We start from the raw sequence: 144,179 nt of genomic DNA, 5'->3' as shown, positions 1-144,179 counted from the left end.
CCTCTAAGCCTGACGCTAATCATGGTGACAATATTTAGAAAAAAGGCACACAGATACTCACAGCAGCCCTGTCATCTCTGACATTTCCCATTTTCCATCTTGTTATCTGCAGCCTTCTGTTGACATTCCCAAAGCCTCACGTGCGGAGCCAGAAACAGTCGAAGGAGGATCTAAAAATAGCAGCAGCACACAGCTCAGCGTGCCCAATATGAGTGAGCACGTTTTTAATATCCCCTCATTAAATATGCATGAGATTAAATACTCTAGACTCCACTGTTTATTGAGTGATGTGCATTGTTTTGAAATTCATCAACTCTCTGCACCCAGCCCCCCAAATCTGTTGTTTTTCCAGCTCGACGCAGATGAATAATGCTCGACTGAATGACACGTGAATGGTACCAAAACAGATATGATAGAGAGTATACTGTATACAGTAATGTAATCATTATCACACAGTTATTGCTTAACATCCTCGCTCAAATTTTTCCTGCTTGTTTTCTAAAGACAGACACATACCCTCTGTTTCTTGTGTTTTCTTGGAAATTAGTACATCTCTGATTACTGCAATTACCTGATGACATGATTTACTTGATAGGACAAATATATCACTTTTATCTCCTAACTGGAGGAAAGAAGGCACAACCTCAGTGTCTACAGCTGTCAGACGTGCACTGTTAAATGTTTTAATTATAGCCGGAGTGATTTTGAATGTCAGAGGTTTTACAGTCACCCTACAGGGCATATACACATAACATCTCTCTGTACAGTCACAGAGCTCTCTGAAGGGCCTTGGGAGGAAAATGCTGTTCTGCTTTTTTTTCTCTTTTCTTTTCTTTTCTTTTTTTTTTTTTTGTAAATCAGAAAACTAGGCTCACACACCTCTACCGATCTGTGCAGGTGCCACTAATTCAAATATGGGTCACCACTTGTGACCCCACAGACTGCGCAGCACATGTCACAGTAGATGCTGGCAGACCCTGGCCAAACTTCATACATGTAAAATCATGAGGACCAAGTGTGGGCAGAACTTTCCTCATTAATTTCCTAGTGATGATTTTCCAAGAAGATGCCATATCTGTGGTAAAATAGGCGCAAATGTTACCAGGCAGCTAAAAATCCCTTTGCTGAATTGGCTCCAGTGACAGCTTCTATAATCCGAAGGGACAGGTGTTGCCATGACAACAGCTTGCCCCGAGCTGAGCTGGCGAAGCTTACAAACAAATGATTACATGAGTGAAAAAAACCTATGCCTGTGCCAAATATGCGCGTAAAGAGCACACAAGGCGTTCTGCCTCCTCTGCTGCTTCAGAGGATGAAAGCAAGAAACGCATCCAAGTTCTCACTGAGTGCTTCAAACAAGAACGAGAGACTCAGGGTGGATACCACACAGTGAGCATAAAGTGACCTTGGATCTATCAGGAGATGACTTAGTGCAGGAGTTGTGGTCTCACAGTGCATGGTTGCCTCATCTCTCTGTTGGCTGAAGATAAAGCTAATAATAGAGCTACTGTATCTTACACAAGTGCACAGCAGCACCACCAAATCCAAAGGCAGGAAAACACCTCACAGAGTCCTTCCAGGACAAGAGAATCCATGAAGAGGTAACCGTGTTGCTCTTGAGCAACAGTTCTAGTCATTTCTAACCTCTTTAGAGCCCAATCATTTATTACTAGGAACCTGAATAGTGAGTGGCGGACCTGACAGTAGCAGTGTGTGCAGCATGGGCTCAAGTTGTGTGTTAAGGTCAAAGACTTCTATCTAAAGAAGTTAGTCCCGCTGAGGGTTATAGTCTGTGCTGCTTTTACAGATAGGGCTTAATTGGAAGTCTTGTCTCGTTTTTTTCCAAGTCCCCGCTCATTTATTTGCTCTTTGGTTGTTATCAACTACTTGAGTGCTAATCTTTAAAGAGGATAAGAACAAATGCTGGGCTTGCAGTGTTTCAGCAAGGTAAGTCAGTTTACCTCAGTTGTTAAAACTATGACAGCAGACACAGCTTACAACTGGCTGCTGGCTCTTACATTCATACTTATACTACTTCTAATCTAATTCTCTGCAAGAAAGCAATTAAGCACATTTCCCAAAAGCTATTCATTTAACAATGGCTGTCCATGGCTGGGTTATGTTGAGAGTGGCAGGTTTACCATACATACGATTGTGTGCATTTCCCTGCATTGTCACCACTGTATTCATTGCATTCATGGCTAGAACAGAGAATGTATTCTGTCTGGAAGAATGCAATGCTTTGTGCAGAACATGGCAAACAGGACCTGCCACTTGTCACATAATGTAGGCAGAGCAAGCTTCTCCTATAGTACATGCCAATATTGACCAAATATTGATAAATACCACAGATAGATAAATAAAATTTATCTGGGTTTTTTTTTTTTTTTTTGTATTTTGTTTTGTTTTATCCATCTCTTATCTATGCTGCTTATCCTCAAGGGTCGTGGGCGGGCTGGATCCTATCCCTACTGACATTGGGCAAGAGGCTGGATAAACCGTGGACAGATCACCAGTCCACCGCAGGGCCATCTCAGGGCTATCATCCATCACCAGTCCATCGCAGGGCTAACATATATAGACAAACATTCACAATTTAGAGTCACCACATGTCTTTGGACTGTGCAATGAAGTCAGAGCAGAGAGAACCCACGCAGGCACAGGGAGAACACACACACTCCACACAGAAAAGCCCAGAGCAAACCAGGGTTCAAACTTGGAACCATCTTGCTGTAAGGTGACAGTGCTAACCACTGCATCACCATACTGCCCTTTTTTTAATATTATGGGCAGTAATATATGTAATGTCTAACAAAGCTGACACGTTCACATCAAAGACACCATGTCAAAAAAATCCCCTCTAGAATACCTGCTCCAAACCTGATCTTACTATGGTATATTTTTTAACATCTGATTAACACAGACTAGAGAAAGCAACATGATACAACCCACAATAACAACAAAACTTCCACACTATAAAGAGTAACACAGTAAATTACATGACTTTTACTGTTTAATAATTAATACTGCACTAATTTATTTTGTTAAAATGCTGTATTAAGGCCTTGTGATATAATACACCAGCTATATTGTATCATTACATTCTAGTAGGCCAATATATGCATTATGTATTCATATAATATGAATTATGATATTATTATCTATTAGATTGTAGGCTTTTTCTATACCTGATTTTTACATTGGATTTTACATTGCATTGTTTTGGCCCTTTACAAATGTAGAACATAAATGTTGTTACTGCCCTCATTACTATTAAGGACTCATCAGGAGACAGTGGCCTGAGAAATGACTGCATCTGCAAACACTCTATTTGGCTGACTCAGCACCTCTAATGAGGGCAAAATGGTGCATTTACTTCACAACATAGTGTCCCTACTTGCAGAAGAAGGACATTTTTTTTGAGTCAGAATTCAAAAAGGGAATCAGGTAACTTCCTCTATCAATAGCTATCTGATAAAGAATGTTGTGGGCTTTGTCTAATTTCTCACCATTTTGTGAGAGAAAGTAAACTGGGTCTATATTTTGTGGACATATAAAATTTGTTGTACACATCTGTAAAATTTCATTGATAGGAATTTTAAGTGTTTTGTGTCAATCTGCCCATTGGATTTAGATTTTCTTTGGAATTTTGGCCATTTTCTTGCACTAAATTGAATGTCACAGTATCACAATAATTAAAATGAGCCTCACTCTGAACTATGCACATAAAAAGGAAAAGTCATCAAAGTTCACGCATTCAACTTTGAGATGGACCAGGTGACATGGTGGTGATGCCAGATGAAAGGTCAGGGGGTACTTTTGGGAGCATTCTGTTGCAAATTTCATGGGAATCTGGTCAGTTAAAGACAAATAATAGGTAAACGTGTGCATACACTATGAAAGCCATAATGTGAGAGGTCAAATATCTTCAGGTATCTATAACCAAGTCCAGTTATCCTCGATTCAGTCCTTCTGGGCTAAGGTTATACACTACACTACACTACACTCTAATTTCGGCATGTACAAAATCTGCAACTTGTTTATTTAGCTTCCCACTACAGACTGCACAAACATTAAAAATTTACAGAGTAAATGCCTTGTGAAACTATTTTTGGGAGCCACAGCCCACAAAAGCTACCTTTCCCTGGGTAGCACAGGCTGCCAGGGTAATTTAGGTTTCTAAAACCAGCTCTAACATTTGTGCTTGTGATAGAGGAGCATTAAAGCATGGAATCATTATAAGTCCTTCTCTGTGAACTCCGGCTTATATTCTCACAGAGCTGTCTCATCCAGGAACACTTCAAATTAGCATCTCAGCCCACAGGGCAGTACTAGGAAAACACTGGACTGTCTGTATCGTGGGAGCCAGGAGCTGGCTGACAAAGCCCAGAGGGCCACAGCAGCCCTCACTGCCTTTGGTTGGAGGTTCTAGAGTGTGAGTGGGAGAGGCAGAAAGAGTAGGTGGACAGTTTCATCACTGTGAAGAAAGGGAGAAAGCAGACTGTTCTCCCAAATAGTTCTGGAGGGTGGCAGTGACAATTAAAGAAGAGCAGAGTTGAGCTGATTAGTTAATGTGAGAAAAAACACACCTCAGCACTCTAATAGCCATTCAAACCCACACATTCGCTCAAAATGGATTTGAAACTGCACAAGAAACAGTAAAATTAGCGTAAAGGCAATCACATCTATTGAACATGCAAGAGGTCATGTCAATTATTCAACAACCCTAGCTTTCTAATTATGCACATGCACATAAGCATCATCAATTCTGCACATAAATTATTCACATTATTAAAGTGTCAGAGCAGAAATAGGAAGAATTGGATTTTGAATTTATGACATGAAGGGATTCCCAATTTCTGTAGTAAAATACTTAATATGTAAAGTTACAAAATTGTGTTGCTGATCTGTAATATATTTATTCCCACAATAACTATAGTTACAATAGGACAACACATCTTAGCTTCCCACTGACCTGAGTTAGCTGTTTTTCACCATTTTTCACCAAAATGTGGTATGATTATTTTTATCCCTGAACTCGTTAGCAAGAAGGCAGAACATTTGGATAGATAAAAGTCATGGATAAATGGCTTAAAGATCCAGTTTCTGCCGAGTGGATGAACTTAATGAGCCAACTGAGAAACAGAAAATAAGAGACCAAGCGTAAATATCAACAGTTCTAAAGAATCACCATGTTGTGCATGAAGTTTTAGTGAGCAATTCCATTTTCAAGACCATCTATCAAAGAGGTGTGATTAAGGATGCCTGAACTCATCTGATAGGGCTGTGGGGTATGTCAGACAAAATAATTTAGAAAACACTGATGTTCGTAACACCTGAGCAAGTTGATGTGGTCAAAAACAGGTAAGAGAGCACTGAGTTTAGAATATTTTATCACAGATAAATGGAGAGAGAGAAACTCCATGATTGTGTCAACACAGAGAAATTGGAACATGTTTGCTGTAACATGCAGATGGATTTAATTAGGCATTGCACATGCAGGCAGGGGAACCTGTTGTTAACACTGTACCCTACAATGACATTATCATGCTAAGTTTGTTGCTACACTTGGTGGAACAGTTGTGTCCTTAGGGGGTGGTGTTATGAGAAAGCTTCACATTCTGATCCTTATAATTAGCTTCTTATTATTCCCATTAACCAGTGGCCAATTAACATGTCATTTGGTCTGCAGTGTGTGTGCTTGTTACTTTCTCATATATAAATGACACAGAATAAGGTAATCAGCACCCTTGAAACTATGCGTGTTGGCCAGAAATGCAACTATAAAAATACTATTTTCTGCGTAGTCTTGGCAGACACTGTGCAGATTTGCCTCTACAAGGCATAACAAGTATGATCAAAGTGTAAGCCTCAGCTCTGCTATGCCACAAGTTCTCAAAAATTGAACTTGAGCCAGATATGCATCTGGACATGCAGTGTGATCTAGGGACATAACTGTTTGCCTGTATTTTTGATTGCAGATGAAAACTTTTTTAAACAACCTTTATAATTTACCTTTGTCATAAGCCAAAAAGTTCATTAAGACAAGCTTTTAAGAATACATTGTTGGGAATACCTTTATGTTCTTTGCATAAAATCTGGGACTGGTCAAAGGTATCCACTTAATTAATTGATTTTGCACAAAAATAGCCGCATAAATTCACTGATAACTTAACTATGAATTTCATCTACTATTTGTCAAGCCTTCCATTTTCATCTTCCCATTTCTATTTTTGGATCTTTTCTGTGTTGTCCAGCATAGCCTTTCCTTCCAGAGGCTTGTTACTTAGAGCTGGTGGGATCTGGGCACATGTGTCCCTGTTTGTTTCCGATGTATTTTCAGAGAGGTTAATGCGTGCTGACATCACATAAATGTCCTCTCATCCAACTGAGAATATGCCAACCATGCAGCAAGCAAGCCAACTGCACACACGCACACTCACACTCCCATCACTCTGTCCTTACCTCCCATCTAAGTTGATCTTTTTTTTTCTTTCAATACACTGCAACCCCATTGCTCTCTTTCTGTCTGTAAATAACCGGGCATTCCTGCTTGATTACTCTAACAGGTTTATATGATGAGATGCACAGTATCAGTATTTCTGCCTTTTATCCAAAGAGTGCTCTGAGTTTCTAGTCTCCACTCAGAAGTGTTGGAGCACTTTCCAGTAAAACATACAAGAGCTCTACAGTAAATACAGAAAAAGAATTTGAAAAGGACATTAGCGGATATAGACATCTGGGATTACCTTGATGTTTAACAAAGGTTTACTGCAATAATGTGACTATATTGGACTATAACTCGAGAGGCTGAAAAACTTCAATAATAAACTTCAGTGGACTTTGAAGTTCACGATTTTCTCTCTTTGAGGCAAAGGCACTAACCACTAACATGTTCCAGTAAGTCACGCAAAAATGTGGGAGTATGGGATTGACCACCAGTGGTGCTGTAGAGCAATGTCTATGTTTTATTTGTATCATATGCCCATGATGATGCAATGAATGCAATGAATGTGATTCACACTCATCAGCTATCAGTTTTATACTCTTCCACTGACTGACAGTTGGTCATATTGGTCAATATTCCAACAAAAGCAGTGAAGAAGAAGACTACCATGATGCAAACATAGATGTAGACAATGCAAAATTTAAAGGGGCTATTTGTAAGTTTTCTCTGAATACGGTTTCTTACTGGGAGCAGGTGGTGGTGATGGTCACTTGCCAGGAGCTTCAGCCAACGTTACATTTACAACACAAGAGGTTATAATAGTGCTACTTCTTCAAGGCAGTCAGGTGTGTTGCTATCAGAAAGTGAGTGGCTATCGTTAAGTGACAAGATGGGCCCACCATGCATGTTTGCACATACCTCTCACAGACTACAGTTAAGAAAAAAAACTAAAACAGCTTAACGACTTTGCTGAATATTTGCAGTGTGAGCTTAATTTCCAGCTCAGGGTATTGGGACATGAAGGGTTAGGGTTAGGGATATGAAAAATGCTCAAAAGAAGGATAATAAAAAGTTAATATGAATGCTGTAGAGCAGCAGTTTTCAGATTTTAAGATTTCTGTTTGGTCGTTATATGAGATTACATTTCAGGGTAAATGAATATTCTTCAAATATTAAATGTATTTATGCAACTTGGCATATTGTACTTAGCCATCTTGACGAAAAAGCAAATAACAAGCAACAAAGTGCTTTATGTTGGAAACGATTCACAATCTCTGTATTTCTTTTTCAGTCATGAGAGGGGCAGACAAGACTGTCTGTTTGAGCCTGAGGTAAAGTGGTAACAAGACTGCAAAGAGAGAGAGAGAGAGAAAAAAGGCAATCTGACTTTTCACCTACCACAGTAAATGTACTACAGATGTATAGCAGTCTTTCCATTTTTGCAGCGATGTATTGACGATTTAAAGAATCACTGAAGCACACAGCAAAGTGAAGGACAACATCACCTTATGACTTAAAAGGACTGAGACAGAATTACAGGCAGTGAGCAGAATTTTCTATGTAGTGGTTCAAAGTCTCACATCACAGTTCTATTGAGATGTACAGTCTAATACTTAATGAGAAATTTTGATTTAACAGACTGGAAAGCTCATGTCTCTTCTCTCACAATAACTTAATCAGTGTTGAGGCAGCATTTCTGACATTCTCCAACAATGTTAATTACCTCTGAGAAAAATGTAGCTTGCATTGTTAGCATCTTTTATTGTACATTTATTGTGTTATGATCGTGCAAGCTATTTTTACACCATCATAAAATTACAGTGGAATCTCAGACACAAACATTAATTAGCTTAACCTGTGGCTACATAATGAGCTACAATATCAAGATTGTTTGCTCTGTGTCCAACACTATCACATTCAAATACTTGAATGCCACTGGACCTCTTTGTCTAAAAGACTACTTAGATCTTCTGACTCACTCTTTTGACTGAAAATGTGCTTGCCTTTCTGGCAGCAGTGGTAATCTACTGCCATTAAATATAGAAGAGGCCATGACCATTTCCATCACACCAGGACGGCCCAAATGACTAAATCAAGAGTGCTGTGAAGTGGGTTCATATCAGGACCTTTAAAGTGTCTTTTTGTCATGTAGTTACTCTCTTCAGATATGACCTCCTCAGAAGTATCTGACACAGTAGAGTCATTAAATGATCCTGTACATAACATTCTATTTTTCAAATAAAAGAAACTGTTCTAAATGAAAAGTTCAATCACAACAACCACAAAAGACAAAATCTCAGTGAATACCATAAGGTAATACGCAGATATAGGCACATACAGAAACATGTGCACACAAAATAAAAAAACAAAACACAATGACCTTCACGGTGTCACCATTCACAGTGGGGTATTATGGCCCAGTATCATGGTAGATATAGCCACCTGGATAAAAGGGAGGAACTGTTCTCTTCCAAGCAAGAGAAGACATATGTTCTGTACAGCACAGTTCATTAACCACATATGTTACCCTCAGCGCAACACACTACAAACCAGCAGTGCACAGTACAGTAGAAGAGTAAAGTCATATCGGTGCCAAATGAATAAGCTGACTAAATGTGACTCACCGTCATTCCGTATGATACAGGGATGAAAGGCCAAACACAAACTGAACACAAACTTTGAGACGATTGTGTGAAGTAATATAAAGAGAAGCGTTGTGCCAAGAAAAGGTTAAGTTCAGCTATTAAAACTACTCTTCTTACGTTGTCAGACGTTTTCCTCCAAACTGTCATTTAATGCATATGCTGGATTATTTTTGCAAGATATTTTTGAAAATGAAAGCAATTCAAGAAATAGATGAGAATCTAATCAGTACATACAGCATCATATTGCACATTAATAGTAATGGAATGGTTCATAGCTGAAGCTTCACTGTACATAATGTGAAATTTAACACATTCATTGCTGTAACACAATGTATGTGTTACGGCAACCAGCTGTCAGTGAGGCCACTTGGATTATTACTTCAGAGGAATATATCATAGAGATCACAGAAATAAAAAAAAAACCTCTTGCCACAAATTAAATTACACAGAACTGTGCATAATTCATTATAAAATGGGGTTTATTTTCATTATATTTCCATTTTTGTTAGATGATTTGGTAATTTTAGTAGAACAATTTCTCTTTAAAGGTCTTTGAGGTGAAAAAAATGTCATCCATAAAGACTCACTTAATCCTCAGTCTCTTGCCAATTTTTATATGTCAGAGTGGTACTGTGAGAGTGTATGGCCATCTTATATAATGCGGAATCTGAGGTTATTCCTGCTTGTAGATGAAGGTAAAGGAAATACATCAAATACAGCTGTTTTGTTAAGTTGTTTTTGGAGTTTGAGGCATATAAGCTTTGATCTTAAATGTTTAGTTGTGTCTTGATTGTGTCTAATCATCTTCTGTAAATTTAATCATGCAGTGGAAAAAAAACTGTCAAACTTTTAAATTAGTCTCATATGGTGTTAGATCATGTAGTGTGACCGTTATGCAGAGCACAGAAAAAATTACTTTTAAAAATGACTTTGTGGATTTTATCTTTGGCAGCAGTTGGAGAGAAAAGGTTTTCTGATGTGAGCCTCTACGTTAGCGAGCATCCTTCCAGCTAAAGTGACAAGATCTGATCTCCTGTTAAATCCAGGATTCAGCAGCTGACTGTTTATTAAAATGGATTGCACATTAACATTCAAAAGATTTAGAAGAGAAAGTTGTGAGGATTCTGACAAGTGAAGCTAGGTGAAATGTCATCACGATTTTGAAAGGGATGAACAGCGAAAGCTACGAAGAATCTCAAATGTGACAGGTGTTCAGTTCGGTCAGCTTTGGCACCAACTTACACATTCACAGCTGAGATCTTTAAGGCATATTATTTCCATTAAGATCAGTGTCAGGTAACAGAGTGACCAGCAGTGAGCGAATACTGTGATATGTGCTCGATGGTGGAAAAGAAAATGACAAAGAATAATTTTCTCCTTGAGCATGACAGATGGGTAGCAATTTGAGCAGTGGATATAGCAGCACTAACATGTTGCTCAAGGTTTTGGAAGAAGTCTTGTCACAAAACGGTCTAACACATCAGATCCAGCCAAGTTGAGACAAGGTGACTTTGGATTTGGCAGCCACATAGGGTATTCTACCCCACTGAGAAATGCTGTTGTATATGAGTGTGTGTGTGGTATGTGAGCCTGGCAGGGGTACAGTGCTCTTACTTGTTTCCTTGACTTCTTGTTGAACAGATGTATGGTAATTTGTCTTTGACTTCCTCAGTTTCCTTAATTGTCCTGTAATTGATCGTAGAAGATGTTCATGTGCCATGTGGTCCCCAGGGTGGCTGGCTGGAGGTTACGCAACACAGAGAAGGAATTAGTTTAAGGTGGTACACTTTCCTCTGTCCTTGAAGTATTTATTAAGTACTAAATCACCAGCTATTGTACATATTTTACAACACTTTTACAACAGTCAAAATTTGGAAAGATCCATTATGCATTTAAGTTTGCAAAGTGGAAGAACAAGTTGGACTAACTAGTTTCCACATATGGATATATGTGGCATATGGAATCTTAGCATACCTTACTAACAACAGCAGTGATGCTCACTTGCTTAATTTACATTAATTTCATGGCAAATTACCAGATGAATGTGTGTGTGAAGATGTGTGTGTTTTTCTCTTTTTTCTTTTCTCTTTACGGTGTTGTAATCTGCAACCTGAATTTCCCAAAGGGAACGTCCCCAAGGGGTCAATAAAGTTTATCTATCTATCTATCTATCTATCTATCTATCTAATAACAACAAGGAGAAATTAACACATTTATGTCAAATGACTGGGAACTGAAGAAATGATCTTTTTTTTTTCATTTAAATACTGCTTCTGTAAGAAATCTGTTTCTGTTTGGAGGAAATCTAATTGCAGTGAGGATTGTGTTCACTGAAATTTGTTTTTTTGTAAAGAGTGTTTGGTAAGCATACAAAACCCTCGTCCTAGCCCTAGTATCAGGCTATGGACCACTGTTTCTTAAGTTTTTTCTTGTGTTATTACAATGCATTTTTGGTTTTTCACAGGTCATTTCATGCTTTGCCATTCCTCTTCTAATCCCTAACCCTCCTCCTCACCCTAACCATAACCAAGCCAGCATTAAATGACATGCGAAAAGTTTAAAATGCGTGAAATGTCCTGAAATTGCTGTGCTATTCATCTCAATCCCATAAGATCATGTTAGGGTCACTGACACTGAAGACTATGCTTAGTTTTATATTCTTTTAGTATTTGCAGACAATACTTAAGGATAATATCTCATTTATACTTAGTGGCTCTCACTCTCACTTACATTTTCAGCTACATTATTGCCAAGAACAAGATAATGATTGATAATTAAGACATGAATACCTAGTAATTAAGTATCATTAATGATACTCTGCGGATGTATTGAACAGACTGTAATTCCACATAGTCCCTGACAGTTGTTGAGTCAAGGTGAAGATATGACCACACATATGTTCATCTTAGATTTAGATGTCTTTTTAATTAAAGCAGACCTGAAATAGAAATTAAAGCTGTGGTTGAGGTATGTACAGTATACACAAATGTGTGTGTTTGCACAAGACTTCCACAGAGAGAAAGAGACATGCTAAGTCATGGAGGATGGATTCTCCTCCGGCAAGCCCAGTTAACACTATTAATGGCTTCTCTGCATGTCCAAAAGCTGTCTTGCTCCCTCATTAGGGGAAAGTGTCATTTCCTGGACCTTTGCTTAAAGGGACCCCTGCTGTGAACTGAAACAGAGAGCAGACCACTATCTCCTACTGGGGCCGCCCTTGAGTGTCCCTCTCTCTCTCTCGACTCCCTTTCTTACTTTGTCTCTAAACCCATCCATCACTGCTTTCCCTGTTTTATCCAGGACCCGAGGAGGACTTTCTTAATTAGCGCAGTCATTAAAAGTAGAAAATCTCACAAAGACACCGTGGAGGCATGCGCTAATACCACATTCAGGCGCTATCATCCCTGTGTCGAAGGGATAGATTGGATGGTCTGAATATCCCACTGTATAATGAAAAGAGCTGAAAATAACTATATAGTCATTTTTAACACGGTGATTTATCCATTTGAAAAACCATCAAGACTTCCTTAGTTGAGTGGTCAATGCACTTGTACAGTATCTGTCTAATGAATGTGACATCTGCAGACATATGGAGAGAGATGAACTGGTGGTGAAATGGTGCTGTCAGTATTATGATTTACTACCAACTACGAATAAAACAAACTTGTACTGCTTTTAGTCTTGATGAAATAAAACATAGAAATACAACAAAAAAAGAGGATTAATATAATCAATAAATCTGCAACATTCCAGACAGGATAATGAACAGCTTTTTGACATAAGCAGTTCATCTATGTTATGTAACTCATAATAATTAAAGATGTATGTGGCATAATGAATCCTTATCTGGGTGAATAAAGTGCCATCTGCAGTGAGTAAACTATGCAGTGGGACTATGTTTGATCTTGCTTTAATTTCAAACAAATACTTCAATATTTTGAGAGGCTTCAGGCTATTCTCATGTCTGCACTGGAGCCAGGATTTGATTAGGTTAACTTAGTATAAAGACCGGAAGAAAAGGGACACAACTAAGTTTCTCCAAAGTTAAAAAATACAAGTACCAATACCACTAAATCTCAGTGATGAATGTTAATGTATAATGTTTGTTGAAACTGCATAAAAATAGTACTTTGATCTGTGTTCTCTCTGAATATACCTTAGAGTTGCTGGTAAATGTAACTGAGGTTAAGATCTCAGAATGAATAAATTATCAATCAATGCAGTCAATGCACTGACACTTATTATTACATCTCAATATAACTTTTGACTTCCATCTTCCAGTTACAAGGTAACGTACATAAAGGTCAGAAGAGTAGCTAACCTTGGAGATGAACACAGCACACATGAACATATTTCTTTAGTGACAGCACTAAGTTTATGTCCTTTCAGTCCTAAGGAGACTCATTTAATTTTAGTTTTTTTGTTTTTTTGTGTGTGTGTGTGTGTGTGTGTGTGTGTTTTTTTTATTTTATTTTTTTTTTTTTTATTTTGTTTGTTTATTGCTTTAATTTGCTTTTATCTAAATAGCTAATTTGGTTCTGGCTGAATAACCCTCTTATGATCTCATAGCAGTAAATTGTCCTTTTGGCTTCACTGTGATTATGACCTTTGCTGTTCTGTTGGCCTTCAACTGCACAATGTCTGTGTAAGTGTATTATTATGAAAACATCAGTGTTACACAGACTTGAAAAATAAATGCCCTATTTCAGCATGAATGGAGCAAGCAGCACAAAGGTCCACAAAGGACCCTAGGATGACTTTCTTAAATGCTGTTGCATGTCTTTGTTGAAGCCTGCAAAGCAAAACAGACTGTTATGTTCAATTTAGCTGATGATATGCTGTCAAAAACTCAACTTACTGTAGTTTACAGTGTCTCCTTTAAGTGATGAAGGTCTACTATAATTATTTAATGCAGCCTCCACATCTTCTGTTTTCTGTTAACAGTCCAGATTGCACAGACCTTGCCTTAAGTTTATTATAGCTGTTGGATAACATCATTGCTTTGTGCATGCCTTATGGGAGTTTTACAAAATTTTCTATTGAAAAGAACATGAATATTTTTAAGTATCAGCATTCATGTGTCTTTGGGTACAAAGCATTTCCCAGCCTTGATATGTTTACATTCAGAAAACACACTGTACTGATTATTTATATGGAGAGTGCACAACCATCAACAATGACATTTATCAGCAATATAAATGTGACCAGGGTTACCTCTATAGTATACTCTATACTCTATACTCTATACTGTCTGTTTCCACAAACTCCTTACCTGATAATTCATTGCAACTTCCAGCCTAGAGTTTTGTAATTGTATACCTGTTGCTGGCCTTTTAACCTACACGCCTTATCTATGAGTCCAAACCTTAGTATACAGAGCCATTATATTGATGGAACTTTAGTGCTCGATTAAGAAATTGCTGTGGACTAGTTTTCCCAAAATACATTCATATTTATCCACTGCGGCTCACAATTAAAATGTATAATCTCCAACAGATATCTGACAAGTGAGCAAATCACGGCTATGCATGAGTTTAACTCCAAGTATGAAAAGTAGGGAAAATTTTGTGTTTATTGTGACTAGTGTATCATTTGTTCATTTTATTCATTTACTTCACTATTTACACTTACACATGGGGAAGTTTATTTTGTGATATCTGTTTTTGCAAGTTTTATAGCCCTTATTCTAGTCACTGAGCTTCTCAGTTGATGATCACTGACCTGTTTAATCAGAGCAACTGTACTATCTCATTCATTGACTTGCACTGTGGTAAGACAGTGTCAGCTCCAACCACCCATCACATAAACATACTCCTGGGTGCACCCAACCAACAAAACCTATCCAGGCAGCAAGGCGTGTCTGCACTCGGCTAAACTTACACTTCAGGCACATTCAGTAGAAACAGTCAAACAGAACACAAAGACTCTGAAATAACACTTGATTGATTGATGCACCTGTGTGCAATGGACTATGGGACGATGAGGACTACAAAGGATAGTTGTGTGAAATAGGTATTTCTGCATTTGTTGGTTACCTTCAGAGGAACCTTTGAAATAGGACAGCCCTTGTCAACCTGCAATGTATTCGGTCTAGAAATGGGGACTTATGAGGATCTAGCCTTTGAATTGGGACACAGCCTGCATACATATGGATGGGAGGGAAACTCCTGACTTTGCAATTTCAAAGGAACCTGCTGCTCCTGACGATTTGGTGTATCATCCGTGTAACTGTGAGGGCTATGAACATTAATTCATCTCAGTAAAATCATTTGGCATTGACAATGTCATGACGACTTTAGTGATTCATAAGACACTTTTTTATGCTATTCTAACTTGAAATGTGGCCAAGTTTTAGGACATAGTGAGTTTTCACTTTTTGTTCCTGTTCTTTTAACTGTCCTGCATCAACATCTGTAAACTGTACACTGCTAACTGTGTCTCTATTAGCTTTTCTCTGCCTCAGAGAAACAGTGGGGCACGCACACACGCACACACACACACAGACGTGGAATTACATGTGACCCAGATAACCTTTCGTGCCTACACTTCTCTCAGGGCGCTAAAAATAGCTGCCAACATTAAATGAAATATGACTGCATTTCATTGTAAATAATGCAAGTGGTGGTTAAAGACAGAGACATCTAGACTACCGTGCTGTTCGTACATTGCCAGCTCTAGGCAATTATTTACTTCCATCTGGTGTTAGTGTGGTTTCAAAAGTGTTCTAAAAACTGTTTGACGATGTAAAACTAAACTTTACCAAGATATGGAGGAATAATATTCATACATGTACTCATAAATGCCATTTGATGTTTATTAAAAGAGAATTTTTACTCAGATTCCTACCTCAATCTACTTCTTTCTCTGGTTGTGGGTGTAGACAGGCGCCGAATATAGTCTGGTCCAGCAGTGAAGTACGCCGCCTCCAGAATCCCGTGGAATCATGGGATTGAGTCTCAGCAGAGTTAAGAGGAATCTAAAATACACATAAAACACAACAGTAAAAAAAAAAAAAACAAAAAAAACACACACACAGTTTCATTTCATTATATTGTTTCATTATATCATATCTTTTTATTATTATCTTTGCATACCACCCCAGTTATGAATCATTTGTGTATCATGATATCGATGTTGACCCATTAACTGCATATATACAAGACTAATTTGACCATAATGGGCATGGTGAGTTAAGAGAGATAAGTTATCTTAATGAGCATGGGTTAGTCATCCCCATTAACAGTGCATGGAGTCCTCCTAGTGTGTCAAGGCTGGAACTTGCTTGTCTGGGCTACACAAATTTGCACAGGGGTTGTTCTGACATGCATGAGTTGATGTTTTCTTTTATATTTGTCTGGATTTTGGGTAGAAGTATTTCAACCAATCCAGGTCCACACATTATGATAAGATTCTGGAGATGTGTGTTCAGGTCCTCTGTGAGCCTGTTTCTACTGTTAGTTTTACCCAATTTAGTCCACATGCATTAGACCACCCTTGTGCTAAGTGTGGAAGACTTCTGAAAAGGACTCTTATGTGTCCTCAGTGTGACAGTTCAACCCCTTACCTGGAGGTACACCTAAAGACAATGTTTTCTGGGATTTTAAAAAAGCATCGCTGGCCTTTTAACTCTGACATCAATCAGATATATGACACTAAGAAAAGCATAGGTGTAAATTGTAAAATTGATGATGGATGATTCCACTCTGGTTTCAAGGTCCCGTTATTGTGCATGCTGGCTTACTGTCTCGGCTCATTGGAGCGCTTGAATAGAACAAAACCATCAATTATGTAATTAGTAACATCTTTGCTTTTCCTACTCTGACAAGTCAAAATGTCTGCTGTGAAAAAGGCCTGTTGAGATAAAAAGGCTTTGGAATATGTGTGGTATCTGTGTGGGTGTGTGTCTGTGTGTGTGATAGAGTTACACTCCTGGGTCAGTGTTTCACAGCAGTTATGGACTGCAAATTGATGCTTTAATAAACGCTAATTATCTCACAAAGTAAAAGTAGTATCACACTAATTAGGGCGCAGACATTTCACCTCATTCTATTAGAACATCAGCTTTACACTCCCCAAGCGACTGTTCCTCAAGAACACCAGAGGTGGCTGCACTGTTATTTTGTCCATGTGTACTGCACGGCATGTTCAAAATCTCAAAGTAATAAAAAGTGTGAGGGGTAGAAAAAATGTCAGGATTGTTTGAAAGCCACCTGAAATCCAGTTCCTCAAATATGAGTCATCATTGTGCCTTTCTTGGCCATATCCTCTCCTCTGATCAAATAATCCACTGCTCACACAGTGTTGTGTACATTATATGAATAAAAAGAATGATGATGCTTACTTCATGTCAACTCCTCCTACGCCAATATAGCTATAATTTGAAACCTATCTTACTCTTAAAGTAATTTCTTCCCATCTAATCTCCTCATCTGTCTCTGCATAGACCTACCACAGTCATTTTGAACTCTGAAATGCCACTGTGGCTTATACTATCTCATACTGAAATCATAAGTTAAAATGTGTCATGTAGAGGTGAAATTGTTCACCACTGATCCTTTAATGTGTACACTGTATGCTACTATGTAAAAACAAAAAGTCATGGACATCATGTTGTTTGAGATAACAAAGACAATGATCTGTCATGTGATCCACCCTTAACGACTGATAAGAAAATGGCATTAAAATGTCCCTCTGTGAATTAGAGTGCATTAGAGCTCCCTCACAGGCTTTATATACTGTGCATATATTGAAGAATTGACCTTGTTTGACAGGACTGCTCATAAAACTCAAGCAAGCATTATGAGCATGTGTTTGTCCTGTGATGGCTTGCTATAATGTCAATGTTATCTCAGCAATCACCAAGACAGATTAATTAAATTACATGAAATATGAGAAAGAGTCCAAGTGCATACAGGGAAAAAAGATACAAAGAACTTTTGGAAATAAAACAATGAACAGTTGACCTTAGGTCCATGCTCCTGATTTGAGAGGCCCCTGGGGTTTAAACTGACTCCTTAAATTAGTAATCCAGCTTAGTGAGACAGGCCTAAGGTCCAACTCTTACTTAGTTTTCTCTAAAGGTCATCTCTGCCTTTGAGCTAATTAGTATATAAATCAATTTTTATTCCCCCACAGCACTCTTTTTTGATTTCCAATAACTTGACCATTCCCCAAAAGTTGCTGTCAACCTTTGGGGAATGGTCTGCTTTTCCTGATGTGTCTATTCCATGAATAAAATTGCTGCTGCTTATATATTAGGCACATAGTACATGGTGTGTCTATACCCTGCAGTGGTCAAACATCACATCACATGCACCTTTAAGGCTGAAATACTGCATTAAACTTTCACAGAGAGAACTAACCTTACACAGAGAGTGTTTAACCATTGCAGCGTTTGTTGAAAAGCTCAGACAATTTATCTTTACACAGCAACAAAACATATTGTATACTGAAGAGTAAACAAGTGTCTGTGGTCTCAACCTTAAATGAATGTCTTTGTTTATATTCACAAAGCTTTTATATTGTGATTTTAAGGGTCTTTATTCTGCTGACATAAATCACACTGTCCTGGAAAACATAACTAAACCATGATCAGTTGCTCTTATGCGCAGAGGCTGCATTGTCTTTTTCTCCATAAAACATTTTCATTTTCAGTTGGCACATAATAATGAGATCTTAGTGTAACATGAAAACATCTTATTATAACTTGAACTAAATGTTTTCATTATAACTGCAACATGCATTAAAATTAGATTTTTTTTTATCAGTGACAAAACAAAAATACATCTGAATTTCAATTTGAGCATTTAATCAGATTTAATAGACAGAACAGAATGAACTTACTTATTCTTGTACGCCACTTAAATAATCAGTGACAAAATACAAATATGACAAGAACATGAGAGAATTATTTTTCTGCTTGTTTGGGGAACTCATTTTTGCATTTTACAAAAATGTCTTCTTAACCCTTTTGTATACTGAAAGATTGTTTGTGATTTCAATATGCCAGCATGAATCCAAATAAAATAGCATTGTTCAATTAACAAATTCAATTAAAAGCTATTTTTAATTAGATTATTTTTATGTAAAATTTCATTGTATCCAATTTGCTTGTTGCTTGTGGTTTGTTTAGCCAGTATACCATGTTAATCTGTTGTACTGCAAATGAACATCAACCTTCCCTGGTTACATCAAAACTAGGAAAAGCATTGTTTAAGTTCAGTTAGTGAGGATTGATTTACTCTTTAGTTAAATGACATATCAGCTTTTTTCATTGTCACTCACCAGATTCAACATGCTTTCCCAGGAGTGAAGGTGGCAACCAAACACTTCCTGCTTTTACTTTTTATGCTGCTGATGTCATCAGTGATGTCATGGGCAGTTCCAAGTATGGGGGCATTATAGGTGGTTTAATTTCATGTTGATAAGAAATTAATTATGGTTACAGTAGTTATCTTTGCAAAATTATGATAAATGTTGAGAACTCGGGTTAGAGGTTAGGTTAGAGTAGAGAGAGACTAAGACTCTAAGACACCCCTGAGTGAAATATGGATCTGCCTAAGCTGATTCTTCAATAAATTGTTGGGCCTATTTAAAGCATCTGTTTGTAATTCAGGAGAGAAGGATGTCTATTTTAGCTGTGTGCATGTGACATTATCTTGTGTCAATAAGAGTCTTGAGATTCCTTCGTTCCCTTTTTTTTTTTTTAATTTTTAATTTTTATATTTTATTGATGTTTTATATTTTTGTTACACATGTTCTTTGGTTGCCTAATTTAACATCTCAAACATTCATCCAATCACAGTATGTGAAAGGAATGTTACTTGGACATTTCATAACTAACAATTTACACATGACCTTAAAAATAAACACAATACACCTTTACGCAAGGAATTAGTTAAATGACAAATAGAAAACAATTAACATTTGTCACATTTATTCAGTTAAATTAAGTGGTTCAGAGCATTCAATTTCACCATACTCTGTTATAAGATATAGAATTAGTCATTAGCTGTAATCAGTGTTATTTTAATGTGAATTATTTAGTAATAGTTTTACCTGTACATGGTTCCAATACCATTATTGAGTTTGCAGACGACACAGCGGTGCTTGGTAACGACAATAAGTCAGGCTATAGGGAGGAGGTCCAGTATTTGGTGGCATCAGTGCACCAACAACAACCTGGCCATCAACACAGAGAGGACCAAAACAGCTTAAGCTACAGTACCGCCCATTCCAACCAGCAGGCTCAGGAACAGCTTTTTCCCTTCAGCTGTCACCTTGCTAACCTCTGATTCTCTGAGTCTGCACTTTCTGCTTTTTGCCCTTCTGGTCAGATGCTAAACTGCATTTCATTGTATCAGTACTTGTACTTTGTGCAATGACAATAAAGTTGAATCTAATCCAATCTAATCTAATCTAATGGTGTTAATATTACTGCAGGTATGGAACACTTAACGTTAGTTAGGAACACTAACATCATTTACTGTGGACCATATGGCCATGACAAAGTTGGCAGTACAGACAAATTGGAAACTGGCTGCAAAGTCCTATCCGATCATCATGAAAGTGTTCCCTGGGTAAATACGAAAACTACACATTGGACCTCTGTCTCTGTGCTCTTCTTGATGTGTTGTTTCACAGCCAATGGAATTGCTTACAGCTTTATTTTGCTCTAAAATAAACCCTTGAAAACAGCATAAAAGTAAATACAACCTATTTGCATGTGTTCGCATCACAATATTAATAGTGTGTGTGTGTGTGTGGACCGCTGTATCAGTGTGACATGAAATCCATGTCCATGTTTCCAGGATCCACCACCTATGGTTCAAGAATCGCACTACAAAGAACGTCATCCTGCACCGAAAAGATCAGTAAGTTGCTAAGGTGCATTCAAGCCATGTTTCATTCCCATCTTAAGATTTGATTAAGTGTGTCTATCATACATTGCTGTTTATCAATAGCTCATTCCACCCTCTCCCCTTGAATTGCTCACACATGCTTTGGAGTGGCATAGAGGTGTGTGTTCAGCAGTCAAGGTGTAACATGACCAGTACCTGCATAAAGGGTTGAGTGGCATACTCTGTTAGGTAAGACCTGATCCTTCTGATTTAATATAGTGCAAAGTGATATGACATGAGACACTGTTTTAGTAGGGATTAGCACCAAGACATTAGGTTCCTCCAGCAGGAAGAACAAACAGGATCAGATATTATCAGCATAGCAATGACAAGAGAAACTATGTCATCAGATGATCTGACCAAGAGAGGTAGTCTATATTGAGAAGAGAAGCACAACTCCTTGAGGTTCATCAGAGAAAATAACTGGTGGTGAAACTGGAAACCTCAATATAATACAAACAATCAATCATCATTTTGTAATTAAGAGTAAAACAACACTTTACAGCCACATTTCAAAATGCTGGAAAAGTTTTTAAGAATGAATCAAAGTAGACTGAGTTTTGGCATATTTTCTTAGCACTATCATATCATATTCTGTAAGCCTGTGTGACTGATGCCAACATACTGTTGCTACTTTATCTAGGTGTTCAACTAGGTGTTTGAGGGAATGAAATTTGTTTTTGAATGCAAGCATAAGCTGAAATGTGCTTTTCTTCCAGTGCATCAGTTACAGCTACAAAGTGGTGAAGAAAATGAAGATCACACATGTATCTCCATAATGGCAAACATATAAAAAAGGTAGACAACGCTTGTTCTTTTTTTTCTTTCCTTTTTTTTTGAGCGATTGAAAGAAACTGAAAAACTTTTGTATTCTTAAGTCTGTATGTTCTTATTTCATTTTAATGATTCAAAATAAGAGCATCTTCAGTGTTCATCGTTAACTGTCTTTGTATATTTCTCTCAATTCACTCCCTTTTCTCTCTCTATGCTCCACAGAGGACCATATCATTCTTGTGTGGTCAGGCAGAAACCAGAGCCGATGTGCTCTACTGGGAAATGTAATGAAAGGTATGTGAAAACAACTTCCATTATTGGATGAAAGCTGGAGAAAACAAGACAAAACCTGTGTGAGAAAATGACTGAACAAGATGATGGAAAGAATGAAATGAATATACAGTGGCAGTGAAAAAGAAGTTAAAATTGTAATTTCAAGTTTTTCAAAGAAGACACACTTCTGACAAGTGGCTCATTGTCATGCTGCTGAACATTGTGAAAAGAAGTCATGTAATTTTGCACAAAAGTAGAGGACTAACGGTTTTGTGGAAGTGCAATATGAAAATTATGCTTGCTGATATATTGTAGGACTCTCATTACATTTCTGTATGGTGTTCTTGTAGTTGAAAGACAAACTAGGGAACTAATGATCTCCATCTCTTTTCAACACATACCTTTCTCATGTCATTTTGTGTAACTTGACTGCTGGTGAGATCATTATGATCTCCCCATTGCTGTGTCTTTGTAAGACTACCGAGTGCAGTGTTTTCCTATACCTGGCTTCGGCAGCTCTGGGGAGCTTTCAGGGGCCCAGGTGGCAGCTGTGATTCACCTTTGGATTATGTCTCCGCAAAAGAACAATGGGGGGCACAGAACTGTATTGCCCAGCATCTTAGCTATTTAAGTCATCTTTCAGAGCCAACCAAAACAAACACTAACGACAGACACAGTGGCACCTTCCTGGCAAGATAATAGCTGATCTTTTCACAGAGTATCCATTACAGCGTTGCAGAAGTCACAGAGCTGTGCAGCAATGTTAACCTGTGACAAAACAGTCAAACAAAAAAAAAAAGAGGGGGGGGGGGTCTCTCTTTTAGAGAACTGGCGCCCTGAAACATGCTAACAGCAAATTTACTTTCAAAGTGAATTAAACCATAGTTTTCCCCCAAAACATGTTACAGTCAGGGTCAAATGTTTGTTTTTTGTTTTATTATTATTATTATTATTATTATTATACATCACATTTAAAGATGGTTGACTGGAGGAAGAAAGGGTGAAAGGAAAAGTCATGAAAAGAACAAGAGAAAACAAGTTTTTGCTATCGCTACATAGCCAACATTAGCATTAACATACAGTATGTTTACTTACCAGTCTTGAAGAAACGTTGCAACTTCATTCCTTTACTCGTCAAGAGCTGTCTCCAGCAGTGGAAAACAACAGCAATGTTAATTCTTGTTTTGCCCTGACTTTCTATTGTTTCTTCTTCAGTTGAAGTTAGCATGCTAAGCAGCTAGCCCTGGCCCCTCCAGTCTCATACTACCACGTCGTGGTTGTGAGTCATTCCTCTAGTCTGTCCCTCAGTCCAACATGAGTTTGGTTCGGATGGTTTTATCGCAGTCACTTTAGTGTTTAAAAAATCACCAAGCTGAAAAGAACACATTTTCCCTCTTACTCCTGAGTAGTTGTGAAGATTTGCCACCATGTTGAGATATCTGTTGCTCTGGCTATTGTCTCCATCTCCAGACAGTGGAGCTCCACAGAATTTTGTTTGTAGCACTTGGAAATGCTGTTTGAAAAATTCAACAGCTATTTGTCTCTGCAGAAAAAAAAGTGCAGGTTTCTTAGACCTCACTGTGGACTCTTTTCTTTATTTTTTCTATATTATATTTTCCAGTAAAATGCCAAATGTCGAGAGACACATAGAGCATGTTTTGGATTATTTGTGTTATGGGTGAATTGTCGCTTTCATGTGTTTTTATAGAGTACCACTGCAGGGGAGAAATTTACTTGGCTGAGAGTCTAGTGAATAGATATTGTGAATATATGTTCAGTGAATATTTTTGCTCCAACACCACATTTTTAAAGAAACTGAGTCTTTCCTGTCAAAACTGACACATATTTTTTAGAAATGCACTGAAGCGAGCGTGGGCTTTGGTGTGTTTTGTTTTTTGGAGGATATGCTCTACTGGAGCTTTGATCTATGGCCTTGTCACAGTGAAGGATACGTTCTATTTTCTTTCCTTGGTATTAAATCAGTAGTGGAAGATGGGCCTAAATCAGTGCCATTGGTCATGTAACCTGCCTATTCTCTTCCATTTTGTTGTACATCCTGGGCTATAAAAATCTTTGGGCCCAGATTACAGTATAACTCTGTTTGGGGGCAGTGTAAATCCCTGGGATTTTTGCATTTGCTCATCCTCAACCCATTCAGTCGTTTCCTACCACACAGAGCTCTTGGGATTAAACGGATAGAGAAGGGGGCAGGGTGTCCGCTGGGAGCTGGCTCTTTCAGCTCTTGCTTTGAGGATGATGGTCAGCAGCCATTATGTAAGCCAAGTGGATTTCAAATGCATAGTTGAGCCCTTCTCCTCTGTGATGCATGATGCCTTTGTCTGTGTTCCACTAACCGGGTAGCCCACGCACGCTATACAACACACATGCAAACGTAGAGACTGTATAGTAGGCTATACAGCGTCCTATGCACTGCAGAGTCCTTCACATTGTGAAGGACACTGATGCCTTTCGACACCTTTTCTATGCTCACCTTGAAATTTTGTTTGCAGACAGAACTTGATAGCTTCTGTGTCAGACTACCACACATATGAGTCAGATAATGCAGAAAGAAAATGCCTGACACACAAAATAAAGCACTATCATAGTCACTGGCTGTGTTCCACTTTGGATAAAATTACATTACTCAGGCAGATTTGTGGCTGAGCTGTCATAGTTGATCCTTTATTTAAAAAAAAAATACAAGCGGAGGACAAGCCAAAGAACATCAATTAAAGGTGCTCGTGCACTCTCCTGAAACAAACTGGTATGGGCTTAAAGAACAATTCAAATACACCCAATTTCCACTTTATTAGGTACACCTAGCTGAAACTGACTGAGTCTAATTCAACAGCCCTATGATAAATCCTTCTTTAATGAAATTTAAAATGTTCAGTTATTGTTATAACCGTTTTAAAGAGATGCTGATTTAACTTTATAGCCATTTTGGAGACTGTAGTATATGGTACTATATAAACAGTGCCACATAAAGGGGTGGGGGGATGTCACAGGAAATACTGATCTGATTTAGGTTTTTTCTGTTTACTGCACTTCGCATGAGATTAATTGATGAATAAAAATTAATTATGGGATTATTTTTTATAGCAGCCTCACTTTACCTTTAGTGAAGAATAAGTGGAAAATGAATAAATATGAGAAACACCAGCACAGGACTAAAAAACTCTATTAGTTTTAGATTTCTGCCTACTTACTGAACTGTACATTTTCTGAGCTCTGAGCAACATTACTGAAATACAGTCAGATGAAGCAATGAACGTGAGCAGTCAGATGATCAGAAAGATTTTTTAAGAACAATTTTTTTCAATTTTTTCAGCGAAAACAAAGACAAACATTAAAATCACTAGTCAAAGTATTTATTTGAAACATAAATGACTGTTTACAGAGCAAAGTTTTGGTTCAACCTTTACTTACTGTACTTGCTGTATGCACACAGTTTTACAGACTTTTTAACTGCCAGTTTGATCATCTGACTGTTTGTGTTTCTTGCCACGTCTCTTTCTCTGTGGTGCTGTCATGTCCCAAGAGAGTGATGATCAAAGATATGACAAAGTACCCAAGTTTTAAACTGGACTTACACAATGCATTAACAGAGTTGAAAAAAAAGCAGAACCTCCATCAATACCAGATTTTATTTTGCATATGAACAACTCCTGATATCCATGCATACAGTATATGAGCTCACAAGGTGGCAAAGAAAGAGCAAGAGAGAGAGAGAGAGAGAGAAAGGGAGATCTCTCTTACTAAAATATATATTCCACCTAATGAAAGGGACAGTTTTGCAGGGTATAATAAGACAGCAGCAACTCACATTGCTTGCACTTATAGTGTTACAGTGTCACAAATGAGGTTATTAAAATTGGTTAACTTCATTTATAAACTTCTGGTTATATTTTCAACCAAGTGTTGTAGAAATATTTTTTTTATTGGCCTCATAAAATTTTGTCTTCATTTTTACTGGAACCTGATATATCTTACTGTATATCTACAATACATTTCATACAAAATAAACACTTAATATAATGCATGATACATTTATATCATCACTGTAAACATGAAAACAAAACCAACATCATATATTTACTGTACTACAGATACTGCAGAGTCAAACAAAAGTGCTTGATAAAAGACAAAGATAATATGCACCTCTGTTTTTACTGTGATTGTTCAGAGGTCAGATAGCACCGTATGTCAGACTGTGGACAGCCCAGAGGATCGAATTTTTTTTTGTATTGTATTTGGTATTTTTCTTGCTCAGCTTTTTTCCCTCCCCAACTATCAGTCACAGCATATTTATTGTGTCCTCTCAGTACTCCTCTGAGTTCTGGATCAGAGGATCAGACAGAGTCCACCTTGACCTGGTTATTGTTGGTCATGAGTGGTGATGGTTTACTCTTGAGCCTCTCCCCTGCATCGTTTGAGCTGTCCTGGAAGAAGATGCGTGCCGTGCACACCGACACTACAATGCGCTTGTACTCACGCCGGAAGTTCTGGTTCAGCACACCGTACACAATGGCATTAAGGCAGCTGTTGAAGTAGGCCATAAAGTAGCTGGCCACAAATAACCACTCGGGGATGAGGGGAATCACGACCTCCGGTTTGATCGCTACGGCTAGGCCGATGAAGTTGAGTGGCGCCCAGCAAACGGCAAAGAGCACGAACACAACGAACATGGTGACAAAGTTTCGAACATCGTGCGGAGTTAGCTTGGGCCGATTGTCTGGTTTGACCCGCCTCCTCACCTGTATGACCAGTATCCAGATGCGCAGGTAGCAGTAGGTGACAATCATGATGGGTAAAATAAAGTGAAAGAAAACAACTGCGATAGTGTACGCTGAGCTGGCTGACTGTTCAAAGGTGCAGGAGTAAACCCGCGCATCATACTGAAGCGAACCCACAAAGAGGTTGGGCACAATGGCCACCACAGTCAGTGCCCAGATGAGCATCACATAGCAGACAGAGTTTTTGTCACTGTACAGTTTATCGTACTTGAGGCTGTGGCAGATGTAACAGTATCGGTTGATGGCGATGCCGGTGATGTTGAAGATGGAGCCAATGACGCTGACGCCCATGAGGAAGCCACTGATCTGGCAGTGGACGTAACCCAGGTTCCAGCCATTGTGGAAGATGGAGGTGAGGACCAGAGGGTACGGGTAGATGGCCACCACAAGGTCTGCCACTGCCAGGCTCACCACAAAGATGTTCCCTGCAGACAAAATGCAAACCCACGTGGGAGAGACAAGGGAAGACACATGAGTCACTGACAACAGAAGCAGAGCAAATTGGTCCAATGAACAAGATAAAGAGAGCACGAGTGATTCTGCCAAGAAGCTGCAAATTGTTCATTCAGAAACAGTCTGGAGTTATCTACCTGATAAAAGGATTGGAAGCCATTTGCTTCAGTGTGGAGAAAGTGCCAATGTATAGAACAAATATCAGCTTCCAGAGAAAAAAACACCCGTGAAGTCACCCGGGTAATTTTTGAAGGTAACATTTCAAGCTTGGGTGAAGGTTTTTTATAAATTCAACAGTATCATTCTAAAGGTGTTCTGTGTAATGATTTAAATCGAGGTTAAAGGCTCTACGTGTTCGTACTGCACTAACCTATGAGAATTTGAAATGCACAAGCTGCCTGACAGGAAGGACAATCCTTTTGAAAATCCAAAAGGCTATGGTATGTTAGAAAATGGTTGGCGATAATTTAAGTGTACATGCTTTGTAAATATGCTAAAACATGCAAAACAAACACACCAACACAGTCCTTTAGAGACATCCATTTGTTTTTGTCACTACTTTGTTACATAAGCCACAGGGAGAGGGCCTCAAGGCTGGAAGCTGAGAAGGAATAATGTGTAATGTGGAATATGTTGTGTGTATGTGTATCTGTGCACTCGTGTGAACACATTTGGTAGTTTCCCCTGGTGATTTTGGCGTGTGTGAACTTCAGCTTGCATTCTTGTCACCTTTTGATGTTGGTGAATAATGAAAGGGAGGGAGTCCCTGTCGCTAAATAATACATTTTTCTAATTACCAGCAAGGACTCCATGTTAAGCGTGCCAGGCTAACATGATCTACAGGCAGGACGGTAATCAAATGCATACAAGGCCCCCCCAAACTGATGGGAAAATTATACATGGCATGTTGGAGTACACACTGTTGCACACAGAGGGTCGTCAGACAGCGACTGTGATCTTTGGCCTGTCTCAGCATGAAATACATGACATGTACTTCAAAGAGAAAAAAGAGCAATCTTACTGTGCTCTGTGGAAGCAGCCTCACTTGCACATGAAGGTTCAGTCCATTGTTTCCCTTGTTTTTCTTAATTATGCCAACCTCTACTTATAAGCATTATTTACTGTTGAGTGAGTCATGAGGATACTGGAGGATCCTAACATGTAGCCACACAGCATTTTCACAACTGTCACTTACAGCTCAGTGGAATGCGTTGAATGTATAGCAGCGAGCACTGTATTACAAGGTCTAATGACAGGCCCGCATACAGTTTTGCCTATGTGACAACACCCTGTCACAGATGCATGTCAATGATGCATTTACTGCATGTCAGATGAGAAGTAAGCACGTCGTATATCGTTACAATCGCTCTACCGGAAGAGGCAATTTCATTTCTGTGCTGACATTCAGTCTGTCAATATCAGACACACCCCCGCCTCCGACCTGCAGGCAGACCTGTCAGTCTCACCTGAGCATTAGAATTATGCAACTGATCAGCCTGGTGACCTGCTATTTCCCGTCGAACATACCATCCATTCCACTGCCAGGGATCACATGCCGCTATTAATTAAGTTTTGTCCTTTTATATCTGTCATTCAGCCGCCCTCTATAGGGAATTAAGCGCACCTGCTGTTGTTACATGATCCCATGACTGGGTGACTTTACTGTATATATATGTGCATGAGTGTGTATCTATCTTTGTGGGAGCTCACTCATGTTAGTCTACATGCATCCCTGTGTGTGTAGCTGCTACATATTGCCACTAATGCTCAAAATTTCCTCATTATATCTTTAAGACTTGGTTTTAAGGGTCACGTTAGAATTAGGCTTAGCTTAAAATTAGTTTGGACTTGCATGTACAGTAGCTGTGGTGGCTCAAGTGGCAGTCGTTCTTTTTTTTTTCTTTTGGCCACCTGGGAGCAGCAAAGCAAGTTGTAAACACAACATTGACGTTATCACCTTATGAGGTTGTTGTTACTGTGGCTAACATAGGTGTCAGTAAACAGCTGTTTATTCACACATCCAACAGACATGAAACAACAGCAACATTCATGACTGATGGTGGCTGGCTGCAGCAAGTGAAGCTTCATACAGACACTGCCAAATGAGAACATGTTTTTCATGTTTAGAGAAGGTGTTGCGACAACGTGCAAACAGTCACATTAAGGGGTTCCCTCTCCCTCCCTCGGCTGTTCTTTACTGTAACAACCCTGTTAAAGGATTTTAAACTCAAGTCACTGAGTATTAACAGTCTTGACCTTGACAAGGTCATGTTGTGAAAGGCCTTCAGGCAGCTGGGTCTTTTGGCTGTTGGACTCTCTCACTCACTGTCTCTGTCACTGTGACTTGTCTTGTGATTGACACATCACTCTGAGTTTTCATTTGGCTTGAGGAGAGATATGGCCTGGTGCTGTGTCCCTTTTTCCATTCTGCAACCCCACACTTTCAACCAATTTCTGTTAGGATTTAGGTACTAGTGAAGTCCATCTGAGCATTTATTTTGTCTCTGTAGCTCGCAATGAATTTTGACACAGACTGACAAGCTAAAAAGATGTACAGATATGCATTTAGACTGTGTCCAGCCACGCTGACTTTTTCACATTTTATGGTGTAGCAACATAATCTGAAAATGGAGATTATTTTTTGGGGTGACAGAAAATGAAATCCTGGTATCACATCCATATTAGTTTTTAATAATATACTGTATGTCAATGCTTTGAAAATTAATCTTTTGCAGTAATGACGCCTTTTGAGTCTCTATCAGCCTGAAACATCTGATTTAGGATTTTGTCCCATTTTTCAGACCACGGTTACTCTGGCTCAGTCAAGCTGAAAGTGAAGCGTCTGTGAGCTGCTATACTGAGGTCTTTCCACAGATTCTCCAAAGGGATTTAAGACCTGGCTTTTGCTGGGTCATGCAAGGACTATCACTTTCTTGTCCTGAAGCCACTGCAGTGATATAGAAGGGCTGTGATTTGATACGGAGCTTAGTGTAAGTGCAGTCAGGGACATTATTTTATTCTTAAATCTCTTGCTTCTACTTGTTCATTGACTACTTTCATCTAATCATTTAAGCTCCACCTCCTGGCTCCTCTCCATTCACAAATTTTGCCTCTTCAAATGAGGTAAAAAGAGGCAATTCCCTCTCAGTTCATATTATCATACTATATCCTCTCATTAATCAGTGTGTATGTTATTTACTACAATCATCTCCTCCTGCACTTCTGTCTCACAATGTTGACCTCCCCCACAGACATCAACATAACACTGGCCAATGACCAATTATACGGTTATTCCCAGTAATTGCCCATTAGCCCAGATTAAGTCTAAGCCAAGAACTGATCTAACAGAAGACTTCACATTTAGCTGTGTTTATTCTTCCTCCAACTTCACAAGTCCCCTGTCTTTCTGCACTGAAAAGAGCATGCACAGCATGAGGCTGCCACCTTCACACTTTTTTGTTAGACCAGTGGTGAGCTGTCTGTTTCCTCCAGACTGCCTTGCATTACAGCTGGAGAGATAACATTTTTCATTGTTTCAGAGCAATGTTTTGTTCTTGGAATCACACTGTTTTGAGCAGTGGCGTCTTTCAGTCTATCTGACATGTTGCTCAGCAAGTGCAGCTCTGACTTCTGGCATACAAAAGGTGTTATCTCAGCAAACCTTAAGTTCCACCATCAGTCTTTGGAATCTTTGTCACTTCTCTAACTGACACCTTTATTGCCCAGTTGCTTGGTAAGACAGCTTGCTGTCACGTTTAGAATATTAGCTTCATGGTAATTGCAATTATTGTTGGAAGTGTATTATCCTGTGAATCTCAAACACAAGTTGTTTTGTATCCTTCCCTGGATTTATAACACCTCAAAAGTATGTCTGTGAATTGTCTCAGTTCCAATCTATATGCAACACTGTTATTATTTCTAGAAGTTTTCCCACATAAAATATTCCAGTTCAGTACATGTGTTACAATCCCAGACGAAACTGAATAAAACTCTCTAAAGTTCCCTCCAAAGTACTCTCTTCAGACAGAGCTTACTCCCAGGATGTGTGTTTCTTAAAAATCAAAACTCAGTGAAGTACTTTGAAATATATATTTAAAGTGACTAGACTAAACTGTTTGAGTGCTTATAGGTTATTTGTAGCAAGATATCTTTTAAAGACGTCAATCTAGTAGCAGTCTGTGCAGACAACTGTCTACCAACTGTTAGAGGCTGCTACACTGATGGATGTTTAATGTGAACTTGATGTCTCTTTCTTAAAATGGAAGTTCTGATAACATTTAAAGGAGTAGAAAAAATGTGGGTGTTTAGCTTCATTTCAGATTTTGAGCAGATGGTAGACTGTACTGTATAGCATTTGTGCCTTCACCAGCACTAAACCCCTGTAATGGTCTGTGTTAGACATAATGTGCATGTGCTGAAGGTTAGCAGCAGGTGGAGCAAGTCTGAATATGACTGCCTCAACACTGTGGCCTTTTGTCCTGACTGCATTAATGAGCTAGACATTTCAGTACCCATGGTCAAAAGTCAGCTCTAACTGGGGCGCCCCCATAGCCGAACAGTTGGTTGTGGTGTGTACCACATGTGCACCTAAGTGCACTGAGCAGCTGGTCCCCGGATCGACTCCTGGTCTGGCTGGACCTTTGCTGTGTGCCATTCCCCCACTCTCTCTCCTGTTTCCTGTCTTTTCTCCACTGTCCTGTCAAAATAAAGGTGAAAAGCCCAAAAAAATAATAAAAGTCAGCTCTAACTACATACCTTTTCAGGGGGAGTTACTGAGGTCAGAATGAATGTATGGAAAAAAAACACGGAAGGCCCTTTAGTACGGCACCCTTAGTGGAACAAACTGAAGAGCACACATTTTAATGTATGATAATGTGTGAGAAACCACTCTAGGAGTATGACTACATTTCAATATGTCAAGAATATGTACATTTTTATTATAATTACATTCCATGTATAGTCCAATGCATTTCTCATACCATGAATTTAAATTATAAACGGCTTTATTTTCATGTGCAAAGACTGGTGAAAGCTGTGCTATAAGACGCGGGTATTTTCCTGACCTTGAAATGTACTTTGTTGCTTTGGTATTTTCACACTCAGTGCTATGTTCTAGATGGAAGCGGTAGCATAAACACATGAGGCAGCACAAGGCAAGGTGTTTACATTTTACTGAAAAATATTGAAAAACAGACCCTTTACTAGTACATCCTCAGTTAGCACAAACTAAATTCTTGGCAGAAATATACAGCAATTACAAAACAATAGTGTAACTTCACACTTTAGCATCTATAGCAATATACTTTAGACAATATGTAAGACTTTACTAAAGATGATCAAACCTTTACCAACATCAAAAGGCAACAGAGGAGATGCGTTTTGTCTGTGTCCTCTAATTTGGAAATCGCCACAACACATGATAACATATGGTGTGCAAACACCAAGATGCTATCTGTGAATATCTCATTCATCAGGTCATAGTTATCAAGAAAGTTTAATCGAAAGCAACTGACTATAACTAAGTCAGTTGCTTTCGATTAAACTTCTTGTTACCAAGATGCTATAAATTACTGCAGAAACATCTGTGTGGCAGCACACAGTTATAACCTGGTATTCTGCAGCTGGGTTATTATTATTATTACTATAAGTATTTTGCCTTTAATGGGCAGTCGACAAGTCACAGGAAACAAATGGTGCTTTTCCACTAGCACCCGACTTGGCGCTAATCAACTCAACTCTATTCAGTTTTTAGGGTTTTCCATTAGGTGGTAGTACCTGGGACCAGGTACATTTTTAGTACCTACTCGGATGTGGTTCCAAGCGAGCTGAGTCGAGCCGAAAATGTGACACCAACAGACTGCAGGCCACTGATTGGCCAGGGAGTGACGTCACTGGATGAGTCATGAGAGGGACTCCTTCACAAGAATCAAACCATTTTTAAAACCTGGCAACAGCGACCATGCATTTTTATTATTTCTATTATAGTCATCAAGGTAAATGCCTACATGCAAATCAACACTGTGGTCCAACAACAAGGTGCAGACGTTTCTGTGCTTGGTGGCTGACACCACAGGAGTTTCAGGCTGCCTTGCTATGATGACTCCACCCACGTTGAGGTGGTACTCAATTGTAATGGAATATGACTGAAACTGAGTAGAGTTGAGTTGAGCAGAGTAGTGCTAAAACAGTGTAATGGAAAAGTGAAAAAGTTTCCAAGCTGGAATCAAACCTGGCACGCTGCTATCACAGTATATGGCAGGCATTGTACAGTAACTACCAGGCCACCTGGATGCCCCTTATTGTACTAAATTTATTATTGTCATTGGTGTTATGTGGATCATTGTGTTGCAAAACAACATGACTTGTAAACGGAAAAAAGTAGACTTTAAAGTACCTCCACAAACATAAATTAAACTTTCTAAAATACTTTGGGAAGTTTGTTTATGATGTATACATACTGTATATCCTCTCAGACAACAGTGACTGACTGAGATAATCAATCACCACACCCATCTGACTTTTATTCCACTTTGTTGGAATGATGTGTGCATACTTGAATACATACTCAGTGACCTTGTCACCATGACCTTGCACTTTGTGTTGGTTTTTGCTGCTACCCTTAAAACAGAGCCCTCAGTGTATTTAGCTCTCTGCATCTTTTCTTTGCTTCTACGAAAACACTCTCCTTGTGGGTTTTCTTTCATTCATTACTGCGGTGTGACTGCTCATGCATGATTCAGCGATCAGTAGTCACAGTGTCTGTGCCAACAAATTCGAAAGTCTTGAACAAAGCTAAGCTCTTGATGAATGAGAGGATATGATGTGTTTTGTGTGTGTGTGTGTGTGTGTGTGTGTTTGTGACTCTGTGTGTGGAATTCACTCAAAATATCTCCCAGCTACCACTATGACAGGGAAAAAAAAAAAAAGGATTATCGTGGCAATCCGTCCAGCAGAAATAGGGTGGCAGCTCCTGGGTGTGCACACAGAAATGTGACAAAGTGCACACAAAACAATAACTGTGACGGTGGAACTTAACTTGAACTGCATTAATAATAATCCAAAGAGAAACAGAGTGAGCAAGAGAGGTTAAGAGAAAGGGAGGGGAATTAAAACAGAGTGAGAAAAAGAGAATGAAAGCAGCCCCATACAGAAGAAGAGTGATTATGTCCCTGGGTCACTATTGGATTTGCGGATATTGTGTTTATGAATGAAGCCAGTGACAGGCGTGGATGATGAGACTCTCAGCAGGTTTAATCTCCTCTCTTCTCTTACAGGACCTATTTCAAGAGTCTAGGATGAGTGCAAAAAAAAACAAAAAACCACACACAGTACATTAACAATAAAACATGGAACACAAAATCTGTCAGTGGCCATCTCTGTTACTGTACAGAAAATCTGTTAGTGAGAATAGTGGGAAAGGAAGCACTTTTCATATGGATTTAAGTGGAAGTGGTTTATTCCTATCCTGGTGTAGCAAAGGCAAGAGGGGATTTACAAACTGACCCCAAGTGCCCTCTCTGCTAGGGAAGTACCAGCCATAAACAGCAGAGTGGAAGACAGTCAACCTGATTCTAGTTTCGCACCAAGCACCAAGGGCTGTTTTCATGAAGCAGCTGGCTCAGAGTAGCCTGAAGATTATTTAAATGTCGAGAATCAAGTGTTAATCACCACAGTTAACACTAATACACAAACAGCGTGAGTTAAACAAAAATCTTCTGAATGACCAACACAAGGTTTCTTTTTGTGGGCTTAATTCAAGGTTATTTCCTGACTCATGACATCCATGAATGTTTATCACTATGTGCCCCTGTGCAATTCCCTCATCGGATAGAGAAAGTTTTCCCATTGGGTATGAGATTCCTTTCGAGATACTCTCAAGTTAGAACACAATGTCCTTTATTCTGAACCATTTTTTAAACAGTAGGGCATTTTCTGTTTCTAATACGACAGGAATTTTGTTTGCAGCAACCCATTTCAGATCTATCACTATTTCATCTTTTCTTTATTTAAGGAATAAATGAGCCCGTTTTCCTTGACACTCTTATGATGTCCTGTGGGTTTTAGCACTGGGATTCAATTTGAGTGAGATTTTTAACAACATCTCAGATCTCATCTTAGGTTTATCACCTAGCTGGCCTACCACATCAAATACAGTAATAAACAAAACAAAACAACAACAACAACAACAACAAAAACCATATAAGCAGCCTCAATCTCAAATTGCTGGACTTCTTTCTTACAGCTACCACTACAATTTTGAGGATCATGTGTTGTGAAAATACCTGTCCGCCATGCTTACTTTCTCTGGTCAGGGAGCAGAGATGACAAAACACCACGGGTGGTGTCACACTGGATGTCAGCCAGGCCCCCACAGCTGGTGGCCTGACACAGCCTGACAGGACCAGTCACGTCTTCCAGATAAAGCCCCCTAGACAAGTTGTCCAATGTCATGTTGTCAATCTGATTACACAGTCTTCATGTGTCATGAACTAGTGGCAAAACAGGATATAAAAAATTAACCTGCTTGTCAGACCAGTCATGAAATTTAACAATATTCACATCTGTAATATCTGCGGTTGAACACCAGTTTTGTCATCGTTAGTCATAGATGAGCATTTATCTTTCCATCACACTTGATGAGCATCAGGTCATTGTGTGGGGGATACTGTACTTTAGATCCCCTGAGGAGCTGTGGGTTGGGTGAACCATGTGGCCACAGCTCTTGTAGCTGCTGGTGCTGTTAAGATTTACAGTACTCCAGCTGCTCCCCAGTGAGCATCACTCTGTGGTTCAGCCACAGCATCTGTAAACTAGAGAAAAACTCAATATTATCTATACAGTTCTATGTACTGTAGCATATTCTTCACCTCCCATTTAACATCCAAGATTAGACTAGAGGATGTAAGTAAGAAGACAATGGCAGCAGAAATCCTTATCTGAAGCCACATGCTGTTTGCATTAAGGTATTTCTGCTGAGTTCCAGTCCCATCAGATAGTCATTAATGCGGCAGGTGCAGGTTACTTTGCTGATGCTAGAATCCAGATCCTTTAACCCCTTTCATACCAGGGATGTGTGAATGACGTGAGTTTCAGCCATGCTTCATTCTAGTGTTGCTGATTCATCCCTGTGCATTCTTGTTCACAGAAACTGTAAATTGTAAAGCTTTAATTTTCCTGTTTTTGTCCACCTGTTGTGATATATACCAACCAAACATGGCATTTTGCATGTAAGGCATAATTTGTTCAACTTAATTTTTTACTCCAACAGCTCTACTGTTAGCTACTTATAATGCATTATGATTACAACTGGGGGCATGAATAACACCAGATTCTTATACCATGCTGCAGACATTATTTTTTCACAATGATCACATTTTACTGTCACTACGGTCTTTTGTGAAGCTTAGTTAGAGTGCACCGTTTCAAAACCAAATTCTAACAATCAAACTGAAAAGAACCGTTGCTGCAAAGTGACCTTTACAAAATGCACACAACATTACAATCTCCAAAATAAAGGAGTCATTTTCGTTGTTTCCTGTCTAAAAGTCCTTTCAAACAGAAGGACAGCATATTAAGACAAATTATCTGCTGAAAAACAGATTTTTGAGGCAGTATTCACCCCCACCTGTCCCCACAAGAGAAGTACCTTTTAACCCAAGCCACCACCACCCCTCCATCCTGCCTTACTATTCCACAGGTGATTCCAGTCTGAGTAGTCGAGTAGCTGTCTGAAAGGTAGACCAGTGCAGAGCATGGCAGGAGGCTGATGGGTTGACCCAGATAGAGGGAGACAGACTTAAAGTTCAACCAGGACACATGGGATAGGTTTGAGTACAATTTTATCGGTGACCACTGCTTCTCTCTGTCTGTATCTCTCTCAAACACACACTCACACAAACCCCAAACTATTGATTGTGCTCCACTTGTCTCCTTTAAAAACCCACAGTGATGCCTGCACTGTGACAGTTTAATCTACAGTTCATACAGCAATGCTCCTCTAATTTGCAGCGTTCACTATTTACCTGCTTGCCATGGTTATGGTTTTCCTACTGTATGCTTCAGCGGATTCAATCCAACACAACTGGGAATGGAGGCAAAGTGAAAACTGAGAAGACTGTGTTTTCATTTCCAGATATTGCTTCATTTCCCAAAGACAAAGTTAGAATTTGTGAGAAGGACAACAAAAGTCATGTCAGTTACGTAAGATCGTACAAATCCAGCTCTGCAGACAAGAGGGCTACTGTATAGATGAACAGTGGTACTGTCTGCAGATGGTCACATGGAGGGTGTTTCAACATTCAATCCTGCTGCTAGTTGCACTGAAGCTCCTGCAGGTTAGTGAATGACAAAGAGCCCCAGGGCTTTAGAATATTACATGGAGCTGCGTTTGATAGCATTTTAGTTCAGAGAAAGCTATCTTGACTTACTGATCAGCTTTTTTCACCAACAAATAAGAAACAATAACTAAATATATGTGCTTGTAACAAAATGTGTGACAAAACTAAAGCTAGTACTTCTTGCATACAGATAGATAAGGATATTGTGCTGCTATAATGACAGTTCACAACAAAAATGCTATCGCTTTAAGGCCCAGGTACCCCAGAAAGTGGTAGAGCAGAATTCATACTCATATCTTTGCAAAAAATGTATGGTATGTATAGTATGACACTGTCTCTTAGTCTTGCCCCCCAGTGTCCAGTCATGGTACTGCATTATATATATATATATATATATATATATATATATATATATATATATATATATATATATATAATGCTTATGTGCTAATGACCAATTTTTATTCAAATGAATGTGCATCATCTTGGCATCCCATATACAGTTTCTGTAATACTGCATCCATGGTTATTACTTACAGGGTTCACTGTTACCTAATGTAGCTGGAACATGCTAGCAAAGTGAAAAAAGTGCATTTATGTTGCCCCCACAAACAAATTCACTGATTATAGCAATTCTTTTGAAATTAACTGCTTTAGCTGTAAAACGTCACTGTGTTAATTGCTGGTGTGGCCTTTACAAAGTGTAAAACAGCAATTATAAACAAACCTAGACAGTAAATGTGTCCATCACACCCCGATAAACCATAAGTAATCGTGTTAGGACACAGAACAACAACAGAAATTTGACTGAATATGATATACTGTAATAATTTCAAGTAACTGTGGAGAAGAAAATAACAAATAAATGACCAAATTCTGACTGAAATGATTACACGTTTTTGTCAAAAGAAGAAGTGAAAAAATAAATAAATAAAAGCCACTCTTACCCTGGCACACAGACTCCTCCAAGCACTCACATTTCACATCCTTACACACATACACGCACACACAAATGCACGCATACACACAGAGCAACCAATTACAGGGTAGCTTGGATTCCCATTTGCAATTACCAAGCAGCTTGATCCTGTCAGAAGATTGGATTGATCCCATTTATGTCATTTAGGTCCCTGGAAAGCAAGTATTTAATGAGGAGTTACTGCCACTCATTATGAAATGAGCACACTCATTATGCTTCAAGGTCACTAAGGGTACTTTACAATAAACACCAAAGCTACAGTAATATCCAGACTGTTACTGTAAAAAATTACAACTTTGAAAACATGAAGTATGTTTATATTATGTAATGTTCTGTCCTCCACATTTAAATGGTTTTAACTCATCTTAATTTAAATACTACGCATCTTTTACTCTAGTGCTCAAAAAAATTATAAATAAACCTCTTGTAGCTGTAAAATTAATACAAATCACTAGTTGCAAAATGCTTTTAGTCTAAAGCAAGCTTTTGTATTACATATTAAACTTGTAATAAATGTCTTCTTGCCTGCAAGTACTCACATAAACAAGGGTTTCAAACAAGGGAACCATTCTCCTGTTATTTATTACACATTATAAAGCAACCATAGAAAACTAAATGAGAGGAGACATTCTGGTTAATTTGTAATAAAATAAAAATTAAACCATAAAGAGCAGAGGAGTCTCCCTGAGTTGCTTCCTGAATTGGCAGAGATTGTGGTCACAATTAAATTAACTACTGGTAAGAGACCGGAAGGGAATCTGTGCAGATATCAAAGGACAAACATTTGTACAGCTTATGTACAGCCATCAACCTCCCTGACCTCCACAACCTTATTTTTCACTGTGATTGCTGAACCCTTCCTGCCCCTATATGCCAGGTAGCTGCATATGGAGCTAGGATGTATTTTGTATATTAATGATACATCACTGTATATAACAGCCCCCCCACCTCCCATTTAAAATAAAATGGCATTTAAATACAGTACAAGTAAATATTTATGCCTGTGGCTGAAGTTATTTTCAATTAACTATTAATATACTTTACAGTGGTTGTGAAGGCAGTTTCATACATGGTGGAACTTCAGAGCTTATCACACTGCACAGCTGATGCCGGGTGTGTATCTGTGAGTGTGTATGTGCTGTTTGCTCCACTTTCTCATGACAGCTGCTGTGTAACTTCAGGTTCTTGCTCTGAATGAAATATTTGCAGCTTGGTATTAGAAACCGTAGATGCAGTGTTTTCACCAGTGCCCCAAAGACATCTGTCTCCACAGCTCGGAAAGCCACCATTTCTCTACGTACAGTAGATGATGGGTGTGATGTCCTTCCAGTTGGCTTTTCGTTGTAACATCTTTCAGCAAATTGTTTTGGTTTCTTGAGCCAGCAGCTTTTTTGTTTTGGTTCATCAACCACATTTCCAGCAGCCGCTCTGTTCAGCAAAGAAATACAAACCCAATCTGACAAATACACTACCTGCTCAGCAGCAAAAAGCATACACAGTTAGCAACTAGCTGGCTCAGAAGTTGTTGAAGACCAAAACAGAGTTTAAAGGAGAATGAATGTGCAACTCCAAATGAACGTTAATGTTGCTTCATGCCTGCAGGATGTTGAAATAGACAACTGCTTTCTAGAACATTCACAACAACTTTACAAGGCAATAATACGTCAGTGTTGTGTTTACAGGTTATTGTGCTGCCCCCTAGAGCTACATGTGCAAGAGTTGGAGTTCATTCTCAAACATTCCTTGTGGTTGCTGTTTAAAAAGGTCACTGCAGCTGTTGCTCTGCATAGTCTGCAGATACTTTTATTCCACTCATCATCCAATCTTTACACATGAAGCGTCCTGTTCTGTTCTCTTTTGGTCCTGCCTCTTTAACTCTGCCCATCTCCATTTCTTCACTACTTAGCATGCAAATGTGCATTTCATTTAGCATAAAAATGGAAAAGTATGCTGACAATCTTCTATTGACCTGTCAGTGACATTGCCTACATTAACAGCTGTACTGGTTAGCATGCAATGAGCTGTGCTAATGTTCACTGTGCAATTTAAGTGACAATTAAAATGCATGGTACTCTACTGTTGTGCTGGCAAAATGCATGAGACAGGATTGTATGTACAGTTTTAGGTAATGATTCAGTAATGTGATACGTTATGTAACTATCCTAAAGCCAACAATCCTTTGTATATTTTGATATATTGTTTCTGTTCCCATGGAAAATTGAGGTCAGACCAGAGCTTTAGCATCTGTTGAGCTTTATTATATATGATTAGTTTGTGCAGCAGTTATTTCCATCATCCTATCTGACCCCAATTGACCCGAAAGAGCTCAATGTAATCTCCTTATACCATAGTTGGGATTCTTTCTGCATTTTTTGGAATGTCATCTTTTTACTGTGTTTTCAGACTTGCATACCATAAATTTGAGGGCTTTGAACAGATGAGCCATATTTTATTGCTGTGGTTAACAGCTTATCTTACCATTTTTTTAGTGTCACTCAAAGCATAAGCTTTGGACACAGACTCTAATTTCCTATTTACTGCATGTAACAGCTCTGCTTCAAAGTCACAGAGCAGCCAGAATGTCATATTCTCACTAATCCCCATATTAAAAATCCACTATCTTTATTTTTGCATCACTAGTATTTTCCACATTCACGTGTCCCTCAACCTCACATCACTTCCTGTGCAGCCATTCCCATCATAATTATAATGACAAGATCAAAAGTTCATTTAAACATGAGTGTGTGCGTACAGTCACACAAACATAATGTACAAAGAAACTGTATCTAAAAACAGTGTGGAATGAAGCTTCATGGATCAACAGTAAATACACAGAAAAATAAGCATCATGTGTAAACACACACAGGGAGCTGCTGGGAGACAGACATCAATCACCCACCCATGCTTAACATGCAAACCCTCTCTATTCCAGTCTCACACACTCACTAATAGACATAATATTCTACCACAATGACACCACCAAGCTGGTGGCAGAAAGGAGGATCCAAACACGAGCAACACTATCAGGACACATCACTCCTTGTACAATATTATTTTTTATGAGATTTTCATCTTTTTTCCAGGCGTGGAAAAAATGGACCCTGATGTGTCTCTGTTTAGCTTGTGTTTGTTGTCATTTGTTGTGGGAGTTAAACCTAAGGGATTTGTGGAAATAAGAAAACAAACCAAATTCAATCTTGCAAGCATAACAAGAGCTGCAACTGACAAATATTTACAAAATTACCATTTTTTTTTTTCAATACAACAAAGAACTGTTTAGCCTATACAGTGTCAGACATCCAAAGTCCAAAGGGACATCTTCAGATACTTGTTTTGTCTGACTGAATATTTTTACACTAACAATGGATTAACTGACTCTATGTATCAGGTGTACAACCTTACTGCTCTGATGAGCCCACTGTATGCCTCCTTCCTATTAAATACAGAAAAACTTAGAAAATAGTTGGTGAACATGGTGGATGATAAGCAGATAACAGGTACAGTAAATGTGTTGTTGTTTTTAGTTGTGTAAATGAGTAAGTGTAAATGAGTAAATAAGTGTTTGCTGTGTATCAACATACTGACTTTAGAAATTGTGGTCTGTCTCCCAGAAATGAAAACACACAATCGTGCATACTGAGACACACACAGACTTAGCCCCTCCTCCTATCCATAACCCTCAGAACTGTGTGTTCACCCTCAAAAGTTCACCCACAAAAGTTAACCAAAATCCATTTCTAATTCTCATTTTATTAGTCTAACCTCAACTGTGAAGAAATGAGGATCAGTCAAAATGACCTCACTTAGCAAAAATGCCCTCAGTCTGAATCTTTTGGTCCTAAAACATACACATGCACACATGCATGTGTGCGTAAGCGCGCGCACACACACACACTCACTATCCTAGTCTGAAATTACAGCACAGGGCAGTAATTTGGACTCTTGACAGGATGATTTAGCTCATGTGGAATTAATAGACACAGATGATGAATGAATGATCAATTACTCATTTTGGATCTGATGATATTGTATTTAAGGCTCTGCACAGAGTAATTGACAGCATCTGCTGCCGCCTTTCTGAAACCTAATTGAATTACAAAAAAAGGGGAGGACAGATTTTCATACTCTGTTTTCACTACAATCTGATGTGCAGCTCTCCAAACATTTTTCACTCTCAGCAGGAAAAGCTGCTCTCATCCTCTGGCAACATCATCACCCTAACCCCGTGGGCATATCACAAGCTATGCATCTCTCCACACCAGTTCATGTAACTTTCCCATCCTAAGAGAACACTGTAGGCCAAAATCTGTTCTGATGTAACCATGTAACTGAAGTCTCCACTTTGGTTACATCAAATCTAGTGCAGGGTTTTTTTTTTTTAAACATAACCTTGACCCAAAAACATTATTTTAAGTTGCTGTGAAATCACCAACTTAGAACCTTAACAGTTTGGACTGACTTGCTTTGTGAAGCTGTCTGATCAACTCAATAAGTATTGACTGGTTAACATTTCTAAATTCTTCAGGTTTGATTGTTTGATATCAGTGCTTAGTGATCTGCTTTTTTCATTATTTTTTGATATTCTATAAACTGCACAATTACTCAGCAGATAATTGGTAGATTAACTGATAACAAAAATACTCATTAGTTGTAGCTCCAAGTGTTCTCTGCCTACCATCTGTATTGCACCTTTGATTTCATGAACAAAAAGTGTAGATGCAGTGTTAAGTATAACTGCTGCACAGTGCATCCATAGCAAAAACCAAGTTGTAATAAACATGCTATGCCAACTGCGGTGGGTATGGTCTGTGAAAGGACTTTTCAGTGTAAATTTACTTTAATCACTACACTTCCCCTTCTCTCTACAATAGTACACTTGTGTCCTTTACTTCATGCCACCTAGGTACCAGCAACATCATTATACAGCATTAACTAAAAGCACTATTTTAATGGCATGGATTGCTACCAAATATGAAAGCATGATAGTGGTATAAACACCCTTGAAATTATTAGCAGAAGAAATGCTGCATTTTTGTTGCAAGAAATGCTGCCAAACCCACTATGAATCAGCACAACTTTAATCAGATTTTAACGACATTTATCTCATCGTTTTGGTTATTAGGTCTGTATGTGTCTGTATTGGGTCCGTGTGACTGCCTCCCAGTGGTTCTCATGGCAGGGAGCTGAAGTAAACAACTGCTTGGTAAATGGAGCAAAACAGAGCTAAAAGACAAGTGAATGTTGAGCCTTGATACAGCTAGATAAAATTATAATGTTGCTCTGTGTCTGCTGGATGTTGAGGTAAGCAGTTGTTTGCTAACATTATTATTTCAGAAACTGTGTTTTTGTGTGTGTGTGTGTTTTGGAGTTTCTCTTCACTGATAATGATCAAAAATCCCTTTAAGTAAGTTTGGGCAATGGACAAGCCTTAATAGAGGAGCGCATAGTGTCACAGTTAAACAGTTCTCAGGAAACAGACAATCTGGGACCAGCTCTAAATAGAAACAGTCTCAAATCCCAACCCTAATGCCCTCATCCTTAACACGCTCTTATTGTGCAATACTGTCAGCAAAATGCCATCCTCCCATCAGTTCTCAGAGCAGATATAAAGGCTGTTCCTAGCATGACACAAGGTGCAGTTATAGTACGATTGGCAGAAAATAGGTACATCTCCATCAGTGAAAATAACCATTCAGTCTACTAAATACAATCCCTTATTCATACAAAAAAATCTGTGTTGCTGTTATGTGTAACCTTACCTGTGATATGTTTCCCATACATTGATTTATTTGTGGCAACATCAGCAATGGCTGCCACATATAGATTCTCTATTTTATTTCTATTTCAAACGGGTAAAAATCTTATTTCCTTGCAGAGCTGCATGCAGTGCATTCATTCTCTCTGCTCCTCCTTGCCCTGCTCTAACTTTCTCTCTCCCTCTCTCTCTCCCCCTTTCTCTCTCTCTCACACACACACACACACACACACACACACACACAAAAGCATTGACAAATGACCTGTCTGTCACAGTCGCACTGGCCATCAGGAGCACCGGGACAGATCCCGTTACATTGGTGGGCCGCCAAAAAACCCCACTAAAATCTAAGATTTTACCATCCCTGTCTGTCTCTTTACCAGCTCTGGGTGCACATGAGAGTGTGCTGCGTGTGTGTGTGCGTGTGTGTCAGGACTGTGCTCACTGGCCAATCACAATATGTAATCAAAACTCACCTACCTGACTCGAGTCAGTTAGGGTTGGTATTTTTTTGACACAACGTGACCCTCCCGTCAGCTACGGCCACAAATAGAATCTAATTCTGTGGGAAACTCTGTATTATGTCAATGACCATTTTGGCGTGACCACTGAATTTCCCCTAACCTTGCCTTATCTACTTTTACTTTAGTCAGTGAACAGCAACCAGAGCAAAACAATCTGGTATTGAATCACTCATAGCGCCTCTAGTTGAAATTACAATTTAAAAGATATTAGGTTGGCTGTGGCAGCAGAATCAGCAAAAAGGGTTCTAATAAATGTCCCAAAGCAGCACTGATATCAGACATATCTACTCATATCTCCCATTTCATCACAGTGTAATATTTTCCATAAAATATATCATTTATTTCTTCATATTACTACACGCCACATGGGTTCATTCTCATACTCTCAGAGAAACCAAGGCTCAGACTAGGTCACTGAGCACTGAACAGCACGAACATCTAACTTCCTACTGCATGATTCCCTATTGCTCTTGGATGGCACCCAAAGAACGCTGGATTGCACCCAAGCGATGTGTGAATGTGTCTGAAAGTGTGACAAAATACACTCATTTAGACAATAATCATGGGGAGCATGTTTATGGGTCATTAAAGGAAAGCATACTGTGATGAGGAAATCTCACACACTAAGCTCCTGCTCATTAGAGGAACGCGTAGGACTCAACTAATTACTTTACAAACGTGACAGGCCACGAAGAATGTGTCATAATCTGCCTCTTGAGAATTAGTGTACACCTCTGCACTGCTAACTGTGACTTGTCTTATCAGAAAAGTGCTGCTGAGAAGCTATGTCAGAAATACTGTTCTTCCATAACTCTGCAGGTAAGTCAAAGTGCAGGAGTCTCTGACACACATGCATCCGCAATAAGAGCCCTTAACAACACAACACTTTACAATTGAATCAGTTATATAAAGTGGATATTGAGTTAAGTGATCTTAAGTGATGCAAAGTAGAAACAAAAATAAACTAAATTGGACTCTGGCTGCATAATAGAGATCTAATAATGGAAATATTCATTGGTGATTAGACTGAATTAAATGGATGAGTTAATGATAGGATTGGCTGTTGGATAACAACATATCATTACACAACAATAAGCATTAAATATTTGGGTGGCTGAGCACATAGAGGCATGCACTTCAAGCCACCTCAAACCAAGCCCAACTGATCAGTAAACATAAGTAAATAATTGGCTATACATTGCGTAGTGTAATATACTTGAGGGCAGCGAAACAAGCTGTAAACACTACCTCAACATATAATAACCTTAAAAGAGTTTACAGAGTGTGGCATTAGCAAACAGTTGTTTAATTAGACATCAAGCAAATACAGATTGATATTAGAATTAATTTAGAGCAGGTAGCATATAATGGGTGTACCGGAGGTATTTTTCTGCCTGCTCCTGAAAACAATGCTGTTTTCAGCAGTGAGAGTGAACCCAAAACAGTACAGTTTTGATAAAACCAAAACAATTAGGTAAAAGAGGCTAAAGGGAACTGTACAGTTGGATGAAAATTCACTGCAAGTGGCCCCCGTTTCACATTACACATATTCACGTGTTCCACTCGTCAAGGTCGCTATAAACTATTCAGATGACTTCAAGCTTTAGCTTTTAGATATTGTAAATATAATACAGAAAATGTTAACCTTGCTGCTAATTTAAAAAAGAATTTCATCTGTGTTATAATAATTTTCCAAGGTGAAAAAACATTACTTTGACTTTAAAGTAATAGGGCATACTGCAAATTATTTCTACAAGATTTTACTGAAGATTGTTCACACTTGCACTGACTTTAAAATGAGTGGAAACTTGTACTTTACTATTTGTGGGCTGATTAAAAAGTCCCCTACAAATAAGCATTAGTTATACTCCTTCAGTCTGCTCCACAGTGAATCTAACAGAGAAGATTTCTAGCTACTGGTTATTATATGACACAAAAGTTTACAGAAGGTTTCTGAGGAAATTCAGGGTGAGTCTTGTCTTGTGCAGACTGAAAGAACAAATGTGTGTCTCCTCAAATGTCTGTAATGTGAAATACAGATTTTTACTGGCCAGACTCTTCTTATTCTTCTTGGTCTCTGAACAACAAAACCTTATCGTACCATTCATTATCTCCAGAGAAATATATGTGCTGTTTTCATGTTTCAGTATTATCAAAATACTTTTTCGTTTTCCTATTTTAGACCTGGCATGGTTTGAACCATGTTACTAATTTCATACAGACAACACGCACCCCTCTAACCTCTGGATTATTTTTAGTATGTAATGCCCTCCCTCCTGTGCTTTGTAGTTACTAAAATTTCTATTTTTATAATGGTGCAGTCATCTGGAGTGAGTATGCAGGACAGTGCTGTGTCTGCTTCATAAACCACCATGCTGAACTCAGAGACAGTGGTCTGATAAGGCTGAATGGAGCAGTGTTCACAGAGCTACATCAAATGGCATTCATGTGTCTGCCAAAAATAATCATCATTACACGCCATTCAACTGAATTGACCCATTGGCTCACAAAGAGTGAGGAGGCTTTCTGACTGTGCTGTTTGCTTGTTGGTCTGCTGGGTGAACTGTGCTCAGTTTTTAGGCCTAACAATGATAGAATAACAAAAAGGATAAAAAAAAATAAGAGAGGAAAAATTTGAAAGATAATGAGGTCAGTTTATGTGTTTGTCTTTTTTTAAATTACATCTGGGAAGGACTGACTGAGCCTGCATATTTCTCTGTTTTTCATCAGTGTCCCGCTTTAACAGTCATACAATCTGACGCATTCACAGCTGGAAGCTGCTGAGTCCGACCACAGTCTTCCACTGTTGGCCACTGAGTAGAAATGGTGGACTAAGTGCTTCGTTCAAGGGCACCTTGAATGCAGAGGAGAGAGTTTCTTGCCTCTCTGTTCTGTTTCTCTCAACTGGGATTCAAACTGGCACCCCTCTCATCACCAGCCAGCATCTCTAACCTCTGAGCTTCTGCTGCCTTGTGTGTGTGTGTGTGTGTGTGTGTAATCAAATAAGTTACAGTAAGCGCTCTACAGTATGCATGTGTTATACACTGTTCCCCTTGGATGAGCATTAGGTTTTACTTGATCTCACTGCCCTAAGCTTCCCATGTGCGTCATCCCAAGCTCCTATCAAGCAGAAAGAAGTTTCACTGTATAACATTGTAAATGATTAAAAATAGCACAGGGAAACATGTGCTTCCCCCACTCCAGCTACCCTGAAGTGGGGGGATGGAATCATAAATGGCTGCAAATATGCTCTCTTGTATGTATAAGTATTTATAGACTTTATGTCGTCCTTTTGAAGTTAAAACATGCTCTGCTCTTTAGTGTGTGAGACTGAGAGACAGACACAGACAGAATGAGAGCAAGAGAAAGGAAACATGTGCAGGGAGTCGCGACACAGAGGACCAGATGCCAGACGCCTGTTCTTGTTAAATTCGACCATGTCAGGCCGGCCATTGTTTAACACTTAATAACAGGCTTAAATCATTTTGCCCACTTGGCCATTATATAATCTGGAATCCACAGGGTTTGTGTGATAACCGTCTTATTGCCTGACTGGCTTGATGCAAAACGCTATTGGCAGAATTCCTCTACAGGTATGCGGTCTGACAACATAACGTCCTCAGAGAACAGTGGGGGTGTTGGATCAGAGTGATGCAAACGGACAGGGTGTCATGGAATATGAAGCCTGGAAGGTCAAATTTAAGTGAAAAGAGAAGAAAAAAAATTGAGCGTGTGTGTTTGAGGGTGAGTAAACTTGGGAGGAGGAGGAGTACAAGGAAGGTGGGAGACTGAGATGAGGCACAAAACTTGGTGAGGAGAGCGCTACGTGGAATGTAAACCAGAAAAAGAAAGAGACAGAGAGGTGTTTTCTCAGAGGAGAAATCTGGAAAAACACAGCCTACATTCTTATCGTACAGCAGATGCAAATCATATATACAGAATGGATTACTGCAGGCAGGCTGTGTGTGTACAAATAATCCTGCAAATATTAGAAAATCATGACAACGCCTAGGAGCTGAGGCACCTTGTAAAGAGTCGACTAAGTCAAATGAGCACTTGCTGGGTCAATTTGTCTTTCTCAGATGACCCTAGAAAGAGGCCTAAACCCAGCACGACAATATGGCACCTGCCAAGTCTGAAATCGTCTGGTCAAATGGAGAAAAACAAGACAGTTTTTTGCAGAGCAATTTTCCCATGATTGTCACTATTAATGTCACAAAAACATAAACCCAGTCGCCCATGGCAGAAGCAAAAAATTAACATGACTGAAATGGTGATTCAGTGTTTTTCTCAGAATATGAAAATAAAGTTTAAAAAAAAAAGCCTCTGTCACTGTATGTCTGCTTTGTATGACAGGCTCGCACCAATCTGCTGCCTCCCCTTTCTTGTCTTTATCTCCACTATCATGTACTGTTGTGAACCTTTCTCCCTCCCTCTCTCCCTCCCTTGCTGCGTCTGAGAGCGAAAGGCAGCAGCAAACAAGCCAGACAAGGTTGGCAACACAAGCGATGATAACATCATGCACACAATCCCAGCAGTGGAGCCACAGCGGCGCATATATCTGCTACCTAATTAGAAACCAATGTGATCTAATGTTTGAATTTTAATCCTTATAAGAGCCAAAAAGCCCTCTGACAGGGAATCTGTACAAAGTAGATCTGCAAGCCGGGGCAGAATTAATGAAAACGTGAAAAGTCTTTAACATGTTTCCGGACACACAGGAGCAGTGAAAAAAGCAGTTAATGCTGACTGTAAGTTATCAGGTGCAAAGCAGCCTCAGGGTGCGCTTGCAGGCGCTCCTTTTTTTTTCGTGTCCTGGCTGACAGCAGAGGCATTAACTAATCTATAGCTGGGAGTTAAGTGCCTCATGAGTAAAAGAAAGAGATTCTTATCCTCTTCCACTCAATGTTCATTTATTCAGCTTGGGCAAACTATGAATTAATTGCAAAGTCATGACCTGCTGGCTGTTGTGGGTCCCCAATTAGTCTGTGTTTTTCACCCACTGAGCCCTTTTCTTTCAGTTCTTATACTCTTAAGCTCCTCCACCATACTGTGCAGCTCTGATGCTTATCACAGCAATCACCACAGAAACTGACAAACCTGGTGAGCAGCTATGACTTCTACAGCTTCTTATATCTGTTACAGAGCAGCTGGAATGATAGCCAAATATGGGTTTTAATTAAATGAAATAGTTCATTGCAGTGTTTGCATTACCTACTGCTTCTCTTCAAATTATAATGATCCGTGGGATAAAAACTCAAGATGGTATCAAATTCAAAACTAATATTTCAGTGATGTGGAACAGCAGAAAATATGTGACTGCTCTGAGATTGTGTTTATTTTATTGGGTATCTGATAATGTCTTGGCAAAAAAACACAGTAGATACAGTGCAGTGCTTCTTATGTCAACAACAGCGCACACTCATTCTCTCTAACCTATGGTCTGTTCAGTTATTGAGGGCCCCTTTAATAACTTAAGCTTTGAGGCCCACTTGAACCTAAACCTAAACTAACTGTACACCTTACAGAAAAGCGGAATCTGCCTCATACACAAACAAGAAACTTTAAAGATCCCTTCCATCTATTGTACATACAAAGCTGAAACTTAGATTTAAAGTTATAATCTTTAGTATTTTCATGACACCAAACTCAAATTTTGTTATTGATGGCATGCATTTTTTCCTGTGATAGCCAATCAAAGTATTAACATTCAGTAATTATCTGTCTATATAGTAGCTTTTATTGATAGTGGTAGAGTCCGCCATTCCTGTGCTGGATAAGGGATTCACACGACATGGCCATGTTTTTCAGTTGTCTGTCTCACGTGCATCTGAATGAACAGATATGCTTCAATATAACACATATTGGGCTCTGAGCCTTGGCAAAATCACCACAGTGAGTTGCAGTGACCTACAGCTCACTGCTGTGCCTGAATGTATCCTGTGTAGCCACACATGGAGTACTAAGGCTGCCGCTCTGTTAACATGCTGCTCATATTACGCCTCCTGTGTAGACATGGATTCAGACTCCCTGTGTTATGTTTGCTCTCTTTACACTGAGTGCGAGCTGTAATAGGTTACCATTAATTCAAATCGATCATCCTACTGCCACTGCTTCACATTACAAGTTTTCAACTGGCACCAAATCAACGGGGAGTGGAATCTTAATGGTTACAACTTAAGGCAAACTTATCTTCTTCCGCACACGAATGTAAAAAAAAAAACAGCCTTCGACACTCACTGAGCAGTTTTTATTTTATTTACTATTAAGAACACCTGTACATCTACTTATTCATGCAAGTGTCCAATCAGCCAATCATGTGGCAGCAGTGAAATGAATAAAATGACACAGATACAGGCCAAGAGTTTCAGTTAAAGTTTACATCTGCATGACAATGGGGGAAAAATGTGATCCCAGTGACTTTGACCATAGCATGATTGTTGATACCAGACGGGCTGAATGATTATTTTTGAAACTGCTCATCTTCCCAAAAAACAGCCTCTAGAGTTTACTAAAAGTGACATCCAGTGACTGGCAGTTCTGTGGGTGGATTATTGATAAGACAGGTCAGAGGAGAATGGCCAGACTGGTTGGAGCTGACAGAAAAGCTACGGTAACTCAGATAACCACCCTTTATGACTGTGGCGAGCGGAAAAGCATCTCAGAATGAGCAACACACATCGAACCTTGAGGCTGGTGGGCTACAATGACAGAAGACCAACGCCAGTTTCCACTCCCATCAGCCAAGAACAGAAATCTGAGAGTGCAGTAGACACAAGCTCACCAAAACAGAGGCTGGAGCATGCAGATGTTAAGGTCAGAATTTGGCATCAGCAGCATGATTCCATGGATTCAACGTGCCTTGTGTCAGCAGTCCAGCCTGACAGAGATGGTACTAGAGCAGAGAGGGACTTTAATATAAAATGTGACATAATATACAGTTCTCTATCCTTTATCTACTTGCTTAAACTTCTGACCCACAGCTGAGATGCATCCACAGCTCCTGTCCCTTAGTCACTGTTGGTGAAACTGTAGCAGTGTGAGCCAAGGGGTGCACAGCAGGGTTCACAAGGAGACAATCTTGTCATCAGAGGTTGGAACACATGATACAGCCACCGGATATTGATACTGTTGGCAGAGGATACATTATGCAGCGTTGCTTGACAATGCCTGACACCTTTTTAAAGACACAAGTCTTCTCTGTGTTACTAAACTCTACATCTAGTCTTTACAATGAAAAGTTTTTTGATGTGGTGTTAAGCCATGCAGGGAACACTCAGTTTTCAAGAGTACAATAAGTAGTAAACACAGCCATTCAAGCAAGACGTGGTGCAGAAGGTTTCTAAGCACAGCAGGAATTGAGAAAATGATATTGTTTGAGAAGTACACTGGGGATGGCTGGATTTTTTAAGAAGAAAGGAATAATGTAGAAAGGCCAGGTATTTCAAATGCAAGTGAATAAAAACTAACAAAGTCAGCTAACCACCCCCAAGCCTGGTCTAAAGGATTACAGTTTCTCACAAAACAAGTCTTTCAATGGCTTTCCTCGTGATGAAAATGAAACAGGATGCTGTGAAAGCAACATCTACTGTATAACATTTACAGAAGGGGATTTGTTTTCTTTTCACAGCCATCTCGTTATTAAGCTCCTGCAGTTCTGAGCCAATTTCCGTTTAGAATCTACCAACAAAGCCAATGGATATTTAGAGACGTTCATTCATTTTAATTGGAGACACATGCAAATACCACTTAATTCTCCATTAATGCCTGAAAATATTCATTACACTGAGAGTAATGCTACTGTGCCACACGCTAGAGGTGTAATGAGCAATCAAAAATAACATACAGCCGAAACACAGCCAAGTCGCACACCACTGACAAAGGATAAACCCTGTATCACACTCAAAAACACACACCTCCCGCTCCAATGTGGAGCTGTTTGGTTTATTTTGCAGCAGCAACAAACTCAGCACACTAAAGCATCAGTACACCAAAGCTTGTCTTTGTCTGTCACTTCAGACTGTGAACGGTACAGTAGGTAAGTCACTGTTTAAACTTCCTGTGCTGTTGAACCTGTAAAGTTTTCTGCTTTGAGAGCAGTCTGTACAAAGAAAGCAGAGATGGTGTGACACAAAAAGGACTTTTCAGATATTCCACAGACATCTCACTCTCTTTTGTTCTCATTCACTAACTCGAGCTGACAACACCTGAGTGGGGGGAAAAAAAAGCATGATTCCATTGTTTTCCAGTGAAGATTGCTGACACCAAACCTACCTGAGTCACTACACTGGACAACAAGGACTGCTCAGATTCTCCACTTTGCCACTATGCTTAAAAATTCAAATGTTAACCCCTTTTAACAACATGTCAAATCAGTTTATAGTCTTCTGTGACATACAAGATACAAACAACTCTAGGTCAAACATGGAGGAGCAGCTAAAAGTCTTGTATCATAACCTATGCAAAGAAAAGGCAATGCATGGCATATCAGCAATCAACACAGGGCTACCAGATTTGGTGTTCTCCTCCGCTGTAAACAATAAAAGCTACATATAACCACCCCAGATAATATTTCATGGGCTGATGCTGCACTCTCTATCCAAACTGCTCACCAAAATGGTCAGCTGTGACAATTCCTCGTTGGAATCGTTTGGTTTTTCTTCCACATGATTTTAACAATTCCTTTATCTACAACAGAACAGGTACATTTAAGATTATTTATTGGTGTTGTGCTGAGCTCACAGCACTGATTCTGTATCCAGCCATGCACCTCAAAGCGCTCACCATGTGTTGTTGGCTTCATGCTCACTCGCTCACTGGCCATTTCGTGCACTGACAGAGGGTTTTGGCCATGCAGAGACAGCAGTGCTGCTGCTGCTGCTGCCACCTACAATATGTGACCACAGTGCCTGCCAGGTTTTCCACTGAGTACATTTCATTACTCATTATTTAATTTATCCCCTTGTTGTTGGACTGCTGTGCAATCTCCAACAGCATTTGGGTCCTGCCAGGAAAGTTTATGCCCATTTATTTTTCCATCAAAGAGATTTGATCTACCCAAAAACAGGAAACTGAATTCTTTGAGGACAGAAAATGTGGCAGAATATGTGGGTGTGTTTGAACAATCATCCGTGGCATCAAATTCCCGCAGATAAGGTCCATCAAAATGAACACTACCAGCCCGCCCACCATCAAAACATTCCAACACTGATGAAAGTATGAATGGAAAAGTTTTTATATCAATCAATATGTCTGCCAATTTGCATGCAATTTGCCAACGGCTTTTTGAACAGAAAATTATAAGAGCCTTAAGTTAGGCATGCACATACCCAGAACTTGAATGGAAAGTAGCAGATGCGCTTCAAAGGCATGAATTTGAGAAACCACGTCATCAGCCTACGTGGGGCTTATTAGTATTCACGGACAGTTTTGCAAAACACAATTAAGCTGAGGGTTTTTTTTCCTCCCATCACCTCCTTTTGATCCTCAGACATTGGACTTTTCTTCCAGATGCTTGGTCGGAATTCAGTGCAGCAAAAAAGAAAACTGAATTGTCCAATAAAGTGCATAAATAAATGGCAATTCTAGCTGGTAATGCTCGACCATATAGGCTACAACATTAAAATGGAGATAATATAACCGCATGCTTGATTAAATTCCTGCTGCTGCTGCATTATGACCTCCTTACATGTAATTAGCCATAATTAATGGAACAACATCAAAGATGCAGTTTCCTAAATTTATCTCTCCTCTTGTCTCACACTTTGTTCCACAATTTAATATGCAATACCATGACTTACAGAATCACACAGATATAGTTTCAGGTTCCAGAGACAAATTCTATTTGGGCTTGGCTACAGCTGTGTTGTCAGCAGCTCTATTAAAATGCTCCAATCCAGGGGAACTACTGGCAGAGTTTCAACGTGTGCTTTATCAAATGCTGATTATCATAAAGGAATGGCAGCTTGCAGGAATCTCAGTGAGAGGTAATCATATCCTTGTACATCCTGGATAACACTTAATATTCCTCGCAGGGGCTCTCTTCGCTCTCTATTCACATGATGGAAATCTATTCTGACCCTAACATTTCTGTGGTGAGTGAAATGGTAATGTCAGGAGTGTATTTAGCAAATCACCCTACTACAGCGTCCAAATGATGACAGCCATGATAAGTGTAGCTGCCAGTTAGTGTGTGCAGACCTGAGCATCGACAGAAGCCTCTTGGGTTTTCACAGCAGCGCTCTGTCCTCTCTGACTATGACATTTTGAGCGTTTTACCACCTTCACTGAGCACGGCAAACACTGCTTTGTCAATCTTGTCCACACTGGGGGGGGGGGCACTATTTAATCCACAGCCCATATCATAATTAAATTCATGGTCAAGTGGCGTGTGTGTCTGTGTATAAAAAAAACCCCCACACTCATGGCACAAGTTCCATCATCCACCTGGTAATAAATACATTTTAAAAATTCTGTTGTCATTATCATTATTAAATTAAATCTCCTGGCTGGACTAACATCGATAGTGGAAAAGCCTGGGAAGCATTAGTCTACAAGCATTGCTGGATGAGGCGCTGGGCTTTCCCCGTGGCTTCAGACTGTGTCAATAATTACTATAGTGTTTCTCTTCGCTTTACTCTCCTCTGAGCCCTGCTTAGCTGCCCGCGTACTTGGTGTGGGTCAGTGAAATTATATCCGCTTCAAAAGTGGGCTACATCAAGTCGGGGTCGAGTTGAACAGTCCATTACAGTCAGCCTCTGTGATGACTAAAAATTATAAGAGCAAAAATACGTGTGCCAGTAGTTGTATTTAAATGACACAAGAGAGGAAGTAATAAAAATAAAAAATAAAAAATAAAAACAGTAACCTTAATAGCAGACGTGTTATGGGTTGACAGGGCTGTATTAAATCGCGAACACGGGATTTTTTCATGCCGGCTCGAATTTGTAGAAGCAAAGCTCATCGGAAAAAATAAAATGTTTTCATCAGTGACAACAATAAAGTGCCTTAGCAACAGAATATATCGACGTGGGAATGCGTAGCATTTCATCAACGTGTGTTTTAACTACCGCTACACGCGGTTGTTGTCACTTTAAAAGTGTTTGGCTACAGAGTTTTTGTTTTGTTTTTAAACGCAGCCAGTAGAATAATGCGCGAGCGTCGCTCCGTTGCAACGCACGTAGCCAACAAGCGCAGTTTCCCCCCGACTTTCAACTCACTCACCTGCGTTCCTGAGCTTCTTGTTCCGATAGACGGAGAAGATGACCAAGAGGTTGCCCAGGATGTCAACGACGATGGTGAAGATGAGGAAGCACCCCAAAGTTGTGGTAACCCACGGTGGGCGGTTCAGGACGGTGTCACTGGGGTCTGGCGAGGAGCTGTTCAGGTGAGACCCATTTATAACCATTGTATACAGTCGCTGAACTTTCTCAACTGAGCCAAATTCTACGCGCCGCGACTCCCCGTGCGTCCTAAAGACCTGGATTTCGGAGACGCCGGTGGTGGGATACTACAGCCTCTCGCGGCTTTCATCTTCAGCTTCTCTCTCTCTCCGCGCGCGCTCCTCTGTCTTCTTCTCTCCCGCGTGGACTTTACCCAGCTGCAGTGGATCAGCTCTGGTAGAGTCCACCCTCTCTGGTCGCCTCGGTGTCACTTCTGCGCCCGTGTGCCATTCACTTTGTTGGTACGCATGTGTGACATGAAGCCGCAACTTCAAACCTTCCCAGCATGTGATCAAACAGTCCGGAGAGGAGCGGGTTTTATTTTGAGGGAGAAACACTGTCGCTTGGTGGCCGAGAGGAGGAAAAGCAACTTTACCGCTTGGTAAAAGCGTCCTACTTCTTTTCATTTACCAGATGCGTGTTCATTCATGGCTTTACGGTCCCTTGCATTGCTTTATTTCAGCCCATTCATTATTATTTTGAAGAATCATTCATGTTTTATCTGTTTCATGAAAAAGCCCCAGTACTGTCTTACTGTAGCCTACATGCTCAGGCTTGCTAATCACTGAAAGTGATTCGGTCTTTAAATTATCCAGGTTTAAATGATCCAGATTCAGCGATGGATGTTAAGGTCTAAACTGAATCCACAACTTCTACTTTCTCAGCTGTTGCCCACACATTGCCATTTCAAATGCTTTTTAGGTGTGATTCAACACTGAATTTATTCTGTCTAACATATTACTGTCCACAGTAGAACCACTGACCCTCCCACTATACAGAAAATCACAGAAATACTACTGAAACAGTTCTGTGTTAGCATCCCTGAGAATGGATGGTGGCGTTTCTATACAGAGAATGGCCATTACGCTCTATTGTTAGTTAATGATGTTCACAATAAATGGGTCAACACCCCCCTCCCTCCCTACACACATGCAGCTCCTGCAGCCTATTCACAAGCTGTCCCAGAAAATGACAGTTTACAACAATAAAAGGTGAAACCTCTCATCTAAGCTGTTATTTTGATCTGCGAATTTGAGGAATTGAGGAATAACAACATATTCTGCAAAGGCATCAGACTGCCAGTCAGTCACAGCCCACCACTGGTTATTACAGGATTTTTCATTATGATACACAGTGAGGCTGAAACTAATAATACATCATCAGAAAAATAAACTATAACTATGTTTACTAATCCATTGATCATTTAAGGTCATTTTACAAGCAAATGTGCCAAAAAATGTCAATTTTCAGCCTCTCAGATATGCAGATTTAATATTATTGAACTGAATATCCTTCTATGGCAGTTTTTTTTTTTTTTTTTTTTTTTAAAGCTTTCCTATCCTGGTATTTGTCTTCTGGCCCCCTAAAATTGTATCTTGTGACCTCCTGGGGCTCAATGCTGACGTACAGTGTGTGTCTTGACTCATTCCTGATTTACTTACATTTCTGTATTTTATGAACCGGTGATGCTTGTTTCAGTTAATGACCTGCTGGTTGCCTGTACTGACAGACCCACTGGTCACCGACAGACACTAATAAGTTATTGATTACTTAATCCTTTACGTGAATTAATAATATTCATTAGATTTTACAGGTAACAGATAAGATTGTCAATATGTTTTTGCTTTTGTCAATGCCCGGTGAATTTGTTACTCACTGTCTAGTCACGATGTGATGGTAAACAAACAACTTGTTATTATTCAAGACCCTAATTTTAATGATAATACACATATATGTATTCAACATGTTCACAGTCGTTACTGAACGAAAAAAGAAACACTTGGACTTGTTACATTATTCACCAAGACATTCACAGCGGCTAATGTTATGCTATAGGCTTGTTGAAAGCCAAACACTTAATATCTGAAAACGCTGATATATTTGGCTTTATGAAGCCAAACCCACAGTATAAATAAATAAATAAATGGCCTAAAACTGACTATTAGTGAGTGGGTCTAGTATCACATTTGCAGCACATTTTTTCAAACCTTATGAGGATGCTTCTCCATGTAGTTGTCACCAGTGCAACAAGAAATGTTCACCTTTCACTGATTTGCAAGAACAGTATAATACACTGATCCAGCCCTGACTTTGCTTTTATTCTAAGGAGACTCTTGTCTTTCTCTTTCTCTGGCACCCACAACATGACCAATGTCCCAAAATTACTAGCCATAACAATCCTGTTCTGCCTCTTCCAGTATCTTCCATTTCACTGCCTTTTGCCATATAATTTTAGAATTCAAACAGCTCATTATTATAAAATATTTCTGATTTGCATTCATGCAAAACATGATCATAATCTCTCCCTGCCTGCTTCCCTATATTAAATTTTAGGTCTGTCTATTACACTGAGCCACTCTGCTGGCAGACATTGATCATCACACACAGAAAGCTGTAGTGCATTCAAAAAGCATATTAGAGAACACTCTGCTGTACATCAGGATAAGCTGGAGGGAGGAAAAAGAAGTAGCAAGGACTTATTTTGAATAATTATTGTAGTTAGTGAGACAGCAAACAGACATAGACTGTAAGAAAAAGTAAAAGTGGACTTAGTGGGAGGAAAGGAAAGTCTGAATCTTTGTGAGTCATTTGCTGATGTTGAATTATTTCCATTTTTGCTTGATGATAAAAGAAGCTATGGCAGCATCAACAGAACAAGTGGAACATTCTGAGCTGCTTCATCAGAGCTGCAATTAATCTTCTCTTCTTTTTGTGTATAGAAATATAAACTATATTTCTATATCCACTTTTCAAAAAATGATAAAAAAAAAAAAAACAACCTTTTTTGGACATGTTTTGTGGAATCAGCATCTAAGTTTCAGCTCTTGCATGGATGTTTCCTATGGCTGCAGTGATTTACAACATCTGTCTCCTGACATCCAACATCCTTGGAAAGTGCAGGACTGTTAGTCCAGGTTAAAAGCTGACATCATCAATGAATTTCAGTGGACATTACTTCTAATTGAAGTTATTTCAGCACCTGCTGAGTCGGTGACAACTCCACAAGCTAAGTGGTGTGCTAGCTCCGTGGCCTGTGAGCGTTGATCCATGATGGCTTTTTTCCTCCTGCTAATGTTAGGACAGATTAGACATTTTCATTCATGTTATGTCAGCAGCTCCATGACCAGTGTGGTGCAGTACTAACTGTGGCATTCTAACACTGTAGCCCACAAACATGGATACAATATGGTTTTTACCCTTTTTCAACATGCCTGTGTGGTGCTGGTTATATATCAGTAGAGATGTACCATGAAGACTGTGTCCAGAATCACTCACTCATTCACTACCCCTTGCTCACAATCTAGGAAATTGAGCGTAGAGGACTAAACAGTGAGCTCATTGGAAAAGTGCGAAAACACTACATCAACGTCGGCTGATGGACCATCCATACTATATATATTTTTTAAGTTTACCGCTGCCTTTTATTCAATCAAATTTGAGGCTTATGATAAATTTATTGCTCTACATTCTAACTTTTATTCTTATATCCTCTTTTCTTACTGTATTTTAGCTTATTTTTTCTTTTCTAATATCTTAATCACTTAATAAGTATATTTAATTGTACTTGAATGTCCTTTTACATGTTTCTTTTACACTTTGCTTTTATGTTTTATGTAAACAGTACTTTGAATTGCCTTGTTAACTTGCCTTGCAGTCGTTTGACTCCTTCCGTCACTCTGCCGTTTTTTGCTCCCTCACAGCGCGAGCGCAATGCATGATGGTATGTATTGCTTGGTTAGTGACCATATGTTGAACACTACTTTTCAGGATGCATTATGGGATACTTAGAGTCTACTATATCACTATACACTCAGACAGCACTAAAAATGGCACTATATAGTGAGTAGTAAGTGATCGAATGAAGCCTATCTCCTCTTCACCCAGTGCCGTGTTTACTCAGCATAACTGAAAGGGCGATGTTTTCCTGCCATTAGCTGGTTCTCTTTCATGAGTCCAGATACAGTGATGGAAAATGACCAGACTGTCAAAACTCTAAAGTGCCAAAGTAGATTGGTGGTGCTCAAATCAAACATAGGACTGCACAGCTTCCAATAGCCTTGGCTCTTAACTGGTTAACTGCTTGTGTGTTTGTAGGAACTGTTGGGATACTAAAAAAACATTTTCGGTGCCTACCCACAGAAATAATGCACCAGTCAATTTACAATATCAACACTGTCAGTGGCACCAAAAATTCACATCCCCTGAGGAACACTAATGTGAGGGCAGATATCACAGCAAAACAATAAATAAACTTCAATTCCATCCTCTTGGTGACTTCACAAATAATGATTCAACTTGAATCATTGCACCAAATGTATTTCCTCCTGTAAATCAACCGCTGAGACTTCCTATATCTATCTCCCTTTCCACAGTGGAGTCCATGATTCACTTTTTTTCCCTGCTGCGCCTTTATAATCATCCAGAGCAATGAGACTTTTATCTAATGGATAATTGAAATGGTTTATAAATCAGTAATTCCAGTGGTAGAGAAGCAAGCATAGAACACATAACGCAACCCAAGACGAGTAATGAACAGGCATCTGAGAGGGAGAGACACATATCCGCAGGGGATACTATGTTTTGTTTCGACTCTCATGCTTTTAGGAAAGCATAGTGTCGCTACAAGGGCTTACTTTTATTAAAATGGTCTTAAGGAGTAAACTGGATAATGCTCTGGCATAGGATGCACCCACAAACACTTGCTTTCTGCCACATTGCTGTCATTTTAAGTCTTCAGAGGAACATCAGAGGTAGTGAGATTAGACACACGCATTTTCTTGCACCTTTGAATGTAATTCAATTTACCTGACAGAGGAAAATAGAGAGGGAGGGATGTTATCTTCAAAGGAGCTTCTTCACTTTATTTGCAAAAAAAAAGGATGAAGGGAAGATGTACAGTGTGGTTTGATGATAGCAAACAGAGAAACAGGTTTGAGAGAGCTGTTATGAGTTTGGTGGTGGTGGTGGTTGGGGGGTGGGGGTGAAAAGGAGTAGGGTGAAAGGGGAAAAAGGAGAGTGGGAGAGAAGTGCTGCGTGTGGGGGAGGTAAAGGGCAGATGCACCCGTGATGAGGACAGGAGTACACTCCTGCTCATGTCTCTCATTTGAAAGAACTGTCAGCAAAATGAAGGAGAGGAGACAGAAGTAGTGTAATGAGTACGGTCTCGACACAGCCCCAGCATGTCTCTGCCGCTTCACTGGTCATCACTACATCCCACAGAGAAACAAGAGTGTTTGCTTTTATCTGCTGTTGTGCCCTCCTCCTCCTACTCCTCCTCTCACTCCTCGGGTTGCCATGACAACAGCGGAGCTCCACCCAGGAAAGAGATGTGTACGCTGGGAGAAAGCGGATTATTGGGGTCAGTGGTCTCTGCATGCGTGTGTTTGTCTCTCTCACGCACATGCACACACATTTTCTCACAGTGTGTGATTACACATAACAGTACAGTAACTGATTATTTAACATGAACGGGGCCAAATTGTTGTTTTTGCTGTTGTTTATTCAATCCATCAACCCCCTGGAGAGTTTGACTAAAGAATTTATTTGCTGCTGACCACTAACAGTGCAGTTTGTGTATTTTATTGATTTGCATTTATTTGTGCTTATTACTCTAAAAATTCTTCATATTTTTACACTAGTCTGGTTGGAGATGGAGCGGGGAGCCGGGGGAGACTGGCTGGTGGCTTGCAGGTGCGTGGCAGTGAAGGAAGGGGAAACAACAGAGACATCCCAGACACTTGCAGGTGAGTGGCAGAGGAAGCTGGCAGAGCGAGGAGACAAAGCAGCGGCGTAGTCACAGGTAACACAGTGGAGAAACACCTCAGATGGCACTGAGCGGCCAAGATCAGAACACCCCATATATGACTGAACAATCTGACAACAAGCAGATGACGAGCTGGTGGGTTCTTATACTGCAGAGACTGATGAGTGATGAGGAGCAGGTGAGCAGGACAACCAGGTGATCGACACCACGCCTCCAGCACACACACACACACACATGCACAAAGGGGAGGACGGGAGCAGGGGGAGAGACAAGGAAATACAGTACAAGGGAAGATGCTGTGACAGTTTCTTTAAACGGCTAATCCAGAGAATTTTTCTTCCTGTGAATTAGTCAAATGAAGTCTTTATTTACTATTTTTATTTATTTACTATTAGCTTTATTTACTATTAGCTATTAATATTCTCACTTTTCTGTGGGCAATTCTGTAGACACTGAATTAAAAAACTCTTGTAACTGGTCAAATAAGACAGTAAACCATGTGAAAAGTGTTATAGGTTATTTCATTTAGAACAAAAATGAAACAGTTCCTCAAGCTAACAATGGGGCATAGTGTTTGGTCATTAGGAGCACATTCACAGCTCATTCACGTTTCTGTCTATCTGATGATTGGCTCATTAAAGAGCTGCTCTCTGCTGCAATTCACAGAGGATTACTGGCAATTGTCTCCAAAGGAAGGAGCTAATGTCTCCCAAACACATTAGACAAAGCTCCCCCAAAGTCACAAAATACATGAATCATTCATTAATAAATTCCCCTTTTCCTCATTTTATGTCTTTAATGCAAGATTTTACATTGTCAAACCTGTTTTATTGCAACCAAACACAGCTCTGATAAATTGATTGGTCCACAAAGGAACACGTCATCTAGATTAATGCAGTTCAGATTGGCATGGCAGCCATCTTCACCTTTTTTTTTTTTTTTTTTGTATTTTTTTCCACCCGCTGCTTCTGTTGTGACTAGGCCACCTCAACAAGTGTCTTTGTTTCCCTACAGCAGCTCAGGGTCTCCCCCCGTCTGCATTGTCTGTGGATAATAATTGTGAGGCAGACAGCTGAGGTGGGTCGATGTTAATAACAACCCCAAGTCTCTCTGTATAGATCAGACATTTCTGGGTCTGCGGGTGGGGGGTTCATGGCACAATTTTTCATGAATGACTGGGCAGATTTTCAGGCCCTAGAGGTGGATTTTTTCCCCCCTTTTTTCCGCTAGGCGTTCAGTACTGTGTGGACATATTTAAACAACACGTTAACCTCTAGTTAATCACCTTCCTCCACTCTGCATTTCTCTCAGACACTCCTGTTTGATTTCACTCAATATTTGAAGTATCTGATATTTGCATATTGTCTGAGGAACCAAGGCTTGCATTTATAAATGGTTTTGTGCACACATCCTGTACAAACAGCAAATATAGCTTGAGGCATGATTGATGAAAACCTAATCTTGCTGTCAGAAGCTCTGGATTACACTGACTGTTTTAAACTTTCTGTGTTGACTATGTGTTTTTTCCAGTGCGTGAATTGTATATATTTATATGATATATGAAACTTTAGTTTTTTATTTTACAAATGTGGCTATGTGGCTTCAGGGTTAAAAGAGGGAGTATTATAACTGGGAGACAGAGCTGTATGGGGGAAATCATGCAGACTTTCTAATCCCTGTGCAAGTTTTCATACCAACTGATGTGTGAATTGGCTGATGTGACTGATTTGTGTTACTTCATCCAGCCAGAAGGATTTACTGAGCGAAATCATTAGATGAAACAGCACATCTCTCACTGGGTCATTCTGCTGTTGTGGCTCCCACGGCCCGTCCTGTCCTCCCTCAGACTTCATGCGCTGCCATATGCAGCCATCTTGTGGCCGTTGTGTTGTACTACAGACTCACAGCCTCCCAGCTAAACGCTAATAACCACAACCCTTCAAGCAGAACACCTCCTTTCCCAAAGAACTGCATTTATGATTCCATAATATGAATAATGCATTAATAGGTATGAAAGTCTTAATTTATTTAACGGAAAAACACCTGGTGCCATTTTCAGAGTTAATTGGATCCATCAAGCATGACATTAAGCAGCACGAGTGGCTGCAAAGTGGTTCGATTACCCACTGCTGCTAGGAGTTTGGGATATACATTTCTCCACATCATAACTCACAGAGAGTAGAGCTGTTTGAAACCCAAGTGCTCCCTCTGAAAATGCTTCTTTTTTTCCTGCAATCCAGCTGAGGGAACTAATGGGTCTTCGCAGCAGCCTCCTCTCCGGGTGACAAATGCGTAGAGGTGGAGGATAAATGCATAGGTGGAGTCGGGAGCAAACTGTTTCAAAACCATGGAATGTATTCATCATGCGCTTTGGGGCTTGGAGAAGCAGCAACGCGTGACGACACCACATGTGGGAGAGCAGATTCAGAAAACTGAATCCACTTTGTTTATTGAATGTTGCACAAAACTCTTGAGAGCAAATGATTTGTTGGGTGAAAACATCAGACTTATTTGAGTTGATACCTTGCTGATATATATATATATATATATATATATATATATATATATATATATATATATATATTAATTTAATGAGACTTAACCTGGTTAAACATATCAAACACACAATTCTAGGCAATAAAAAGCAAATAAGCTTGTTTCCCAAAATGTGGAACTATCCCTTTAAATTTGGAGCTGCAAACCTGAATTACTAGATTATTAGAAACTGAGAATAATCTGTGGTCCTTTAATAATGACATACAAAGCTGTTGAATGATGGCTTATTTCAATATAATTAATCCACTAATAAAGTGTTTTCAGTTTCTCACTTTATAATAAGCCATTGGCTCTGAAGTTATAAATGTTATAATGAGTTCTTCCAGTACAATAATCCATACCAGTCTAAAGTCCTTATGTTATTAAGTTAACTACTGTGTGTGTGCAATTTGAAATGTCCAGCTTTTATCACCCCCAGTGGTACTATCCCAAAAGACAGCAGAGCCCACAGCTATTTATATGACTGCAGTATAATCACATTAAGATGTACATTAAGATCATTGTAGAGTACTAATGACACGTGTTATGCTGCGCAACTTCATTTGTGAAAACCTGGCAACCCAGAAGTTGTTCTCACAAATGGCTTAATGGTCATTTAAACATTAAGAAATTAGTTAATACTGCTATAAAAGCCACTGGCTGCTTAGTCTTCCTCATAATAAATATATTATATTCATTATAATATATTATATTCATATACACCCCAGCATGGACAAACTGCAGTGGTGCCTGCTGACATTATAACATTCGTAACAGGGAGGTTGAGGAGAGATATGTCTTGACAGTAGTCAGCCTGTAACAGCAGACTGGCAGTGACTCTTCCATCATGACTGAAGGTCAAAAGGTCGGCCACAGAGCCCAGGAGGAAGGAACACTCAGTCTTGTGTGGAGGGGGGGGCAAAAAACGCAAGAGCACAGACTGACAGTAGCGGTGGAACCAGGCCTGGAGGTATCATGGTCATGTTAGTTTATCAGCCTCATGTAAGACAACAAGGGTTTATTGATACAAGCGGCCGCAGGGAGTCAGAGGAGGGAAGTGACATCAACCTGTCAGACTGTAAGGAAGCCTGAAACAAGATGTGATTGAGAGTTCATGATTTTACTCTGTAAGATAGTTTCCTGTTTTGTTTCCTCTTAAATACTCAAGCTTCATTGTTAGTCACAGGCAGCAGTATTTTAACAAAATTACTACTTACTACTACAACTACTACTGGAAAAAAAAGCACATGGAGACAGTGGACATATTTTTTAGGAATAATTTATTGCCAGTAGGAAAGCGTGAGCTTGTGGCAGTATTCAATAAAAACCTTAACAAGACCATAGCATTGCTCACACACACATAGACACCTGAAAAAGTCATGTGTCCATGGATAACTCTGCACTATAAATATATTGGGTCCCATTTTCTTGGTGGAAAAATAAAGAGGTTCCAAAGTCAAAATGTACAAACAAACAAATTAAAAAAAAAACAACAACACAAGAATATGCAGTCGTTCATTGAAGACCCTTTTTGAAATGAGCAGGAGACGCTAAACTTTACGAGTACACTGTGTGCGGGAAAGCCACGCTCTTCTCTCTCTTTTTTTAACGTTTCTTTTTTTGTGAATGTAAGCACAGTAAGGCTGATAATGTCACACCATTTAACTCTTTTTTTTTTTGAAAATAAAAGCATAGAATATCTACAAAACCTAGTAAACTTTGAAATCAAAACTGTACATTTAAATTTACATTGAAAATGAGGACTTGTATAAAAACATTTTGCTTGGTTTTATTTATAGAAACAAAGATATTACGGTGAAATTTCTTTTCTTTTTTTTTCTCCATGATGTTTTTTTTTCCTGTTGTACATTGAAACGCTGATCCTACAGACAACCCACTTCCTGTGTGAGATGACAGTTACTTAAAGCAATGGCACCGCCAACTCAAAGGGGCAGGAGTTGGACCAAGCAGAAACAAAGATGCTACAGAGTCTCTCCTATAGCTTCTTCAGATCTTCTCAGCCGATTGGCCTTAACAACCAGTCTCAACAACCCCTGTGTTTTGACTCAATCCATTGTGTGTGTGTGTGTGTGTGTGTGTGTGTGTGTGTACATGTATGTATGCATGAGTGTGTGTGTGTGTGTGATGTTGTGTTTTGTGTGTCCACATACACATGTGCGTGTTTAGTGTGGGTGGGGTATCAGGGGCTAACATAAGGTGTAGCTGTGGGTTCAGGCACTTTTGTTTGGATCCAGTGTCAGACTTCAGTGTGCTGTTGGGAGTCCAGCGCCGGGATGGCCAATCGCTCAAAGTGGCCCTCATCGCCGCTCTCGTAGTCGCTAATCATCACCTCGGACTCCTCGCAGCACGCCGACATGTCCGAGCAAGAGGCTGTGGACGTGTACAGAGACATGGACATGTTGTCCAGAGCTGAGGAGTCAAAGTCCCGACTACAACCTAAAGGGTAGCCCCCTCTGTAGCCACTGGTGCCCAGGGTAGAAGCTGGGGTGGTGTTGGCTGAGGTGGAAGTAGCCCCTTGGCCCTCGGTGTCACCCCCGTCGCTCGGGTAGGAGTGCTGCGGCAGGTACTGGTTAAGGCTGTAGAGCTGGGGCAGGGCCGGGCGCTGGCGGACCCCGCCCTGAGCCACCCGTGCCAGCTGAAGACGGGTCCAAGTCTCTGCCCAGGGACCGGAGTGTGTCGCAGCGGTCAGCGTACTCTGGCAGAGGTGGCGGCGGCAGGTCATCGTTGGCGGGAAAGTCCTCTGGCGGCGGAGGGAAATCGCTCTCAATGTCAAAGCCGCCAGGATAGTAGTCGGTGTCAATGGCACTCGGGTCACTGTACAGAGGGGCAGGTGACTCCACAACCTCATACTGTGGAAACTCCTGGATTCCAGGAAGTTGAACACTTGGCATCCAATCAGATGTGTCCCAGTGATATCCTGTTTGAGAGGAAAAACAGCCCAAAGACACACATTAGTGCTCTGTACCAAAGCCCAATGCATCCAATCTGATTATTAACATTCACCAAATGCCATCATGTTAATGTTAAGAACCCACACCATGCAACAGAAACACAGTACAACATCACACCAACACAATGAGTCGTCCACTGACACACACTTAACTTCACAGCACTTTTGAACTTTTGAACACACTGCAGACACATTCACAAACTTAAAGACACAGTGAAATGAAAAAAAAAAAAAATCCAAGTTCTAATCCTATCTCCATTTTATTCTTTCTCTAATCTAAAAATATACTTTTCAAGTGTTTTTTCTTCCTTTAAAACATTAAAATATTTTAATCGTGAACTCAGCGACGTATGGATGGATGCTAATCAAATATAATCTGGGGTGATGAGGCTAACCTCATGATAGTGGCTATCAAGGCGTTATCATGTGTGGCTGGATATCAACTGGCAAAAGCTTTGTTTACATTTTCAAAAGAACATGGTCCATCTAACAACACGAGTGAGGGACATGTGGATGTGATCCTACAGTCCTCTACAACTTGTATCTCACTACAGCTCCAAATCAGTCAAATAAAATCTGTAGGATTTGATTCTTTCTTGTAATTAGACCTCGTCAACGTCCACTGAAGCTAAAGACGTTCTAACTTTTGATTCACTGTGACTTTAAGGCAGAGTTGTCCTTCCCTCCACCACTTCACCAAAGACATGGTTAAAGAATATTCTGGAACTCTGAGGTTAAATAAACCATTTTAACAAACAGTAAATTTCAGGGTCTAAATCTTTTGAAAATAGTTACTGTAGATCCTGTGACAAACTCTTAAATAGAAGTTACACAGACACACATATACAAACACATATGACTGAGAATATTTCCAGTTAGTTACCGAGCAAAACCTCTGATCACATAACACTCGTATTAACATTTTCTCCAATGTTGTCACCACATCAAAGCCATGCATTGGAATGTTTTGGGGTATTAAATAATCTTACAGCAGCAGATGTAACACCTTACGAGGCCACTGACGCATAAAGCATTCAGTGTCGCGCCAGCTTTGCTTTACTGGGGAGGTTTAACCCTGCCCTCATTAAGCTTTGGGGTTAGTGGTTAAGCGTTAGAGGGTGGGATCGGGGGTAACACCAGTGTAAATTAGGCAAACAAAGATGAAAACAGTCACCTCTTGGGTTCTTGAGATCATGAGCCAAAAAAGACTCTTTATATGATGCAGGAAAGAGGAGAAAGAGAGAAAAATATAAGTCACATTAGAACCTGACAGGAAGGCACAATCGGCTAAGAGCACAAATGAAATGAGGTCAATGAAACACTAAAGGACTAAATAATGAAGAAAGAGTGACAGGTTAATTAATGGACAACAGGTTTGCCATTTTCTTAAACAGACTTCTTGAGGTATGTAATCAAAAGTTTGCAAAGATCAATGCTAAGACTTGAAGGCAACACTTCTGTGCCTGTTTAACTTTTGTATTTGCATATCTTTTTAATTAGCAGCTGAATCTAAAAAAGGTGCACGTCAGGGTCGGATTGGAGTTTGTCAGTGTAAGATAATGGCAGCCTCTACAACCTACACTTCACATCCCAACACCGAGGACACAACCACTGGCAAATGGAAGCAATAAAAGAGTACCTTCTCCTTCCACCGTGTCAACAGCAGGGTTGACAAGGTGGATTACTGTCACTATGGAGGCTTGTGAGAGGTAAGGGAGGGGAGAATGGGTGGAAGAGATCCAGCATTAGTACAAATGCTTTTATAATTTAAAAAGAAAGGGGAAAAAATACACATATGGAGCGCATGGTGAGAGCGACACTTCCCACAAATTTTGCTTACTTTTTTTTTTTCTTTTCTGTGTCAACACTGAATGTTTGGGAGGTTTTCATGGCTGGGCACAAGACAATGGTGGAAAAGGCGACGCGGTGTGGAGGGGGAGGAGGGGGAATCGGGTTTTGTTTGTGCAAGATAACACACAACACCAACAACATACTGAGATGCTACGGGGTGCCATTGACAGTACAGATGGAAGAATCTGTGAAATTCCCTGGAGGTATAAATGCATTTCCAACCCTCAACACAGAGAAAAGCCCATGTCTGTGTGTTTGGGAAACAAACTGAGAGAAATAGAATTACTTGTCCAGAACACAACCCATGTCTAAATTGTTTTAGGATTCACTCTCAATTTCGAGGGTGTAGATGCAGGGTTTGATGACTTATGAGCAGCACAATCCCCATCATAATATCCCAGCAACGACACAGGGTAATAAGTATGGATATGAAGAGGAACTGGGAGAACATAACATATGTGTATATACCAGTGTGATATGTTCCTTGATGTTTGTTTTAAACATCCGTTTGTGGCTATGTTTTGAAGAAAAAGAACAGAGACAAACAAAAGAAAACATGCTTATAAATAAATAAATAAATAAATAAATGAAAATGCAGATGTCTGTCAAACTTAATGACCTTGTGAGTGATTTTCAAACAGAACATAGCTGCTGTCTGAGTAAGTCATCAAACTCCTTTTGTTGAAGCTGAGCGCAGGTAAACTGAGAGCGGGTGAACGGAAAACAGGGTCAGAATGCTTCTTTTTATATAATCCCAGGAGAATTACACAGTACAAGTTGCTGTGATTGCTTCCGTCTGTACCGGTAGTGATTGAGGACTTACAGGCCGGACCCCCCCTTTATTTAAAACCTTGTTCTGGATCTGTGGACTGATTTGATCCATATGGGAGCTGAAAGCCCCCGCAGCAAAAAGAAAAAGAGAAAAAGAACATGTGACCCCCAGAGCAACCATTCGGGCCATCTCATTCTGAGCATGCAAAGAAAGAGTGTTAGCATTTAAATCAACATTGCTCTATGAGACACACGATAACTGCTGCAGAATCGTGCAAAATAGACCAAAGGAAAAATACAATAACTCATCACAAGTGCAAAATGACATCTCCTACATGTATCTGTACGGCGTCAAAACCATGTTGTTTATTAGTTTTTCTCTGTTCCCTTGGGCGAATAGATTTAACATGCTGAATGGCAGCATACCGTTATCATCACAGGACTCTGACTGGAAGGAGCTGAGGGACTGGACCTCAGACATGCTGCCCCTGGTGTTATATGGGTGACAGGCACTGTCCTCTACGGGCTTCTTAGTCAGGCACGGGTCCAGGTCTACCACTTTAGCTGGTAAAGAAAGCACAGTACAATTTCTACATTTAAATTGCTGAACATTAATATTAAACATGTATATTTTTCTGGTTGATATAGTACAATGGTCTGGTTCTGGTTTGTTTGTAATATTACCAAATGTATGTAAAATTTATGTAATGAACTGTGCTCCACTGTTTTACATGAGGCAAAACACTGGAGCACCCTGGAACAAATGTAAAACCACAATCATTTTCTTTCATTTGGAATTAACTTGGGCAGCACTTTATTTTAAGGGTCCATAATTTCTTCACAATTTCCTACCAAGTCTCATGGAAAGACCTGCATAATTTGGTGCAAATTAGAGTAAACAGACACAAAGTTCTTGTTATATTTGTAATTCAAAATAGACTTTAGTTAGCTGTGCTGAGTTTATAAGCAGTTGCTGACTTGAGCAAGAATTTCCCTCAAAGATCTGCCCCATTTAAACTTCAGTAAATATTCATTCATTATATATTTATTTTTAGACACTTAATTGCCCACACAATATATGCTGAATTGTATGCTTGTCTGTAGACACATTTACAGGTTAAATTGGCAAGTGACTGTAACGTGTATCAATTTAATACTGTCTCTATTTTCTCTATATTTAGAACCAAATTACAAAATTCTTTTCACTAAATATTACCAGGACATGATTCCACTGAAAATCAGAAATGATTCTGAATTGTACTGTCTAGGGCTGCACGATTAATCGTATTAAAATTGCGATCTCGATTCAGAGCTCTTTGCAATCTCATTTCTAAATGACAACAATTCTGCAGCATTTTCATCAGAGACACCTGCTGCATCAAAACAAACCTTCCAATCTCCCTCAGCCAATGACAATGTGCCATTACACCACATGATTCAGAGCAGGAGAAACTCAAATAACCCCAGCGAGTGCGAGTGAGTGACAGTGGCTAATGACAGTGTGAGGCCAGACGTTAGGACAAATAAAAACAGCTAAATGAGTCCAGAAGAAAACCCTGCTGATGCCACTGATGCTCGTGACCAAAAAAGATTAGTTAGTTAATTCTCCATTTTCTCTTTTTCAATTCTTTCTCTCTCTCCCTCTCAGCTCAACCAGGTATTCTGCAACTTTATAATAATATGTCAGCAGGCATTTAGTCGACATTTCGGGGGCAGCCTTATACAGTTTATTACCATACCTGACGAGCTCCCATAGACACAAGGAAATTACAGACTACCTTCTTAATGTATCGGGTAAATTAGTGCAAAAAAAAAAGTTGAAAAAAAAAATAGTGAGAGAGAATCGTGATTTCAATTCTCAGCAAAAAAAAACGTGATTGTCATTTTTTCCAGAATCGTGCAGCCCTAGTACTGTCCTAGTCCTGCATATGTTTGTGTCAACAGGAGGCACACTGACACTGAATCACTCACATTTAAATATGTGCACCTACAATAACAGCACATGCTATGGATGGTGTTAATTGCCGAATCGTAACAGCAAAAAATGTCTTAACAGTAGAAGAACTGGAACTCAATGCACCTTCTACCTGTTGCCCAGCAATAAGGCAATAAGGTAAGTGAAGCTGTTGCCTGCTAGAAGCAAACTTACCATCATAGTCATAGTCCCAGTTTGGCTTCTGAATGGAGTCACTGTCTGACACTGAGTTGGATGGAGGGGGTGGGGGGAGGTTGGGTGCTACACTGCACACGGCCACAGTCTTGCGGTGACCGTGCACAGAGTCTGGGTTAAAGGTGCTGAACTCGGGGTGCTCCGGGATGGCCGAGCCCTCGAACGAGTTCCTGTCCAGGTTGTTTCGCGAGTCGCTTGGAATGCTAGGAGTATAGGAGATGGGCCGCACAGGGACTTGAGGTGGGATGTCAGAGTAGATGTTCTTGTTGAGTTTGGCGTCGAAGTACGGTCTCTGGAGGAAGGAGTGAGGCACGTTTGAACCTCCAGGGTGTTTGTCGTCATCATTGGTCGACTTGCTGCGGCAGGCCTTCTTGCGGATGATGATGAAAAGTAGGACCAGGATGAAGATGCTGGAGACAAAGACCACAATACCGATCACCTCCTCCAGGCCGATGTTCCAGGAGGTGGAGATGAATTCATTGCGGACCTCGGCACGGAGTTCACACATCTGTCCGCTAAAACCCAGTGAGCAGTTACACTTGTAGGAGCCGTACGTGTTCTGGCACTGGCCTCCGTTGGCACAAGGGTTCTTGATGCACTCATCGACATCACTCAGGCACCTGGACAACACGTGGGAATTTAGTGAGGTGTACTCGAGGGTGAAATGCTGTGTATTACAAACTACTGTTGCAAAAGTTCAAACTCGTCAGGTTGGAAATATTAAATCATTTAGTGAGTTGAGTTTGTGAATTCAAACACAAAACTGACAAACCTGTCTCCCTGGAATCCTGCTTCACACTCACACACTGGACCATCCAGACTGTCAATACATTTTCCACTGTTTTTACAGGGGTTGTCTCTGCAGTATGGCCCCAGCTGGCACCTGAATTCAAAATAAGTATATGTAAGCAACCCAAAGAAACTCCACTGCTGAGATGTGCTATACAGTCTGAAAGATATATGTATTCAGGGGTGAAAATATAGATTTTATGTTGCTGCAGGATATACTACTTTGCAAAATAATGGGTGAGACACTATTTAAAAAAATTACAAATTACATGTCTGCAAGTCAGTCAGCTTTGCAAAATGTTGGTTTTGACTAATATTAAACATTAAATATTATTATTTCAGTATTAGATTATACTGACTGCTGTAGAGCATACTTGATCATTATACCCAGAACTCCTTCAATCATGGCATCAAGATCCATCTACCGACATTGCATTGGTGCTGCGTGTTTGTAGGTAATGTTCACATTTTCTAAGTTGTAATACCTCTGTCCTGAATACTGCCCTCTGCACTGACAGTAGAAGTCGTCTGCACGAGGGACACAGGTGCCTCCGTACAGGCAGGGGTTGGAGGCACAAGGACTTATGCCGATCTCACAGTGGGTGCCCATGAAAGAGGCAGGACACTTGCAGAAGTAGCCTGTGGTATGAAGAAGACAGCAAAGTGAAGGTACTGATGTTGAGCATGTTATTTAATCCTGAAAATTTCAAACAAAAGCCAGTTTGGAAGTAATAGCTGGGGCTGTTTTGTCTGTTGAAAACAAGTAAAGGGTAGCCATGCATTAAAGCCAGGGGAAAACAACAAAATAACTGGAAACTGGAAATTCAAATTAAGCAGCTTCAGTGGAAATCTGACTGAGTGCAATGAGCTGAGCAGGACATTATGTACCTCCATTAGGCAGCGAGGTGCAGCTCCCTCCGTTGGTGCAGGGGTTGCTGGAACAACTCTCAGCAGGTGCGAGCGCACAGCCCGGAGCCACGTCCACTATGTCTTCCAACACAGCGTGGGCCCGGTGAGCTTTAGTGTTGAGAGGCAGCTCCTGGCCATTCAGGGAAATGGCCTCCATGCAGCCGCGGAGCCCGTTGGTGACAGGCAGGCTGTGTCCGAGGCGAGAGGAGGCATGCTGTCGTACGTGACCGCCAAAGTAAATACTGTTGTCGAGGTTGAGGGTACGCAGGGTGCCCGGCGCAGTGCCCGAGGCGGCGTGTACTCGGTCCAGCACCAGTTTAGCGTAGTTACCGTCTACCTCTAGAGAAACGGTGTGCCACTCCCCATCGTTAACCTGAGCGCTGTGGACTGACACAAGGCCGGGGCCACTGCCACAGTCGAACTTGTACTGAAGGCGGCCATTCACAATCTATTTTAGACACAGAACATACCGAGTTACGACATGACTAACAGACAGTATATCTGACATGATTAGCACATTAAGACGTGGGTGGAGAAATTGGAATTGAATCAAGTCATTGTTGTAAATCAGTGTATGACAAAAAAACAATCCCTATCAGAGAATGCAGTGTGGTTATTTTTTGATTAATAATATCACAGAAAACTAGCTTTACAGGAAAACAACAGCTTTATACAACAATACAACTTCTGTTCACGCCTCTAAAATTTCACAGACAAACTGTGGATATTAAAAGCCATCCATGGCAGTTTGATGAAACAATAACTGCATCCTAGCCAGCCAGGTTTTAGTCTAAAGTCTGGCGTGCAGACTGCTGTACCAGACAGACTCTAAAAGGAATGTGTGGAAAACGGCTTGCTGTTTCCCTCCCAGTACTAAAATAGCTCTTGTGTGTGATTTTGTCAACCCACCACCACATTCCCATAGTCCCTCATGTGAAAAGAGTTTTAAAATGGCTTTCTGAACCCTTCAGCATAGTTGGTGCACATGACTGGTTGGTCTCAAGGGAGGGCAGGTCGGTTCTGTGTTTATTAAGCCCTTCTGATATGGAAATGCTGGGTGGTAATACAGAGAAGGACAGTCAGTCTGGACTTTATTATGATAAGCAAAGTTATCATTTCAGTTTTAAAGAGGCTGGGTATGGTTATGGCTGAGTAATAGGGCTGGAAGAATAGGTTCACACAAACACACACAAACACACCTCGAGGATGCTGTAGTCCGTTCCTTTAGCGTACATGACAGTGGCATGGCTGGAGAAGGTTCTGAGCCTCAGAGACAGTTTCATCAACTCCTTGTTCTCGTTCTCCATCAGATGATATTTCACATAGCCGCTGCCGCTGAATGTCAGCGAGTGGCCATCTGACAGGAAGTGACAGACATTTATTAAGAAAGCAAGGACAAAGATATCCAGGGACACAGATAAAGAGGCGGGTATTCTTACCAGAGCATTTGCCCTTTTTGCCCTCTGGACACACGCAACTGTACATGGAATCTCTAGGATCTGCCACACACTCCATACCCTCAGGACAGGGGCTGTTCTCACACAGGTTATTCAATACAGGACATCTGCCACCTGAGAACCAAAGTACATCTGCTCAGAATGGGAGTTCGAACAGATAATGCTTGTACAAATAAGTGAGTGTGTGTGTGTGTGTCTTGTGTGTGTAATCAGTGTACCGTCACATTGGCAGGTTGCAGTTCTCTGGTGTCGCGGTGTAACGAAGCTGAGGCGAGCCGTGCTGTAAGTGGACATAGCGGTTTTATCCAGGGAGATGACCTCATCGCAGAAGCGCAGTGGGCAGTCCAGCCCGGCACACAGCTTCTGCACCACCCGCAAGATCCGGACCCCCGTCATCTCCTCGATGACAGCTGCAGAGGAGTTCAGCTTACGGAAGACCACCTGAGGAAAATTGAGAAATGAGCACCGAAAAGACTCAATAAAGAGGAGCAGAATCCACAGAAAATGGATCCACAGCAGTGTTGATAATTGATTAATGGCTTAAGTCATTTATCGAGCAAAAATGCCTGACATTCAAGGATAAGCTGAAACAATTAGTTGATTTATCAGCTGACTGGCAGAAAGTTTATCTGAAGCTATTTTGATGACTGATTAATCATTTCACTTATTTTTCAAGGAGGTAACAATTACTACGTTCAAGTTCTTGCACTCCAGAAAGTGTTACACTTGAGGTGCAGCATCAACAAAAACAATTACAATCACAGTCACAAAAAGAGGCAACACATTATGAATAAAGTGAGTACAAACATGCAAGATGTTTAACTTCTTTTACAGTCATTAACACTAAATATTAGCTCTTTCCTACTTCTCACATGTGAAGATCTGATGCTTCTCTTTCCTTTTTTCTTTTTGGCATAGATGATTGTATGGTAAATTGAACATGTTTGTGTTTTGGACTGATGATAAGACAAATCATGGAGTTTGAAGATCAGACATTTCACATCAGAGAACAGAGATCAGAGCATTTTACTATTTTCTAGCATTTTGCAGTCAAAAGCTGACATGTGAGTACATTTTTCTGGTGTATACTGGATATCTGATATGCACCATAATCTCAAATATCTTAGAGCTGAAACAATCAGTTGATTAATCGACTACTTGACCAACAGAAATGTATTCAGCTGTTTTGATAATTGTTTTAGTAAGTTTGCAAGCAGATTGCAATCTGTCATTCCAGATTTTCAAATGTAATTTCCAGCTTTTCTCTCTTTTACTTAATTGCAAAATGAAGATTTGGACTGTTGGTTGCACAAAATAACTTAAGACATTACCTTGGGCTAGGTACAGTTTGGGCCCCATCAACTATAAATACACGTCTAGACACAGAAAACCTAATTGTGGTTGGTCTTACCTCCTGAGACTGATAGGGGCTGCCAGATCTCTCTAGAGTCAGCAGCACATCCAGATCTCCTTGCTCTGAAGGCTGCAGGCTCACCAACTGCACCTCACTCCTCCTCACCCCAGCTATGTTTCTCAATGCCCGTTGGAAGTTGCGCCAGTAGTCCCCGATAAACTCCTCGGGAGCGATATTTGCAAAGCGTACAGCGATGGAGTTGTCCAGGGCCTGCCGAGCGGCTTGCCGAACGTGCACGGTGACGTCAGCAGCCGTGGTGAAGCGTCCGTCAGTTACCGTCACATTGAGAGGGTAGTGACCCATGTCGAGCGGCCGTAGGGCGATCACTTTACCATCAGAGGCGGAAACTGAAAAGAAGGCGCCACTCTCGTCCGCTGACGAGGAAGAAGATGACGGGGCGAGGCTGTAGGTCAGAGTGTCGTAGATGTCTTGGTCAGTGGCGTGGATCTTGCCCAGGACACCTCCGGGGTATTCATCGCCAGCAGTGGAGATGAAAATGTCCAGGGGAAGAATCGCTGGAGGGTAGACGCTCTCCTCGATTATACGTACGCTGATGAAGGCGGTAGAAAAGAGGGGAGGTTTGCCACTGTCTGACACCTAATGTGAAAAGGGAGAAGGAGAGACATCCATGAAGAAATAATGTACACTTGGAATTTTTATCTGCAAGAATTACTTTTCCAACAGCAGAGGGCAATCAAACTCTTCCACTGCTGACATCCTTTAGCTGATGCCATCTACATACTGTAGGTGCATTAGATATTGAAGCCAGTAAAATATCTATAGATCATGCACTTTAACATTCAGGGAAGTCATTGCTTCTGCATAGAAAAAAACATTCTGACTCAAGTATGAGTGTTCATCTTGTGTGTAAAAAGACTTCACACTTACATCTCATATCCCATCTGCCCACTCTTTTTTTCCTCTGTTCTTTCCTCTGAGGTGACACATCAACACCCAGCAACACACATAATCTAGCCAACTCAAAGCAAATGTCTTTTATTTATGCTTCTAGTATGAGATGTGCTCTGATGCAGCAGCTTTATTGTATGCCCCTTTCAATTCAACATCTTATATGGAGTTGTTTGCAGGGCTAAAAGCTGTATTTAAAACGCATTTAAAGGGATTAAAGAATGGAAAAACCGAGGCAAACACTGACTATTTGAGAGGACAAAGAGTAAGAGACAGCAAGTGAGTGAGGATGACAGGAAATGTACAGAGAGTAAAAAGAGGGAAGACAAATAGATCAGGTTGCTGTGGCTTGACGGCTAAATCAATACAACCTCTCAACTCTGGTTTCTCCTCAGTGCTGTGACTCACCTGCGCTTGAAGTAGGTAGTGTTCTTTACTTTTCCTATTCAGCGCCCCCACGGCCACTAGAGCTCCGTGCTGATTGATGTGGAAAGCATCGCCCTCGTTCCCATCCACGATGGCAAAGGTGAAAGGTGGGCCATTGTGGGAAGCGTCCCGATCAGTTACGGTGAGCTGAAGAACACTTGTGCCTTTTGGTCGATTCTCCTGCAGGGATACAATAGGGGAGAGTTTTAATATTTGTGGTGAGAGGAGGTGGTTGTCATGAAGCTATTCAGTCCTGTGATGTTTAACTACAAATGTTTTTTCAGAAGTTACTTGATATGTGCCCACAGAACACTGCTGACGTGGGAGAAATGTGTTGCAACAGTGAAACTGTCTCCATCAAATATCTGCCAGGATAATATTTTTTTCCAACTGAGAAAAGCAAAACTCCTTAGCAGGAGATGGCAATGTCCGTATGACAATCATGTCAGTCCAGCCTTCCATACAGCAAAAATACTGAATAGGCTGCCATGAGAGTTTGTAGACATGCATGGTCCCCAGAGGATAAAACCTATTCGCTTTCAATCCTTGACTTTTCTCCTAGGGCCACCAGCAGGTCAAAGTTTTCACTTACTCTGTGAAATACATAAACAGATACTAAATGGACTGGCACAATCACACACACTGGCACTGATATTCATGGTTTGCAGGTGATGAATCCCTATGACTCCCCTCTAGTCACCAAAAGGTTCACATTTGTGGTTGTGACTGACATGTCTCAACAACTATTGGATGAATTTGCTGAAGTTATTCATGCCCTGCTCACAATGGATTGTTAATTACTTTCTATTTTGAGGTAGTAAGATCCAGTTTTTGTCAACTTATATTAACCTCCACGAGTGAGTCCCTCAAAATGCGTTTAGAAATAAAATTTATTATTGTTATTATTACTATCATTATGGTTTAAAGTGAGTTGATTTTTTCCCTCTGGTACTGGTGTTTGTCAGTTGTCCTTGACTAACAGCTGGTCCACAGTATTGTGGCTAGGCTTCAGATGAGTAACAGTCAAAAGGATGATGTCATTTTCACAGTTGCATCCTTGTGGGGTTTTTTTTTTGGTTTTCTATGCATGAATGGGCTTCAGATCTGTCCCTTCTGTTGACTCTTTCAAGTCATGACTTAAAACTCTCCTCATATTCCTGGTGTGGTGTGTGCAGTATGTGCGGGCCCTGTGTATTTTTTTTCTTGTTCTGTTTTAGTATGATTTTGTGCTTCACTTTGATCAAGGTTCTTCAGTGAGTAAAATAAAGCCAGTCAGGATATTTTTCAGGGGCAAGGCAATGTTTCATCCTGAACTGCTTGAGCTGTTTGCAACATGTACTGTGCTTCCTCACAGTATCTCTTAAATTACTTTTTTCAGCTTTCTAAACAGACAGGAAAATTGGAAACGTATCACCCTCCATTCCCTCCTACCTTCCCTTCGGGATCGCCCCCCCCCCCTCTTTTTTGATTTCACAAACAAGGTTACAGGTACATCTCTTTTCATTCTTCCCATCTTTTCCCTTTACTACAGTCAACCATCCATTGTCACTTTCAAATTTTCAAATAAATCCTTTATCCCACACTCTTATACTTAAAATGCAGCCTATGTCTTTCAATTATTTCACCCTCCTTCTTTCTCCTGTCTCCTTACCTCTGTTATTGCTCCATCCTCCTACTTGCTTCTTGACATTCTAGTCGCACCGTCTTCCATTATTCCTCCCTGTTAATCCCTCTCTCTGTGTCCACTGCACCCCCCCACCCTGCTTAAATCTACCTCATTCTCATCCTCTCCACACTGACCCCCCTCCACCCCTCTCCCCACCACCCCCTCTCACCTGGATGATGAGGCTGTAGTTGGCCTGGGAGAAAAGGGGCGGGTTGTCATTGACGTCTGAGATGTCGATGTTGATCATGGCACTGCTGGAAAGAGGGGGCACCCCATTGTCTGAGGCTACCACCACCAAAGTGTACCCTGAAGTCTGAGAGAAAAACACAGAGAGACAGAAAGAGAGAGAGAGAGAGAGAGAGAGAGAGAGAGAGAGAGAGAGAGAGAATTACTATTACTATACATAGGCAAAGCTGCTTTTGTGAGCAATAATGCAGTGGAGATCAGTAAACAAGCTTCCCTATTAGGCATGACATGACTCCGACTAGATTCTGCACAGAGTGCAATTAGTTTCTCAGTGGATTAAAGTCTGTGTGTACAGTCAGCATTGTGTCTGCTGTTTCTCTTACTCTCTCTCTGTCCAGCTGGCGAGCAACTTTAAGCTCTCCTCTGAGCGGATCAATGGTGAAGGGGCTGCCTTGGTTACCATCCACGATGGAGAACCGCACGTGATCATAAGAAGGCCCGTCAAGATCCTCAGCCATCACCTTTGAATCAATCAGTCAATCAAAGCAACAGTTAATTAACATGCTTGTATGTCTTGTGTTGACCTATATGTTGAAGGCACTAAAAACCTATTTTCTCAGTCAGCTTGTCACTATGAGATAGAGACCCCCCATGAACACACAGCTGTCTGCCATATTTAGAACAAATCTGGTTCAGGTTTGTGTTTGTGTCTGAGGTGGGTACTGCCATACACCAGTCAGGATTTTGCAACACTGAATTAAAATCTGACTGACTATGATTATAATAATGTTTTTCTTAACTTCATCTTTGTTGTTGATTTCTGAATATTTGTTGTTTGAGAGAAATACCAAATTTAGGAGCTTTAAAGCATGACTGTAAAGCTGAAACCATTAGTGGATTAATCACTGACAGAAAAGTAACTATTTTCATAATCATTTCATCCATCCATTATCTATACTGCTTATCCACAATATAGACAGATGGACAGAACCATTATTCAATTCATTTAGTTCACTGTTTCATTTTTCAGACAAAAATGCTGAAAATGTTCCTGTTCCAGTTTCTCCATGTCTGAGTTTCTGCTTTTGAAGATGTCAACTTGAACTCTGAGGATATTAGATTGACTTTTATTAATTATTTTTTTGACATTTTATAAACAAAACAACTAATCAATTTATAGAGAAAATAACTTGCTGATTGACTGTGAAAATAATCATTAGTTGCAACCCTGCTATGGCAACATCATACATGACCTTTTCCTTCTCCCGTTCACACTCTTCCAAAACACACACAACACACACACACACACACACACACACACACCACACACACACACACACACACAGTCTTAAAACCCGCCAGCCGTCACATATTGAAAGGAATCCCAGGGGAAATCAGCAGACGGTGAAGATTTACAAGTATGAGACAATGGCAGGTATTATGATCAATAGTTTATATTCAGATACATTAGACACACAGATAAATGGCCATAAGCAGAGGTATTTTATGAGGGAATGAAGAGAGGTGGGCAGCTGAGGTAGACAGGAATAGATGGAGAGAAAATTTAACATGCAAAAGGTAAAAAAGTGCCTTATCTTGGATAGAGGCTTAATGAGTCAAATGCCTTTTAATTAAACTGTTTGAGCATGTGTGTCAGATAATACACGGGAACAGGGGCGCAGTGAGCATGAAGAACATTGGTCCTAATTTAGCTGTGCCACCAGATGGTGATTTGCCACAGGTGCAGATATGTGATAGTGTATTCTGTGAGTAATGGACAGAGAGGAGAAAGGCTGCGAGGGAGCAAATGAACAACTGAGTGAGAAGGTGAGCGAACTGACAGATTTAGCTGGGGGAAACTCAAGAGAGTGAGATGAAAAATGTCTCTCACCCAGCTCGCCATTTTACAGTAATTAAGGGTTATTTCCCCACAACAAGCACATACTGTAAGTAAACATGCCTCTAAAGATAGTATGAATTCTCTTACCGTCATCACAGTCTTTCCCAGCTCGGTGTCCTCGCTGACAACGGCTGTGTAGACATCCTGACTGAAGACAGGTCTGTTGTCATTGACATCAGTCAGGTTGATGTTCACAGTGGCCATGTCACTAAGTGGCGGTGAGCCACCATCTGTAGCCTCTATGGTGATGTAGTATTCATGGGAGACCTCGTAGTCCAACGGCTCAATCACAAAGATGTCACCTGAGGATGAAGTGACAGGAGAAAGTTGGAAGGGAGACGGTGTGTTGGTGTCACATTATTTTTTAATTCTTACTTCAGTGCTTGGAATATTTTATGTGTGTTTTAATATTAAATACAATAATGACACTTACAAAAAAGTACTCACATACACACAAAACAAGCTGTTAAGCAGCAATTTTACAGAGGGGCAACACACTGTGAGTCATTCCTGTTCCTGTCATATCTTTTGTCAACTGGTTTATAACTCTATATGCAAACATTTTCCGCTCAAATGCAACACAAACTGCAAGTCAAATCGTCACCCGTCACTGACTCTCATTTGGAATTCAAAAGCTACGCTTGGTTCAGCTGCTTTAACTTGCATTACTGCTTGCAGCTAAACAACAGAACGGTATCTTATCTTTATAATGGACTTGATGGTACTGTCATTTTTGTCCCCATTGGCTTTTAGCATGATGGGAACATGATCAGTGTTGAGACAGGAATGCAGACTATGTAGACTCAACAACAATGTAATGGTAATGGGCAATGTGGCTCTAGATATTTTACCCAATATCTAAGCCCTGTGGTGATGACGGGAGAAGAGAATTTGTTGAGTTTATCCAAATTAAATGCAGGTGTTTAGAAATCATTGAATTGGACTAGACATACCACTGTACTAGCACAAGTAGTAAGCTAAAAGCACAATGACAGCAATGTGTTTCTTGCTACCACATACCGGTTTGTGGATCCACACGGAACATGCCATGTTCGTTCCCACTGATGATGCTGTAAGAGATCTCTCCGTTAGCCTCTGTGTCCCGGCTGGCTGCCTGTACTCTGAGCACCTGCATGCCCACAGCGATGTCCTCAGACACAGTAGCTGTGTATTCCCGGTGCTCAAACACTGGTGGATTGTCATTGATGTCCAGGACAGAGATCACCACCTGGCACACCGAGGAGAGACGAGGCAAGCCCTGGTCACTGGCACGGGCTTTCAGCTCATACACCGACTGCACCTCGCGGTCCAGGGGACGCTCCAGGCTTATTACACCAGTGTGGTCGTCTATTGAGAAATATCCATCGGCAGAATCGACCAACGAGTAGAGAATGTCCTTATTAAGACCTGAAATGACAGAAAAAGGGACAATTTAGTTTGTTTTATACAATAATGATCTTTTTATTGCATTCTGGCAAACATTCATCAGTTATAATGTGATAACTCTCAGTGTCTGACCTCTCATGTTGCTTAATCTACCACCCACATCTAAGCAATTAAGATGGCGAGAAAAATGTTCACATCACCAATAAGTCTGATGGTCACAGCAACAGAAATACTCCTTTAAGTGCCGGGCATACACAAGCATATTCATTCTTATATCGATGTATTGATTCTAAACTGATTAAAACTGTCACCTTAGATTTTCATTCCTTAACATCCATCTTTCACACAGTCTCTGATAAACAGGAGCTGTTAACATCTAATGCATGCCATCCTCATAACTCATGTCCTCCCACTAGCAAGACGCTCCCAGCAACGAGACAGAGACAGATCACAATAATAATCATAATGCCTTCTGCAGGTGGCCCCCATTTGAAATACGCCATTATACTCCCATTTATCAGGTAAGTCCCCCTCCCATCCTCCGTGGATCTCATTATCGTGCTGGAGAGACTACCGTGGGGAGCCCTGCTTATACGGTTCCCCATCACTTTAATCTGGTTTGATCATCCTTGAGACAACTGCTTTAATGGTGGTTAAGAGAACTGTGCTGAATTAAGATTGGCTGTATTTCCTTATACACATATGTTAATGATTGTATGCTCATCTAAGTCTCATGCCAGGAACATTTCATGTTAAAGCAGAGTTGGAATGATTAGTCAATTGACAGAAAATTAATCTGTAACTTCTTTGTCATGTAGGACGGAGAACTGAATATTATTGAGTTTTCAACTGGTGATACATCACCTTGGGCTATTAAACCCTATAATGGTCTTTTTTTATTTTCTTAAGTTTCACAGACAAAATGATTCATCACACATTAATCAAGAAAACAATAATTAGATTAATCATTAATTAAAATAATCTTTCTTGCAGCTCCACATTAAAGACAATCTTGCATAAAGCATTTATTCATGTAAATTTCTGTGCTGAAAGTAAACATGCATGATGTGATTGTGTGGACCTCTGGTTCTTTTAAGAGATCTTTTTCAATAGTTTTAGAGGCAAGACTGTCAAGAACATGTTCAAATCTGGCACAGCACCAATACAGAAAATAATCACATTCCTTTACAAAGAAGCAACATGAAAAATCGAATGAAGACAATAACAAAAGGCAGTGCAGAGGGCAAAGGGAGACACTTGGATCCAGGCAGTGATGGAAGGACAAAGTAGAATCAAAGAAAGAATGTGTACTCGCATAACTTGAGTTTATCACAGATCAAGGGCACCAGTCTGGGTCTGTCTGTCTGTCTGGTTCCTAACTATTCCACACTGATAAGTGCTGCCTCTCACAGATTGCAGCAGCGGGCTGAACCCAGGAGCAGTGATGTGGGTAAGTATCAAACATCTTCCAGCCAAATGGGCAGGCGGATCACAGAGGCTGTGGCACACAGCAGCTAGCGCCAAGAATGAGTTCGCACTGAGATATACACAGTTAAATATCGATGGAAGATAAAGCAACTCTTTTCTCTTAGGAGGGTGGTCTACATTAGGCTTCCCATTTTGATGGTTGGCTGCAAGACAGTTGACTGGAGCCTGAGTAAACTGGGTCAAAGCTACAATGCCTATTTTTCTAGTACACTCTGCATGTCTGGGACTTGCCAGTAAGCTTGCACCTAAATCAAAGAATACTAGACAGACACACAAAAAAGGACCCTCAATGTGTGCGATGCCGGTGTGTGTGAGAGAAATACTAATCAAATCCCTCCTCTGCTTCCACTCAGTTTTAACTCTAAATAATTATTGCTCCTGGCTAAACTGCAGGGAGCACCTTTTCTCCACCCTTCCTTCAAGTACCCTTATCCTTGATATTCAAAATGTGAAGCATTTTGTGCCAGCAAAGCCTCAGGGAAGAAATGTCTTAATACCAGCTCTTTTCTTTTCACCATTTAACATTTCTCACTGAGGGACCTAATTCTGGCATCCCTTTCATTCTGTCAAGCTGTCAGTCCGACCAAAATGAGGGACCAGGAAAAGGGAAATAGAAAGAGAGGGTGTTGATTCTCTGACAGCGAACAGGCTGAAATGGTGCTTCAAGCTAGAATGTCCTGCTCCATAAAACTAAAGGTATAATCTGGAGCGGCAGGTCCAATAGTTTCCTGAGTAAAGTCTCAAGGAGTTTAAAATGACTGTTAAACTGCACGGTTTAAGATGTCAGTCTTATCCACAGCAAGTAGTTGGCAGTAGCTTGCTGAAAGGTAAAGACGCCTGAGATAAATATGAGGCCCTGCGGCTTTGCACCAGGCAAATGGAAAATTGCAATCATCCCTTTAGAGAATTCAGCTTGAAGAGAGAAGAATTTCATTAGAGTGTAATGGAGCTTTTAATTTGAGGGGTTGATCATTCATGAAATTCCACATTTGTTATCCCTCCCTCTTGCCATTTAGTGTAAAGCAGTTGCATAATGGAAAGATGATAACCTGGGCATTGTTAGTCAGCATTGAGTCAAGATACATATGCATACTGTATACCATGATGCTAAAAACCTTTTTAAAGGTGCTGCATATTCTTGAATTATAAGTGTACGCTGGTTTATTGTGACTTTGAGTAATGCATTGGGATGCCGTTAATTGCATTTTAAGCAGAATGTACAGGCATTCGTGAGCTTATTGCCTCATAATTAACTTTCTATTGCCTCAGCAGAAACTAAAACTTAATGGAAACATATTTGCCTGAGACCCTCCAGTGCCTCCAAAGTTTATCTAAAACACAGCTCTGATACTGATACTTATTATTCATACAGTTCACTTATAACAATAATAATATTAATCTAAATAAACAAAAGAACTCTGATAAAAGGAAAAATGATCAAGATTTTAAGAACCCAAATAAAGTGACTACTAATTGAATTGCTGTAGTTGTGAGAACATTATTTTCAAAATTGCTTTGCATACACTTTCTACATCCTAGCATCATCACATAGACAGACAGAAATAACAAGTTGGGAAAAGGGTTTGAAGTCTTGTATCAGAATTCAAAGGTAAGGGTTTTCTTCTTTTACTTAATTTTAACATTACATTGTTAAATGTTTCAATAATATTTAATGATTTCAAAATCAGAATTTTATGTCTATGTGATTGTTCACTAAATCCATCTCCAAAACTGCAATTCTCCAATCATAACTTAGCAACCATTACAAGGTGAGGTGGGCCTGTTAAGCCTTGGATTTCTCCACACATTGTGGTGTTTTGCATGGTGCTGTAGTGAGAGAAATACTCCCATACATAAAGAGTTTGGAAAGTGATGTCTGTTTTGTGGCCTTTCCAAAACCAAAGTCACAAGAGCTGATGATCCATGCCTTCTGCACGGATCAACAACTAACGAGGATGCTGACTTTTTGGCTGGGAAATATTTATGCATACTTCTCTCTCTCTTTTCACAGGGTTACTGCTTTAAAACAAGTCAGCTAGAAATATTAAAAGTGAACAGGAAACTGCGCTGACAACCAACTCATGGAGCTGACTTCAGCTGAATTAAGTACAGCTGATAAAATCTGCTGGCACTTACAACAGTTGTCATTTCAGTCAGCAAAATCAGCTGCCAGCTAGAAATACGAAGCCTGCTTTTGTCCACCGCTCTCTGAAATCAAGGCCCACTGTTTCAGAAATTACTACATATTCTGAGCAGTAAATTTACCCTTGTTAAACTGCATTTGTGCCATGTGAGAACATAAAGCTTGACAACAGGAGTAGAAGATAGCAAAGTGTCATTTGCTTGTCTTCAAATGTTTGCTTCAAATGTGAGCAAGTCCTCTGTCCACAGGTAATCAGCTGCATGTAAATACATGAATGAAGGTTTGCATAGACAAATTCAGCTGGAACAGGGAGCAAAACAGAGGCAGCACAGCTGTCTGATTTTTTAACTGATTGTTTGCTGGTTATTTTGATATAGGAAAACAAAGATTTCCCAGTTAGCACAGACCAGTAATGGATTCACTTTCCCTTCTACACATCAGCATTACAAAGTTGTGGAAAAGCTGAGAAAAAATTCCTCACCAGTGTCAACATCATTCGCCTGAAGTTTTGCCACATATGTGCCTGTCTCTGTGTTCTCAAAGACTGTAATGGTGTAGGGATCAGATGAGAACTGCGGCGGGTTGTCATTGACGTCCTCCACGGTGATGTGGATGTCGGCCTCACAGTACCGCCCTCCTCCGTCTACTGCCCGCATTTTGAGCCTGTGCTCGTCTTTCTCCTCCCGGTCCAGGGGCTGTAAGGTCTTCAACTCCCCTGGAGATGAGACAGAACTATTTTGAACAAAATACACAGAGACATACACTCTCTTCTGGGAGTAGAAGGATGTCATTTGGGATAAAAAAAAATAACAACATCAAAGCCATTCCCTTTACAGACAAACATAAAATCAGTGTAAGCAATTAATCAAGAGACTGAGTTTGTGTACAAGAGAACAGACCATGTACACTAAAGCACAGTAATCCCCTTGTCTGCTGTGTACTAACCAAGTAAAAAGCATCTAAACAACTAATGGCTTTCAAGAGAGAGAAGAGCGGGGAATAAATAAGTAATTGAAGCGCGAGAGGAGGGAGAGAAAGGCAAAGAGAGTGGGGCGATGAAGGAAAACATCAGCGCTGGCAGCTAAGATCAGCTTGGAAGTGAGGCAGCCAACATTACCACAGCCTCTCTGGAAAACTCCAGAGCCTCTTGGCGGTCCTCATCTGCAATAATCCTACTTGTCTGCACAGAGAAAAAAGAAATCCCTCTCCATAACAGAAGCACTGCTGCTAGAAGCTCAATATTGAGGGATGCCAAAAGACAGCTGGATGGTATTGTTGCCTTATTGTCTGCTTTGGTGTCAGTCTCTGAGCATATTAAGGCTGAATTTCGCCCATTACTTAGGGATTCTTTGCAGCAGCAGATGTGTTGCATAGCTGTTTAAATCTACTGGCTTAGTTTGTTTTGTCCTTAATGATTTTATTTTGCATTTATTTTAAAAACAGGTTGGTGGTGATTAACTGCCATTGTTTTTCTTTCATTCTTTTTCTGTTTTCTTTTTTCATCCCAAGCAGCCAGCTGGAGCGTCTGATTTAGAAGGTCTCCCTGAAGAAATTATGTGCAGGCAAAAAGTACATAAGTCATAAATTCAATTCAAGTGTTAGACTTTGTATTTTAGTGTCACTGTGGGTCTTACAGAAGCCCTGCAGGAAAATTTTCTTGGTTCCATTAAAAATGAATAAGTAAATAAACAACTGGGCAAAAGAAAACTTGATGCCTTTTACAGTGATAATGATTTGAACACGAACAGATATAAAAATAGAAAGACACTAACATTTTGCAGAGGTATCACAATTCCTGAATCTTATCTTGTAGAATGTAAGACTGCTGTCATACTGAGCTGCCTTTTGGATTTTATGGCTTGAGGCAGAGGGTCCATGAGTGTTTGATGAAAGACTTTAACATTGAGTGTCCCACATACTGCTTCCTAAAATTCAAAATAACCTAAAACACATCTGGACTTAAATCTGACTCAATGACTGAGGACACAGAAGAAAGAAAAGACAAATGAATCAAATAAAATATATTACCTAAGTATTTTAGATTGTGATTGACGTGACATATACACACCTGTGTCAGAGTCAATGATGAACAATTCTGATCCAACTCCCTGGAGCTCATAAGAGATTTGGGCATTTGAGCGAATGTCAGCATCTGTGGCAGAGATCTGCAAGATGAGCCTGCCAGCAGGGGAGTCCTCTGGGACGCTTTCACTGTACAGGGACTGGGGGATGGATAGGTTAAGAGGAAAATGGAGGAAGAGTGAAGAAATTAAAGTGAATACGAGGACAAACTGAAATTAACTGCTAAAATTACAACATAACTGAGAAAAAAAATGACTATACCTTTTCGCATACAGGGTTGTTGTCATTGGCATCCAGCACCTTGACCTCCACGATGGCTTTGGCAGTGAAGATGCCGTCGCTGGCAGTAATGTTAAGGAGATAATTGTCCTTCTCTTCACGGTCCAAGGGCTTCCTGACAGAGACCTTCCATTCATTCTGAATGTGTTCAATGGCAAATTGGCCATGTGGATCCCCTCCTGTTTGGTGTTAAAAAGAAATATAACACTTTATAATGATCGACAACTCTGAAGCAGGAAGCAGCCTGAGTCATTACAAAGACACAAGGATAAGAATACATCATCAATTTTAAACTCCATTTAATATCAATTGATAATCATCAAAATGATAATTTAAGTAGTAAGCAGTACTTCACTTATCCTCAATTCTAAATCAAATACGTTTGGTACACAAGCAAACCTTCAAACCAAAAAACAGCAGGAACGTTGAAAAATGTATATGAACTAATGATAGTGCTGGTTTCTAATTCCTCTTGATACTTCCAGACTCTGCATAGTTATTAACACTTGCTAATTAGCACCAGAGGAAGTATTTTTCCCCATCTATTTCAAAGCATTATTCAGATAATTATACATTTCTGCATTATGATGACCTAAATATTTGCCTTGAGCTTGGGCAGATTAGGCAATAACTCAGACTCCTAACAGATAATAGGACTGTGTAATGTTTCAAAGATGAGATATTATCATCATATTAAGTGGCATAAACGGATAATCCCCCCCTAAGCTCTGTTTATGAAAAACTGTTACACGAAGGAGTAGGGAGTAAACTCTCTGGGCTTACTAATTATCTGTTTTGTGAAATAATGAACGCCCACCTGTGATGAAGTAGTTCACTTGTTTATTGATGTCCTCGGAATCATCATCTGTGGTGCTGAGGATAGCTATCACCCCGCTGGGAGGAGGGTCATCTTCACTCACTGTGCCTTTGTAGATCTCTGCAGTGAAGCGGGGTGGGTTGTCGTTCACATCAGCGACTGTTACCTCCACTTTGGTGCCGGTGACATGTTGGACTCTGTCCCCTTGGTCTGTGGCCAGGATGGCAATTGTGTATTTGTCCATCTTTTCGCGGTCTAATTCCTTTAAGGTGGTTACCCATCCAGTTTCACTATTAACAGCAAACAGCTCAGAGATCTCCTGCGAGTTCTGTTTGGGGTCGAGGCTGTAAACGACATGGCCGTTGGTCCCAGAGTCATGGTCGGTAGCTTTGACTTGGATCACTTGAGTGCCGCTTGGAAGGTTTTCCACGATAACAGCCTCATAAGGGTCTGACTCAAAGACAGGCTTGTTGTCATTAAGGTCTTTCACTTGAATGTTTACATTTGCAGATGCAACTATCTCATAGTTCTCATGTTTGGTCTGAGCCAGCAAAGTGAGTTGGTACCATTTGGTAGTCTCGTGGTCGAGGCTCTTCTGAACCTTCAAGGCTCCACTGTCTCTGTCTACAACAAACACCTCATCTTCATTGCTCTCAGGAGTGTTGCCCTTCACAAGGCTGTAGACAACTGGTTGCTCACTCTCTGCCTGAATCACATCGATTTCTGTGCCAATGGGAAGGTCTTCAGCAATAGTGTAACGATAATGTGGTTCAGCAAATTTAGGAATTGGGGTCTCTGGTGCAACAATCCTGATGTAAACACGTACAAGTGAATGTTTGGATGGATTCCCAGTATCCTTTGCCCTCACAAAGAACGCGTAGAGCTCATTCTCAAGTCCAATCAGACTCTCTTTGGTTACAATGACCCCAGAGGTTGGATGGATCTCAAAGTTCTCCTCCACGTTTTCAACATCTGCATCGATGGAATACTCAACATCAGCATTGCTTCCCTCATCCATGTCTGAAGCAGCAATTTTAACCACTGAGGTTCCTCTTGGGACATCTGATGCAATAGTGGCTTTGTACTCAGCTGCTCTGAATTGTGGGGCATTGTCATTGACATCTGTGAGAATGACATTGACGATACAAAAACCTACTTTTCCACCGCCGTCTATAGCTATGAGAGAAATGGGGATAACCTTTTCAACGGTGTTCTCACGATCAAGGCTCTCTAGAGTGAAAATTTCTCCATTGTCATTGACAGAGAACTTGTCTTTTGCAAAGTCATTCACAATCTGGTATGTTATTTGCCCATAAATGCCTTCATCGTCATCTGTTGCCTTTGCTTCTGCTACCAGGGTACCAACAGGTGAGTTTTCGACAAGCTCTACCACATAGTCCACCTGAGAGAAGGTGGGGTTGTGGAAGTTTGCACCGATAACTGTGACCATGACAAGGGCTGCGCTTCTGAATACACCATCAGACACTGATACACTGAGGTTGTAAAGAGGCTGCATATGTGGCCTCCGGTGGTTAGAGATGATGATGGTACCTGTGTGTTTGTCTATGGCAAAGTTCTGATCTTCATTTCCAGATGTAATTGAGAACTCCAACTTATTTGAGTCTGAGCTGTCAGCATCCGATGCTTGGACTTGGGTGATGAAGTGTCCCCGTGGGGCCAGTTCACTGATAGTGGTTTTGTAAGTGTGCTCTGTAAATGCTGGGGCGTTGTCATTTAGGTCAGTAACATCTATTGTCACAATGACATCACTGGAGAGGGCGGGAACACCTCCGTCCACCACGCGGACTCTTAACTTGTGCTGCTGGATCTCCTCGTGATCAAGAATTTGAGCTGTAGAGATTGTTCCTGTGTCACGGTCGATGGTGAAATAATCTGAGCTTTTTCCCTTTTCCTCAACCAACTGAAAGAATACTTCTTGGTTATTACCAGTATCAGAATCTTTGGCTTCAACTTGCAAAATTGATGTACCAATGACAGAGGCCTCAGAAATATTGGCATAGTAGGCCTTTGACAGGAAAACAGGGGCATTATCATTTACATCTCCCAATATGATATCAACAAACACCTCTGAGTGAGCTCCAGTCAGAGCGTCTGTGGCTCTCACATTTAACTTATAAGCAGGATGAGTCTCAAAGTCCAAAGGCTGAATCACATGAATAACACCTGTGTTGAAATCAATTGAGAATTGTTTGAAAGGATCTCCCTCAGAGATGGTATACACAATACGAGGGCTCTCAGAATCATTGGCCTGCACATGAAGCACAGGTGTGTGTAACTGAATGTTTTCAGGAATTTCAATGCTGTAAAAAGGCTTCTCAAATACGGGCATTGCTTTGTTAACCACTGTTATTGGCACTTCTACTTCAGATGAGAGTGCTGGCTCTCCATTATCCTTTGCCGTGACAACAATGACAAAGTCTGTGTTGAGTGACTCCTTCTCAAATTTCTTTTTAAGGGAGATCTCACCAGTGGGGCTAATTTGGAAGTGCTCCTGATGTTCCTTCAGGTAATAACGGATATCTGCATTTGATCCCATGTCCTTGTCCACTGCTGTGACCTGTCGGATGACCTGGCCTTCCTCTGCGTCCATCTGAACCAGGGCATGATAGGGAAGGTTAACGAACATAGGTTTGTTGTCATTCACATCTTCCACCGTTACAGTTACTAAAACATGAGCCCCGTCTTCAGATTTGTCTTCTCTAGTGACCTCAACAACGATATCAAACGTGTCCTGCACCTCGCGATCAAATGGAATCCCAGTGCTTGAGATTACTCCAGATGTGCGGCTGATTTCAAACCTGCTGTCAGGGTTCAAGATTTTATAGAACAAAGGCTCATTCACCTGGTTCCCGACAGCAGCAATGACAGCTAGTGTTTTCTTCTCAGATGAGTTTTCTTGGACGTAGGCTTTGTAAGATTCCCTGGTGAACTTGAGCTTGCTCTCCTTGTTTTCTTTTACATTTATCTTTACTGTAGCAACAGTGGCAAATCTACCATCTGACACCCTAACCTTTAATTCATATCGGCTCCTCAATTGTGTGACATTTTGAATAGAGATTATGCCTGTGATTGGATCCATCTTAAATTTATCACCGATATTACCCTCTGAGATGGAGAAGAGAAGTTTGGAGTTAGGCCCAGAGTCTGAGTCTGTAGCATTGATTTTAATGACTTCCACCCCTTTGTATGTTGGCAGTACAACTGTTGTCTCATACAGTTCTTGGCTAAAAACTGGTGGACAGTCATTAACATCAATTACTTCTACGGTCACATTAGCTGCTGTCTGTGCAAACAGGCGTGGCATTCCTAGATCATGGACCTGGACGGTGAAGCGGAAAACACTCCTCTGTTCATAATTCAAACCTGTTGTAATTCTGATGGCTCCGGTGCTTGAGTCAATGGCAAAATAGTTGTGTGCGAAAGGTTCGACAATTTGATAGATGAGCATGGCATTCTGGTCACAATCAGCATCAGAGGCACGAATGACAAAGGGAGTGTTTTCGTGGGTCAAAACAACACTGTTGATGGGAGCAGACTCACTGATTACTCCTTTGAATTCCCTCTGGAGAAAGACTGGAGCATTGTCATTTTCATCCTTTAGATGAATCTGAAGTGTTGTGTTGCTGGCAATTCCAGCCATGTTAGTGCCCTGTATGATGAGCTTGTATTGAGCGGTAGTCTCATAATCTAAAGCTTTCTGGGTCACAACCACTCCAGAGTTTGGGTTTATATCAAAGGCGTTGTTGATGTTGCCACCTTTTATTTGATAGAAAACAGACGACTGGCTTACAGCTGTGACCAAGCTTACAAAACTTCCTGGGTTGGCGGATTCACTGACTTCTGCAGAGAACTCCTTTTCAGTGAATCTGGGGGCTGCATTATCAGAAACTGTTACCACAATGTGCACAGTGGCTGTAGTTGACAGTGGAGGCACTCCATTATCAGATGCCTTAACAGTGAGTTCAAACTGGGTCTTGCTGCTGCGATCAAGCTCTTTGGCTACTATAATTGTCCCAAGAACAGGGTCAATGGCAAATGAGTTTGCAACATTTCCTGTAAGACAGAGAAGACAAAAGAATAATACGTTTATGTGGTTGAACTATAAATGTTTTTCAGCCTGACCTATGATAGCAACTAATGCAGAGCATACATGGTAAAAAAGAAAAAACTTGTTTTTTGATGTGTTGTACCAGGAAGCACGTGTTTGATGAGCATTTGAAATAAAATGCAAGCTACAGTTCAATTACATGAAGTCATCTTACTCATTTCAAATATGCATGTATTCAAACAGAGAGCTAATAACCACATATTTTTTGTTCTCATAGAACAGCTTACTGTAGGAGAAAACCATTGTGGGAAATTCTGAGGAGGGGGTCTGCCCATCTCCCACGTATTTGGAGATCTTCTAGACAAAGTCTTCAATATTCTCCCAGTATTTGTAAAGTATTCCATTCATGATCAAGATCCAGTGGGCAGCAGGGCTCAAGATGACTCATACATTTTCTACGAGCTGATTTCATTTGTACTATTTTACAATGAAAGCATTCTGCTGAGAGAAAAAAAGGGGAAACTGTGGCTGAAAGGGTTGCACAGCAACTTTATGTATATTTACCTGATTCGATGCTGTAGATGATCTCTGCGTTGTCACCCTTGTCTTTGTCAAGAGCTGTGACCTGGAGCACAGCTGAGCCCACGGCAGCAGATTCAAACACACGCCCAGAGTAAGGTGTGCCTATAAACCAGGGTGCATTGTCATTGGTGTCATCCACGTTGACAATTACACGAACCAGGTTCCTCTTTACTGGGATGTCCTGGTCTCGAACCTAGAGAAGAATAATTGTGAGAGACAGGAAAAGGAAGGAAGAAGAATAGGAAGAAAAACAGAGAAGCAAAAGTGTGAGAGCCCTCAAGGGATGATTACTTCTTGAATATTAACATCAGAATGCAACAAACTATTCATATTTTGAAAAGCATTGAAACAAACAAGCGTAACTTAATTTCATGGCTGCTTCATTTTCTAATGGAGCACACAATTCAAAAATAAACTCCATTAAACTATATGTAGAGACTTTTCATAATTTACCAGACTATTATGAAACTGTCTGTGTTCATTGATTCATACCATGATGGTGAGGATGTGATGATGCATTGTCTCATGGTCCAGTCGCTCAGCAGTGTACAGAGTGCCCGTTCCTGGGTCTAGTCGGAACTTCCTCAGGCTGAATGGATCGGTGCTGCTCAGGAGCGTAAAGGTCAGTTTGTTCTTCTCGTCTCTGTCCACAGCACTGATCTGCATGACCTCGCTCCCTGCTGGTTTGTCTTCAGGGACATTTACAACATACACCTGCTGGGAGAACTGCGGCCGGTGGTTGTTGGTATCAATTACACGGATAAGCACCTATAGGGGAAAAAAAAATTGTACACAAAGTTTTTTAATAGCTGACTTCTTGTACGTCATCTCCCACATCATGCATTTTTGAGGCTATTAACTAAGCCTTTTCTAGGGGTCAGATTTACATGTGCAAACAAAAATAATTACCAGAATAGTAGTGTGGTTTTATAGTGAATTACAAACAATAAATGTTCCAGTAAATGATTAAAAAAAGATAACTGTAGTATATTTTATTCTACAAAAGTCTTAATTAAGTTTTGTTAATAGACCTTTTGATTTTTATTTTCAGTCTCACTCCCTTTTGTCTGCGCGCACACACACACACACACACACACAACACACACACTTATATAAACTTTTCAAACCCTTCTCCTACACTCTTCAGTAATAAGGAGTGTTTTGTGGATATAGACCAGATCAATATATATGATGGCAAAAGCAATATTTTAACTGAATGGCCACTTGATGCTGCTAACAGTGAAAACAAGAAATCAATGCTGAATAACCACAATGCATCTAAATGAAATCTGAGGTAGGTACAGGCACAGGTGATTGAATCTAGTGTGATAAACGATACAATGACTGTCAGCTGTGGAATCAGTAAAAATATAATTACATGTCTAAAAGTAATATAACTTTTAGGATGGTTAAATATGTTTTAATGATGCTGTTATGCAGATTAAATTGTCTGCTACTGCATTCATAAAGACCTGTTCACACTCAAATCCATGAAACAAATTTCTATACATCTGTGCTTCTTGCTTTGGAAATCAAAAAGTGTGGTGCTCTTTTCCCCCACACACAACAAAGAATCTAACATCCCCAAACCGTAAAATTCCACCGGGAGCATGTTTTATCAACACCAGCCACTCGTCTACTGGACTTCCGACAGAGGATTATGGAGAGCTGCTGGAATGCCATCTCTGCTTCCCAGACCAGCGAGGGGCTTCTACCGTTGCCAAACATGGGGAACAAAGGGATCAACCCAGATTAGACACCTGCATACCAGACACCAGGGGGTGATGTCCCGTAAGGAAACAGTTGAAGCCGAGCTGTTTGGTGCAGGAAGAGCAAAAGGAGACTATAGTCACAAAAGCTCTGACCAGTTGACAGCTCACTAGCTGACCAGGATTTGTCACATCTCTGGTCTACACAACTGCCCGCTGTTGTTTTTTGTCATAATACTGTTTGTTGAGCAGTGTGAGCCTATATCAGAGACAAATATAGACTCAACCTGACAGGACTGATAACATTTACAATCTGCTGTGTGCTGTGATGTTGGCAATGCTGAGGCACACAGATGTCATCTTGCAGGGGGAGCGCTGGGCTGCACGCTGTCTGTCACTGCTGTAAGCTGGCTGTTTGCCACAAGTCATGTGTCATGAGCAACCCATGACATACTGCTAATCAGGACGTGTAATGTAAAATAAATACAGTTTTCTAATGAGACATTAACCCTGAAAAAACGCATGTAATTGGGCCTCTGGTGCATGTTGCGCCCACAGAATCCTGACTATCTATCTTATTCCAAGCATGTCTTCTCATGTCATGCCAGGCATCATATAGCACCAGATCCCTGATGTCTCACAATCCGCCTTTTACACACACAGATGCACATGCAGGCACCCACACGCATAGCCTCATAAAGTATGCTCTTCCACACATACATCCACACAAAGGGGCTGTCCGGTATGTCTCAATCTGGCCAGCGTCAGATAACACGTCTAGTGAATAGTGAGTAAGGTGGTGAATACTGATAGTGCTGTCAAGAAGCAGAAAGAAATGGAACCTGGATCAGTAGTATCCACATCTATCTATAATGTACTATTTCATATGGTTTAGAAAGAACACAAAAGGCTATTCAGCCCCCCTTCCACCCCCCACACGCACACAAACTTGCCTTTCCTTGTGCAAAGAGGCTCTACAACACTTCAAAGGAACTTTGCCCCCAAACATCACAAAGCAGCATGATACAGCCTGACTGCAGCAGAAATGCTGGTGTAGAAGAAAACTCTCAGTCTTTGTATAAGGCTTCCTCTGGGAATGCTGAGGAGGAACAAGATTGGGACTGAGACACAGACGTGACAGATGGAGATACTAAAGGAAAAAAAAAGTGCTGTGAGGGTGAGATGAGAGTAAGAAAGAGAAGTGACAGTGAAAAACCAAAGAAAGCTAAGGGAAATGGTCAAATTTAGAAAACCCACGTAGTGTGTGAAAATAAAAAGAAGCACACAAACAAAAGATGTGGCTGATGATAAAAAAAAAGTCCACAAGAAAAAGAGTCCTAGATACAGTAGTCAGCTTTGATACTGAAGGCAAGAAAACATGAGTGTCTGAGGTGAACTTTGGAGTGAGACATAAAGAGAGTCTTTGTAATGCAGACTGAGATAACATGAGAAACAGGAGACCAGGAACAGATTGAGAGCAGAACAGCTTGAGGTACTTCTGCACGGCCAAGGGAGGATGTCATATAGCTGGAGATGGGGGAAGGGAGTCCGGGCTGCATGCCGAGGCTGCCTTGTTGGCGCAGCTCCTGGCTATGAGGTGCCCAAGCTGGAATGCGGCACCCCTTGTCTACATCAGCTGATCCTTCAGAGACGCCTTCATAGAGCTGCAACGGTCAAATGGAAAGCACACAGCAGAAAGGCCGACTGTTTTCCACAGACCTCCCACAGAACAGGGTCTTTCAGACCGAAATCTCCACTGGAGTCGCAGGATGGCTGGATTTGTAATAAATTTTAAATTGTCACCTCAGAGTCTGCCACTGTAATTTGAAAATAAATGATATTTAAGCACAAAGGTCCGCCTAAGAGGCAACAAATAGAACAGTGCCTTCTGAATAATGAAACACCTTTTGTGTGGTATCCCAAACAGGACACACTGGGAGCTCTCATTGTGCTCATTGTCCTCTTGTGCCATGCATAGGAGAGGAAGCCCCCCTGCCAGGTGGCAGGTTCTGGGCAAAGGCAGGGCACTGGCACAGAGCACTCGAACATGTTCCCAAAACAGGATTAACACAGCCCACTAGCCACAGAGGTCCGGCGCTAGTGTTTGCTCTTTATTCTACCCAAACAGAATAATCATCATCCCTGCATGCTTGGCCGATAAATGTGGAGATTTTTGAAAACTGGAGAAGGAGAAATTCAGATGGAAAGACAGAGGGAGACAGAGAAACAAAAATGAGAGAAGAAAAAAATTCCAGGAGAGAGAAAATAGGCCAGCCTGTCGGGTAGCAAAGCTTCCACATGACTTTGATTTGAGAGATAGACAAGTCCAACTTTGAGGTTTCACGAGGTGCACTGCACATGTGTAGATCTAATTTGAAGTGAAACTGTTGTGTGACTTGTTTTAAAGGTAAACAACACACTGAATGAAACAAATGAAACAATGGTACAAATCCATACTCAATAACAAACAATTAATGACTCATTTGCATATGCTTTCCTATTGAAATTCTCTGTTCTTGGATTCATTTATGTTGTAAGAACAGACAGGGAAAACTGATTACTCAACATAATCTTTTCTTTCATATTATAATCTGCAGATTATAATATTTCTTCAAATGTTTGATGGCTCATCTTAATACTGTACAATCAGGTGAATTAACTAAGGGGTTAATAGTACTTGCTTGCCTTGAAGAGTAAACCTACCTCAAGACATAAATTAGTACACGTCAGTGTGGATTCACACAACCTTTTCAAAACCTTAGCCCTATTAGTTACATAGTAATACAACAAATATGCACTTCCCAGCAGGAAGTGCGTTTACTGTTAAACCCCCCACTGACAGAGCAAATACTATCAGCACTGAACAATGTTATCCGATAAACAACATGGTAGCCAAAACACTCTGATGGCTATACTCAAACATGTCCAAGCACACCGTATTCTGATTCCTCAGGGCATTTAAGGTTTTCCCAAACACACACACAAACCAGCCAGTTGGTGCTATATGTCATACGTCAAACGTGCAGATCATACAATGGCTAGATACTACACTGAAGACACATGTTCTTACCTAAATGCTGTGAAAACCACTGCGGCCAACACAAGTTAGTGGTTTTTCACAATGCTTTTTTGTGGAAAATAATGTGTGATAACAATAATTGTTCACTTTCAGGGACGTGTTCGTTAATTAGCCAACCAAATGGGGGTAACTTCTCCCGTCTCTGTTAGTACCGTGCGCCTCTTTCGTGGTTTATGGAGTACACAAATGCAGTAAATCCATTCCCTCGACAGAAAGCAGCTGACCTACAGTGGTCAGCTTGGTATACAGTATCTTACACCCTAGCACTCATCTGCAATAGAGCATATTAGTCACAGCACTAATAATATATACAAAAATATGCACATTCAAAATCTGCAGGCAACGAGAAAGATTGAACTGTTGCTGGCAATAAGCTTCATCTGATTTACCGTACAAGTGAGTATTCTTTGACCCATTTCTTGTGTGAAACTTAAGGTTCAACTGATCATTCAGCAGTTCTTAGAGTTATAGTTGTTGGATACCACTATCCTTTGGTATCCGTACAAGAAAATTAAAGGCAGTGTAAATTCTGAAAATCCACCAACTATTCGCTATGGTTACCTAGTTTCAAGACATCACAGGCTGATGAACACCTAGTTTTCTAATATTATTTCACACACATAAATAAAATGTCATGACATCATTGCGTGTGATTTGGTTTAAAAGTCTGTCCCTGGACAAGCCTGAAAATAATAGTCATACAGAAAACAAAGTAAACAAACTAAAATGAAAGTAAGTTTGGAAGTCCATTAGGTGTTTCTGTATTTTTTATGAACACTGAATTAAATCATTGCCTGTAATGTGAAAGGGTTGCTAGAACAGCCGCTCCCACTGAGAATTAACCTTTGAATGTGATTAATTTGACTTAAAATGTCACTGCATGTAGTACTGCTGAGAGGCTTTTAAATTCTCTGTTGCCAGGGCTTTTAAGAAAGTGATTTGCATGGGGAGAGGAAGGGGTGGCTGAAGAAATAGGTTCTCTGTGGCTGTTTTTAAGGTTCTGCACTAAAGAACTTGCTGCTTCTGCGGATGAGCTGCAAAATGCCAGTGAAGGCGGCGCTTCATTCCGAGGCTCAGTGGAGCACAGCAGCCAGATGATGAAAGGCTTTATTCATACAGAGTGACAACAAATAGATTCCTTTCCAGCTACAGTTCTCTGAAGCTCCCCTTTGAGGACAAAGGACAAAACATTTTGAATGCCGCCATCCCATATGACCCGAACTACCATGTAAAAATGTTAAAAATCTCATGGACAAGGCATGACCATCAGAACAAAAACCAAAGACAATTTGCATGCCTAAAAGCTTTTATCATGGCAGTTCAGCTTTGGTATCAGCTGGGGCGCAAGATATATGCAAGTAGGATTAAATTAGCATATTAATATACTAAAATGCAAGTATGCCACTGCTGTGGAAGCTTTTTGGAAGCAATTTAAACTTCATCAAAATGGCTCACATGCAGGAGGCTCATATGGTTATATTTTCCTCTGCATTAAAAACATATTTTTGGCTGATTTTACAGTTTCCAAACTGTGTCATTAGCATGTCTGTATATGCATTGTAATATATTTAGTTATTTACAGTCCATTCAGAAAAGACCAAGACAAGCTGTTCCTCTGAGAGAAAAGTAAGAGAAGGTCCACAGGTTCACTGAGAGACACAGCCGAGGGGAGGAGTGGAGGGGGCTCAAGAATGCACACTTTAAAAAAAACAAAGACTCTGGCTAGACGGCAACATCATCACAGCAGCCTTTGCATCAGCAATGAGACAATGGAAGATTCCTGGAGCTCAAAGCTAAACTGAGATGGTAGAGAACAGATGAGGTGGAACGCTAACAACCATATCATGCTTTCTTTCTTTTAGGGTATATGCTAATTTGCTTTTTTAGATACTCTCATGTCTGTGTGATCTACAGCCAGGATATGATTAGGTTAACTTGGCGTGAAGACTAGAAACAAGGGGAGACAGCTAGCCTGGCTCCGTCGGAAGACGAAACAATCTGCCAACCAGCACCTACAGTCTTGGAGTCTTGTCATTGCCGTAAGGTTGCCAGGCAACAAGAGACCACTCAGGGCTCTGGTCACTGCACCCAGCCAAGAAATAGTCCTGCACATAACCCCTGTCAAACCACAACTTGTCATTTATACACTTTGGTTTTTGAGCAGAATATGATGTGTTTATTAGTGAGCTTAAGAGGTGCTAGTAGGTGGACTAGAACCATACTACTTTTGGACAGAGCTAAGCTAGCTGTTTCCCCGTGTCTGCCATATGCTAAGCTAAACTAACCAGCTGCTGGTTGTAGCCTTATACTGAACAGACAGTTGGTGTCAATCTTCTCATCTAACTCTTACCAAGAAAGCAAATAAGTAAATTTTCCAAGACATCAAACGATTTTTGTTTGAATCAAATTAACTGTCTCTCTGTCTGGTGAGCTTTCCATGTTATATCCTATGTCTCTTGTATTATCTGTCTTTTTTTTCAAGGTAGCATGATACAGTTAGAAGTCAGGCCATGTGCGGATGCAACAAGACTCAGGCCCTTACAGCACCATTTCCCCTGGCTAGCTGAGAGCGATGATAGCTTCACAACGTAAACATATCCCTACAAACAGGACAGCCTGGTCACTGCTTCACTCATTACCCTTCCCTTTCCTCCTGATATTTCTCACATGAGGAAAACAGAATCATGACAACTGCCTCATCAGCTTCCAACCGTTTCATTAGTGTTTCAATTACCTGGGTGCTGACAGTTCGTGTCCCATCTGTGGCTTCCACCGTCAGGTTGTAATTTGATTTTTGCTCAGCGTCCAGGGGCCGTGCTACAATCAAGGTTCCACTGGCCTTGCCCACGTCAAAGCGGCTGTCATAATTACCACCTGTGGAATTATTTTTTATACAAACAACAAGAAAGGATGAAAGGTTAGTGACAAATCATCGCTTAGCTGTGTGCATGTACCAAGATTACACAGAAACTAAATGGGCGTACTGAGATGGACATACACACATCAATTTTCTGCTGTCCCACTGTTGTAGATAATGACAAACAGATACATTCATGTTGATGTTGTTAACTATCTGTATAGATTTGCTGTTTATCTAAACATTACCCACATAAGAGCTACTTAAATAGTATACTGTGGGTGTTAGGATTAATCATGTAAGTAGCATGGATGCAAAGTGGTGAATGTATAACAATACAACACTCTACTAAATTATTCAGAAATCTCTATTATAAACCATACAACAGTGGATACAAAATAGAGCTCTGATTCACACAAGGAGAGGTAATTTTCCTGGTTCTCATGAGATTCTACATCAGGTCACAGGTTAGATGAACAATGTGGCACAACATGAATCCAGTGGCACAACACAGTTCAACCACAGCCAACAGGCAGCACCAACAGACAATGTACGATGATCTCTTAATACAGCACAGCCTATTAGAAGATCCCAGCAGCTACCTTCTGCTGTACAGTTGTGGTCACAAGCCATCTGAAGGATGTAAAACATCTCAGTATCCTCTATGCCGTCTTGCAAAAATCCAACCAAATAGAACATTCCAGAGAAAAGAGGAAAGCATTGGCAGAGCACAGAAAGAGAGAAGAGAAGAAAAGAGACGTGTCAGTCAGACATTGATTAGAGGGAGGACAGGCTGGGAGGAAGGGTGAAGAGGCAAGCATTTCTGAAGAGTCAATTTAAGTCTTCTCATGCACATAGTGCTTAGCATAAGTAAAAACACATTCAAGAGAGGATGAACTACTTTTTAACACTTCAAAACCTAGTTTCCAGTCAAAGTCATAGGGGAATATACTGTTTCTCAATTGCCTTACACAGGAAAGTTGGGTTTATATTTATTGGTTTTGACCTGCCACTGATACATGATACAATTCTGTTATCTAAACTGTTCTACACCTGCAGACAGCAATTACTGCAGAGGTAGTAAATTGAGAAAACCAGTTTTCAGACCGGCCAGTAAACTGCATAAAATATAGGCTGTAATACCTTCATTTATGTGTGTTTAGGCTAATTAAGAACTTACAGCTATGGCCAGAAGCTATAGCCATAAAACCTACATAAGACTTAAAAATGCAGGTACTGCAGTTTGCCTTTATATAATATTCATAGGAAACACAGCATCTGATCTTTAAGAAAATACATTTGACTATTTACAGTGCATGATTAAAAGGATAAAACATGTTTTGCTGTCTGTCAGCTACTAAAATTTACAGTATATTGAGTAATAACTTAATTTACAATTTAATACATTCAAATATGTAATTTTAAGGTAGCTTAACCACACCATGAAATCCACTCCAAAACAGAGATGGCAAATACTGCTGCTCTGCTAATCTAGTTAGCTTTAGCTCAGAATCTGGCTTTTTTTTCCACATCAGTGATTGGATTAGCACTTCGTTATATAAAACAATACACTCAATTACCAAGAAGTTGGTTCATCAAAATGGATATTTTTGAATGACTGATCACCACTAGGGAAAGACAGCAAGTATATTTAGTTTTAGTTTTAGTTAAGGCTAGCTGTAACTACTTTTCTGGCTACCATTTCTACCCCAAAACTTACCAGCTGTTAATGTTTTTTCATTAACGAGCCATATCACACACTATGTTAGTCCTTAAGTGTGAGAGTTTTTCTATCTAAAAAGCATTTCTATGACACAACATTTCTACAGTACGCATGCATACACATAATGATAGAGATGCATGTGAAGCAGGCAGTACCTGTGATTTCAAACCACACGGGAACATCAGAGGATTCTGTGGCGACAACGCCCACCATATGCGCCACAGGGTCGCTTTCCATTACGGAGAAGGTGAAGGGGGATTCCTCAAAAAGCAGGGGAGCTGCATCCTCCGGCACTTCTGGTTTAGGAATCCACTCGATATGCAAACGACAAGTGGAGGATTTCTGAGGACGTCCATTGTCGACGGCTTTAATCTGAGAGAGAGGCAGAGAATAAAAGACTGTGTTACACACTGTTATGCAACAGAATGTAAGGGAAAGAATGGTTATGGAGCATGATACCTAAAATACAGCAATAAACCCTATTAACTTTTAAACACAATAGATGCATAAATAGAACCACTGATTTGTGGCACAAATCCACAGAATGGGTTGTATTTCAATCGTAAAAGCATTTCCATACTCTGAGCTGTCCACAAGGCAAGAAAACCTTGTACTCAGACTGACAAAACACTCTTTGTGTGGTGCTCTTTTGTGATTCCACCTTTTGTCAGGACTTCAGTTACTGTAAACTGTGGCGAGTAGTGTCGTCTTGCAGCAGCACACAAGACTTTTTAGAGACATAAATCTGGTTTAAACCACTTTAGGTATCACCAACGAGTTATCACTGCAGTTTTGAGAACCAACTGAGATAACGAACTGAGAGCTGAATTCTTCTCACAGGTGGAAGACTGATGGATAATGGTAGTTTTCAAACAGATAACACATAGTGTAATTCACAGACATTCTTTAAAAACTGTCAGTACGCGGAACATTGTGACAAAATTGACAAAACCAACCAAAGTGGCTCTTAATAACCAAGGCAACACAGCTATAGATTCACAGGAAAAAAGCAAACATATATATGTTCAGAACAGCTCCCTAAAATTTCAAGTAAATGGTTTTCAAGTAATTGTCTTCTACACTTGTGGTCCACTTAGCTTTCGATCCGTCTTACAGAGACATTTTTACTGCATTTTAAACACAAGAAATGAAAAAAGGGATGAGAAACAAAGGGGCTAGAAAACCTGAGAGGATGGGGAGGTACAATAAACAAGCATCTGTTGTAAAAATTTTGCTGCTCACTGAGAGACTATCAGGCTGAGGACAGAATGAAGCCCAGGGATTAGAAACTTACTGTGAGAATGTCGTATTCTCCGGCGGAAGAGAACTTCTTGGAGGACACAAGGCCGGTCTTGGGCTCAATAAAGAACTTGCCATGTTCGTCTCCCTCCTCGATACTATAGGAGATTTCGGCGTTAGGCCCCTCATCACGGTCCGATGCGATGACTCGGTACACCGGGTCTCTCTTCATGGCTCTCTCTTTCTCTGGCCTCTCCCGCTCGGGGAGTTGGATCTTGTAGATCTTCTCCAGGAACAAAGGCCTGTTGTCATTCTCGTCAAGGACTTGGACGATGACGCGGACAGTGGTGGATTTAGGGGGAACGCCGTGGTCAGTGATTGTGATCTGAGAAGACAGAATGAAGACTTCAGACCAAGAATTATATAGAGTCAAGGGCTTGGGGCTGACAACAAGGATTATCACACTAATAATCCACAACAATATCATACTCAGTATCTCTTATCATTTCAGCTCACAATGTCACTATTGTTTTCTTTTAGATATAGACACAGTAAAGACGAGGAGGCAGTGAATAATGCCAGCAATATCACTGAACGTTATATAAAACTATCCTGGGAATTTATAAAGATCAAGACACTCCTTTGCGAAGTCATCATTCCAGCGCCTGAAATTAATCAAGGAAAAGATAAAAAGGAAAGCATGCTTTTTCCCCTTCATCATCCTTTCATTTCACTTCTTAAGTGGAGTTAACTGGCAGCCAAAATTAAAGGCAATTCCTTCTGAGAGTAGCTGTCGGGGGGTCTTTTCTAATGCACATTCTTTATTTAACAAAACAAATACACATTAGTAACAGGCTGCTATACACTGCTCTATAGCCAGAGACTTGTTATTGTCTTTATCTTTTTAACCTAATAATGTAATCTCTACAGTATGATGATTAATTTAGTCAAACACTTAAGTCATAAAGTGCTCTAAAAACTCCAGCAGAAGAACACAAGACTAAATTGGATTTTATGCACTGTATTTGCAGCCCTGCTAGAGAGACAACTTTAATATCAATAATTCTGGTCCCTTGATTGTGCGATTGTTTGATTCAAAGCCAGTTTTGTCTGGCTGGATATAAGCAGTAGCACCACACTTCAAGGGCTTTCAGACTCTTGAGCCCCTATTTTAGCCTAATGATAATAATTCTAATAATCATTTTTTTTGCATAAAGGAAAACTTTCTGAAGCACCCAAATCTGGTGATTTGGCAGCATTGTGGGGCAGAATCACCTTACCTTTCAGTGTCCACATTAAACACAATTAAAGCAATTGAGGACATTTTCTTAACCCTTAAGATAATACTGGACCTTCTGCTGCCTCTGAGGAGTTACAGGTTAGAGATGGTGTACTCTGGTAAACATGACTTGTTTCACCTGAAATCTTTCCTAATCTGAAATATCATTTACTATGTTTGCCTGTGATAATGATAACAGTAGGTTGTATGGCTGGTACATGAACAACCCACCAGAGCTAATTATTTTTAATTAGCTGCAACCTCTTCATACTGTTAGCACCAGCTGCAGTGACTCTGCTGCTGTGTGTCAAACTGGCAAAAATGACTATGCACAGCTAATAAACATTAGGTCTGCCCTCAACTAAAGCCTAGGGGGCTTTTTTAAACTCCAGAACTGCTTGGCACAAAAGACAGTGTTGCATAACTGCATCATTGATGAAGCTTAATATAAGTCTTGACATCAAATGTTACTTGCGGCATGCTGACGCTTTTGTGCCATTATTTAACACTCTGTTGTGTCCTCTGTCATTTTGAGTGTACAGTTTGAGGAGATTAATCAAAAGCATAGAGCCCTACACTGATCTAAACAAACACAATTTTCATATAGTTCCAGAAAAACGGGCACAAGGGTTGTTATGGAAGGGATATGAGCATTTCTAGCCACAAAATTCTGTAACAAAAAACTACCATAGATGGGCAGGACAAATGTCACAGTCATTTAAAACCATCTGCTAAGTGCTTCACTAAAAACAGTCAGGAGTCCAGGGCCAGGCACACACCATTTGGTGCCATAGTTTCAATTACTAAAGTAATGTGTTTTTGTTTTTCTCACAGTGCCTGCAGCTGCCCGTGCTATTCACATGAGCAGAATTAATTAAATGGGATGAAAAGAAACCTGAGTGTGAGTGTCTCTCTCAGGGAGGATATGTTGGTGCCTATCCTGTGCTTTATAAATGAAAATTTCCAATGTGATCACAGGAGCTTTTTGGTCCCATACAGGCATAAAGGTATAGAGCCTGATATCACTTATAATCTAGAATACTCTGAAAAGAACTAAACAAAAATGACTGAAAAAACAACCCAGTGACCATGTTAATGCACAGCACCTAATCGCCACTGTGTGTGTCTGTATGCACACACAGTTATCTATCTATCACCACATCCCTCTCTTTGGAACATTTCCATCAAAAGCCTTTGTTTGATAATTAGGCAAACTGCACAGGAAGCGTGTCTCTTTGCGTCAGTACTGAACTGCTGTGAAGCTGCCAACTGAGAAACTGAGACAACTCATTATGTTCTGATTCGCTGTTGCAAAACTTTTTTCTGACAAACCATATGTAAATGATGTGGATTTAACTCATTCAGTGTTAATTAAAACAACCTAGGAGTCGGGATCAACTCTGTGCAACTGTGTAAGATTGTCACTATATAAAAAATGGCATATGTTGATTGCTCTTTGTTATAACACTGGGGGGATCTAACTGAAGCTGAAGTTCCACACAGCTGTTTAAATAGTGCTCAACTTGTATAGTGCAACTCTTATTTCAGTACATACATTTCAGAGGAGACACTGTACCTCTGCAACAAATGTTAAATTACACAGAGAAAAAAGACAGAATTCCATCACCAGATTGCTACTCCTAGGACAATTCCAGTGTGAATTTTAGTTCCTACTGCAGTTTGTACTGTAGTTTCTCTCTTTGGCTCCATTGGAAATATTTGGTTAAAAATGGCTATACATTAGCTTTCTAAATTTCATCAAAATATTAATTCTGTTCACAGTTTTTATATAAACTTGTCACTTTCTGCTTCTCATGTCTGAAGAGTTGCCAATTGTCTCTGTTTTATATAATTGTAAACTAAATATCTGCATTTGGAGCGCCGCAACAACAGAGCACCAATCTAAAAATGTGTCTTGCCAACTGCATGCTGCAGTAGTCTCCAGACAACAGATGTGAGCAGCTCATTCACCTCTGCTTCTCCATTAGAGTGCGTTCCCTACTGTCTCAGGCCTCCATCGACAGCATGTCCTGGCATGTCCCACTTTTGCTATTTACCCACTAACCCCCTCCCCTCCCCACTTCTTCCTGGGACAGAGGCCTCTCATCCTGCCGCTAGAGCCCACACAGACCATGGAGAGCAGCTTTGCTTTTTCTCAAATTCCCCCACTAGCTTTCTGCCTTTAGCTCGCTCTCTCTCTTTCACACGCAGGCACACGACCAACTACCAACCCCCATCCGTCTCATGATAAAAGCTGGAGCCCCCCTGCGCTCCCTCCACCTCCTCTTGGCATTTGGTGCAAACAATGCTGACACAGCCCCCACCCTAATTGCTCCACATGTTCCACATTGCCCCGCATGTTTCATTTCTTCTTCTACAACAAGCTGGTACAAAAACTTCAACACCAGCTAGGACTTCAATTCGATTTGTTCTGCCGGCACCCATTCCACACACACAAGGGCATGTGCTCACACATGTATTCTTCTGAGTCATGATTAACCCTTAATTAGCTGCTCTGAAGATACACTGAGGTGTGTGTGGGTGTGGGGAGATCTAAATTGTAGGGTTTAGGGGGTCTGTGCTGCTCTATAGCCCAATAAAGCGCTTCCTGCTGGATTCCCAACAACCAGTGACCAACACTTGAAAACTTCTTAAGTTGCCATGGTTACACATATCTTCTCAGGCTGTGTTCACTCAGCCACTTTCTACCTATTTAGGTCAAATGTTACTTGGTTTAAATTATCCCCCAACTCATATTCAAATTAAACAAAAATGTGCAAGAGGAACTTTTAATTAGTTATTTTCCTGGAAAATTGCAGTCCTTTCTGCACTGGACTACAGTATCTGATTAATGATAGTAAGCTCTGGTAATAAACATTACACAGAAAAGCGAGAATCAGCATGAAGTGAATAGGGTTGTTGAATCTGGCATAACATTAAAGCGTAACAGAGTTTCGAGCTAAGTGTTTAATGTGGTTATTAAATGTCTGTCTGGAGGCATTTTATCAAATGGGACAAATGAACAACATTCATGAACTCGGTTTAGGCGGGAATTTGCTTTTTTTTTTGTTAAAGACACTAAGACTTTGCATCAGACATTAATTTCAACATAGTAATTCAACAGCTTTCAACCACATGTTGGAAGTAGCAAAGTCTACAGCAAACCGCTGGATGGAGGAGCTTTGGGTTTGCGTGGGAACCTTTTTCTGACCCTGAAATCCAATAGTCAAAAGAACGTAAGATTCAATTGTATTTTTTTCCTTTCAAACTTTTACAACTTCATTCATCAGCTAAAAGTTTCCCTCCAACATTACAGTCCTCCCTTAATCCCCACTTTCATCCCTATCATTTGCTCTCAGTCCTGTAATGAAATTAGCGCAGTCGCAATGTGCAATCAGAGTATGAAATATAACACTGCTCAGGCACCAGATGCACCAGCATTAACCGTCACCCAGTGATCACTGAATTGTGTAACTTCTAACAATAATTAAAAGGCGTCCAATCTGCTCCCTTGTCAGCACCGGAAACACAATTAAAACGCCCATTATCAACCGTGGGTTCTGTGGTGGGGGAGAGAGGGAGGGAAGCATCAGGAGAGAACAGAGCTGAGCTCAATTAAAACCCACAAGTTTAGACACTGGCCTGTTGGTTTGACAGCAGCTTCCTGTCCCGGCTTGCTCCATCCACGAGATGGAACAGTGGGAAAGAACAAAGGAACAGTCACCAGGATCTCCTACATGCCTCCCACCTCTCCCTCCCACCCCATCCGGAAATCAGTACAAGGAGAACTTATTCCGAAAAAGGACACTTCTTGCATATTTAACAAGACTTGTTTTTGTTGGCAACATGCGGCACATGAACTGTCAAACTTAACAAGTTGACCTTTACAGTTTTTAACTACCATGTTATAGAAGAAGAGGCTCACACTGCCCCGTCTCCATTTTGTTGAGTTGAAAATTAGCCAAAATATAGTGCTTACCTCAAGAATGTGCTCATCTTGTTGTTCTCTGTCCAGTCTCCTTGAGGTAGTTGTAACCAGACCTGTTAAAGACAGCAATAATAAAATTAACTAAACAGATTTAGAATTAATTATAGAAAGCAACAAACAAGTGACATAAATTTTGTATTGTTTTATTTTATATCAGCAATTCTAAACTCAAAACCAAAACTATCACTGAAAATGCCATAGCTGAGCTCAAAATATAAACAGGCCAGGTCAAAATATCAGTATATGCAGTAGTATATGTTGACCAGTGAGTAAAAAGAAATTGCAGGAGAGAAATGTCAAAGATATGCTTGAGGTCGTTTCAAGGCAATGTCTCCACCATGTAGTTCAGAGAGTTAAAGTTTTTTAGCTGCAAAAATCTCCTTGTCAGAAATTTTATATTGTAATGTTGATATCACAATGGGCCTAAGAAATCTACGATTGTTCAGCAAGTTGCCAGACAAACTAGACCGCAAGTTCTTGTCTTCTTTTCTTTAAGAAACCAAAGAGACACTGTCAGCAAACACTAGGTCAGTGCAAAAGGGCAGAAACAATATGTGATTAATAAAACTCAAAAACAAAACCCAACAACAATAGCAATCCTCCCAATCACTGCTGGGTGACATAAACTGAACTCTGCTGGTTATCTCATCAGTCACCCATGAGTTAAGAGTCTGCATCTGGAGGAGTACTATGCCTGCAGGTCTTCCCTGTTTTTGGTCAATCCAGCTGCCAGACAGACCACCACACTGCCTTACATATGTGAAATATCACAGAGGTCTGCAAATAGCGCCCAAACAGCAGCACAACCTTGACACCCTGCTTTTAGTTCTTCCACAAGCTGACTAAACAGACAGCCAGTCAGACATAGCTCAGAGTCCTGAGTCCTTTTTGAAACAGAGAAAAGGAAACTTCAGAAAAGATCCGGCTGCTAGTTGAAGTGTTTTAAGGGTCTTTTTGAGCTCTATCATTCATTTAAAGTAGGAGGATTGATGTCGTGTGACATCAATCACACAGACAGGACTTTGTAAAGCCAGGCTTTGAAAAAAAGTAAAAATAAAACAAGCTTGTGTTCCTAGCTAATCCCATTTTGAATCGCAGAGAAGAAAAGGAGGGAAGGATACTGCTACATGGCTACATTATAAGCAGCGTTCTGTTCTCACTCCCAGTGTAATTGCAACTTTGCAGAGACACCGAGTGTAGACATGCCAGCTTCGACCGCACCAGAGCTGTCTGCTTGCCACACTGCGTCTGATTAGCATAAAGCAAAGGATTTCCGAAACCCAAACCCATCAATGGCACATATGCCTGCGACAAGAATAGCAGGCCACAACTTACAGGTCCTGAAATAGCCCTCCCTCTGCATTGCAATTGAGGCATATGAGCAAGGCGCTTTTGCTCCCCCATGTTTTATCATCTCCATCTTAGGCTTTATTTAATCCTCACAGTGAGCTGGGAAGATAAAGGTCTACTGATATCTGGTAAGAAAAAAAAAGAGCACCAAACATTTCCTGTGGGTGTAACCCCTGTTTTTATTGGGCAACAAATTAAAATGTTAATTTTACACTGACGCAAAATAACATTCGCTGAGGGTGCAAATATGAATGACAAATCTATATTAACACAAAAGGTAGACCTGCCTCTTCCCCCCCTTTGCCAGTGCTGTTACATACAATATACCTCCTCACTTTGTGGAAAAGGGCGTTTCAACACTGACAACACAAATTAAGCTTAGTAAATTTATATGACCTGCAGGAATTCCTCTTTGCCATATTGTTTGACGTCTGCTAAAAAGTTAGCAGAGGATCAGCATGGGTTACATGAGCTAGCGAGCTGTTACCATCAAAGCTAATAGTTCTGCTGTGTCACATCAAAACAGACCAGGCTGACTAATTATTCATGTGCTTTAGCAAGGCTGGAGCTGATGGATGATAATGTTTTTAAGCTCCCTGTGTGCCGTGTTAGGTAACTCTTCTCCCTGTACATGTATTATAGAGCAGAATACAGATGACAACATTAACTACACTGAGTCTAACTCTCTGATTTATAATTCCTCTGCAAATCAGCAGCCTAATCAAAGCCTGGCCTGGTATCATAACAGACACAATGTAAAGAGTGTGCTCTCAGTACAGAAGCATAGCAAAGCAACAACATTAGCAAAACCAATCAAGTCACAATATGATTGGCCTTTATCCTATGCCCAGCTCTGGAGAATAAAAATTTGGTTTTAGCTCTGCCTTGTAAAGTCCCATCTCACAAATATAATTTATACCTTGATGCAGCAACAGAGGGTACACTGGAAGATGAGTTAATGACACAGGGAAGAACATTACTGTTTACCTTTTGTTTCTAGGTACACGCACTTGTTCAATAACCATATATTTTGTTCCAGGTATAAACCCCACACTCCTCTCTATTTCTCCACTTGAAACACAAATTAGCACTGCTACCTCCAGTCGTAAATAGGGATGGGAAATAGGAAAAAAAAAGAAAAACGGGAACTGAAAAGATATTTGGTCCTTATTTCATTGTGGTTAGGTGCAGGAAGAAAAAATGGCAACAGCTTGAGCTCTCAGCAACCCTCAGGCAGAGAGCACGCTCAGATTTCATGAACTAAACCCTGCTGAAATCTAATTGTCCAAGAGTGAAACAATCAGGAAGGTGTTCGGTAAGGACTCCTTCCAGATACCGTTGTGCCTTTGGCAACAGCGGGGCACCGACCTTCTCGCAGCAGGGTGGCAATGACTCCTGTCAGCATGTGTATTTTGAATACACATTTCAAATGCAGCAGGCCATCCTGTCATATAATGAGCAACTGCTTGTAATCCTTTAGTTTGTCTCAGGTTCCTGTTTTCAATCACATAAAGTGAGTCCCATAGGGTTGGGTTTACCTCTAATAAAATTATTCTAAACAATTAATCAACTGTCAAAATAGCTGGCGATTAAACTGATCGATTCAATCACTAATTATTTCAGTTCTATAATAGTCAGCTCTGCGGTTTTGGAGCATGGCTGCATGGTGAAGTAGTTTAAACCACACGCTCAATTTTAGTGCTCTCTCACATTTTTAACATTTAAGTATTTTAGAATTTTGATGGAGCATGAAACCAGCATCTACTTCAAGATGTAGAGATGTCTGAGATGAGAATCAAACATCTGAAATGCAAAAAATATGTTGCATATGCTGTGGATGAGTAGAAGTTATTTTTGAGTTGTGGATTAAACTGCCTTTGTTTGCTCCTGTTCCATTTCTGTCCGACACGCTGCCAGCTCGCTGCCAGATCTCTGACCACGGGACTCGCCTCCCACTCTAATATCCAAGCGCTGATATCACTTTCAGGAAAGAAATTTTTTTCTAAAAAAGCTAAACATGCAAAAACTAGAATCTATTTAACCTTGTCCTGTATGGCTACATGCTCACCAGGAACGATCCTCTCATGCAGGACTTTGCTGGCATTAGCGTTCCAGTCAATAAAGGTGCATACCTCTGTATCTCCACCTAAACGTTAAGGAGCTGTAAAATGATTGGTTGGGAAGCCAGCGCTCACCAAAGGAGTCTGCACTTCTAACCCACAGCTTTTGTCACAACACACACATACACACACACACACAAAAGCCATCCTCAGGCGTGGGCTGAGCTGGGCCGACAGTAATTATAGCCACACTGTTTTGAGAGGGGGAGAAAAACAACAGCAAAGCAGCAGTGGCACTCTCAACCATGTCCTTCAGCGCTACAACCACTGCTCTAAAATGGAGGCCTGGAGGGAGTTCAGGAGTCCAGGACATTGTTGGGTTTGTTCATACCAGGGCATTGCCGCTGTGATTAGCAGCCTTGAGAGTGGCACACATATTTATGTGACACACATTTAGCTGTGACTCCAGACAATCGGGAATGTGCTGGGTGTCTGCAGTGGTTGGACTGGTCTGTGCAATTTTATAGTCCTTGAGATATGACAGAGATCTTTGAAAATGCATTATTTAAACACTTGCTATTTCTCTTGAGTGGGGAAAATAAGGAACACAGACTGCAACATTTTAACCCCAAAACAACTATGGCAGTATTCTCAGCTTCATTATGATTTAAGTGTCTGCCACTCGAGCTTAAGACAACACTGTGGACAGTGGCTGTTTTCACTGCCATCGATGCTGTCGAATACCAACTGTGGTACACCAAAATCCAAAGGACTGTGGGAATTTAAGAAGAGACTGGTACTTCAAAGTAGGAGCTGTTTGTCCCTTTCTTTATAACCGAGCCTCCAAGATGCTGCTGAACAAGAGCTACTGACTGTTCTCTGTTGCTGAGAAGGAAAGCAGTGCTTGGCATGCAATTTGAAAGACAGTGCAGTCCAAGAAATACCCTGTCCTGTCATCCAAAAACAAACAGAATTTAACAAATGCTACAAAGAGAGGCCATATAGGCTAATGCAAACACACTAATACATACTTAGGTTCTTTGTAAAAATGTGTAAAAAGGCATTTAGTGGGGAAGCATTGTTTACATTAGGATTGAGATATCTCAGCACCTCACAGCTGCAAGGCTTATTTGTAATCTGAAAAGACAACCACGTCATGGAAGAGCTGGGGCTGTAGGGGATTCAGGTTCCCAAGTGCTTGTGAAAGTGAATGTTATGTGGTGTTGTGTAAATGGATGGGATGTTTGGAAGCGGTGGAGCAGCTGAAGTGCCATAGTGCCTACTGGTAGTTTTGACCTTCGTAAATTCTTTTATGTACACATAAATTCTGGGATATATTTAAGACATGACATTACAGAAATATGATATAAAGTATCAAAAAATGTTGATATTGCTCGGTGATTTTTTTTTGGTTCTCATAGATACTGGTTGGCCTGTATATTCTTAGATGGTTTTACACGTTAAAGGGTCTGCTTTAATGATTTTATGTTCTCCCGCACAGAATTTAGTGGATTTCAACACTGATCATTTGTTATCTGTCACATTCATGGACATGTAAAACCAGCCAAGTCCCATTGTTGTGCAAAATGGTAGAGGGGAGTAAATAGCAAAGGGGATAAAGTCAAAATACGTTTGGAGAGCTGTTATGCAATAGTGTACCCATCTGGCTAGCATCTTAGCAGTTCAGCTTACGGCTACAGCGGTTCACCAACTGGTCCTGGGAGTAATCACTGGGTCACCAAACTTCTAGAACCAAATATTTAGGAAAGATACAAGGATGAATTTCACTGTGCCAGTTTACATGGTATATGTCCATATGAAGGGGAGAAAAGCCCACAACGTATTTGGAATTAAGTTGAACATCCACAAAGTACAAATACAGTGAAATGTATTGCTCCCTTCGAACTTGCACATACTGTAGTCTACCCACTCTAACTCTGTACTGTTCATTTTTTTCAAGGTACTTTTAGGCCTTCCACATCTAAAGAGCTTGCTTGTATGGTTCACTTGAGTAGGTGAGAACACACTAATCGTATTTTCATGTGCACCAACAAGACCAACCTGGTCCATTAAACAGAGGCGTCTCAGAGCACTCCCACGTTAACCCTTGAGAAGGAACCTTTTAAGTGACACTGAAAGTAAACAGTACACATTGCAAACTCACTGTGTAGTGATAGCGTAATGTTAGGAAAAGTGTTTCATCTGCTCACAAATTATCTCTGCATATTAGCTTGAGTTTATCTCACTCGACCTCCTTCTAACAGACAGATGCAGGCGTTGCATCTCTGTTGTGACTGGTGTCAATACACTGTCTTTGCCACAGTTTCTGTAAACACCAGTCAAAGGTCTAATTAAAAGGTGTCACTTGATCTGTGATGATGGAATAGGTGGTTGCCATGGTTACTATGCCTCATTTTTACACAGATTAAAAGTACCAGCTAGGCCAAGTCTGTTTATTTCCTTGCTTTTAGGCCATGAGGTTGGTCACCTGGCACATCATGATTTCACATTTGCACATTAATTTGCCCAGCTTCATTTTTCACTCAACAGATCACAGCTCTCCTGTAGTGTTTTTGCTGAGTTGAGAGATGAGTAAACCTTTACTTTATCCCTCCTCCCAGCTGGAGGGAATGTCAGGAAAATCTTTACACAGAACTCGTGGGTGAATTTTCTTCAATCTAACGTTCATAGAAATCAGTCATGATTCAATGAAAACTTCATCCATTCTCAGTGCCAAGATGTGGTGAGACGTGGCCTTCTTTGCTCTTTGAAAGAGAGGGAATGCCAAATGTTTAAAACGATATCATGCCAAAAAGGCCCCAGGTTGAATTTGTTTCACAGATAGTGTGGTTAAGCTGAGTCTTAGCCAACTAAGCCGCCATGACCACTCTTTGTAGTTTGAAGAGGAAAATAACCAATTTATCATTTCCACATTTCCTTTTCACAATCTCTTTTGAGAGCTGCGACAATTGTTCGGCCCCCAAATCACCGGAAACATCAGGAAGTTGTTGGAAGTGTCCATTTCCTATCTCACTTCCCCTGATAGTTGTTGGGGCTTTCGTAAACCACTGATAACACCAGTGTATGTGTGTGTGTGTGTGTGTGTGTTTGTGTGTGTGTGTGTTCGCTCTCCCAAACAGAGAAGGCGTTACTGAAAGTTGATATGAACACCACGAAAAGTGGATGATTCACAGCTGCAAATCCTGGTGGCTGCTTTCCCTTACCTTTTCAGTCAACCCCAGGGATGACAAATGCACATAAAACCTGTCGAAGGTATCCAAGCTCGCCAAAGCTTCACCCACGGCATTCCTTTTCCTTTTCCATGACAATGAGCTGCTAGCTTTAGGCGAAGAAAGAGAATGGGCTAAAACTGTTCAATACCCAGTAAGAATTCATTTTTCTCTATCTATCTTCATTTGGGTTTAACCACTGGAATGAAACCTGCCGTTATTAACATTATCAGGTACAGACAACCATATCCTATCCTGGGGTTTTCAACAGACTTTAGGTACTCCAGGCAAAAATCCCATGTGCCAGGTCAACATAGACTAATGATAATTTGGTCAAAAAAGTCAATGGACAACACTAGGGCAATTTAGAAAGTACAAATACTACACATAGAGAGGTACAATAGGTACAGCAGGAAGCAGAGTAATGAGCATTCAGCAAGATAAGATAGCTATCGCAGTGATCTTTGCCCCAGCTCGCTCTCCTTGGCTAAGATATGAATAACTTCCTGTGTGAGTGTGTGCAGTGTGTGCCTGAATTCTGACTACATGCTCTGCCTGGTTGCCCTTTTCCTAACACATGCATGTTCTGGCATAAGAGCGCTGTTCAAAGTCCACTAAGTCATTGCACAGTAGATGCATTTCAGAGAAGAGAGCGAGTGATTCACCAGGTAACGAACACAGCTCACTCTCCACAGAAAAGGTGCGCAACTCATGTCAACAACCTCAGATGAACTAGCTCAGAGTGCTGACAACTCCTTTATAAAGAGAAAATAAAACTAGACAGCTAGTGGGCAGGCTGTCTCAAAAGCTGTATGTGTGGACAAAACATGCTTTTTTTCTAAATTTACACCCAAGTAATAAACAACCTTTGATTGCCCTACAATACAACCAAGGAACATTTTTCACAGCACAGCACATAGAGAAACGTATCTGTCTCATACCCTGCTGTGACCAGTTAACAGCAAGAGTGTGAGTCTTTTTCCAAGAAATGGAATTCTCTTTAGCCGCCAAACCAAGGTGCCTGAAGGAGACTGGAACAACTGCGGTCATGTTCGTGGGTGGGATGAGATCTGTGCCACAAGACAACTGAGCATTGGTTCGTCTTTTATAATTTCAGACCTGAACAGCACTATTCAAATTCACTGATCTCATACTGATTTAGAGCACATAATTCATATCCAGCTGACTGGCACAATTTTCACTCCATAAGGATCTGCCTCATTTTTTTCCTCTCTCTTCTTCAATCCCCTCAAAAGCAAGGCTATATCAAGCCATTGCGTTCTGAGCTCTCAGACGTTCTGATTGCCATAGTGTCTCCTAGAGAGACGAGCTGGCCTTGCACTTTAATGACAAACTAAAGTCAGAACAGACAAAACAGCAGGACTTGTTTACTTGGCAGAAATAAAGTAGGCCTAAGCCTTTCATCCTGGGCTTTGCTGAGCCACTGTGGGTCTGAGCGGAAAAAGGGCAACCAACGCCACCCAAGGCGTCAAGCAAAGCCTTCATATGTGTTTGAAGCTTGACAGGCTGCTTGGAAAGCAGCACAAGGCCATAGCCCATGATAGAGGGCTAGCTAGTTAGCTTGGAACACATGCCTGAGGAGTTCCAAAACCCACACACAAAACATAGGCCTTAACGTCTTTTCCTTTTTCCCACCCCTTTGCAGAGCTTTGTAGATATGCCAAAACAGGGCCTATGCTTCCAATGCAATTTTAGAACATGTAATTACAGAGACTTGCATGTTGTAAATTTAAACATTTTCAAAAACCTGTAATATGCGGGTAAATGCCATACTGAGTTGATAATGTGGAGCGTTATCATATCTGTCCTGATCTTGTTTAATACCACAGATTTACATAAATAAAATAGAATTTCCCATTTCTTAGGAAAACACTAGTTATGAAGGCTGCAGCTGTTTTAACTGGCCCTCTTCAAATATCACTGTTTCTTTTGTATTCAGTGACACTTGGCTCCCTGTTTTCTCTTGTTTTCTCTCCCCACCTACCTCTCTACCTCCTCTCGCTGCCACAAACTTCAAAAACTAAAAAGAAAAAAAAAAACAAAGCATCCGAGCAGTGATTTAATGAAGTTTTCTTTGTCCACGCCACTCTTTGTTGAACCTGACGCAAAGGCCTCTGGTGTCCCACTGATAAAAGTTTTAACATGCTTTGATATGCATGAATGGGTCTTATCCTTATGGTTCAGTGTCCTCTGTACCACCACATAAAAATACAGCCTGTTCTGCTGTACTGAGGTTCTTCCTACAGTGGACTTGACCATAAGCTTCATAAATACTCTGTAATCCTGGAGTAGGAAATATTTACTTGAGATATGTGGGGTAAGAGGACTTTAGTCAACTGCTGAATAAGTAATGTACTGTAATGTTTACAATGGACAGTTATGATGGAATATCTTCCAAGGAATTCATCAAAATAGAAGCCGTCCTTTTGTGGGAAAAGAGAAAAATATAGTCTTGTAGCAAAATGAAATACCAAAATGCTATGCTGCTCGTTTAAGAGCAGCTGCTTCAGTGTAAACATTGCTTTCCAGCTCTGGTCCTGTATTATCACAGGTTACTTGTCCACGGAAGGACAAAAAAACTAAGACTGCATCTCAAAGACACAGGTGATTGCAAAGATATTTTCTCCACAGCTCGGGGTCTGACTACGTCGTTAACACAGCGTTATGTATGACTGCTTTGTTGGAAGATAAATATTCAATTTCCCAGGACTTTTTCTTTTCCAGCCTCACAGACTTGTTATCAGCATACATTCGTTGATCTTGTCAGGCATACAGACAAAACATCAACCTTCTGTGTCCGCGTATCTAAGGTTTCCCCTCTACCATTATCATTCATTTTTCTTTCTCTTTCTGTCTATTGGGGAATGCCCAGCATTAGTTGGAGGCTCGTTTGGGAGGCATGCTACATGATGAAACCTTATTTGGTCAGAAAACTTCACATTGCCAGTTCCAACCAAAATAACTCCAGTTTGTTGATGTGACTACCTTGGGAAACAGGACCACACACACACGTCAGGGAGAACAAATTGGAGCAACTGCTTCACTACCCATTCCTCAATTCAGTTTAATGAGCACTTGCATTTAAAGCAATCAGAGACCTGTGTGTAAGCTTGGTAAGAAAGAAAAACAAATTCAATAACTGGCACTTCAAGAGGCAGAAAGAGTTTAAGGATCTCATTTTGCTTCCTGTGATCTATGTTAGTCAAAATGGAAGTTATTCAAATTCACAGTAACTCAGGTCCTTGATTTATATTTTGATAATGCCTCATCAGTGAAGTACACTTAATAGCTCAAATATAGAAGAAATTCTTCAGCACAATCACAGTCACATTCTGAGTCCAGAATTTAACAAGAATAAATCTGTAAATTTACAAAGTAGCTCTGTCTGTACATGGAGCCTCACTTTGCACCTATTACACGTATTTCTTCTGCTATTCAACTAAACATAGCCTGCTCCAGCAACTTTAAAAGAACCTAATGAAATATTAATCATCACACCATTTCCAGAGTACGCATATGAGAACACACTTTAGAGTGTTAGAGTGGAAAAACCCCTGTAGGCTCAACCCACTCCTGTCCTGGGTTAAAATATAATGTTCACACTGCTCTTCCTTTTCACCAGAAAGGAAACAGGAACCTCACAGAAGCACACCACCTTATCAGCCATACACTACAGTATATCCCAAAACCTAGCCCTGAGTCTCAAAGGACAATCTAATACATAGAGCAATTTTTTTGCTACATTTATGACCTTTGGAGTAGTTGATGTGTCTAGATAAGCAAAATACATGTGGAATTTCAGGCTAAACTTGTTTATCATTAAATCCATCAGTTAGGATATATCTGATCCCTGTGATGTAAAACTGCATAACAAGCTTTTGTTGTTAATATTTATACTTATGAACTTGTGGTTAGATAAACTGTGCACTGAAAAGGTCCACTTTTTGAATCTAAGGACCGTGAGCTGATTTCTTTGTAGTAATTAGAAGTTTCTCTCTTAAGCTAGAAGCCATATTTAAGGTTGGCATTTGTCCTGGAATACAATATAAGCTCTTGACCCACAGCAGGGACTTCCTGCCCTGAAGAAGCAATTTACAGTGACATGAAGTGCAATCCAAGTTACAGCAATCTTACCTGTCTTTGCGTTAATGGCAAAGAAACCCTGGGGGTTGCCGCTTGTGATCCTGTAGGTGAGTTTATCACTGGCCTTGTCATCTGGGTCAACTGCATTTATCTTGATGATTGACACATCTTTAGGGGAGTTCTCCATAACAGACGGGTAGTAGACAGGTTCTGAGGTTTGCGGTGCATTGTCATTGACGTCCTGCACTTCAATGTAGACCTCGACAAAGGCAGAAAGCGGCACCACGCCACGATCCATGGCGTACACTGTGAGCCAGTAGTGAGGCGTTGTCTCATGATCCAACACTTCTTGTGTTCGAATGATGCCTAAGAAATGAGAGACACATAGACAAACTCATAAGTTTACATCATTTCAGGGAACAGTTTTATGTGCAACACATGCCCCTGAGTCTCATATTACCACCTGCAGCATGAGTGATCTCTGAAATCAATTTCTGGCTATGAAGAGAATAGAAGTCTGCCCCTGAGCAGGCAGATATGGGGGCTGGTTGAAGGCCTCCTCTACTGAAACATGTCAAGGTGGTGTATTGACAACACTCAGTCAGTGCTCCTCTGTTTACATTCACTGGCAGAGAGTTCCTTACTGCCATGTGGGGGCTGTAGCCTTCAGCTGAGCAAACAAAGAGCTTTCAGACACATGTGAGTCCTATAAGTTGAGTTAGTTGGTTAAATGGAAGAGTGGGGGATGGGTAGATTCTGCATTTTGGAAGAACTAATAGAGAATATATGAACATTTAGTAATAACTGAAAGTATTTAAAAAGTCTAAAGCAGCATGCATGGAGAATAAATAGCACAAACACATTTTGTGCTGCTCTCCACTAATGCAAAAACACACGTCACAGCACTTCTATTGGACATGTAAATTCCTTGGTCAGTGTGCGGCTTGACTTAAGTAATACAGTAGTTATAACATCGGTCAACACTATTTCAGATGCTTAAATGTTTGAAACTGACCAGCAGTGTCAGTGATCTTTCTGATCTTTAACAGCAAAGTTCACAGAAGTGAATTTGCTTTAGTGCTTTTCATCTCCGCCAAACCCCACTTACGAGCACTCACCAGGTGCTCAGTAGGTGCATTTGGACTGTAGGAAAGGGATAAGGGTGTGTGTGTATGTATGTTTAAGCAGTGGTAGGTATTTCAGCTTGGGTGAGAGGATGTGTGCACATGCCTTTGTGTTAGTTTGCTTATGAAAAGTGTTACTTCACGTGTTTATTCGCAGAAAAATAATTGACCAAGGTGATATCCTAATTACTGCTCCTGTCATTTAACATTTGACCAGAGTAAACTGGAGGTTTATAGTGCTGAATATAAACAATCTGAACTACTATAAACAGATAAACGGTAATTATCCTTATTATTCCTTTAGTTTCTTCAGCAGAGTTAAATATGCTGAAAGAGGAGGTCTGGATAAAACAAAAGGCAAGGCCCTCAGAGAGCAAATGTGCTGCAACAAAAATGAGGAAGGAGCTGCTGATAATGCAGCTACAGTATAATATTTTGATTAACTTGCACATGTGAGGTCCCATTATTTCAACAAGCACAAACTATAAGGCAGCAAAGGGCAACATAAACACACCAATATCTTCCAGACAATGGAAACACTGACAACCCTTATAATAACAGCCATTTTCATGTCTGTGTTATTTGCTATCTCTCTACAACTTTGATAACTGCGATGGAAATTTATAGCCATATTTGACTGCATTATTATCTGAAACCAATAAAAGTGAATTATGGCATAGGCACACCCGTATCATTACCAGGTATGGGTGTTGTCCACTTTCTGCGACGAGCCTGAATCTATTACAAACTTCCAGTCCCTGCTGGCCCAGATAAGGAACCTCCACAAAACCATACAGTATACATAAGGACACATTTCAAAGGTTCGAGTAGTTTACATAGACTATCTCTTTGCTGCTGCTGCTGCCTTTGTTCACACACTGTAACTTGATGAACTGCAATGACTGAGTGTAACTGAGAGCAGCCAAACCTCTTGCCTTTGGTAATGAAAAATTTCTCAGGGAAAGAGATAACACACAAAATAACTTGTCAGAAAAATCTCAAATTTAACAGAGGAGGGGAACTTGGCAGTATGGCTAATTTATTCTCTCACCCTGCTTTGCTTTAGCGTCCTTGCATTTTGGGCCTGGGATCCTCTCTTGTCATTAGTCATCATTACAGCTCTCTCACTTTAGCTTGAAGCATGTAATAAGAAGGGTAGTCAGGCAAGGGAAAATAGGTAGCTCCCTAGTGAATCCTGAAGCCAGAAGTCACATGGCAAAAACAATATAGGCCAGTGTATCAAGAATGCAAATTAGTCAACTCTCTATAAGCAAACTAATGGTGTAAAACTGGCAATACACAACCAAACATTTCGAGATGTCATAAATTGAGATTAACAAATATAACATCATAATTTAAGCCAAATATTTAAATAAATGAAATAATTAAATACCATGATATTGACTAATTAATGCTTACACTGAAGCTGACAACTTGCAGTGGATAATAAAGATTGCTGCAGGAAGAAACATGCAGGTGATTGCAAATGTTAGACATAAATAAGAGATGCAGGCATCTGACCGAACATTAAGATATGGATAATGTTCAGACAGATTTGAGCTATCAAACCAGCAGGTATTACATATACATAAATCAATGTCCTGCACAAACACAATGGCTTTAATCTGTAACAATTATAGTCATAGTAATGCATAGTGTGCACAGTTGAAGAGGGTGGGATTTGCTTGGTGAACTACTGAATTGTTACTGTGTTACATTGTCAGTCAACAAGCAGTGTAATATAGAATAAATGTTTCAGACACCCAGAGAGAGAGAATTAGTTGAGAGGGGGACATTACATAGAGAATGTTAAACATGAATGAGAAGGTGAAAATGGTTAGACAGGTTGGTGTAAGGAGAGGAGTTCCAGCAAAGCCGAGGTAGTCATGTGTGCACATGTACACGTGCTAATAAGACAAAGTACAAGAGAAAAGACAAACGGGAAAGTACAAGACATTTTTTGTGCCTTTTCCAAGGAGAGGCTCATGCTTGAGTGCTCATCTGTTTGACTGGCAGACATCCGGCATAGCAGAACAATTCCACTTTCACCGGGGTCATGCTTTTTGCTCACAGTTCTTTGCCTTGTATCTATCAGCACAGAGGAGGGAGCCACATATTTAACATTTTAAAAAGTTGCAAAATGAATACAGCTGCAGCTGCAAGATGAATGTTACTGTCCACACTTTTGCCTTTTAAGAGTAAATGTCAGTGCCAGCTTGCACGCTAAAGAGTTTTTTTGTTCATATTTATCTCTAAAAGAGACTCAAAAACAGACCAACTTGACCATAAAGCATGTAAAATGAAAAAGTATCTGCCCTGGCCTCTGGGTGAATAGTTACTAACAAAGCACATGAAAGATGAATCTGAAGAATTTAGTTGCCACACCCATCCCATATACCTAGCCTACCCAGTAAGGCAGAAGCAAAACCTGCCCTAAGGCCACAAGAAAAAAAAAAACAGACTGTGCAACAGCCTCTGCCAGATTTGCTTTCCGCTTTTTTTCCTCTGCTCTTTTCTTTTCCCTCTGGCTTTGTTCTTCAAAGTTACTTGAGCACAGTGGCGGTGAGGTGGAATCATCAGACAGCTAACAGATTTTGAGCTATCAAAACCAGCAGGTATTTTACATATACGTATACTCAAATCAATGTCCTGCACAAACACACAATGGCTTTAATCTGTAACAAATTATAGTCACAGTAAATGCATAGTGTGCCACAGTTTGAAGAGGGTGGGATTTGCTTGGGTGAAACTACCTGAAATTGTTTACTGTGTGTTACAAGTTGTCCAGGTCAAACAAAGCAGTGTGCTAAATATAGTATACTATGGCATCAATTCAGGATAAAGATTCACAGACACACTGACTTGACTCTGGAAACTTGCATTTGACAATCAAGCACTGACACAAAAAGTTGTGATTATGTGCAGCCAGTTCAACATCTAATCAAGCTTCCTTGTTCATTCGGCAGCTGAAAGGTTGGGCTTGCTTTGAACTACCTTTGTTAATTCCAATTACCCCTACCCCACATTCCTCAGCCTCTCAGGCCTCTAGCTCACATGCTTACATAAACTTTCTCAGTGCCCCCCCCCCCCCCCCCTTTCCACAGCCCTGGCAAAATGCTTCAAATTCCACCACCACGTTGTAGGGCCTAGTGTAATAGAAAAAGTCCTAAACTAAGCTTCCTGTTACCCAGCAACTTAATATCACATCATCCCAAAGTTCCCAGACATCTGTAGCCAAGATCCATGTTTCAAAGGCATTAAGCCTATTGGTATTAATGTCTGAAACCTCTGAAAAACTTGAAGATTCATAGTATGATTCAAGGAAAAAAATGTTTTGTTGTTTCATTGTCTGAAGCACTGATTTCATCATTTCAGTGCTATAAGATGGGATGGTAATTAGTGGAAAAGGTCCTTTAAACCTTTAGTAACAACAAATATTCTTTGTTCTTAAATTGGTGGTGGTGGTTTTTTCCCCTTTCTATCTAAATGGATCATCTCTTAGCATGCTGACATTAGGTATGTCAGTTAATTCAGTTAGTAACACTAGCTACACCTGGCAGTCAGCGGTTATAAATATGTAGGAATGCATAAAACACTGTATATCAATTGCTATGAATAGGTTTACAATAAGGGTTGCATTACACACTGACTCGCATTCATTCCTGTATTTTGTCTGAAGGGCACACAGAGGTCATAATACATTAGGATAGGTCTCGTACACAATCATAAAGATGATACAGTATCACACAGAAACCCTGTCTATCTCATCTCCTTCAATATCCTGGACAAACAATTACAGCCTATTGAGCCAGTGAGCCATTTCCACTTCATGCATCACTGTGCACGCTGTATACAGTCACTACTGGCAGAAAAATGGCTGCCAACTGCTGGCTTAAGGGATAATGGCACTTTAGACAAGTTCCATCATTTCATCCACCTAACAATAAAGAACACAGATGCTCTGTATATCAGTGTAATCCTACTGCTTTTCTGTTTGTTTTAAAGAGAGATACACCAGTACTGATAATGAATTCACAATTATTTGAGCCAGTGAGCACTGGAAAGAAACTGAAAAACTTTTTTGATGCAGTTGTTACGTGTCTGTGATGCATGACTGAATGAGATTTTCTTTTCCCATTTTTTTTTCAAATTGCCTATTAATTCCAGTTGAGATAGCTTTTGGGACTTAGCTGACGATACAAGCTTCCATTGTTGCTGAGAACAGTGTTATTTCAGAGGCCTTTGAACAAACCTCGGAGCAATACTCCTTGATTTAATATCACAGTATTATTTAGGAATAGTTACTAGATATCCTAGTCCTGAAGTACTCTCTGCCTGTGCCTCTGATAACAATAAGGGAAACATAGAGTTCATCTGCTATTATCTATAATCCCATTGTATACAATAACTTCTGCTCGCCAGACTTTCAATTGACAGCACAGTACATGACTACAGATCAATTCCCCCTCGAATAGTTATTACAACACAACAACATCAAAACACACTTCAACTTCAAAACAGAAGAATTTAAAGAAATAGTTCAACATTTTTGGAGGTACCGTCCTCTTTCACGCCAAGAGTTGGATAAGAAGGGATATTTCCCTTCCCTCTTCCTGTATCTTAATACAAGATTGTGGAGGTTACGCCCATATTGAATAGTATAGTGTAGTCAGTAGCATGTTTAAATAACTTAATTTGGAAAATAATGGAACAACTTCAATTCACAGGTGAAACAAATTTGGTATCAGCCAAATATGGTCATAAATATTATGCATTGACAGACAGGCAAATGTATTTTAGTACCCTACTTCACTGCACCCAAGTGTATTTGTGGTCAGGGCTGTCACTTTTCAAGTATCAGACAGCATGAAATTGGTTATAAATGCCTGAAATAGTTGCTGAAATTTGAATAAAAGGATAAAAGCATGTCAGTATCTCTTATATCTCTGCCACAATTTAGCAGAGCGAGCCCCCTGTGAGGCTGCTCAAATGTGTCTGTTGGGAAGATGCTAATGTTTTCAAAATATCACACTAAAAGCTATACACTGCTGTTTGTGGAAATGACTCCATTTAGTACCAGTGGTTTAAAGTATTATATGATTACTGGTTAAATTGTTTTTTGAGCTTTTTATTTTACTAAATTAAATAAGCAAAATGTTCTTATGGACTTCTGGATGCTCCTGGGGACCCACTGTGAAAAACACAGCTTTAAAAATGTATCTTTCATACTATCCACAGCACATCAACAAGAATCAGAAAGTATTGATCTAATTCATGAGTGTTAGCATGACATGAATTAACACACAATGAAGCACGTCCTCTGCACAAGGCAGCCTCAAGTTTCTTTAAAAAGATTTAATGGACTGAGAGAACAACATACTTTTAACTAGGGAAAGTGTGTTTTTCATTTAGCAACCTACAATCAACTTTGTCCCGCTGCACATTCCTGGTCCTGTCTCCACAGTAACAGCACTCAAGCGAAGACTATTTGGAATCATGTGCCACTTTGCAGTCCCACTTTTATCTAAAACATATAGAGGCTGAATAGAAAATTAGGGACAGAGGGCAGCAGTTTCTCAGCTTTTGCAAACTATAGTTGATGCCAAAAGACTGACCATAAACACACACAAGCATGCCTCTTTTTATTACTATTAAGAGTCTGTTTGACTTTAAAAGGAGAAGTGTGGAAAAAGGAGTGAAAGACCAGCAATTTTTGTGGAAATGAAAAACACACTAACAGGACTTTGTCATTATGCATCAAACTGTTTCATTTGCTTTCACAAAGAACGCTTTCACAGCACAGGCTGCGAACAGCTTCAAGTGAAAGGGCAATGCATACATTATCCAACAAGAAAGGGCAATGCATACATTACACAATCAGCATCTGCGTCTCATCTAGACTGAATATACTCTGCTCTGGTCACCTTGTATACCGGATAATTTCACTTCAAGTCGAGACACAACTTGCTTTGAACACAGTTGTGTCTAGCTCCATACCATCACCTCCATGGCAATATAGCTTTGAGTTACTCTTTCCTTTCAAGCAGAGATGCAGACATTGATTAGCCTGTGACCTACATTAGTTGATATTCACTCAGGGATTGGGTGATCTGGTCTACCATTTATAACACAGTACATTGTACCTAAGGTACATACTGCATATAGACATGGGTAAACAGCAGTGTACCTTTAATCTATTTTATCTTGAATCAAGCAGAACCCATCATCCCTCCTTGTTCCTGGAACCACGCAACAAACTTGGTGTCACTGTGTTTCACTACAGACATTTTTAACTCCAGATCTTTCAGTACTTGTCTAAAAGGAAAGTTTAGGACTTCACTGTCCAAGGTCCTTGAGTTCAAAGCCTCAAGACATTTTTCACCAAACATTACTAAATCCTGCAGCATGAGATGAGGTCGCCTGTTGGATTATTTAAAAGTGCTGAAAAAGGCCTCCTGTGGAGGTGGTTCTTTACCCTTTCCCTTTGACATTCCCATATTCCTGCATTTGTCTCCCTGTGCTTTTGATTAATTAAGGTTCAGCTTCCTGATTTGCACAATCTCCCTTAGTCATTCCAGACAATAGGAAATGAAAAGACAGTTACTCATTGGCAATAAAAAGCACCCTTGCCTTTTATATCGGTTGATTTTTGCCTCATGTAGGGTGTGTCAGATTTGATGCCAGCCAGGTGTAGTTTAAGGAGTGGAGACTTGCTTGCGTGCATCATGATAAGCATTGATTTATTGCAAGTCTGTTCTGACTAGCAGTGGAAACTGACCTCAGATGGGTTTGTGTGTTTCTCACCTGAACACTACCAGAGTAAGCAGTGTATATATATATATCTTTTTTCTTTTTTCTTAATTAATAATTAACTCATATACAGTACACAGCACACTTCTGGATTACACTACAGCCATAGTCAATTGAGCAACATCGTAAAGCTTCTGTCCAGCCAAGGAATGCCAGTATCTTTTTAATTTGTTTTCAACTGTTTTAGAGCATAAGATGCGAAGTCTCTCTGAAAAGGAAATGGGTAAAAAATAAAAATAAAAATAAAAAAACTATTATACAGACTATTTGCCATACTTGCCCAAAATTGGCATCAGCCTTAAGAACTTATAACAGTTGACCTTGATGGTCCCAGCATGTAAATTTGTAGATAGCCACTTATGGCATACAAATACAGTTATGCTTCCTCCCCAAAACAAAATGCTGGGGAAACAAAGTACAATGGTGGCTGGTGTTGGAAAAACTATGAGATGTGAATATAGAGTTAGTTAAATAAACCAGGTCTAAAAGCTAATGCTGGACTTGCATTAGACAGCAGAATGTCCATCTTGCTCTGTTTCAGTTGAAACAATCAACCTACAGGTTGACTAATATGATAAACACAAGCACTTGGAAAGCTTTTAGTACATCTAGGTTCAGGATCATTGGTCAGAGACTTCGTCCTTATCTGTCAAAAATCACTTGATTATTCGCAAAGTCTTTGATTAAAGCGAGGAATGGTAAATTTGGTCTACAGCATGGGAAGGGGCCCAGAAAAGAGTCTTGATAAGAGAAAGTTTAAATTAAGATGGCACTGAGCCAGTGACCACAGAGTTTTTAATAACACAGAGAATGTCTGGGCAAACAGTTGCCATGGACTCCCTAAGCAGCCTGACAGAAAAGGAGCCATATCTGGAGAAGAGGACATGGCTTGCATAAAAGTGCTTCTTCTGCTTGAAATGGATGCAAATGAGAACAGGATGGCATTCAATAAACAGCAATCATGGACCCCACTTGTTAAATTCAATGGTTGTGTCTCACAAACAAATAAGTTGTTTGTTCCTCCATGCATGGTTTGGGAACGTCAGTCAAGTGGGAAGCAAGCATGGCCTGTTTGCCTGTTCCAAAATACATCCTCTGCTCAGATTTGTTAGATACACCTACTCTACGAGATTCACTCACTGTCTTTTTACATCAGCGACCACAGAGTGCAGTGCTTTCCACAGCAACATTTTGTTAACCCACAAAGTCGTATTGTTGTTTCTGTGTTATTGTGGATACCACTAAAAGAGGAATAGCTGAAAGAATAGTGATTTATATTGTGGCAATAGAGCAAACAAAACACTACAACTCGGATTGAGACTGTGCAACTGACTGATGAACTCTCAACAACCACATGTGCAAGGGTTTAGAATTACAAGCATCAAGTAAAACAGCAAAAGACTCAAGCAGTCTTCCCTCCGCTCCTTCCCACTCTGAAAAACAAATTCCATAACTGAAGGTGCATGGCTCCTGGCATTTTTCCTTATGCCACTTTTTCATTTGTTTTCTAATTTTAAACCATTTTAAAACATTCTGGTTAAGATTCACAACATGCAGCTGTGGCACTGAGTATATAGCAGGGTGCGCACCCATGCTTATATTTTCCTTTTAGAAGCATATTCTTAATGCATATGGTAGCCTGACGAACCACACCCTTCATCTTGTGAAATCATAGGAGGGGCATTACCACCTTGGCTGTATTTAGTTGTCTACTGACCTCAGATGTAATCCATAATAACAGGACCAACCCCGGACAATCCTATCATTTCACCTCCTGATAATCACTTAATATAAGCCTCTGGGATTAAGTAGAAGATCAGACCAGACTCCCTGAATCTGAACCCTACGCAGTCAGATATGGATGCCAGTTACTGGTCTGCATGTGGCTCCTTTTAATACTTTAGTACTATAGTTCATCTTAAATCTATGCAAAATTCAATTTTCACTAGAGTCAGTTAAGAATGTAAATAAGAATACAATTGAAATACAACAATGTCAAACTGCGCTTGAAATTCTTACATTAAGGCTTCACAGTCACTACACACAGTCACTGGTTCAAGCTTTAAATATCCCAGCATCTCTGTTCATAAAACAAAATCTTATTGCAAATCAGACGTACAAGCACTACAACAGAAACAATCACAAACACACTGCAGCTGACACACAGCCCTAGAGGACAGATCCTTCATAAAGGCTCATCTCCTCATGCTACATTTACCACGCAGAAGGAAAGTATTTCCCCACAGGTTCACTGTGGAGAGTTCCTGTCAACTTATTGAATAATTCACATATATCTGATTCTTAATATACAATAAAATAAAAATATAAACTAATTTAACAACAGTGAAAGTCAGCAGCAGACTAATAAATTTAATTTCCAGCTTTTTTATGTAGATATGAACCTTTGAGGTTACATGTGCCAAGAGAAATCAATGTATTATGCATTAAGTTTCACTGCCTAATTTAGACATTAAACATGTATAGTGCTGAGAGAAAATTAATTTCAAATAAGGAAAAAAGTAGCATTAAGCTGCCCCAGAATGTAGTTATCAAGTTAAGAAAGGAGGGCATCGAGCCAGGTCCAAAACATCCAAATCAGGTGATTGCTGGGTTTTTGGGTAGGAACTCCTGAAATTCCAGGCTGCTTATTTTGAGCTAATTTGAGTCAGCTGTTAAAATCATTCTGGGCAGCTGAGCAAGTATTAACATATTTTCAGCAACATGAATAAGGAACCCACAAGCAAATCCTTGCTGTCTGTACAATACTGAAAATATGCTGTATAAAAAAACATGTTTTACATACCATTAGAATATCTTCTCAAACTGATCTGACAATTTTCCAAATTTAAACTGTTTTTAAAAAGGAGTATGTATTTACACAGTGTGGGCATGACTGGAGAAAAGAGAAGGTGAAATCACTCTCAATCTTTTTACTACCACAACAACTGCTCAAGAATGTCCACACAGGTCTGAGAGACAGCTGGTCCATCTGTTCCTGCTGTCAGTTCTCCCAAAGAAGAAAAATGACTGGAATCAGGAACCTTACCATTCTCCTGGAAGACTCCCTTACCTCATTGTTCCACAGTGTGACATGACTAAATAAACTATGGCTGCATAAAACTTTCCTCATGCAAAGTATTGTAAGCTGATGCACCTATATTTCAGAAATTAACACAAGACTCACATAGCTCTGTAATGACATTGAGAAAAGAGACTCACCAGTTTCCTCATCAATGGTAAATATCCCCAGGCCAGACCCATCTCGTATGGAGTATCGGATCTCTCCATCTCGTCCTCTGTCTTCATCCTCAGCCGTTACAGTCATCAGCGAGGTCCCAACGAGAGCATCCTCCTTTATAAATCCCTTTTCCACAAATGAACGGAACAGAGGCCTGTACAGATTCTCATTCACATCTACCACATCCACTTCAATGAAGCAGGTTGATGACAAGGATATGGGCTTCCCTTTGTCTTTAGCCTTTGCTGTCAGGTTGTATACCTGCTTTGTCTCATAATCTAGGTTTTGCACAATCCGCACGGCACCACTGAGTTTGTCCACTTCAAAGTTCCCATCTCCGTTATCAATAAGGCTGTATCGTACCTGACTGGAAGGCCCAATATCAGGGTCATGAGCCTCCAGCCACATAATTACAGTACCAATTGGAAGGTCTTCCCTCACCTTCACGCGGTAATTAGGGGGGACAAATTTAGGCGGATTATCATTGACATCTTCCAAAGTGATCTTAAGCGGTACGGTGGACACCAGCTGTGGCTCACTCACTGCCTGGTCACGTGCCGCAATCTTCAAGATATAAACTGGATGGAGCTCGCGATCCAGCGGCTTTGTCACAGTTACCACGCCGGTCTCTTCATTGATCGCAAAATGATCTGTGCCTCCCAAAATTGAATACCTAATGACTCCGTTATCTCCTTGGTCCTTGTCTGTCGAATCCACCTGGATAATTTCCGTCCCAACAGGCGTGCTCTCACTTATTTCAACTGAATAGGAATCTTGCAAAAACTGAGGGCTATTATCATTTGCATCTAGGATTTTAACATCCAAGAGGCGCGACGAGGATTTCTGTGGTATGCCAAGGTCATAAACTGTAATGTTGAGGGTGTAATGGTCTGTTGTTTCCCTGTCAAGAGGAGAATAAACCAAAAGCCAACCGGTTTCCATATCTACTATGAAGCGGCTTTCAGTGTCTCCCCCTGAGATGACATATACTAGTTTCCCATTGAAGCCACTATCTGAGTCTGTGGCACTTAAATGGACAATCCGTGCCCCAACAGGAAGGTCCTCTTTAACTTCAATAACACTGGGGAAAGATTCTGCAAACTGAGGAGTGTACCGATTGACTGAGTGAATGTCCATAAAGTTGTCATCTGGCTCAGTCTGTGTGTGGATTTTGCTGCCCTGGAGAAGCTTTTCAGCCAACATGGTAGCGACACCAGTTTCAACACATTTTAACTGGACAGGCTTGCGTGCGGTGATGACAGTTATGTTCATGATCATTGGCTGGGTCTCGTGTTCGCCGTCAGTCGCGATGATTTGTAAACTATGAAAGGACACTTTAGCTGCCTCTCCCTCGCTCAGCGTGTGCTTCAGTGAAAGCATGCCAGAGTTTGGGTTCAGTTCAAACAGATCAAGATCATTCCCAGCTTTAATTTTGTACCGTACGAGCTGCAGTTCGTCAGCATCTATGGCAGACGCTGTTGTTATCTGCTCTCCCACGCCATGATCTCTTGGCACAGTCACTTCACAGTCCACATTTTCAAACAAGGGCTTATTGTCATTCAGGTTATTTAATGTTATGGTGACTGATGCCTCCACTTCTCTCCGGAAAGGGGATCCCCAGTCTGATGCCCTGACTTTGAGATGGTAAATCCTGGGCATAAGCTCATAATCTAGGACCTCCGAGGTACTGATGACACCAGAGAAGTAGTCGATGACAAATGGTTGAGGACTCAGATTGGTAATGCTGTAGGTCACATAGCCATTTTCACCTCTATCCAGATCTGTGGCTTTAACCGTTACCACACTGGTCCCTATGGGTACGTTCTCATCAACAGTGGCCTTGTAAGATGTCTGCTGGAACTCAGGTGCATTGTTATTGACATCAATCACCTCAACGATCACTTTTGTTGCCGCTTTTTTGTCACTGGTGATCACGTCTAGCTCAAATCGGGGGGCAAAATCAGCATTGATTGGTCCAGCAGTGCTGATTAAGCCGGTATCTGGATTGATAGTAAATCTGTTCTTGTCAGATTTGTGTCTAAAAGCATATTTGAGCTGTGGATACTTTGGCACAGCTGTTAGCATAGTGACAGGTGTATGAAGGGGGGCAAATTCACTCAGATTGACTCTGTAAACTGCCTTTTCAAATATAGGTGGACCCACTTTGAATTGTGCAGAAGTGACATGTACCAATTTTGCAGATGAAAATTGAGGGGGGCTACCTTTGTCCTTCGCCTGTAAAGTAAGGTTGTATCCAAAAGGCTGGCTGTCCCAGTCAACATCTTTGACTGCTTTTATTTTATACTCTTTGCTCCCAGGGCTGCTTCTTACAGCCTTGAACTGTTGAAGAGGGTCACCGGCAACAATACTCAATGATGCTATCTCTCCATTTGGTCCCTGGTCATTGTCCTCCACCATCACAATGGCATAGGTAGGGTCATGATCTGTGTCAGAGGGGGCTAAAGTTACTGCAGTGATTACTGGTGCATGCTCGTTGGCCTGTTCCACCCTCACTGTGAGTTTGGCCATGCTGCTGAAGCCACTGCTGCCGTACAGCTTCATCCCTCTGTCAACTGCAAGGATCTCCAACTCATACAGCTTAGTCTCGGAGTAGTCTAAGTTTGCCAGTCAGCGTGCACCACACCACTTGTTGGATGAACTGCAAACATGTCAGTCCACGCTCTAAAACTATAGTAATATTCTCCATTCGTACCGATATCTGCATCAGTTGCCGTGACCTTGGCCACACTTGTGCGTATGGCCGTGTTCTCTGGCAGAGAGATGCTGTAGGATGTTGGTGAGAAGAGAGGCCTCAGGTCATTTGTGTCCAGTACCTGCACCTTAACTCTAGCGCGACACTCTAAATTGGTGTTCCTCTCTGAAGCTTTAACAGTCAGCATGTAGTGGTCTTTAACCTCCCGATTCAGAATGGCAGTGCTGCCTCCTTTGGTCCTTATTCGCAAGAAACTGAAATCTCCCAACAGGTAGTCCTCAGCTTTGAATAAGTTCTCATTGTCTCCGGAGATGATTTTGTACCGTATCTCCCAGGTTGGGTCTGTGATATAGATCCCCATCTTGGTGTGACTCTCTAAATAAGTCTTAGCAGCTGAGTTCTCATATATGGTGGCATTGTAAACAGAGTGGGTGAACTGCATGGAGGCGGCCCTCACCATCCTTTGGTTCCCTGCGCAGCCACAGAGGAGCTGCAGGAGCAGCACAAGCAATGAAACCAAGTGCTTCCCCATTATCGTACCGTGATCTTCACAGAACCACCTGGAAAGACAGAAAGTTAAAATTGTTAATGTTGTAACATTTAACATTATAACCATCCAAAAAAATGCATATAATTAATTGAGATTACAACTAACAGCAATTAAAGTGCAATCTTCATTTGCTACATCCATTCCCTGTGTGGGCAAGATAGCCTAAATACTGCAAACCTTTCTTCTTCATCGTGCACTTTCCCAGACCCTAAACGCCATGACAAGTGATGGCTGGGCTGATAAATGGCTAAATGGGCTCCATGTGGAAAAGATGAGGCAGAGCAGTCAGTCAGGTGACGAGATCTAAGCCTGCACTGCTCCCATGTCTGCACAATACCATATGTCAACTATGTGCATTTGATAACAGTGGAACCTCATTTATCCAAACATCAACTTAATGAGCTTGAAGAAAGGACTGGCATTAAGAAAATACATTAATTTCCTTATTGATGCAAAAAAAAAAAAAAAAAAAAAAAATCAGGGGAATACTGTACATTTAGGGTTGCTTTCTTTTTCTCTTGCATGGAAATGCAATAATTTTACATTTCTGGTCTAATAAAATTCACACATGTAGCAACAACTATATAGCAATATAATAACTTCGAAAAGATACTAGACTTTTCTGCCAGTAATACCAGCAGTTGCACGGAGAAAATCTGCCGTGTTAAATCAAACACAAAGATGCTCTTTGCAGTCTCGTCGACCTACAATCATGGTTAAACCCACTGGGGAGATGAGTAGGAAACTGCTTTAAAATTGCACATTCATTCGTTTACAGCCGCTTTACAACGTCTCGGGCTCTGCGTGGGAGTCCGTACAAAGACAAATAAAAAGCGAGACGTTGCTATGTCTGCACAGGAGTGCTGTATATAAAACCCACATTATTTACTTTTGGCGTGTCAAAATGACCCGTTTAGTTATAAACGCTTTATGTGCGGTTAATAAGTGACAGAGTCGAGCTCAGATCACCTTAAATCAGAAACTATCGCCTGCAGGTACAAAAGAACCATATGCTTGCGGACGACCATTGTAAAAAAAATTCTAACTTAAAACGAAAACTTATAGCTTATTTTCACTCGTACAACAAAAAACCACTGCGCATTTGCAAAATTAACTTCCTCCGTAACCATTAAGTGACCCGTTTTTATTAAGGAAAAAGTACAATGTTTCAATAAGATAAGTTAGGTGCTTCCACACTATTTCATTCCTAGCCCCATCCCCCAACTAAAGCCATTCACTTCACTAGACGATGGCAGCCGTTTGCTTAAAAAAACACTCCATACACCTTTCCAACACAACACGAAAACTACGCATAAACTACTGTCAGAACGAGCAAGAAACATTTCAATTTCATGTGCTATAAAAATCGATATGAAACCTTTAATTTTGTTGAAGCTAAACTTCTCTAAAGAGGCAGAGAAAGCAGCGGTGGCTGGTTTCTTTCACAGCCCCGCGGCTCACAATAGCCGACCTAACCTCTCTCAACTTTTTTTAAACGTTACAGAGATGCCGAAGCAACTAAATAAGATACACCGAGTTCAAAAATCGATTCACATACCTCTTCTATTGTTAATCTCATAGATTGGGAGGTTTTGCATGTAGTTTATATAGTCCAAATCTCGGCATGGTAGTACATGGACTTCTCTCCTCTCCGTTACTCCATCTACCACCACCAGGCTGCCTCTCTCCTTTCCTTCACTGCTTCCCTTTCTCTCCCACACTGGATCTGCCCCGGTATCTACTCCGCGCTGCGCACGTCCGGATCTACTTACCGGCTGGCAGCAGGAGAAAACCTTCCCGCTGTGTCTCAGGACCCAGGACCGGGCTACTTTTGATTTATAGTGACTACACTCTCTTATATGTGTGTAAAATATTCAGAAAATTGCCAAAAGGCTGCGCTCAGCTAACTCAAATGAATCTTAATCTATTAACCACCACTTCAGCTGTAGCCTCAGAGTAGGCTACTCATTATTATGAGCGTAATTTTAATGAAATAATTTGTTACTATAACTTCAAAACCCCGTTCAGTCACTTCTACATGGAAATTGATTAAGGCATCACCTATAAAATATTAACTTTTTATTGAGCAGTTTGAGCTATTGCTCACATTAGGTTACTGGACGCATAAGATGTAACCCTAACGTGCATGCATTCTAGTTCCATTTAACTGCACGTTGTTCACCTTTGCTTATCATTGCAATAATGCAAATCCAAAAACCATAACCTACAACAAAGTCCTCTTGAGGTCAGGGCACGTGAGGTATCCTTACAAAGAGCAAATGGGACTAACCTTAATCCAATATTCACCTCTCCAGCTGCAGCTCAGAATAACTCACTATACGTTCCGTGACCAGGTTATTTTGTGACACATTAAAAACAAAAGTTGAGTTTAGTATGCAAACAAACACCAAAAAAATATTTTCAATTAGTCAGTAATTTGTGCTCGCCGTGCAGAAAAAAATGACCTATGGATTCACATCACAATTTTGTTGTCAACATTACAAAAAAAGGTGGATTAACTCTGTTTTGCAAGTGAAATCGCAGTTCGGGGGCACTCCTGATGATGATAAATAGGCTAATAATACTTGCAAATGCAAGTTCTTCGCTGTTGTCGTTGTTGCATTTTATATGCTTTTAACAACAATTCTTGGGATTATCTTCTACTCATTATTCTTACTAATGCTGCTGTTATTTTAATAGCCTAGGTTAGGCTGGAGATATGACGCCCAGCAGTGCGTGCCTGACTCTGTATTTTGGCATTAGAGCAGGGTGAATGATGATGGAAGTACAGTCGCCATTAAGGCGCTGATCCCATCAGCCACCCCCCCACGCCCTCCTCCTCACACAGCCATCCTGACTGCTTCTCAGACCGGAGCTGCACCACCTTCCCCCTCTCCACGGGCACTCAGGAGTGTGGCTGCCATGCGATTGATGGCGCTGTCTCACTGCTCTTTCCCGGACTGCAGTGATCCAGCTGGTGCGCCTGCAGAGAGCCTGTGCTGCATGCAGCTTGACAACTTGTCAACTTGTACCGCTCTGTGAGTGTGTGAGTGCATGTGCGTGCGCCAGGCGTGCGTGCGTGCGTATTTGTGCATTTGGTTGTTTGGCACAAGTCAGACTGAGACATTCACTTTTCTAAACACCTTCTTGAGACCCATAGACTTGAGCACAAAAGTTTTTAAGAGTCGTTTTAAACCTCCTTTAGAAACAAAACCGCGAGTCCTTGTCTTCTGATTTCACTCAAAGCTACTCACCTGATCGCCGGCGGCCTGCTCCAAAACTTCCCTTCACATAAATCTTGGCAATTTTTGGTGAATGCCTTTTACGAGCATCTCCAAGATAAGCGAGGCTTCTGTCTGTGTGAATCCGTCACTTTATTCCTCTTCAGTCTCTCGCAGTTTCGGAGCCTTGTGTTTCCGATCCGCTCAGAGCCCCAGAGTCATCGCACATGGTGGCTTGATACAGTAGCGCTGTAGGCTGTGGTTGTGCCTCGTTCCTCTCCTCCACAGCGGTTCAGGTGGAGTTGCATGCTGCTGCTGCCTTCAGGTGATATCGGAAATATCGTAGTCCTTATAGGAGCGCGCAAGAGGAAGAAAAACTGTATTAAAGAATCTGCAAAGTCGTGCTTTTACTTCTCCTGCTCGGAGAAGTGATAGAGGCTGCTGAGGGGGCGGAGTGAAAGGAAGTCACATCAACAACTGATGGAGAAAGTGATGTCTTTGATTTTGAGTTTTTTATTTAGGCTTTCTGCTTGTATCATTATTCCTCACTTAGATAAATATCACACAGTATAAGACATTCAGTAAAACTTGGATTTCAACCCACTTTTGATGCATATTTTCTAACCTAGATTGTTGCATTTTTTTTAATATGAACAGCCATGAACAACATTTTGTTCCAGGGTGATTTTTAAAAATTATTTTCTGTATCAAATGCACATGAAATCCATCAGGGAGGGGGAAAACAAAGTTTGAAAGTATAGGAGCATATCAGATCTCCTTCAAGGCACCCTGGATCTGACACCTTCAGACTGAGAAATGGCTCTGACGTCACAGATTCCTCTCCCATTGCACAGTTCAGTGTGATGCCTGCAGTGTAGTTGTGTTTATCTTGTCCAGAATATAAACAACCACCACCACACAGTACGTGTGTATAATTTTTTTTTTTAACTCACTCCATATATGAATTATGTTCTCACACTCTTTAAAAGACCACCATCTGGTTTGAATAGAGATCAGTAAAATGCACTTGAACATCAGAGTTAGCAAATGTCTTCATTCAGTTCCTCGAACATGTGGTTAACAACTAAACTCGACACCGCGCTGTGAAGTGGCTGCCAAAAAATGCCACGGCAAGAGAGAGGGCTGCTGGGAGCCGGCGGTCCAGCGTGAGAATCTCTGCCTAATGTCCATTCAGCAGCGGCTCATTAAAGTCACATTTGCCCACAGGCTGAGTAAACGAACGAGACCTATGGGCTTGGTGTGCATGCATGTGTGTGTGTGTGTATGTGTGTGTGCAGGAGGGCTGGTGAGAAAGATTGAGTTTGTGTGTCAGGGTGCAAGTGTGTAGTGTTTCATCTCTCTCTCTTCTCTTGGTCTCCGCTCCATCACGCTCCCATTTTTGTCTTAGACAATGTTAGGTATCTGGAACAGCTTTCTCTCTCTCTCTCTCTCTCTCTCTCTCTCTCTTTGCTTCTTCTCTAATCTGCCTGTAAAGCTTTAATTGAATTCAGGTCAGGTGATGCCTTGGGCTGGTTCCACTGCTTTGATCTCACCAAGCATTTGCAGTCCTGGCTGCTGGAGGTCAGGTCCTAGTGCCTTATAGACCTTATGGATGTATAGTGTTTGCATTAGGGAGCTCCTCCAGTCCCAAAATAACATGTTAAATCATCTGCACAGAGAGAAGTATTAAAAACTTGAAATCAGGAGGCACCAAGGGGCAGTGTTGGGCGGTAACTCATTACTTAACCTGAGTTATGCTTCTCCGGAGATACACACAAACATCTAAGTGAACCTATGCAGAGATGGGTGTCACAGCTAACTGTAGGTCACAGAGGACAGGAATCATCACACACACCTCCCAAATCTCAACAATGTGCTGTGCAGTCCTGTAATGTACGAGGGGGCTTCAAAAAGTTTGTGGATGAAGTACATAGCTAAAAATCATATGCAGGGATTTTGATCTTAATGCATCTGTACGTTCTTATACTAACGTGTCATAACATGTTCTAACATGAACCCTTAAATGCACGTTGCAATGCAAAAATAAACATCATAACGTAAACCGTTTTTTCTAACTGTCCTTTTTCCACGAACTTTTTGAAGCCCCCTCGTCAAAACATTAGCTCATATTCTTTGGCATGAATAACGATTACAAGTTTTTAGGCCTTAGAAACTTAAATTACTAACATTTAAAATTAAACTGAAATTGAAGTTAAACAAATCAAGCTGGTCCTGGTAATTCTTAATCTTAATCTGTGATTCAAAGTGAGAAAGTTCTGTTAACTTGTGTTCTTTCGGAAAAACAGTTTTTCTCCATTGAACCAATTGAACTATTGCACAGTGAAATCTCATTATAAGTTATATTAATTAAACTTTTCCTTTATTATTAACTCTGTAATTAGTTCATCAGTTTCTATCTTAAATTGTTTAATTCTCACTTTCAAAACTTCTAATCATTGACTCAGCTGAGTCAGACTCATCAAATTTAGTTATTTCTAAAAATTGTTAGCTTACTCGCATATACTACCCAGCATGCATTGCAGATCAGACCTGTATGATAAGCTTGGTGCTGGGACCAGCAGTGAGCTCTTAGCTGGCTGGCTAACATTAGCCACCAGGAAGCCTGCATTCATGGGGCTGATTTTGTTCAGAGCTGGAGGGGGTGAGAACACTGTAGCTTCACTGGGAGTAGAGGACTTTGGAAGTGCTGCTAAGTGCAGCTGTCGATGGTCAGTAAATACCTACACACTATAGGCTGGCTGCTTGTAAACCACAACATCTTGTTTTTAATTTTTACATACACTACAGGATATGTGTGCAGATGTAGAGGGTTTAGAGTTGTTTTAGGCTAAAATTGTGCTGAGAAACAAAAGTAAAATAACCAGTGAAATAACTAACTAACTTTTGCTGTTGAGTAATTAGTGTAATAATGTTATTACTTTTTTTCAGTGAGTGACTTGCAATGCGTAATTGATTATATTTTTCAACTAACTTATTAGTTAGTCATTACTTATTATCTTATCTTAACTTGCCTTACACTGCTGAGGAGTAACTCTGTGCATCCTGGAGACTTACTGTTTTCTTTTTTCTGTCACTCTGAGCGCATGTAGTGTGATAGCTTGATGGCTGACACATCAGTCTCTGCATTGTGTGCCACGGTGGTGTGAAAGGCATCACCATTCATGCTCAGTCTGGATGCCTCATTATGTCAGAGTCTAGAGAATGCTACATATTTTCTCCCATGTAACACACTGCAGGCTCAATTTCCTCTCAAAATCACACTAATCCGCTACAGATTGTCCTCATGTTGTTGAGAGATGTTGTGAAAAGGCATGGACTGGCATGCTGAGTGAGTTACTTCTTCTTTCCCTGTGACTAATGTCTTAAGCTGTAGGTTCCCCCTGCAACTTGAAACTGGATAGAGATCTGGAAAAGATACAGATGATTTGTAGCGTGCCTGCAGCAATAGAGCAGCCAGGTATCTGTTTCTTCCACCATCTAATCTGTGTAGAATCTGATTCCGGAGGCAGAGCTTAACTGTAAGAGAGATTAGAATAATTCAATATCTATCCTGCTGAAGTGTCCTCAAGTAAAGACAGTGACCCTCCCTGAGCTGGTGTCACTGTTCATAAGATACATCATGGCAAAATTAACACAACAAAAACTGAGATTTTGGGCTTTATACTAAGCTTTATTTTGTCAACAATGTACCTGACACTATTTTGGTATGCCGATTTTTTTTTTTTTTTTTTTTTGAAAAAAAAAACCCACAAGAAATTTTGGGAAATGATAATAAACAATTGACATCTCCCCTGCAGCTGGAGACAAACTGCTGTGCTCTTAAAATAAAGTCTTCTGCTGCCTCAAGCAAAGCAGGAGATTATCTTAGCAAAGCCCCTTGGTTGTAGAAGCTTCCGTAATTACCTAAAAAAATGACACAAGAACACACTGCGCTATATCTAGGAGCAACCTGTTTGGAGAGTTAACATTACTGCATTATTTATTGGTGTTGTTACTTTAGGAGAGCATGCAAGTGAAAAATAAAATGTGTGAAATAGATAAGGGCACTTCTCTCTGCATGCAAGGCTACAGGGAAAACCTATACTGTGTCCTCAGGGAAATTAGTAACCCCCTTTTTTCCTGCTTATAAACTCGATATGTGAATCAGGCTGTGTTGCATTTTCGCGGGCTCTTTGATATTCACTGGTTCATAGTCCAAATAAGATGGCTTGTTTGGACTACGAACTATGATGGCTATCCCTGGAGATGTACCCAGGTGGATCACAGAAGTGCATTCAAAATGTATTGTAAACAGGCCATTCGCCTTATTAGCCCCAAGAACAAAGTCCATCTAGTCACCCAAAAACAGAAAGGGCAATGATGACGATTTTAAAGAGAGCCAGGTACACATTAATTTGGTTTCACTCATGTCTGTAAGAAAACTTAAATGTAAAAATCAACAATTTGTGTTAACTAGTGAGTTTGACAGAGCCAGGCTAGCTGTTTCCCTTTGTTTCCAGTCTTTGCTAAGCTAAGCTAACCTGCCACTGACTGTAGCTTCATATTTAATCGGAAAAAAAGAAAAACGTGGGATCAATCTTCACATGTAACTCTTGGCAAGAAAGTGAATGAGTGCAATTCCCAAAATGTCCAAATATTTTTCACATGTAGCTCAGGTGCATTTAAACATCTTTTTTTTTTTTTTCCTCACAGTCAAATCACCTCAGCTTCTCTCCTCCAGAGGGTCTGGACTCTGAAGTGCTGATTGACTGGCTGGAAGAGTAGGTGGCTTGGGGAAGATAATATCTTTGAAGTGAGCTAAACATATCATGACTGCTTACCATATGCAGTGCAGTCTGAGTGGTGTCACTGCACAAAGCTAGAATGAAGTAGAATAAATTGTTATGATATAGGATAATGTAACGTAATCTGCTTTTACACGCAGACTCACTCTCTGGTTCTGCGGAATATATGTTACTGTCACACAAGCAGCACATCAACACACAGAATTTGGTT

General features: G+C 40.5%; 2 protein-coding genes across 2 annotated transcripts; both read right to left on the bottom strand.

The window, feature by feature from the left end:
- Positions 1–25,396: 25,396 nt before the first annotated feature.
- On the bottom strand, positions 25,397–56,668 carry mtnr1aa (melatonin receptor 1A a). The gene is made up of 2 exons (XM_018703245.2): positions 56,108–56,668; positions 25,397–27,261 (listed from the first exon to the last, which is right to left on the bottom strand). Exons 1-2 carry the CDS (start codon positions 56,289–56,291, stop codon positions 26,393–26,395), a joined length of 1,053 nt encoding a protein of 350 aa, XP_018558761.1. The 5' UTR covers positions 56,292–56,668; the 3' UTR covers positions 25,397–26,392.
- Positions 56,669–65,887: 9,219 nt separating this feature from the next.
- On the bottom strand, positions 65,888–137,677 carry LOC108901663 (protocadherin Fat 1-like). Its single transcript, XM_051070548.1, is given in 31 exon segments — positions 65,888–67,262; positions 67,264–67,562; positions 70,644–70,781; positions 72,367–73,007; positions 73,160–73,270; positions 73,662–73,815; positions 74,065–74,533; positions 75,285–75,442; positions 75,525–75,656; positions 75,761–75,983; positions 76,954–77,553; positions 78,274–78,471; positions 80,127–80,270; positions 80,527–80,664; positions 82,131–82,345; positions 83,064–83,450; positions 87,542–87,775; positions 89,129–89,282; positions 89,404–89,600; positions 90,239–94,312; positions 94,872–95,082; positions 95,382–95,657; positions 102,412–102,551; positions 103,137–103,205; positions 104,413–104,629; positions 105,552–105,881; positions 110,755–110,816; positions 121,559–121,873; positions 132,661–135,304; positions 135,307–135,952; positions 137,501–137,677. Coding segments are annotated over 30 exon segments (13,929 nt in total). The 5' UTR covers positions 135,925–135,952; positions 137,501–137,677; the 3' UTR covers positions 65,888–66,881.
- Between the last annotated feature and the right edge of the window lie 6,502 nt (positions 137,678–144,179).

The sequence above is a fragment of the Lates calcarifer genome, linkage group LG5 (genome assembly GCF_001640805.2).
Source record: "Lates calcarifer isolate ASB-BC8 linkage group LG5, TLL_Latcal_v3, whole genome shotgun sequence".
Classification (NCBI taxonomy): domain Eukaryota; kingdom Metazoa; phylum Chordata; class Actinopteri; family Centropomidae; genus Lates; species Lates calcarifer.
This window is presented reverse-complemented; position numbering and strand designations above follow the sequence as displayed.

Coding starts and splice junctions, on each gene's coding strand:
- mtnr1aa (XM_018703245.2), bottom strand. CDS start 56,291: ATGGTTATAAATGGGTCTCACCTGAACAGCTCCTCGCCAGACCCCAGT. Junction 27,262..56,107: donor CAAGAAGCTCAGGAACGCAG/GTGAGTGAGTTG, acceptor TTTTGTCTGCAG/GGAACATCTTTGTGGTGAGC.